Consider the following 144,179-nt stretch of genomic DNA (forward strand, 5'->3'; position numbering starts at 1 on the left):
TAATTTTATAGTCAGTATTTAATAAGGAGATTGGGCGCCAGTTTTCTATAAAAAGGGGGTCTCTATTGGACTTGGGTATTAGAGTTATTAGTCCCTGACATAAAGTAGGAGGGAGCATTAAATTCTCAATACTTTCTAAAAAAAATTGTGTAAAAAAGGAGCCAGTTTTTTTTTTATATAATAATTTATACATTTTTGCAGACAATCAATTCCAAGGGATTTATGACATTTGAGATGTTCAATTGTCTTAGCAATTTCAGTAAGACTAATAGGAGCATCACAAAAAAAAAAAAAACTCTCTCCAGAACTGATTTTATTTATGTTGGATAACGAATCAAAAAAAATGTGTGGCTATTCCCTGACAAAATTTAGAAGAGTATAAATCTTTATAAAATCTGGCACAAAATTCAGCAATTGTTTTGAAGTCTTCAGATATATTCCCATCAATACGTAGTTTTTTAATAGAATATTTAACACGCTGCCTTTCTAGCCTAAAAAAAATAAGCAATGTTCTGCTCACCCTCTTTAGGTCATTTTCGACGAGACCTTATGAAGGCACCTTTAGGTTTTTGTTTATATATAACTTCTGAAAGATGTTTTTGATCTATAAATTCAGATCTCTCTCTGTTGGTAAGATCCTCAATATTTTTATGTGATAATACAGTATTTGCACCAGCTCTGCGATGCATGTCCACATCTTCACACATTGTGTTAAATTAGGCTTTCCAGTCTCTGTGCTCAGTCCATTACTTCCAATATGTCTGTTCAGCTGAGGGAACGGAACCAACCCCGTGACATCAGACACAGCGATATTCCAAAATAGCTGCACCCTAGCTCTAAAAACAACAGTAAAACATGCAATTTTCTTAAAAATGGTTACATTAATCGAGTTCAAATCAAAATCAAATCACTTTTATTGTCACATCATCAGCAGCACGTGTACTCTAACAGTGCAAAATAGAGACAAATACAACGACAGTGCAAAATACAACAGCATACTCCTCAAAAACAAAACAAAAAAACAGGACAATGTAAAATTGACAGCGATATGTACAATGAATAGGTGTCCACAAAGTTGTAGGCAGTATTGTTTCAAGTATGGATTGGTTAAAGTGCCGTGCATGCTACATATTGATGGTGTGCAGTGAGGGGTATGGAAGAGTCTGTGTGGGGTGTGTTAAGTGTTCATCAGACTGATAGTCTAAGGGAAGAAACTTTCCTTCAGTCGGCTAGTGCGTGGCCAGATGCTGCAGAACCGTCTGCTTGAGGGTAGCAGAGAGAAAAGTCTATGGCTTGGGTGGCTGGAGTCGCTGATAATTGTCTTGGCTTTCCTCATGCACCGCCTGGTGTAGATGTCCTGGAGGGAGGGAAGCTTACCTCCTACAACGCGTCCAGCAGTTTGTACAATCCTATGTAGGCCTTTGCAATTGCTGCTGGTGCTATTTCCATACCAGGTGGTGATACAGCCAGACAGGATGCTTTCCACAGTGCAGGTGTAGAACGAGCAGAGGATGTGGGGGCTCATTCCAAACCTCCTGAGACGCCTGAGGAAGAAGAAGCGTTGTTGCGCCTTCCTCAGCACTGCGTCTATGAGAGCAGTCCATGTCAAATCCTCAGCGATGTGGACTCCAAGAAACTTGAAAGTGCTGACTCTCTCCACAGGTGTCCCGTTGATGTTGATGGGGTAGTGTTCTCTCTTCTCTCTCCTGAAATCCACCACCAGCTCCTTGGTTTTGCTGATGTTGAGTGAGAGGGGGTTTTCTCCACACCACTGCGTCAGAGTGTGCACCTCCTCTCTGTAGGCCATCTCATCATTATCGGTGATTAGGCCCACCACCGTTGTGTCATCAGCAAATTTAACAATGACGTTGTTGGGCTGTACAGTCATGTGTGTACAGGGAGGACAGGTGTGGGCTGAGAACACAGCCCCGGGGAGCACCAGTGTGGAGGATCAGTGTGGATGATGAAATGATGTTCATTCAGACCACCTGGTGTCTGCTTGACAGGAAGTCCAGGATCCAGTTGAACAGAGAGCTGTGTAGACCCAGATCCTGAAGCATCACCACCAGCTTGGCAGGCATTATGGTGTTGAATGCTGAGCTGTAGTCAATAAACAGCATTTTCACTTATGTGTTTTTGTTTTCCAGGTGAGACAGAGCTGTTTGCAAGGTGAAAGCAATTGCATCATCAATGAAGCGGTTATTTCTGTATGCAAATTGCAGAGTGAGCGGGTAATACCGACCAGATGTGGTTTTTAAACAGCTTCTCAAAGCACTTGCTGAAGATGGGTGTCAACGCAACTGGACGCCAGTCATTCAAGCATGTGGTTTTAGCTGATTCCGGTATGGGCACAATAGTAGCTGTCTTAAAGCATGTGGGAACCACAGGCCGAGAGAGCGAGACGTTAAAGAAAACCCCCGCTAGCTGGTGTGCGTATGCTTAAAGTACACGTCCAGGGATGCCATCTGTGCCCGTAGCTTTCCGAATGTTTACGCGACGGACAGCTCTCGTTACGTCCGCTACAGAAACAGAGAGTGTGCTGGCGGTTTCAGTTTCGGCCGCGGGGGCACACAGTGTGTGCGAGCTGTCCTGGGCTTCAAAACGGCCGTAGAACGAGTTAAGCTTGTCCGGGAGAGACGCAGCAATGCTTACAGTGGCGGATTTGTTACTTTTAAAGTCTGTGATGTATTTAAGTCCCTGCCACATGCTCTTTGCATTATTGTTGTTAAAATGACCCTCTACTTTGTGGTGTTAGTGGTGTTAGTGAGGCCAGCAAGGGGCGCTCAACCTGTGGTCTGTGTAAGTCCCAATGCCCCAGTAAAAAGTGAAGGGTACACTACACTGTCAGTGGGTGCCGTCTTTCGAATGAGACATTAAACCGAGGTCTTGACTGTCTGTGGTTATTAAACACCCCCTGGCACTTCTCGTGAAAGAGCAGGGGTGTAACCCCGATGTCTTGGCTAAAGTCCCTCTATCGGCCCATACTATCATGGCCTCTCAATCATCCCGTTCCACCGAATTGGCTCTATCACTGTCTCTCCACTCCACCAATAGCTGGTGTGTGGTGAGTCGCCGTTGTCCTGTGTCTGCCGTCACATCATCCAAGTGGATGCTGCACACTGGTGGTGGTGTGGAGAGACCCCCCTCATGATTGTGAAGCACTTTGGGTGTATGGCCATACACAATAAATGCCCTATATAATTACACATTACATTACATTACATCACATTACATTACATTACATTGTCTCTATATTGACGTTTTGATGCTTTGATGGTTTTCCTGAGGTTGTAATTTGCTTGTTTTTGTTCCTCAGCATTTCTGGATTTATAGGTGGAAGCTTGCACTGATAGGGCTGTTTAAACTTTGCCATTGATCCATGTTTTTTGGTTGGGGTAGATCCGGACAGTTTTAGCTGGGACCACGTCTTCTATGCATTTCCTAATGAAGCATGTAACTGTGTCTGAGTACATGTCAATATCGTCGTCACATAAACATATCCCAGTCCACGTGATCAAAACAGTTTTGAAGTATGAAATCCGATTGGTCCGTCCAGCTCTCAAACGTCCTGAGGGTGGGTGGTTCCCGTTTCAATTTCTGCCTGTAAGCAGGCAAGAGCAGAACAGAAGAGTGATTTAATTTGCCAAAGGGTGGGCGGGGGAGGAATTTGTATGCGTCCCGGAAAGGGGAATAGCAATAGTCCCAAATTCGCTCCCTACGTGTGTTTGTGGTGATGTGCTGATAGTATTTTGGAGCGATTTTCCTGAGATTGGCATTGGTAAAGTCCCCAGTAACAATAAAAGCTGCCTCCGGATGTGCGGTTTCCTGCTTGCTTATGCTCCCATACAATTCCCTGAGCGCCTGCTCTGTGTTGGCTTGAGGGTGGATGTAGAAAGCCGTAATGATAACCGATGTGAACTCTCTTGGTAGCCAGTATGGCCGACACCGCAGTATAAGTTTGTAATATATATTTTTATTAAAGTAGAAATCAATTCGCAATATAATGTAAACTTGACTGACTGCTTTATTATCACTTTTCTGCTTTAAAAAACAAGACCCACTTTATATTAAGGCACCTTAACTACAGTACTTAAAGTTAAATTAATAATATGGTACAATGCACTTATTAAGTACTGTATATACATGTTTTTACATTGTACTTTTTTAATCATCGGCATGTAATTACATCTAATATTAATTTCTTTATTTCAAAGGCCACTTGAATTGAGTCCAAAAACAATGTTTGACCTTCATCCATAATTTATGTAACTCATATAATGTTATCTTTTATTTAATGTGTTTTTAATAAACTAATCATTAATTTAAAAAATCTAATAACTATAACCTGAATATAATAATACTATATCGCATATGCAGTACACTCAAAATTATAGTGCATTGTCTGTGTGAATGAGTGGGAAAATATGTGGGGTGCACTAAGGAGGGATGTTCAGACACAGGTTTTGTGTTGTCTTATTTCTATTTGTGCACAGATGTTTGAGAGGTCTACATTATTTGGATTTTGCCCTTATTGATGTAAATGGGCACTCTGAAAGCAGTGAAAAAAAATCCTTTTCATATTAATTGAGACAATTTCTAACTTTATTCATGTTTCCTTTTGTTATTCAGAAATGTTCTGCATATGTTTTGTGAATATGCCTAGATAAGTTAAATATGGCTCTGGGAATATTGTAAATTTACTTTCTTTTCATAACTTTTCAGGTTAACTACTTTTTAATTTACTTTTATAGGGACACCTCCAATGTGAAGCAGTGGACAGCTGAAGATGTTGCTGGCTGTTATTGCTAGACATTATTTAAATTTGATTGTTTACATTAAAATGAATAGTACATTATTAATCATATTATGTGAATGTAATTGTGATATATATTGATTAATAATAGTGATTATTGAAAATGCTATGTATTTTTTTTATCTATGGATAGATAGAACCCCAAAAAGTGCCTCCAGGAACCTTTCATTTTTACAGTGCAGGTGGTCACCGCAGCGCCCTCCCTATCAGGGCTGCAGGCTTTCCCAACATACTGTCGTATTTTAAATTCTTAGATTAAACTAGGTGCATTTTACGATTCCCCAAAAAAATATATCTAAATTTGTAAAACTTCTTAATGAGTGATATAAAGTAAAGGCCAGGGAACACGTTGGAAGACTGCACCTCTGGTGATGCAGGTGCGCTCACGGCTTGTCATAACCTCTCACCAGGGGCAAGGTAGGTTCTATCATTGTGGCGTTTTCCATAGATTTCCCCATAATGGAAATTTCAAATCAAATCATTTTTATAATCACAGCAGCACGTGTGCTTTGATGAGTGAAAAGCTTAGGTGCTGGCTCCAGTGCAAAATGCAGACAGTGCAAAATACAAACAGCAACATACTCCGAAAAAACAAGACAATGTACTATTGGCAATGTTGACAGCAACAGGGTCGTAGTACAAAAAAAATTGGGATTGGGTCTTAGAACTTTGCAATATCAGGACATGCCCATCATCATTGTTCATTCGTTGTTGAATATGTTGTTTATTTTTCGTTATTTGAGCCATCTTTCTTGTACTGACAACACTTCACAATCTATTTAAATTTAAATAATACCAAAGTCCCTTGAAGGTGTATCATATAGTTTTTGATGATGATACATCATTTGCACTCGATACATTGTCAGTTGATGGACTTCATTTCCCATAATTCTACTCGCGCGACTCTTTTCGGTGACTGTCATCACTAAGCGCCGCTCGTGTGACCCCGTGATATAAACATTTCCTATACGCTTTTCCTACTGCAAGTAGCGTTTGTCATTGAACTGCAATGCGTACTACTTTACTTTAGTCTTCAGAACACAAAGTAAAGCTTTAGTTATGTTTGTTTGTGCAGTTACACGGCGTTTACGTCACGATACATGTGCGTCATTATTTCAGAGAGTTTTAAGGCTCTCTCAGGTTTCCCGGAGTTATACTGATGCTCCCGCTACTGTGAAACACTTAGATAAACCTATAAAGCATTGGGAGTTTTTAATTAGTCCTTTCACAAAGGTTAAGTGTCATTTAGGCTGTAATATATCCATAAAATCACTGGACCCACATACTTTTCCAGAAGCTGATAGAGCCTTTATTACTGTGCACGTGACTGATCCCAATCAAACTGTTGATGTGGACAGATTTCAAGTTCATTATGATGACCAAAGCAGTGAACTTGAGATTTTGGCCGACGGAATAGACAGCGATGTCACTGTTGAACTGACAGCACCTATTAAATGTGGTAAGGCTTTAAATTCAGACTTGTAATCTTATTAAATGGTGTATTATTAATATATATATATATATATATATATATATATATATATATATATATATATATATATATATATATATATATATATATATATATATATGTGTGTGTGTGTGCATGCATCCTTTTAGTCCCTCTCCATCCCTTCAGATCTCCAAATCAAGACGAAAGACAAAGGTAATGTGAAGATCCAGAAAATGGAGAGTGACCGCTGCCATGTGCACACAGAGAGAGGAAACTGTGTCCTCAAGTCTGTCAAGGTAATATTTTTTGTTTAACTTTTATATACATAGCTATAGAGGAATTACCAACCTATGTCACACCGGTTCAACCGTGCATACGGGTTGCCAAAAAAAGGCTGGTTGCAATAGATGTTGTGTTGTGCGATAGGAGGCCAAAACTGACAGTCCAAAAAAAGAAAGCTTACCGTACACCTCACTGCTTTCAATGCCAACCGCAGACCTCTTTGGCTAACAGCCATCAGAAGAGCTGAATGGAGTGAGCACCTAATTAAAAATGCTAGACTCTGCAGTTCTCATTTTATACCAGGTAAGTTCACGCTATGCTGAATCATACACATTACTTATTTTTGATTGCAGCAATGATTTCAGCAAAAACAATTAAATATGGTTAATTAAACTGCGGACACTGAATGCTTAGAATGAAATGTTAAAATGTAAGTTCACATACCCTGCCGCACAGATGCAGTTTACTGTCAGAATACAGTTGTTTTGCTTATTGATGATTACCCAGGCCTTGTACAGTTTCATTTTCTTTAGCTAGGCAGAACCTCGTATTTTAAGTTTTAAATCTGGTAATCATGGAACATTATTTCTTGCACATGACCACGCAGTTGACTTGTAGGCCTTTAACTTCTCTCTTGTAAAAACACTTGGAGTTTCAATGAGATAGTTGTATATTTTGGGCTGGATGCTTGGCCATTTCATCTTATCCAATATCCATTGGGAGAGTGTCATTGTAAATGTACCTGTCAGACAAACGCCGCTCACTTTAAGGATTATTTTGCCAAATAACTGTGCTTATCACTGGGTGACGTGCTGTTTTAATAAGCTGAAAGCATTATGTGAATGATATGTATAATTTTTAATCAATATAACTTATCTCTAATGCAACAACAAACTCTGTACCGCATCGAATGTCATTCCCTCGCTGTAAATGCTAGTGCTGCCAGGGTTTTTTTGCAACCTCAATGCGCGCGCATCCTAAATGTTTACAAACTGGTAGTTCCCCTATTAGCTTTTAATATTGACATTGAAAAGTATAGGTTTTGAGATACTAAAATATTATATCAACAGAATTATTAAAGTGATATCTATTTTAATATAGATTTTAACTCTATATATGAATGTGTTAAAATAATTAAACAATTCATTTGAAAATTCTTTAAATAAATCATATATTTATATATATATATATTATATATATAAGTATATTATTCTTAAATAGTCTGTTAAATATAAAAAAATCAAAAAGTATATTATAAAAATCTGTATATTGGATTCATTTTTATGCAAAAAAATGTAATAAAAATAAATATATCTAACAAAGCAGTGTTATTGTAAATTACATTGAAAACAAATTATTTATTTGTTCGAAACAATACAATAACACTAAAACATTATAGAGTGGATGAACTATGACGTCATCTTGTAGGCAAATCAGATGCTAGCATAAAACTGGTTCCCTAAATAAAATCCCTATAGGATTTTCCCCATAGGCTTTTCGAAGATTGCGAATAATAAGCTCTGTGTTCAAACACTGTTCATTACACTTACACATTTTGTCCAGCCGTATAATCCTCACACCAAAATACAACTTTGAGCACTTTTGAGGCACGCCTGTGACGTCAGCCCAGCCCTGCTACAGACAACTCTTCTAGCTTATTTTTAGAAAAATGCTCCATGACAAAGAGTTAATCTCTCTGTTTATTTTATTATAAAACACGCTATATATTATAAACAAATAAATACGCAAAAAAAACACATAGACTTACGTGCTTACGTGCAAAAAACTGTTTTAAAAACCTTGACAACTTGTTGCCTAATATTTCATTCCTTTTTTTTACCATACACCTCTGTGAGCATATGACTTAATAATTCATTTGTTATTTATACAATATTCATAGAATGATTTCTGTTGTAATAAACACTAACTACCTGCAAAGTTTCGGAGAAAGTAAGACTAAAAAAAAATCAATACAAGTTTTTAGCCAATAGCAAAATTAATCAAACCAATGATGAGCAAATTAAAGTGACAGTAAAGAGGGTTTTTTTTATACTTAAATTTTCATCACAGAGTTTTCCTACTAAAACATAAAACATTTTATTTAATATAAAATATAAATCATTATGAATAATTGAGCACCAATAATAAAAATGTATAAATGAGCAGAAATTGGTTTCTGAATCAAAATGATTAAACCTCCCTGATTTAATAAATCATGAAGTACTAAATGTGTTTTATTTTTCATGTTTAATGTTTGTGATTTTATTTTATTTTTTTCAGAGTCATGAAGTTCAAGTTCAGTCCACAGGAGGAAATGTCACTGGACTTCACACCATACATGGGAATGTAGATATCGGCACATCTGCAGATGGTGTAAGTAGTAGATTTACACCAACCAGCCAGACAATTTATTAGGTACATCTTGCTAGTATTGATTTGTAAGTGTACTATCCCTTTAAATAATCTTTCTCCACCATTCATATGTCGGCTAGATGTTCTTTGTGTTGCTGTGATGTGATTGGCTGATTAATTAGATACCTCAATAAGTTTATCTTGACCACATCTAAATAATGCTGCGATGTGATTGGATAATAAGATGCTAAATAGCATTTATATAGCTGCATAAGTTGTGAAATGATCTTAAATCTGTGTTTTTGTTTTCCAGAATGTCGATATTAAGAAAATTCAGGGAACCACAATGAATCTCTGCATGGAACATGGTGATCTGAAAGTGAAGGCCATCTACGCTGAAACCACCTCTGTGACTACTTCCTCTGGGAACATCCAGATCGGTCATGTACATGGTGAGAGAGAGCGAAGAAGACTGTTAAAACTCATGTTAAAGACCTGATGTACACTGCTTTAAAAACAAGAACTGTAACTGTTTTACAGGTCAGGCTCTTGTACAAAGTGAAACCGGAAACATTGTCATTGGTAAGTGCGAAGCAATGTGAAGAAGTGACAATTGATTGTCATTGTTTATTGGAATAAGATAATTTCTTGCATCACAGACAGCTCAAGTGGAGCCCTGAAGGTGTTTACAGTCTCTGGATACATTGACGTTTATGTGGGCCAAGATGGAATTGCGGAACTTCACAGTCAGGAAGGTATTATTATTATTATTATTATTATTATTATTATTGTATGTCAGAAAATAATCCAAAAGATGAACCTGATATGAGCATTGCAAACCTTATTCAATAATGTTACATTATGTGGAAAACTGTTATTACATTAAAAATATATTATGACATTGAGCTCAGGATTTTATTACCTTTTGAGAAAATTATTAGGGTATGAAAATTATGATATAGTGCTTATTACAGTGTTCAGTTTTTACATTTGATTATTATATTATGAGTTGCTACAGTATAACTTCATCCATTCTTTAAAAAAATGCATCTTCTTTAGTTTAGTGTAAAATAAATTATTAGTACTTGCTGTATATATTTCAGCTACATTTACAGGTTGTTTGTGGACCCTTAAATTTCATAGTATAAAAAATACGGCTTTAATTAGTCTTAAAAAGAACTTAAAAATGCAATCGCACTGACCTCATAAAGAAATGAAATGAAATTCAATGAAATACACGCTCGCAGAGATTTTGTTTACAAAATTAACGTTTGCTGGAATTTCACTTACGTAAACAGAGCTAAGAGGGATTTCAGTCTGCAATAGCTTATAACACACATTAACAATTATAAACACATTAGCAAATACCGTGCATTAACAAATTAAGAACTAGAGATGCACCAGTCGACCAGCAAAGGACTGAATTCTGATGATTTTACATATGACCAGCTTGACCAGTGACCCCCACGCAGTGTTGTCATAGAGATGTGCATGGACCCTTACAGCCGCATATAATGTGTCATTGGTGCCATAGTGTGAAAGTGACACTATGTTCTTAATGTGATCAGTTAAACCCCTTAAAATGTCAATTAAGCCATTTTTTTTCTTTCAAGCTATTTCTTAATTGTTTGCTACATTTCATATGACCATAAATCCAAAGGGCTCTACTTTAACAATCTATGTGCATAGTCTGAAGCGCAGTGCGCAATTTAATTCCCCTTAATGCCCGTAATTCCATTAAGGGCGTGTCCGAATTCATTTTTGCTAGTTTAAGGATGGAAAAATCCGCTCTGCACCACAGTGCATGGTCTAACAGGGTTGTGTTTATTTTCTTAATGAGTTATGGGTGGGACTTTTGCATAAATCAATCAGAGTCTCATCTCCCATTCCCTTTAAGAGTCAGTTGCGTCGTGCCATGCCACATTTGCTATTTACTTAGTGGACTTTTTAAGTAGAAGAACTGAACGCTTCACTAGTAATAGAACAGTTAAACAGACCATCTGCAGCACAAGGATAAAGAATGAGCCTCCTCCAATCAGCCTTTACTTTCACTTTTTGTTTCTCTCTTTCATGGATAAGAAAACTGTGTTGTATGCACAGACATCCATTAGTCTACATAATTAATTTTGTTTGTAAAGTGCAAAGATTTGTTTCAAAACTATTTCTAAATTCAGTTCTAATTTACAGCAAACAAATAAACGAACAGTAATAACGAAGTGTGGTCAAAAGTTCTATATATAAGCATACATGCTATGCCCCATATGGTCCAAAAACAGGTGGAAAATTTTAAGCTAGTTTCTAATAAAACAAATATAAATATGCATATAATAAATAATACTAATAATAATGTTATACAAAAGCAAGTTGTCATCAAAAAAAAGCCCCCTGAGATGAAGTAGGTATGAAGGCAGTGGTTTTTATATTTATGTAAAAAAATATTAAGTTTTGTACTGTTTTAATCCTTTAGTTTTTTTTCATTTGTAAAGATATTTTCGTATTGCTGTACATCCTGCGAGTTTTAAGCAATGTTTAAGCGAGGCAACAACTAACACACTTTGTGCTGGACTTTAGACCTGCTTTCAGCGGGTCTATTGCACAGTCTATTTTAGTTCTTCAAAAAAAAACTATGCGCCAACAATGTGCCTTAACACACCTCTTTTTCTAGACCAGAACACCCACAAAGAGTCCACAAAGTGGCGCAGATGGATTTGCTATTTAAACAATGTGGCGGTAAAACAGGAAAATTAAGGTTGCGTTTGACTCAAAATAGCAACACCTGGGTCAAACAACTCTTGCACATTATTGCACTGGGTGTATGAAAAGGCCCAAAGTGTGTGTGGAATAGAGATAGTTACAATAGCATTCTTAATATAATCTTATAAAATGTTGTCCTGTAAGTAGTGAAATTAATTTTCTAACCATATTATAAAATATAAATTAGAAAATAGAATGTATAAAGTATGTGTACACATAAAAGTACATCCCCTTTCAAAACGAATATTTTTATCCATTTCTCAGTGGATATGTATTTTGATTATCTTTAGGAACAAAAAGATAATACATTTCATACATGTCTTTTATGATTTTCTTGATTTTTGTCCTGCTTATTAACATTTTATTTTATATTTTTCCTAAATATTTTATGTATGCACTTTTATCTTAATTTATTTTGTTGAATAGTTTGGTATTGACTAATCTAATATATATTCCCAAATATCTTATTGTATAGCATCCTATAGAAAGTATTAATCTAAAATAGATATTTATATAGAGAGTGCTCTATTATGTTGGCTACTGTATATACAGTTCTAAGCAGAAGTTTACATACACTGTATAAAAAGGCACATAACCATTTTAAAAAAGTCAGATGTTAATGTGACTAAACTTTTTCTCTTTTAGGTAAATTAGGATTATCAAATTTGTTTCTGTTATGCTTAATGGCAGAATAATGAGAGAGAGATTTATAATTTGTTATAACTTTTCTTGAAAGTCAATTTTACATACAATAAGATTATTATGCCTCTGAAAAAGCTCAGATTATGGTGTCAAGGTTTTGGAAGTTTCTGATTGGCTAATTGACAACATAGAAGTTAATTGGAGGCACAACTGTAGAATAGTATTTAAGGAAAACCTCAAACACACTGCTTCTTTTTGTGACAACATGGGAAAACCAACAAGCCAAAGTCAACAAAAAAAGCCAGATTAGAATTTGATAAATTACACTGGTAAAACGACTTTTGGAGACATGTCCTGTGGTTTGATGGAACTAAGATTGAACTGTTTGGCCATAATGACCAGTGTTACATTTTAAGCACAAAGGGGAAAAGCTTACAAGCATAGGAACACCATCCCAATCGTGAAGTATGGGGGTGGCAGGATCATGTTGTGGGGCTGTTTTGTTGCAGGAGGGACTGGTCCACTTCACAGCGTAGATGGCATCATGAAGAAAGAACATTATGTAGAAATACTAAAACAACATCTCAAGACATCAGCCAGGAAATTAAAACTTGGCCACAAGTGGGTCTTCCAAACAAACTATGACCTTAAGCATACCGGCAAATTAGTTAAAATGTGTTTTAAGGACAACAGAGTAAATGTTTTGAAGTGGCCATCACAAAGTCCTGATCTCAATCTCTTATAAACTTTGTGGGCAGAGTTAAAAAAGCTTGTGTGAGCAAGACAGCCAGCAAATCTGACTCAGTTACACCAAATCTGTCTGGAGGTATGGGCCAAAATTCCTTCAAACTATTGTGAGAAGCTTGTGGAAGGATACTCAAAACATTTGACCAAAGTTATACAGTTTAAAAGCAATGCTAAAAAATACCAAGGAAATGTATGTAAACTTTTGACTGTCTAGAAATTAATAAATTCTCAAAAACATTTTTCTCATTATTCTGGCATTAAGCAAATGTAAATCATTTAGGTAATCCTAACGAACCTATAATAGTAAACATTTAGTATGATTTACCATCACACATTAAAAAAAAAGGTTATGTTCCTTTTTTTTTGGAGTATATGTAAACTTCTGGTTTCAGCTATATTAGTAATACAAATATCATCAACAGTTTGTTATATGGTAACAGCCTAAAGTTTATTAATATTTGAAGTTATAATTTATACACTTTACATTAGGATCAAATAAATAAAGCATTCATTCATTCATTTTCTTGTCGGCTTAGTCCCTTCATTAATCTGCATTAAGCGGCCTTCCAGCCGCAACCCATCTCTGGGAAACATCCACAAACACTCATTCTCATACACCACGGACAATTTAGCCTACCCAGTTCACCTGTACCGCATGTCTTTGGACTGTGGGGGAAACCGGAGCACCCGGAGGAAACGCACGTGATTGCACGAAAACGAGGACATGCAAACTCCACACAGAAACACCAACTGAGCCAAGGATCGACCCAGGAACCTACTTGCTGTGAGGCAACAGCACTACTTACTGCGCCACTGCTTCGCCTTTAAAAAATGCATATTAAAGCAAAATAATATAAAATGTGCAGGTGCATATATTGACATGAGGAAAATATTTTTTTTTTAGTTGAATCATTTTCTTTCATTTTTAAATAAATGAAACCAACTTTAACTACACATATTCTATGGGATTCTTTTATCTTATCCAGGTGCAGTAAGTGTACGTGTGCCTACCACTATAAAGACAGCAGTGCAATTGTGTGGAGCGTCAGTTAGCATTAGCTCTGATTTGGCATGTGAAGAGACTGAACGTGTATCAGCTGATGGCAAGACAACAGTCACAGGTGAGTCTTCAGACTCTATTTCATTGAGTTTTGTCTAGATCTTATCCTGAAACCTAAAATTGTGACTGTTTAAACTGCAATGTTCTAATATATTCTGTGTTTAAACCATTCTGTGTGTTCTGTTTAGCTTATTTGAATGCCAGCACATCTGAAGAACGGTGGATAAAAGCCACTGCTGAAAAAGCTGTTGTAAACCTGAAAACCCAGAGCTGGTTTGAAACCCTCAGACTCGGAGCTCAGAGTTAAAACTTGCACAGGAGCTTCCGGTACCAAATACTGACTTTATCCAACAGGACACTTCAAATACAGTATAGCTATGGTGAGATACAGTAGTGTCTTGAAACACGAGTGAGTGAAAATGACAAATTTGACATTGACATAACATGTCTGTATAGAGTATTATGCAAAAACAATATGTATAATACAAAAATACAGGATTTTTTAAGGTCACATCAATTTAATTAGAATAAATATGAATTTTATAATTATATAAAATATTATAAAATATTAAAATAAAAATGTATTTTTGTTGTACAGTTTGTTTGTTTTTTTACTTATTTTAGATATTTTTCCTGTTCTTCAATATCTGTTCAATTCAATATCAACATCAGTTATTTGTTACACCCAATAGAATTTTTATTATTTATGTATAATTCATTGAAATAATTTGATATTTTTGTATTCATAATAAGAAATAAGTAAATAAATATACATTTTATTGTTTGACATGATATGTTTTATGTTAGAATAAAGCAGCCCTACAAAAATGAATTTATTTCTAGAGGCAAATAAAGTTTTTTTAGAACTTATTTGGTAAAAAAAAATAAATGTATTGTTATAAAGAATTATATAGTTAATACACCTCAAAAGGCTGAAATCACATAGCAAAGAATCAAAACTACATAACAAACACCATTCAACCCCTGACCGTATCTCAGGTTTTTTGAGAGTAAATGACATAAATTCAGTGTTGGCCATTGTTTTATCATTCAGGTTGAGCCATGAGACATTTTTAAATTGTCACTCACCTTTATATTGAATGTTATAACAACCTTTTATATATAAGACAGCAACATCTTATTTAACGTTGGTGAAGAAGTAACATATTGTGTTCAAACGGATATGAAATGCCTTCACATTATTTAATATAAAATACTAAATAACAATAATGATAATAATAATTCCTTACATTTCTATAGCGTAAGGCTATAGACACTAACAGCACTTTACACATTGGGGTGAAATCTCATGCACCACCAATGTGTATAGTATCCACCTGGATGACGCCACGGCAGCAATATTGCGCCAGACAGCACACCTCACACCAGCTGATTGGTGAAGAGGAGACAAATTATTATATGGGGATGGTTAGGTGGCCATAATAGACAGGCAAATTTGTTAAATCCCTAATCTTTTTCAAAGGACATCCTGGGATTTTTAATGACCACAATTAACGACTCATCCGAAAGACGGCGCTCACTGAGCAGTATAGAGTCCCATTCACTATACTAGGGCGTTAGGACCCACACAGACCACAGGTTGAGTGTCCCCTGCTAGCCTCGCTAACACCACTTCCGGCAGGAACCTAGCTTTCCCTTGTAGTCTCCCGTCCAGACACTGACCGGATGCAGCCCTGCTTAGCTTCAGTTTAGCTTTCATGTGAGAGTTGCAGAGTCGGCTAATATAGTCCTAAAACTAACCAGAGTCTAGTGTGAGGAGAGAAAAACACCTTTCCTAATCCAGACAACTCAAATTACAGTATAAGGATCATCACTGTCATAATTCAAGAAATTCATGCCATTGCTTTCATTAAGCAGTGTAGTTTTTGGTCAGAATGATGATAGGCTTTTTATAAAATGTTAAATTATGTTTTACGTTGACATGTTATGTTTTTACAAATGCATATGCTTAAGACATCAGCATCTCAGTGCTGGGGGGTTAATGAACATTACATTGAACAACAAAGAATAAATTGCCGTTCAGTTAAAAAAAAAAAAAATAGTGTTTAAACATTTTCGTGCACTGAAAAAAAAATTATTTATTGAGTTTACAATTTTTAAGGTAACTAGTTGCTATCAATTTACATGGGCTGAATTTAAACAAACAAAGGAAATGTACAAATGTTCAACTTAATTTTTTGTTTAAACTCAGCCCATATAAATTGATTGTGACCACTTACTTTAAAAAATATGTAGTAAATACAATGAATAATTTTTGTTCAATATGTAGTTTTTTTTCCCCCTATTTCAGTAGCATATTCGTCATTCTTTTTTTCTGATGAATAGTCGCAAATGTGAGCACATCACACTCATTTTTTACTCTCTTCACTGGCTCCCTGTTAAACTCAGAATTGATTTTAAACTACTGTTGATTACTTTAATGGTCTTGCACTCTTATTTTTGTGGCATGTTAAAGGTTAATAAATATTATCAATAATGTGGCACTGTTTAAAGCTAAATTTAAAACCTAATTATTTAGACTTGCTTTTGACAGAAGTGCAAAATGATGTTTTATTGACACTCTTGTTTAGATTGTGCTCTTACCACCTTATGTGTTTTAATGTGTCATTTTGTTTTAACACTGTAAAGCACTTTGGTCAGCCTTCTGGTTGCAATCAGATGTTATATAAATAAAGTTGATTGATCTTTTGGGGGGGCAGCGCAGTAGGTAGTGCTGTTGCCTCACAGCCAGAAGCTGGCTGGGTCGCTAGTTCGAACTTTGTCTCAGTTGACATTTCTGTGTGGAGTTTGCATGTTCTCCCTGCGCTCTTGTGGGTTTCCTCTGGGTGCTCCGGTTTCCCCCACGGTCCAGACATACTGTGAAGTTGAATTGGGTAGGCTAAATTGTGTGTGTGTGTGTGTGTGTGTGTGTTTATTTTACAGTATTGCACATATTTGAAGCAATGCAATAGCTGTGATGGTCAAATGCCAAAAAATTTGTCACATGTTATGCTCGTATAGAACTATTTAGTCTTGCAGGCTGAGTGTTAAAATTGGTTTCAGATCAACATTGGCCAGAAGTAAAGTTTCCCAGACAGGAAGAGACATCATCATGTGACAGGCAGGTGTGTGTGCAGGTGAAGCCTCGATGAGGATCATCAGATTCAGCACATTAACCTAAAGATAAACAAAAACAAGTTAAGCAAATAAGACAGACAGAGAGACTAAGTAAGGTAAAATTGAGTAGCAGTCTCTGTTGTTTACCATGTTACTTTGAATATCCGATCAGAATTATGCAAGTATGACTTCAAAACAACATTAACACGATCTAATTCACTGTAAACAATGTTGTACTTTGATAGTCATTTAATGCTTATATCATTTCCTTATTTAGAATTTACAAAGAATACTTTTCTGAAATTATATTATTAAGGAGAATGTCTGAATATAAAACCAACTTTACCTCTTTTTTATTGAGAATATCTACACAAAACGCAGAGACACACATTAGTCAAAGAGGCGTGTGTTGCTGTATACTGTATGTTTAGGCAAGAGAGGCGTGGAATCTTACTGCGAAGAGAACATCTTTGGTCAAAGTGGACAAAACCAGGCAGGTTTACACCAACAGTGGCTGTAATCCATTGTTTAATCTCTGAGAAGCGGACGAAGACATCAGGAATATTGGGGTTTTTACATATTTTACAATAGCTGACAAGGCTGAACCCACACTGAATACTGCTTTGCATAACTTATAAAACAACACTATGTGAAAGTAGTGCAGGTTTGTGTGATTTTATGTTACCACATCTCAACCTTAATAAAAAATAAATAGGGCTACACAAATTATGTATGTAAACATGCATTTGTCCAGCAAGTGTGCTTTTTGGGAGGATGGGCATCAACATGTTATGTTTATAGATGTGTACTTTGGCTGACAGAGAAGCATGAGTTCAGAGGGTTGAAGGTGATAAATCCTGGAAGGTTCTGGTTGATGGAGCGCATGATCCAGTTCTGATACTGTGATACGCGTGTGTAAACTCCAGGCTCATAGGGCTGACCACAGTCATGACCTTTACTGATGATTCCAGACTGAACCCACACTGAACACTGCCGACTGACCATCGGACCACCAGAGTCCCCCTAAAGAGAGAGTGAGAGTCACTGTTTTTCTTTTAGTGCAATAATCAACATCAAAACTTTAAATATGAATATATAATGATCTAAAAGGAGGAAGTTAAAGGAAAAAACAAAATAACAATAAGTACAATCAAGTCAAAATTCATGCACATTTTAAATGGATAATTAACCCCCAAAATCAAATTTAATTAGATAAGTAGGCTACAATACAGTACATCTTATTTATGCCACTGTTTACTGATGCTTACAGAAAACATATGCTTATCAAGTTATATAATGTTTGCTTGCCTGAGTACACTGTTAACAGTTTTCTGTAGAATCTACTGTAACTTGCTGGCAATAGTTCACCAGTAACTTACCAGTACTGTAAATCAATTACAGCAAAAATACTATTTTTAAATTTACAGCACCATTTATCTTGCTGTATGTGTATTTACACAGTTGTATGTACACTATCGGTCAAGTTTAAGGTGTGTTCGTTTTTTAATTCTTATTATTTATTAAATGTAATTTACTATTACTATTACCATTAACAATAACAATATTAATAACAATGATAATTAATATTAGAGTGATTTCTGAAAGATCAAATGACTGTAGACTGGGGTAATGAAGCTAAAAATTCATCTTTAAAATCACTGGAATAAATTAATTCATTCATTCTTTTTCTTTTCGAATTAGTCCCTTAAGTAATCCAGGGTCATCACAGTGCAATGAACCGCCAACTTATCCAGCACATATTTTGCATGTTTTCCAGCTGCAAACACACTCATTCACACACATACACTGCGGACAATTTAACCTTCCCAAACTGGAATAAATGATTCAATTAAATGACAAACTACTTTTAAACAGTTATTTTATAGTGTAAAACATTTCACAATTTTACAATTTGTACTGTATTTTTATGAAATAAATGCAGCCTTGGTGAGCAAGAGAAGCTTATTTTAAAACATTTAAAAATCCTACTGACTCCAAAATTTTGACCAGAAGTTTATATCTTGAACAAAATCTAAAATATACTTCACAATGCAACTTTAAAATACACTAACATACTGCATAACTGTCCTACAGTAAAATACAGTTTTAATTACACTCAAATACTGTGTGATTTTCAAAAAAGGTTAAGAGGGGAGGTCTTTGCTTTTACATTGATGATTCCCTGCATGTTTACAGTATTAAATGAATTTTTAAAGTTATTTTAAATATGCCTTTATGATTTTATAAAATTTAAATAATGCATTTACAAAATATTCTTGCAATTAGGTTACAATTTAAGATTTAAAATTACATCCCTGGAGTAACCTTTGAACTAACGCACATTCAGATTGGCAAATTCATTTTTGAGAGGATTAAAAATTAAATGTTGCCATGTGACACAAAGCATTGAATTGCAGTTCACAAATTTTTCTTGTTTTATTGGAATTTGTTATATTGATTTAACGACGCATATTCCTGATGTGCGCACAAGTTGTATCAATCTGATTGACTGTTGTACCTGGCAGGTGTCTTTTCCACCCTGCAATAAACCAGCGCACATCATGTTGTCTGTAATGGTGGCACCAAGCAGATTATTACAATCTGAATTAATTACCACTGGAACCACAGTCTGCTGCAGAGTCCTGGGATGAGACAAATTCACTGGAAACACAAAAATGGCCATCAGTCTGTAGTGAGTGTGTAACAAAATGTCCTCAAACTCTTTTCTGTGTCCTAGGACATTTAATTCATTTGCCTCTAGGTAAATGACTAGGATAAATGGCAATAACTTGTGCTACAAACCAGTGTTTTTATGACAAAACAAAAATCAGTGGAAGTGAATGTAGAGTCTGGAAGTTCTTCTTGACTTACTATAAGGTGGATAGGTCATTTGTTTCTTTCCTGAAAATGATCCTTAAGAGATTTCACTGAAACATTGCTGAATGTAATACATAATGCATTGTGTGCTTTTATCAGTGCTAAAATTTGTGAATTGTGTAGCTTGATTAGTAGGGCATTGTCTAGTGGCAGCACAACAAATATGGGCTCGATCACAGATAAAACAGGCATTACTCATGCTTTAAATGGACTGTGAATTATGTACAAATATGTAAATATGTATTAGTTCTGTGAATCTGTAATAAGAAAAACAGCGAGGAAGGGTCTATATAATCCACACTAATTAAAGTCGAGATAAAATAAAAAAATATATATATCATTATAATTGAACAATATAAATATATATTTATAATAAGTTTAAAGTAAACATTAATTCATATTTTATTTATTTGAATTGCATTAATATTATGCTATTAACATTACATTAGCCTATTAACCTGTGGAAAGGCTGTCATCAAAATCAGGGAACAGCTTTTTTATTGGTTTGGGGCTTGTGACTATCTTTAACATGGACATCAGTGATTTAATGATTTGCCTTAATCTAAATAAGACAATAATATGAGACTGGTGTTTACATGAGTTGCTTTTTGAATGTTACATTCATGATTCCCAGTTACATGTTATAGCACATAGATCAGTAACATCATTGTGTCACCAGCCTAATGTTTCCTCCACAGTTTGTGTCTGTGGTCCTTTAAGATAATCAAAAATCACTGTTTTCGTGGTAGACACTTAATCAGAGTAGTGTCTTCATATTAAAATCAGAGTATTGTGACCATGTAAACATACTCACTGAAAGTGCCAGATAATGTCACAATTTTAAAAAGTCAAAGACAATCCATTCCTCACCTTTAAGTTGATTCCATGAGCCCTCACATTTCATAAGTTTGACGTGTTTCCCCATTACACGCAACTTTTGTAAAGCATCTGCTACATGTTGGTGTGTCAGAATCCTTGCTTGTAAAATATAGCCATAGTTTAGAATGCTCAGTTTAAGCAAATTAGATGAGCGTGTTGATGAAGTGAGTCGCTCACCGCATGCGCCATACTGTGCGTTTTGCCTTCTATAAGCAACAAGAACAAATGTCTGACATTGCTTACATACGTATCCCTCAAAGCTGTTTTAAATTAAATATTTAGAAATGGTGTGACACAACGCGTACTTATGTGTGCCTTTGATGCACCCCTTGATGCTTAGAAGAGTTTGATTCTTAAGGGCGTCACACACCAGACGTGCACATTTGCATATTATTTAAAATGAAACTATTGACTTGGCACTTTGTGGCTCGGCAGAAATATGAACAGTCATGAGTCGTGGCTGGGTGCCGCAGAAAGGCACTGACTGATGAATTCTAAAATGCATGGCGCTGTGCGTCACCGAGCAGTGCTTCTGGTGTGCGACCCGCTTTATGTCCTTGTCGCAGAACCAGTGGCACTGGAATTAGCCAGCGAAATTCATATGCTGATTCGGTCTGGTGCATACCAGTTCCAAAGGTACTGGTGCCACAATGGCATCGGGTCTCGGTACCCAACCTAGTAGTGATTTATATAAATGATGTATCTTCATTATATTGTAAAAAGTAATTTACCCTCATAATCTTAAATCAAATACCATGTAGCTCCCTCCCCTCTCAAAATGACTTTCTTTAGGTTCTGGTCACATGGAATGCTTTTAGGGTGGGGCTATCAGTCGATATGATTCCGTCTGTAAAATGTAGCTCCTTGTTCTCTTCATCATCTCGCATCTGAAATCATTCTGCAACAGAAGTTGCTGACAGTGATTCTGGTGGACAGTAATTCACCAAAGTGCAAACTGGCATTCAATATATGCCTCCATTTAGCTAACAACATCCATCTTACCACAATCCATTCGGTTACCAGAAGATAAAATTATGCATCACCCTAAATTTCTTCCCATTTCAAAAAATCGGGTGTATGACATGATCAGGGGAAAAGTACAATCTTAAAGTCTGCATGAACAAAAAGTCTTTTTTTTTTTTTTTGATACAGTTCCTAAAACATTATTAAAATTAGAAAACAGTGGGCATGGCTTTTTTCTACTGCAAGCTAATATCATGTATAAAGTAGGCATTTCATTCAGAAATATCATGATAATTATTTTGGGAGAGTTAATACTATATATCCCATCATGCCCTGCAGTCACACACCAGTTCCAGGTCACCTCTTGATTACACACAGTCTAAGCTTGTCATGACTGATTACTTGCCCTATAAACACTCCACTGACACACATCCTAGCTGAGTCTTGTTTCCACTGTAATAGGCTTTTCCTTTTTTGTGTTGCCACCTGCCGTGACTTTTCACCTGTTTTCCAATTACTCTTTGGGTATTGACATGCTACCATCTGTTCCTATGTGAACCTGCCTGACTCTTCAAATAAGAAGAGTTAGAATTAGATTACAAGGGCAAGCTTTTTTTATGACATGCACGGAAGAATTGTTCAACACAACTAATGTAAGCTAACAAAATCAATTAGGGCTGCAACAACGAATCAATTAAATAGATAAAAATCGATTACTAAAAGCGTTGGCAACGAATTTCATAATCAATTCGTTGTGTCGCGCGACACGGAGACGTTTGATTAAAAAAAGAACATTTTAGCGGAGCGGAGAGAACACGGCTCCTTTCTGTCTCTCGCACGAGTTCAGCGCTTCAAAGACAGGGATGATGCGGAAGAATCACTACAGAATCCTACTTTTGTTCCATTTTAAAGTGAGAACCGTAAAGTTCTTTGTGTTTGTGTCTGACGCTGAGCCAGAGAAAGACAGCGGGGTTAAGTTGGTTTTGTTTTCGGTATTCCTGACACATTCAGTGATCAACGGCATTAACTCAAAAAAACCTCTAACCCTAAAAAGATCTAAACTGTGTTTCCTACAAAAAGACAAAGCAGGTTATGTTTCACACAGGGCCGGCCCGTGGCATAGGCAGTATAGGTAAATGCTAAGGGCGCTGTACATCCAGGGGGCGCCAGAAATGAGCGGGGTAAGTTGGTTTTGTTTTCAATATTCCTGACACACATTCAGTGATAGATGGCAATAACTCAAAAACCTCTTACCCTAAAAAGATCTAAAGTGTGTTTCCTACAAAAAGACAAAGCTGGTTATGTTTCACAGCTGTCTTTTTCTTTTTTTCACTCGATATTATGAGCACTGTTCCGTTTAAGTAGTTGCAATATGCGCTGAGGCAGAGAGCGCTCGTGCTGAGCACAGCTCTCAGTAAGGGACCGTCGGAAAAGTGCTTCTTTTTTTTGTTTTTTGTTTTCGAAAACAAAACCAACTTAACTCCGCTGAAAGACGTGACATATTATCACAATTATGCAGCGTTTTAACCGCCTAATACTTCATTTATGTTTTAGATATGTAACTACACACAAGTAGTAGTAAAACAATACATTTAGAGTTTGTAAAACACACAAGAAAGTCTTAACATTCAAATATAATTTGCCGGTGTGTTTTATTCATATCAGATACACATTACACATAGTAAAAGTAAATATAAAGTTGAATCTACGCTTCTCTGATTTTACCAGCCATTTACTTGCATGTATTTTGGGAGTAACTTATGAATGTACCTGCTGAATCCTGCGTGTTCTCGCTCTTTATGAATGAGGCAGCAGCGGCAAATAAACATGGAAACATCCATCTCACGTTATAAATGACGATCACTTACACATTTATGTGAACTGGAATATAAGGTAGTTGATGACATGATGAGCAAACGTGAATATGTTGAATTAAAACAGAAAAAATAAAATAAAAGGGATACATCTGTCATACAGCGCTGTTGTGTGCGGTGTGTCACGTGACAAACATGATGCATCGCCACAGAAACATTAAGGTTGAATGTTCTGAAAAAAAACTGACTCCTGGGGCCAGATAGAATCTTTTAAACTCGGCAGTGAAAAGGTTAATAACAGCAGTAAAGCATCGGTGGTAGAGTTACTCTAAAGAGACTAAAGACACATTTTTATTCACTCGCCTTTTTTGGATCCTTAATTTTTCATCTGTTGTCATGTATAGCTGCACTGCAGAAAACGTTTCTTGCTTAGTTATTTTGTCTCGTTTCCAGTTCAAATATCTAAAAAAATCTTACATCAAGACCAGACAAAAAAAATGGCATGAGAAAATGAAGTGATGCTGAAACTTCTGTTTGAAATTGTATCTTATTAAGATTTTTTACCCCATTGGCAAATAATTTAGCTTGTTTTAAGCAAACAATCACTTAATTTTGAGATTAAGAGATTTCTTATGCTATTTCATGTGTCTAGTATGTATCTTTATTTAAAAACATTTAGATATTTGGATTAAAAAACAGGACAAAACTAGTTAGTTTTTTATATTATTATTATTATTATTATAACAGTTCAGAGATGAGCTTTTTTGAATAAAGGGTTGGAAACTAATGCTTTTCTTGTTTTGCTTTTTTATCCAAATAATTGATTAATCGAAAAAATAACCGCCAGATTAATCGATTATTTAAATAATCGTTTGTTGCAGCCCTAAAATCCATATGGTTAGTTTCAATTTCAAGTGTACTTTAACTTCCATTTCATGTTGACTTTAAATGGACAGTACCTGCATTTTGAATGCTTATGCTGATTATACATATCTGTCATTATTTTTACATCTACTAGAGGGCGCTTTATCTTAAAATGTAACTAGGTTATTTGGTGTGATACTCTACCTCCAGCTGCTGTTTGTCCCCAGCCTGTGATCCAGCTGCTGGTGCCTGAAGGAAAGCTGCTGTTTTCTGCTGCTAAACACACAGGTCTAATATATTTGTTAAAGCTGACTGAAGCGGACAGATGCAGGAGAGCAATATCATTGTTGTAGTAATCGCTGCTGTAGGAAGGGTGAATGAAGAGCTCACTTATTGTTCTGTTGACTTCATGGTCATGAACTCCCTGTTGTGTCCTTCTTCCCAAGTACACAAGCACACTCGACGTGATGACACTGAATACGGACCATGAAGAACACAATGAATTACAAGTGGCTAATGTTTAGTGAGGAATGTGTGTTTATGCAGTTCTGACCTGGAGAAACAGTGAGCAGCCGAAAGCACCCATTCACTGCTGATCAGGGAACCGCCGCAAAAATGACCATTATATCTGGGGCTGTGAAGACTAACTGTCCATGGCCACGCCTCCTTAGGTGCATCCTCCCCGCCCACAATACGAGCGTTTAAATGCCGACGTCCACAAACTGAAAGAGAGACATTTATGTTTTCAATTGGTGTTTTAAATTATAATTTTCTCAGCTTTCGACTACTTAAATGATTTCTTTGAGACTCTGTATGTACAGTACTGGCTTCTTCTTTTTCATCAAACTATCAATTGCAAAATAAGCTCATCCAAATTACATGGGAAAGTACACTAGGGAAAACAATAGGAAGAGCAGGAGCTTTTGCTTCTTTAAAACTACGCACAATGCAATGGGTTTGTGTTTGAATTAGGACATTGTTCTTATCTTTTTTTTTACAACCTTCAAATCAAATTTATAATGGATTCAAACAAACGCTACGGTTACTAAAGTAACCCTCGTTCCCCGAGGGGGGGGAACGGAAATGCTATGTGGAACCTTCCACAATATGGGGTTTCGTCAGAAACCAATCATCTGAAAGAGTATAAAATCAGGCCAATGAAATGCCAAATGAATTGGCAGCGTCAGCATGCACAGCTGGCGTCAATGACAATCAGTCAAGTATATAAGACGCGACTAGTGCAATGCTCGACATCCTTTTGAGCTGAGGAGACTTTCACGCTCAACAGCTAAGGGACAATCGTTGTGGCGAAGGTACATAGCCTTTCCATTCCCCCCCTCAGGCAACGAGGGTTACTTTAATACCCGTAGCATTCCCCTTCGGATGGGGAACTCCTATGCTATGTGGAACCTTCCACAATATGGGGAAATCTATGGAAAATGCCACAACGAAAGCACCTTACCGCGTCCCTGGCAAAGGGTGCGCCATGCAGTAGAGCGAGCACACCTACAACGCTGCGAGATGCAGTTTTCCAACGTGTCCCCTGGCCCTTACTCACCTTACTTACCTGTTCAGGTTTAGCTATATTTTTCGGAGAGTCGAAAGTAACCCAGTAAAGGGTTTTAATATGACAGTACATTGGGAAAGCGTTTAGTCCCGATAGGGAGGACGCTGCGGAGTTCACCTGCTACCCAAGGAGGGGAGACCTGGTAACAGCCTGAGGCCCAACCACGGAAATGGGGGAGGGGTACATAAGAGGATGGTTAGCGCCCTAACACAAGGGGGGACTAAACCGTGGTTGAGTGAGCTTATGGGATCGCCCGCAGGGGATCACGCATAGCAGGCACCTATACCCAGAACAATGGGTATTTGCCAACAACGCAAGCATGCCAACAACGTAACGAGCCAACCTCTGACTCCTCCGCTGAGTCAGATGCTGGGGGCCTCGGAGGAACTTTGTAGGGTTCACCGAACGGGGGAACTGAACTAACAAAGCTGAAAAAGTGCACGTACCTCCGTGTTAGGGAGAACACTTCAACCGATTTGTTTCCTCAATTACCAAGGGTTACCTAATACCCTTGAGGAAACCGGCTCCATTCGCAGATTTTAAAACCTAGCAAATGTATTAGGTGTTGCCCAGCCGCAGCTCTGCAATGTCTGTCAGAGAGGCGCCGCATGCTATCGCCCAAGAGGATGCGATTTTCCGTGTTGAGTGTGCTCTCACCCCTGTGGGACACGGCTCACCCTGGCTCAGAAGAGCGAGGGAGATGGCATCCCCTCTCCAGTGGGCCAACCTCCATTTAGATACGGCACTTCCCTTCTGCTGACCACCGTAACAGACAAAGAGCTGGTCAGAGGATCTAAGCACTGTAATGAAAGGGCTGAGTCTGCCTCCTCCGCAGGCAGCGCTTGCAGGCTCACTACCTGATCCTTGAACGGCGTGGTAGGAACCTTGGGCACATAGCCCGAATTCTAGGCACGAGTCACTGACCAAAATTGCCTCCAGGTCCCCGACCCTCTTAACCAATGCCAATGCGACCAGCAAAGCTGTCTTCAAGGACAGAAAACTCAAGGATACTGAATTGAGTGGCTCAAAGGGCTCCTCACGTAGGCTCGTAGCACTACCGCGAGGTCCCAAGAGGGCATGAGAGGGGGGCGGGGTGGAACCATATGCCTCGCACCTCTGAGGAACCGGATAATGAGGTTATGCCTCCCCACGGTGCCGCCATCTACGCGTCATGATGAGCGGAAATAGCAGCCACATAGACCTTCAGTGTGGAGGGCGACAGGCTTTGCTCTAGCCTGTCCTGAAGGAAAGAAAGCACAACATTGATCTGGCAAGATCGGGGGTCTTCTCGGCGAGAAGTGCACCACTCAGTGTATAGACTCCACTTCAGGGCATAGGAATGCCTCGTAGAGGGTGCTCTAGCCTGAGTGACAGTATTAACCACCGCCATCGGTAGGTTACCTAAGTCTTCCTCGCGTCTATGGACAACACGTGGAGGTTCCACAGATCTGGGCGAGGGTGTCTGATGGTGCCCTGTCCCTGATAAAGTAGGTGCTCTCTCAAAGGGACCCTCCAGGGGGGGGGCGTTGCGAGGAGGGAGAGTTCAAAAGTCCGGTTGGGCCAGAGAGGCGCAACTAACAAGACCTGCTCCTCGTCCTCCCTGGGTTTGCACAGTAACTGCGCGAGCAGGCTCACTGGGGAAAACGCAAGTTTGCGCGTGCCCCGAGGCCAGCTGTGTGGCAGTGCCCATGACAGCTGAACAGACTCGGGGTGGAGTCGGCATTCTCCTGGGGCAAGGAGCTGCCATGAGAGCCAGTTGGCTGCACGGTTGGGCTCGCCCGGCATTTGAACAGCACGCATCGACTTCGGCCACGTGTGACTCCGGAGGAGCAGACGGCGAGCGAGCTGAGACATGCACCGGGAGCGCACATCCCCCATACGGTTGATATACCCTCCCGCCACCGTGCTGTCCGTCCTGACCAGCACGTGTTGCCCCCTCAGCGCCGGTAAAAAGCGGTCCAGAGTGAAAAACACTGTCAACAGCTCTAGGCAGCTGATATGCCAATGCAGCTGGGTTCCCTTCCGCAGGTCCGCAGCAGCATGCCCGCAACACACGGCCCTCCAACCCGTACTGGAAGCATCTGTCAAAACGACAACATGCCTGGATGCCTAGCCCAGGGGCACTCTGGCCCGTAGGAAAGAGGGGTCTCTCCAGTGGGTGAGGGCGAGGCGACACAGCAGAGTGGAGTCACTCGGTATGTGCCCACCGGCCATGCGCGTCTAGGGACCCGATCGTGAAGCCAATGCCATGGTGGTCTTATATGGAGCAATCCGAGCGGGGAGGTCGCGGCCACGGATGCCATATGCCCCAGGAGCCTCTGAAAAGATTTCAGGGGGACCACATTTTTCTGTCAAACTTTCTCAGATAGTCCAGCACTGGCTCGGTGCGCTCTCGTGAGAGGCATGCCTTCGAGACCAGCTCCAACCCGAGAAAGGAGGGGCTCTGCACGGGGGCGGGCCAGCTCTTTTCTTGGTTGATCTGAAACCCCAACAGGTGGAGGTGCCGGAGGACCTTGTCTCTGTGCATAGTCAATTGTCCCCGAGAGTGGGCTAAAATCAGCCAAATGTCGAGAGAACTGAGCATGCAGACGCCCGCGAGGAAGTATGGAGAAATGCATATACGTGTCCATCAAGACAGGGGTGGACGCAGGACTGAGCTTGGTGAAATACATGCCCGTGAACTTGGAAAGCTGTTTCACGAACTGTATCGCATAGCCGAGTCTGATTGTACGGATGAGCCATTGCGACGGGCTAGCCCGCGCCAACCAGGCAGGCAGAGCCCTGCAAGTGAACCCGCCTGCACGATCGCTGACATGCCAGCAGTGAGGCAGCATGGAGTAGGTGGGCTCGCCCGGGGAGCGATGGGTTCCCACGGGAGAGCGAGAGGCGAGAGACGCGCTCTGGTCTCGCACCCAAACTCTGGAGGAGGGGCTGCGAGAGGAAGAGAAAGGAGACTGTTCTCTCGCACTCTGTGAGCCGTTGTTGAAATGCACTGATCCTGCGAGCTGGAAAGCATAGCGTCCCAAACTGGCAGTGTTCAGTCACATCCGAGGAAAAAGAAAAAAAATGATAGCGTTTTTTTTTTTTTCAGGGATGCTTCACAATCCGTTTACCGGACTTAGCAGCACCCTGGGGCGGGGGGCGCTGATTGCCTGCGAGATGCTCGGCACAGCTGCTTGGACAGAGACACAGGCGGGGCGGCGGAGCAAAAAGCTACAGACGAGCGCCCTCTGCGAAAAGCAGTGGATGTGGATGGCTCGGTGGAAGGGAGCGGTCTTATGATCCCGCCGATAGATTATAACACATCGCCTCCGACTGCTTCATCACCGGCGTGAACGCCTGGGGGAGTTCACTGACAGTGTCGCCGAATAGGCCAGCCTGGGATATGGGTGAGTTAAGAAAGCGAACTTTGTCAACATCACACACATCACCAGATTTAGCCTGAGGGGGCATTCCTGGCCACTAAAGTGGTCATCGTCCTTCCCAGGGTGCGGAGCTCATGCCCAGTTCTGGGTCGGAACCATCCTTGCCGCAGCTGGGCCAGCACCTGCGCTTGGTAGTGCTGGTAGGTGGCCAGAGCATGCAAGGTGAGGGTGGAGGTGCACGCAGCACACTGCGTAAGCCTACTGTGTGAATCCATGAAGAAAGGTCTTTACACCCCTCTAGTCGGCAGAAGCAGCCTGGGAAAGCACGGCCACAAAGTCTGCTTCTAGATTCTACATCGCGCTCATCAACCCGGAGGGAGGAGCGGGTTGTAATCCTCATCAGACATTGACAGCCCACCCTCCAAGGATGGTGAGGATGGAAGCGCACGCAGATCGGGCAGAAAAAAGTGCCCTCAAAACTGCGTGAGCTTTCTGTGCACGTCTGGGAAGAAGGGGACGGTAGGCTTTGAATCCTCCACATCACACCCATCTAGTCGGTCCGGTCGCGAGGCTGGGGGATAAACCATCACCAGGCCCACGGCCGAAGCAACCCGGGAAAGCACGGCCATCATGCCTGCTTTTAAGATGCCAACGCCGTGCTCTCCACCACAGAGGGAGGGAGTGAGCGGGTTCGCATCCTCATCAGACAATGACAGCCCATCCTCCGATGCAGCGATGGACATCTGATCCTCAGTGTCAAGTGAGAGAGCGACCATCCGAAGAGGGAGCGCTATTCTCACCTGAAGCTTGAATGGAGCGCTTGGAACAGCGAGAGGTCTGCAGCCCGAAGGCGGCGGATTTACTCCCACTGAATCCTTATATCTGCCCGAGTGCAGGGGACAACTGGGGTGGGTCGCGATCTTAACTGCGCAGCAGACATGACATCAAAGAGATGGCATGCACTGCCCGCAAGCACAGAATTAACATGCTGGAGACATGAAACGTAGTGCTCATGCCCATCATCCGGGGATAGAAAACCACCGCATCCAGAAACGCACGGTCGGAGCGACGTCTTGAAAAAGATGCGCTGCAAAACCGTGTTGCTCTTTTAGGAAAACATTTTCCCTATATACAAACCGCTCTTGGAGGACCGGACCCAAAGAATGCCAGGCAAGGGAGAAAAACCCAGCTCAACCATCTGCCACTGCATATACGCACTCTGGACCGGGAGAAGCTGCTTCTCGATCTCTCTCTGTAGACACAGGTTGGAGAACCCTCAAAGACTCTCTCAGAAGCTAGTGAAAGGCTCTGAAAGCGAAAAGGATGTCGAGCATTGCACTAGCCGCGTCTTATATACTTAACTAATTGTCATTGATGCCAGCTATGCATGCTGACGCTGCCAATTCATTTGGCATTTCATTGGCCCGATTTTATACTCTTTCAGATGATTGGTTTCTGACGAAAACCCCATATTGTGGAAGGTTCCACATAGCATTGGAGTTCCCCATCCGAAGGCGAATGATTGTTTCTGTAGTTCAAACTACTAGTTTAAAATGAGCTGAAACAATACAGTTATTGTATTTATTAGACAATTTAATTATTTGATGTTCAATCCACTTTCATTTGATAAAAAATAAGTTAACTGAGTAGTTTTATGTTAAGACAACATAAATGAATTGTGCTGACGCAGCTACCAGGTTAGTGGAGTAGTAGTTCCCATCATGCTTTGCGGTGGACTGCATTATGAGGTGGAGATATTGACAATAAAATTAATCTTGGAAGTTTTGAGTTAGGAAATGAACTTGTAAGAGTTTATTAAACCCAGGCTCATTCTGAATACGTACCCCTATATACATTTCTGAAAAAAGCAAAAGCTATGTTTTTTTTTTTGCAGTTTTTGTTTTTGTGAATCAGCCAGAAGCCGCTGTGTACACTTTTTGAGATCTCAAACTTCTTTCGTGAGTGCCATTCACGCCTGCTGTTCTCATGTAAATCCACCAGATGCCAATGTTGACTAACTCACTGACTGACTGACCAACCGACCAATCCCCCCATCCTTCTCCTTCCCTAAACCCAACCAATAGTATTTTGGAAAAACACCTATTGACATCCCCTCTCCCCCCTTCTCTAAACCCAACCACAGTGTTTTGAAAAGCAATCCAGAAAAAGAAAAGCCTTCTAATTTTCTCATGTTGCCAGATTTTACCACTTTCTCACCCTGTTATTACTTGTTTAATTAGTTTTTTTAACTTTTGTTTTTGTTTTACCTGCTTCCAGGAGCTGCTCTTTACTGGACTTGAACCCTATTGTTGTGGTCAACTCTGCTCTGCATCTCAATGTCGCCGACGTACGTTTCGAGCAAACGGACAAACTGGTAACAATGGGAAAGCCATCCACATGTAGGTAAGTGTTCAGTAGGTTAGCGAGAAAAGGATCTGCATCATACTGCCCCTTAGCATTCGTTTGAAAGATGAAATGCAGACATACATACTGTACTTCTTGCTACATAATTTACAATCTCCAGAAACGTATATGGGGCTACGTTTTCAGAATGAGTCTATGTTGTGTTTATTTCTTATGCTTTCCTTTATTCGCTCATGCTTTAGGTGTTTGCAGCTTCATAAACAATGTTTGCTTCATCACTTAGTGTGCTAATGCCAGTTCTGAGATCATTCTCTGTCATTAAGCTATTGAGTTTAAAAATTTGTTCTAGGAAAGTTAAATTGATGATTAAAGGTGATTTAAATGAAAACGATTTAACATTTCTAATTGCCTTAAATTAGTTTAACAAAAATTTTAGAAACATTTTAATAAGTTAACATGGTTCAAATAGGCTGAAATAACTTGATTCAAATTGGTTGAAGTATCACAATTACATTTTAAGATAAAGTATTCCTTCATTTAAGTTCATTCAACAACTGTTTTTTGAGTGTGTTATATGGGAAAGATTAAATAGTGTGCTATAGTGTGCTTCATTAACACACCCTGTAACATTTAACAATGAAACCAAGTTGTTGGTCTTTGTGGCTGTTTAAATGCTTTTGCCAACAAGAGAATCATTCCACTCTGACTGTGAAAAAACACTGGACAGACTAAGTAGAACAGTTACAATAATTAAGCGGTGCCTGTACAGAATGCACATATTATTCTGTTGATGAATTACACATAACTGGCACTATGAACATCATCGTTTATACATAAACAGTGCAATAAACCTGACAAAATCAGATGTTTTGTCTAGATAGCACATGAAACACAGACTGTAAAGGCTCCACCCTCTTTTGGAAAAGGGCTGGACACTTCAAATGTGTGCTACGATAAATATTATCCTTTAATTATTCTTAGGGAAAGGTGCTCTTACCATTCAACTGAGGGAGAGAATCTGCAATAAAAACAGGGTGATAGATTAACAAACATCTTTATTAGTTAACAATCATATAATGTCAAACTAATAAACTAAGATAAAGTTAAGGTGTGTGACTTTAAAGAGAAAATCTATAGTGACCAGAAAAAAAGTCTGTCTAAATTTTTTGGTAACACTTAACAATGACAGTCGGTGAAGAATGATGTGCTAATATGTAAATATGAAGAGTTCAGATGCAAAAACACTCTTTACCATAAATGTGATATTACTGAACTTACACACAGGATCCTGATAAAAATGCTCATTTTAGAGGAAATGTTCAGATGGCATTTAGAAGTTTTTGCATCTGAACTCTTCATATGTAAATTAATGTTCATCTACTGTTACATTGAAATACAATAGAAAAGTCTTCTGTCTACATCACAATGAACAGTTTAATCAAAGGACTTCATGAGTAGTTAAAAATGAGGTAATGATACCCTTTAAGTGATGACATAAATCTACATGAACAGGTCAAGAGTTCATTTTGGTTACATTTAGCTTAAACTAAAGTGTTAATTAACAAATTAATTAACAAACATGCGCTAACAAGTAATAAAGGAAGCCATTATTCTCACATGAATAATGTTTCTACATGTTGTAGTTAAGGTTGGTTCATGCTTAGTGCATGTCTTAACTTATCATTAGTTCTTTATTACTATTTATAATAGTTATCATTAGTTCATAAATGTTTAGTTAAAATATTCATGTCATCATTTATGTATTAAAAAATATATATATAGAACTTTAATTGCCTGTTTCTTTCTATAGTAGAATTATCTGACTACAACAAACAACAACCATTCACTAGACCTTTCTTTTTTTTAACCAACATCAATATGTATGAATGCACAGTATGTCTTTTAATATTCTATAAGCATACTTTTATGTTTCCTCATTATTGCTTTTTGAAATCTTTAAAATGCATCTTTAATATAGGTTCACTTTTCAGTGACCTTATAAAAACGTTGAACCAGTACTGCACACATTTAGGTTCTTAGTAACAAATGTTTGTACAAATGTACTGTATGTATATTATCAAATACATTAGTAATAATACTTATTCAATAGTTTAACTGTTTAGTTTTTATTTTTGTCTGTGTAATTTAGATGTTGTAACTTTAATTATTTAGTACTTTGCACTCACAATAGATAACAAAGCAACAAGCACAGCTGTACAAAATGATAAAATAACATCCTACCTTTGAAGCATGCGAGTAACGTCACAGATATAAACACCCACATGTTTCTCATTGCTAAGATGCAGGACTGTGCTTGTTTTGTCCTTCAGAATATCATTTGCAGATTCATCCTTCATTTCTTATTATCATATTTTATTCCTTGCTCTCTTTCTATAATGTTAGACCAGGTTCAACAGTTATATTAAAGCATAAGTGACAGGGATGGAAAAGACAGTTTGTTATAGTGCCTACCTTTTATTTGCATGTCCTGCTATGCAAATACACTTTACTGAGGTGGAAATCGTGTGGTTACAGCATGTCTAGTTGTTATTAAAAGAATAGCTCATCCGATCATGAACATTTTTGTTTATGCTGTTGAACACTAAAGTAGATTTTTTGAAGAAGACTGAAAACCTGTAACCATTGCCTTTCACAGAATAACAAACAAATATGTTGATGGTTTTTAGTGTTCTTCATAATACTTTAATGTTTAATTAATTATTAATTATTTAGTGTTTTATGTATTTTACCTTATTTAGTGTTACACAGTTTACACACAAATAGCAGCACAGCAAGTTCTTTTGCAAAAGGAAAAAACATTTTTAAAAATCACAATTTTGACACTATGGAAAACAAGATTCATGCGATACGAATGTATGGTTCATGATTCATTGACACAACACAATGCTGTTCTCAGACTTTTTATATTCATTTGTCTTATAAAGTCTAACTTTTAATTTTTTTTGTTCAGAGATGTTGTTAAAGTATATGAATACATTGACCAAACCCAGTTTTATTTGTTGTTCTCTTTGCCTTGTTTCTCTAACAACCTTTAATTCATCATCTGTCTAAGATGCTCTAAATCCCTGATGGTTCGGAAAAGGCACATGATAATGAATATTTATTTTCTATTCATAAAGTGCATGGTTTGGTTCTTGTACATTATATCTTTGACCAACTTACCAATATCCCTCATGAAAACATACTGAAAAAACCTCTAATATGAACTTTTTGAGAGAGAGAGAGAGCTCACAGTGCCACAAAAAGTATATCAACATCGAGACCATTTCTAATAAATCCAAGCTAGGCTTATTGGAGTTACTAGGCCCGTTTTCTTATATGTGTCATTTCTCATAAAAAAAAAAAATCTCATAATTTTTTTTTATCCAAAAATGAATAATTAAATACCCCTGTGTGTATATTTGAAGTAATAATTCATACACTCAACATTCAGATTAAATAAACAACACATATTAAAGTAAACGACGATGATATGCATTGTACATGTGCATATTTTGACATGAGGAAAATATTGTTTTATAGTCAATAGTTTTTACATTACACTTTTAGTATAATTTTCTTTTGTTCTTTTTTTAATCTGTCTTTCTTGATCCAGACACAATGTGTACGCGTTCAGTTGTGTGAAGCATAAGTTAGCGTTAGCTCTGATGTAGCATGTGAAGATACTGAGCTTGTATCAGCTGAAGGCAAGACAACAGTCATTTGAGTTCCCAGGCTCTTTTTCCGTTGTTTTATTTCTAAATCTTTTTTCGAAACACAAACCAGAAATTATGACTGTTTAAACTGCGTTGTTTAAATATATTTTGTGTACAAACTATTCTGTGTATTCTGTTTGGCTCATTTGAATGCCAGCACATTTGAAGAGCGGTGGATAAAAGCCACAGCTGAAAAAAGCTGCTGTAAACCTGAAACCCTCAGACTCGAGTCTCGGAGTTAATACCTGGACAGGAACTTGCGGGACCAAATATTGACTCTGTCCAACAAGAAATTTAAAAAACCTATGGTGAAATATAGTATAGTGTCTTGAAATACCAGTGAATGAAAATGACACATATGACAATAAACTGAAACATAATAAACTAAACCAAATAAAAAAACAAGCAATGATAACACATCTGCATGTTATGCAAAAAACATATGATCATGTTTATTTAATTCGATTAAATGTATTCTGAAATATTACAATTCGAAATTGATTTTTGAATTCCAATTTTTTTTTTTTTTACATTAAATGATTTTTACCCAAATTACGCTAAAGATTTTTCACGTTCTTCAATCTCTTTATTTGTTAAACCCACTGGCATTTGTATTGTTTTATTTGATGTATGAATGTTATTTTCAGAAATTTATTTATGTATTTATGTCCAATAATTTGATATTCATGTATTGATAATAAGAAATAAATTATTAAATATACATTTTATAATTTGACATCACATGACATGTTTCATGTTAGAAGAAAACAGCCCTAAAAAGTAGTTTCTCTGGACATTAATTTCTAGAGAAAAATAAAGTTGGGCTAGAACTCAGAAAACAATTTTAAATGTATTGTTATAAAGAATTGTATATTTAATATCCCTCAAAAGCCTGAAATCACAGACCACCTTTCTAATGAATTGCTACCTAAAAAACTACCTTTTTAAAAGCCAGCAATATTGTATATTTATTGTTGGTGAAGAAGTAACAATGTGCTCAAACGGATATGAAATGGTTTCACTTTATAGGATTTAATATAAAATACTATATAATTTAGTTAAAAACTAAACAGAATGTAACGCGAGGATTCTGTTCTAATGTTTGAACGACACCTTTCAGACCAAAATGTCACAAAACTGAGAAAAACGCAGATTTGTCTTAGAGATTTAAGAACGAGAATGATCCAGACAACTCAAACTATAAGCTCACGCCTGTCGTAATTGAAGAAACATCATGACATTGCTTTCCTTGAGGAGTTTAGTTTAAAAAATTATGTTTTGCTTTGACATGTTATGTTTTTACACAAATCAATATGCTATAGACATCAGCCTCTCTGGGAAAGTGCTGGGGAATTAGAAGGAATTAACATTGAAATTTGAATATTCATTTCAGTAATTGAACATTAAATTAATTAACAGATAATAAATTGTCATGTAGTTAAAAAATTGTGTTTTAAATATTTGGTGCACTGAAAAAATGATTAATTGGATTTACTATGTTTTTTTAAAGGGCACATAGTTTACACCTTTTTTATGATTTAATATTAATATTATGGTTCTTCTGAGTGTGCCAGTTTAGGTTCAGTTTTAAACAGTTCAGATTATTTTATTATAATGTGTTAATGTGTGTCATGTTGGGGGCCTGTACACAGCTCGCTGTTTTAGGGGCGTGTTGCTTTACATGAAAATTAGTTTCGGCTTCCCGCCCAATGTAACAAGGAGCGGAGCCAAGAGCTCACCCGCTCTGTGTTTGCAATAGACAGGCAGACTGAGAGAAGGAGCAGGAGTGAGAGGATCATCATTCAGCCGTACATGTACGACTCGGACACAGACCAAGCAGAGAGTACAAAATCATTTGTGTCTTTGTATAGTTTTACAGCCAACTGTGTGCTAGTTTTAAGTGCCAAGCTTGTACACCGAGACTAATAACCAGGTACACCGAATTAACTTTGACTGAGGCACCGGATGCACCAGCTCAAAGTCATGACTCCTGCGTCAAGCCGCACTCCTACGTCAAGTTGCGGTCGCTCTGAAAACCACTCCAATTAGGCCACCGTTTTTATGTTGTTAAATTGAAAAAAAAAAAAAAAAAAGAGGACTGTGTCTGTTTATATCACCCCAATAGAACGGTCCATACACTATACTTACACACGTCTGTCCATACAGCTTGAAAAGTAGATTTTTCACCATAGGTACCTTTTAAAAATATTTAGTACATCTAATGATTTTTTTTTTCAATAAGTTGGTTTATTTTGTCTCTATTTCAGTAGCATATTGTTAATTCTTTTTTCTCTGCCTATTCATTTGGATGATGATAACATTCACAAGCAAAAAAATACAGTAGGGGACACAAGCGTGCAGTTCTAAACTACTTTAATAAATCCACAAAGACTTTTGCACATGCTGTGCACACAATGAAGTGCTCTTTCTATCATGATTCAATCACCATGGTATTATGTCATTTACAATATGAGAAACTATTATACATATTGGAAGCAATGCATTTTAAATATCTGCAGTGGTGGTGGAATGCCAGAAGACTTGTCACATCAGGTTCAATATTAGCACTTGTGAAGAAATGTAAGAAAGAGTCTTGCAGTACTAACACTGAGGAGTTTCCAGATCAACATTGGCCAGAAGTAGAGCCTCAAAGACAGCAGTCAAGAAGAGACTTCATCATGTGATAGGCAGGTGTGAAGGTATAATCTTGAAAACAAAAACAAACAAGTGCAGCAATTGAGGAAGGAAAGTTACATTTGAGGGTGTGTGTGTGTGTGTGTGTGTGTGTGTGTGTGTATACTTGTTTTTACTTGCTTTAAACCTGAATGCACACAGAGTCATGGGGACTTATGTGAGGTCCTCATGAGCAAGCATGCTAATAAATTATACAGAATGTAGTATGAAACTGTAAAAATGCAGATAGTTACCTGTGAGGGTTGGGTTTAGGGGTAGGGGAATGGAAAATAAAGTTTGTACTTAAGCAGAAACATGTCTATGAGAGTCTCCACCGAGATATAAGAACAGTGTGTGTGTGTATGGACTCACCAGAGCATCATATACATATTCACTGCAGCAGTTTTTTTTATCCAAAGCAGCAGAAGACTCTATTAAGAACTTCTACACAAAATAAATAGACACACATTAGTCAAAGAAGCGTGTGTTGCTGTATACTGTGTGTGTGGGCATGAAAGGAGTGGAATCTTACTGTGAAGAGAACATCTTGGGTCAAAGAGGACAAATCCAGGCAGGTTTCCACCGACATTGCCTGTAATCCATTGCTTATACTCTGAGACACGAATGAACACCTCAGGAAGATTGGGCTGTGCGCATCCATAACCATGACTGAGAACACCAGCCTGAACCCACACTGAACACTTAGTCATCAGTGGACCACCAGAGTCCCCCTATACAGAGAAAGATTAGGTTATTCAGTTACTGTTTTGGTGTATTGTGTTTGTCTCATCAAATAGAGACAACATACAGTCAGTCTGGTTGGACATTCAAGTTTGCAGTGTGTTTAGGTGTGTGCATATGGAGTATCTTGACAAGAACAATCTCATTGATCATCATACAGAAAAGGTTGCTTTGCCTCCACGACGTGTACCAGCACAAATCATGTTGGGGGTGATCCGTCCATGACAAATATTATTGCAGTCTGCATTACTGTACACTTTAAGCTCAGCCTCTTGCAGAATGCCAGGATGAGGTAAAGGCACAGACACTGTGGTTCTGCCTCTTATACCACCTGTGCCCAAAACTCCAATATCCCCCCAGCCTGCGACCCAGCTGTTGGTGCCACGAGGGAAGTTGCTGTTTTCATCTGCTAGACATATGGGTTTAATGTAGTCAGTATATTGGACTGTAGATGTCAGCTGCAGCAGAGCGATGTCATTATCTTTAGTTATGTTACTGTAGGAGGGATGGGGAATGATGTGTCTGATAGTTCTGGAGATTGAATTGACATCAGCTACATAACTTCTCCACTTTCCTAAGTACACAATTATGCTGGATGGGGTTTCACTGTGTACAAGAAAGAAAAAAACAAGAGTAACAAAAATGGTACTTAAAGAACATTTCCACCAACCAAATAAGGCCATTGATGATAGTTGAGGTGTCTTACTCAACAATGCAGTGAGCTGCTGTCAGCACCCATTGATTGTTGATGAGGGAGCCGCCACAAAAATGGCCATATCTGCCCTGCAGACTGACCATCCACGGCCACGCGCCATGAGTTGCATTCACACCACCCACAATGCGAGGATTTAATGTGGGGTTTGGACGTCCACATACTGAGAGAGAGATTATCACACTGACACAAACAGTGCAGAGCATCCAAACAATTTCTAACAAAACAATTTGATAGTTATGATTCAATGTCAAGAGAGAGAAGAACACTTACCTTGCAAATTAGAAAGTGAATCTGCAGTAAAAGAGAAAGTGTGGAACAGATTATGAAGGAAAGCATCAACATTTAGGAGTTTCATTCAGTAGAAATTGGAAAAAAGTCAATTATGAAACTGACTATGCAACAGTTGATATTGACAGCTTGATTTTTAATGTTAATGTAAGATAATTCATTCAATTTTAAAACAGTCACAGGTGGAACTTAAATCATAAGACTGTAATTCTTACCTCTGACATACATCAACAGGAGTAAAGTCACACAGGTTTTCCACCACATCTTTACTCGGACTCTTCACTGGCTGGGTTTCTGGATGTCTGTGATAGTTTAGTCTTCTGTGCGTCTTGCAGTCTCCTTTTATAATGTTTCACCTCTCCTTTATCTTTTTATATTTCTCATCTGATCAGTCCTTTGTCACACCCCTCGTTCATTTGCCAATCATGTCTTATTCAACTCTTAGTACAATTTGTTGCAGTGCCTTATAAGAAGATATATGGAGTTATAAGGTAAATACTTGTTGTTTATTCTAGAAATGTCCTGTGTTTTGGGTCTCGTCAGTTTTAACTGGCAAGTCACTACTGCTGAATTTTTTTGAAAGTCAGAAATTAATATATTATCATGGTTTCAGATGGAAGCTAGTAATTATGGTCCAGGATTTACGTTAAAATTAAATTGGGACAGATGAGGACAGAATTATGACGAGAACAGAATTATATCTTTTCTTCTTATAAAGGTAATTGTAGTGTAATAATTCATTCATTAATTTTTTTTTTCTGCTTATTCCCTTTACTAATCAGGGGTCGCCACAGCCCTTTTAGCTGCAACCCAGTACTGGGAAACACCCATTCACACACATACACTATAGACAATTTAGCTTACCCAATTCACATATAGCGCATGTCTTTGGACTATGGGGGAAACCCATGTGAACACAAGAAGAACATGCAAATTCCAAAGAAATGCCAATTGACCCAGTCGAACCAACAACCTTCTTGCTGTGAGGCGACAGTGATACCAACTGTGCAACCGGGCCACCTAGTGCAATAATTGCTATTTGATATGTATTATACACTATTTTATTCATACATCATCCCCTTATATCAGAAATAGATCACGATTCATATTAAATCAAGTTTTAAAACCATTCTAATTCATCCAGGGCTTTACATTAACACCCGCCAACCCGCAAAATGCGGGTAGATTTCAGCTTTGGCAGGTTAAACAGACACCTCCACTAGCCACTTTGGCTAGTTGAAAAAAAATTTTAAATTGTGTTTTTCTTAAAAGCAGTGTTCGACTATAAGAACGACCCAATATGCGTGCAAAGGTGATCTTAGAATGGAGAAACAGCATGACTAACAAAAAAAATTGCATTCGTGCGAGCAGAAGAAAGCAGATGAATACTGAATGAGACGATGATCACTCGCGCTAACAGCTGATGTAATACGCGCTCCTGTTTCCTTCCTTGAAGCACGCGTGCCTGGAACTCAACTGTGAACGGATCTCTTTCAAATAGTCAGGCAAAAAAGTAATGCTAATGCATCCACAGACACAGTCTTGATGCATTCAAGAGCTCCAAATATGTCTTTTTGTAAGCAGCACCAGTTGCTTTCGATTTGAACAGATAATTAATTGGCCTTAACCGTGTAATCATCCCTCCATTTTCACACTATGTTTTTCACCCGGTTTCTTTTGCTTACGGTTATTTTTGTTTTCATGGCTTAATTATCATTTTTTTACAACAACATTTGCTTTAATGTAAAATTAACTCTTTATTTATGTGTAGTTAACTGATCTGAGAGACATTTAGCAAGGACATATTACTGTGCATATTTTTGATACATGACAATAATTATTTTTAAAAGTCAATTGTTTTTCTTTGTTTTTTTTTTAAGAAATGTTTTGTTAAATAAAATGTATACAGCTATATTTATATTGTGTTGACACTTTTAAAATTTGTGGCTAAGAAATAATTTTTGTTTGGTGTGGTCAGAGATAAATTAGGTAAATCCTTAATTTTGAGTTCTGAAAAGTCACGTGAAATAAAAACTAATTGCACTATAACACTATGAAACCATGACCCATTTGCTCATACACGACACACAAAATATGAAATGAATGAGGAGGCATCTGGACATAACACAAAATCTAAATCAAGTAATTTTAGCATGTAAAAGTCATATTTATGCATATAAAAAAATTTTCCTAACAACAAAATTGTGGCTAGTGAAAATGCAGAGTGGCTAGTAACGTTGGAAATCTACTAGCCACTGAAGCTGGTGATCAAAAAAGTTAATGTAAAGCACTGAATTCATCTATCCAAATTATTTACAGTACATTTTTATATTCTTCTAAAGTAAAAGAAGGATTTAAACCTCTTTTAATAAATAAAAAAGCTACATTTAGATAACACTTGAATTCTAATGAAATGCGTGTAAATATCTTTTTAGAGTATTGTGCAAAATACATGTTGGTTAGTTTTACTGACTGCAGAAATTATTTGGTATTTGCTATAAAATACATTTCAAGAGTTCACACTTAGATAATGCTTGACTATTTAAGCAAGTTTGGCATGCTGTCCTGGGAGAGAACCCTGAGCTCGGTGATAGATGAGCCCAAGGCTCCTGCCAGGTCAATAAGCATTAGAAGGGATATGAGATCAGGTAGTTCTCGATAGCTTCCCAAAATAGACTGCTAGCTGCGCTGGTTTGTAGTAAGTGCTTGTGACTTTAACTTTTGTTGCATGGTTTTTGAGTGTGGGAGGAAACCGGGGTAAATGGGGAAGCCCCACGCGGACACGGGGAGAACATGCCAACTGCGCACAGAGAATATCGGTTGGCTCAGCTAGTGTTGAACCAACAACCTCCTTGCTTTGGGGCAACAGTGCTAGCCACCGAGCCAACGTGTCGCCCGTAATGAGGAGGAGGGAGAAGGGATGGATGGGGGGGTTTCCAAAACAAAGATGAGGAATGAAGTTTAGGCTTGATATTTATATTGAATTTAGAGTGATCCGATTGGCTAGTTAGTTATTAGTGATAGGGATCAGCTGTAGTCAATCCTATCATGTGCTCCTCTCAAAATTAGTTTAAGAAACTTCACTTCAAGAGTTCACACTTAGATAATGCTTGACTATTTAAGCAAGTTTGGCATGCTGTCCCGGGACAGAACTCTGAGCTCGGTGATAGATGAGCCCAAGGCTCCCGCCTGGTCAATAAGCATTAGGAGGGAAATGAGATCAGGTAGTTCTCGATAGCTTGATGTCCGTGTGCATGGGTGCAAGCAGGCATATAAACATATTATTCATATAGGCATATATCCATGTACATATACACACGTGCCGTGCGTTTTATATATATATATATATATATATATATATATATATATATATATATATATATATATATATATATATATATATATACACATATATATGTGCATATGAATAGGGAAAGCAAAACAAAAAACAAATGAAGAAATAGGGCTGGAAAGGGTGGGGGGGGGGGGGGTGACGTGACTCGTGCTCGTAGTCACAGCTCAGGAAGATGAGCTATCAAAGACTGGTTCTAGCAGGAGTCGAGAAAAGGGGAATTGGGCAATGAAGACTCCTATTAGAAGGAAAAGGGGTTTAAGCTCTGGGACCGCCCCTGTGGTGGCCAAAGCTTTGGGGTGACAGTACTATGTAAAATGGGCATATGATTATATTATATTATATATATATATATATATATATATATATATATATATATATATATATATATATATATATATATATATATATATAAATAAATAAATATATATATATATATATATATATATATATATATATATATATATATATATATATATATATATATATATATATATATATATATATATATATATTCCAATAAAGAAAACATTGATTTCCATGTTGGATTCTAAGTGGACTGCAAAAAAATGCCAAAATACTGGAATTGCAGATATGGAAAATGAAAAATTGTAATAATAAACTATAGAATACAAACTGTTGCACTCTTTGTAAAGTTTTATTGCTGTGAGTTTAGAACATTAGTTATAGAGTAGAAACAATTTTGCTTAATCCTCCTTTACATTCATCCAGTTGCTAAGACTAGGAGTATCCCGCAAGTGCACAGAGACTCCCAAATGCCCGCAAATAATTGATAATTTCTCGCAAACCGGTCGTTAAATACATTGCACACCCCTCTCCCCCGCATCCCTCCTGGCTCTTCAGGTAGCCTATGTCGCGCGCAACTCACCCCGCACTGTCTTTCAGGTATGTCTCGGGCGCACACGCCCCTACTCAGATACGTCGCTCACTCCACACCTGACACCCCTCAACGGGCCTGACACAGACACACACACAACGCGCTGCAGACGTTTTGGCCCCAACGGCCTTCCATACTGGAGCGAATTCCCTCAGATTCAACATGCATGATTACGTTCATCAAATTTGCTTAAACTAAGCGTTCCAAAGTATTACTGAGGGTTTCCCGGTAGTGAATGTACGCTAGGAGTGTTTGGAATGGGAGTGTAGAGGAGAGGATGTCGAATATGTAAATGGGGTGTCCTTTGCGGGATTAATCTGTCTTGCTTTGCTTGATGAGGAAGGATATTGTTTCCCCGTCAACCAAAGTTAGATCTGATATGGTGGGTTGGATTCTGAGCACAAATTATGAAGTTATGGAAATTTCGGAACATCTTAAGAATCAGAAAAAGGAAAGTATGAACATAGCATCCAGGGTATGATCTGTGTGTGTGTGGATACGTAGCCTTTACGGAGGGTGGAGATACATTTGGACAGTATATGGTGTGTGATGGGCAGCCTAGAGTCTGGGAGGGAGGGGTGGGTTTTTTGGACGCCTTTAATAAGAAGGCTGGTTTGCTAGTTTGCTATGGCATCTGATGTAGACCCATGAATTAACTTGTGAAAGAATTGGATGCTGCTTAAATAGCTTCTGATGGAGCTGTCTTGTATGTTTTTGTATGAATGGAAATATGTGATGAATGAAGTGATTGTGAGCAAGGAAAAATCTGGAAATGATGTGTTGTACAGGAAATGGAAATGTTTTAATGCATTCCATGCAGTAAGATATGTTTGTGAAGTTCTGGGAGCAACGGCATTTAAAATAAGGGGGATGAACGTCTGATGCAGGTGATGCATGGGGTGGTTTATAGGAATATCATCTCTGAATAAGGAGGCACTGGATGCGGATGTTGATCTGCTTCTGGTGCGAGCATTCGAAATCTCGGAAACAGAAAACGAGAGAGAGAGTTAGCAATTTGGTTATGAAAACCTGGTACATGTTTAGCTGTTATGATAAATTGTTTTTTGGCGGAGGTGGACATTGTCGCAATGGACTAGAATGCTGAAGGCGGACCATTCATCTCCCCACAATAGGGAAGCGGCTGCTAGAGGGTATAATTCGAATAATGCTGATGATTGATGGTGAGGGGGAATTTGGAGCATTTGGTGAGGCCAGTAAGATGCGAACCAGTGGCCCTGGTAATAGCCACCAAACCCTATTGAGGAGGCGGCGTCTGTGTATAGGTGAATATCGATTGAAGATTCTATCAGATCGCTATAGAAAAAGGAACAGCCATTCCAGCACTTTAGGAGGGAAATCCAGAGGCTGAGTTCGTGACGGCATAGGTTGGATAGAGACAGTGTATCATCTAATCCGGGGACCGATGCTGCTAGTTGGAGAAGGTAATTTACGAAGGGACGTCCTTGTGGAATGATGCGCATGGCGAAATTTAGATGTCCTAAAATGGATAGTAATTTGCGCTTTGAACAAGTTTGATTTTCCAAAAATATGGAGGATAGTGCGATGATGCGGTCGATTTTTTCTTTTGGTAAGGAAGCTTGGAATTTGTTTGAATTCAAGTTGATGTTTAGAAATTCTTGTGACGTACCAGGTCCTGAAGTTTTCTCCTCTGCGAGCGGAATACCAAGATTGTCGAAAACTTTTTTAGTCATTGCTAGGTGTTTTGTTGCAGGGTTGCTCTGGGGAGAGTTAATGAGGAAATCATCGAGGAGATGTAGTATATGCGGAACGCCGTAGTTATTTGACAGGATCCAGCATATAGCTTCCGAAAGCATGTCAATATTTTTGGACTACTTCTGCATCCGAAGGTAAGGCGTATGGCGAAGAAGAATTTAAATCTCCAATTAATGCCAAAAAGATGCCAGTAATAGGGATGTAACGACATGACTTTGAATGCAGTGGAGATATCCACTTTAGCAAGCCAAACGTATAGCTTGGTCTATATCATGGTAGTTTAGCGTGTATTCTTCTGGAGGAATGATGCTATTAATGCTAGAGAAGTAAGAATTATGAGGGGATGAAAGGTCAATTAGACGTTTTTTGCCAGAAAATTTGCTGGTAGCTATGCAGTTAGGACTAATTCGGTAGACACTCAAGGGGGGAGCGAGAAAGGGACGATCATAAAATTATTATCGATCTCTTTCTTGATCAATTGATCTACGGCTTCTGGTTCTGCGGTGGCGGACATTAAATTAGGGCAGGCCATGTTGTAGGACGGAAGAGTAGAGATGCCGGGGTGAAATCCGTTCGATAAACCTGTAATGAGAAAATCAGAGAAGTTAGAATCAGGGTGCAACCTTAATTCATAAGCAAGTTGAGAAATATTAATAGGAGTCGACAGATACTGCTTGGATTTTTTATTAGCTTTTTGAACTTGGCAGATGACGCGCACGTGCTCGCCGCCACAGTAATTACAAATGTGGAGAAATTTGCATGGGTCTCGATAGCATCTTTCGGCATTAACGTTGAAGCAGGGATTAGGAGGAGACTGATTTTGGGAAGAAGACTGAGAAGGAAGAAGAGCGGGGATAGCGGATGTAGATGCACAAGGAACATAGCTGTTTTGGATCTTGGATTGGGTGGGATTGTATCGGAGGGAGGGATGACAAAGGGACAGGAGGTAGTGGAGTAGAGACTGGAACAGCAGACTGCGCAGGATAGACTACGGCAACCGAGAAAACCTTTGTTATGTAGATCAAAGTCGATAGCCCCTCAATATTGATTTTGATTCCATTGTGTGACGCGAATTGCACATTTAGCCGAGAAAAACTTAAGTGTAAAAATGTGTTCCCCCATTGGAGAGCACGAGCTCCGAAATGATGGCCATGTAATCGTTCAGCACCTCCTTTGGGGAAAAACCGAACAAATTACCTCTGTGTATCTGGAAAAAGCTACGTGAAATTCTGCCAATGAAAGAGTGCGGGTTTGAGAACTGGTGGATGGTTTTAGGATAAATGAAAATTTGCCGTAATCTATTTGGCGCACCGCAATGGGAGCTGCAATGGGTGAAAGAAGTGTAGAGAGGTCTATGTCGGCACCTGAGATGATGAGATTCCTGATTGTATTGGAGACGGGTGGAGGTTCCAGGACTGGAGCATTCTGAGGGATGGGAAGAGGTACGGCAGTTGCTAGGGTGAAGGGGGGATGAGTGGAAGAAATATTAGTAGGGAGAGGAGGATGCTGAGGAGGGTTAGTATTGGACGTGAGTGCTTTGTGGAGGGATAAAGAGGGCATGAAGGAAGGAATATTGGATAGAGGAAAGGAAGAAGGGAGAGGAACATTAGGACTGATATTTATATGCTGGTGGGAGTGAATAAGGTTGGTCGTTGTACATGGAAGGTGGGAGGGAAGGGAAAACTGTATAGGATTGGTAGCAGGAGGATGAGGGCTAGATGTTGCGCTAGATTGGGGCGATTGTGGCCAGAAAAAGGTGGTATTGTTTTGCAGGGTAGCATTAATGTCTGGGTTAATGTCCTTGGTTTGTGTAGATGTGGTTTCTGTAATGCTCCTATTGTCTTGGTGGTGTTGGGATTGTGGTTTTTTGGTGTTATTAGTTTTTCCAGTTGCCTTTCTTGGTCCGGGTTGGTTAGAGGCTGGCGGAGAAGAGTTGTGCAGGGGTTATGGGGCGTGGCGGGAACGGGTGTTTCTGGAGTTCTTGGTGGGCGGAGTCAATGAGGTAATGGACAGCGGTTAAAAATGCGCAGATCTAGGATTGTCCGTAACCCACCTATCTTTTTGGGCACGATGAAGTACGGGCTGTAAAACCCACTCCATCTCAGCTGGAGGGACCGGCTCGATTGCATCCTTCGCCAGGAGGACAGCAATCTCCTCTTGCAAGACAGTGGCTGACCCTGGTGTAATACACACCCATGAACTTGGGGGGCAATTTTGCGGATTGAATTGCGTAGCTGAGTCTGATTGTGCGTATGAGCCACTATGAAGGGCTGGCCCACGCTAACCAGGCAGGCAGAGCTCTCGCTAATGAACTCATCGCTACAATCGCTGAAGTACCAGCAGTGTTGCAGCGCAGAGTGGGTGTGGGTGTGCTGATCCGGGAAGCGCAAGGGTCCCGTGGAAGAGCTGGAGGCAAGAGATTCACTTTCACCTAACACCCAAGCTCCGGAGGGGGGACTCGAAGGGTGGGAGAAAGGAGACCGTCCTCCCAGCGCTTGTGAGCCACTGGCGAAATGCACAGAACCTGCGAGCTAGTAAGTATAGCGTCCCAGACTGGCAGATTTCGGGCTGTCACATCCGGGGAAGATGGAAAGTGCTCTTTCATTGATGTTTGCATGGCAGTGAAAATCGCCGTTGGAAATGGGGCTCGCCCCTCCAGCGGGAAAAGAGCAAAATCCCTCTTCTCCGGACGACCTGTCTCAGGTACGCTTTGCGGTCCATTACCGGACTTAACGGCACACTGGGCAAGGGGGGCTGCCTGCTTTCGAGGTGCTCGACACACCCGCTTCGCCAGAGGCACGTGCGGGGCAGCTCTCGTAGTCAGGCGCCTTCGGCGAGGAGCAGCAGATATGGATGGCTCGGCAGGCAGAGCGGGCTTACAGTCCCGCCGATAGATGATATTACCCATTGCATCAGACTGCTCTCTCACTGCCTTGAATTCCTGGGTGAATTCACCGACCGCGTCGTCGAACAGGCCAGCCTGGGATATGGGGGAGTCAGGAAAGTAGACTTTGTCGAGTAAAGGCTGTAGAAGTCTCTGAAGCGAAAAGGTTAGTGTTGTCTTGCTTTCCCTGTGCTTATATGCTGAATTGATTGCAACAAGCATCAGGTGCGCAAGCTGACGCTGCCAATTCATTTGGCATTTCATTCGCCCGTTTATATACTCTTTCAGATGATTGGCTTTCTGAACGAAATCCCCATACATGGATTAAATCCACTTATAGCATTGAAGTTCCCCATCCGAAGGGGAACTAAATTAATTTGTTTACAAATGAAGTTGTGCATAATAAAATTAAATGAAGCAGGGAAAATCTATTGAACACATGAAGAAAGGGAGGTGTAAAAAGGCAGTGAAAGCTCAGACAGCAGCTAAAATCTCTTAATAGTTTTTAAGCAACCCTCTGCCCTTCCTTATTGTAAATTAATATTCGCTGCTTCAGTCTAACATCTACATTAGCAGGATGATGAAGATGAAACCAGGGTGGACATTTCAAGATAACAATGATCCAAAACTGCCAAGGAAACTCTTAAATGGTTTCAAAGAAAGAAAATCAAGCTGTAGAATGGTTTAGTTACAGTTTACAGAATATTCATACAAATGAAATCCTTTTGGGGCTTGTGACTACTTTTACATGGACATCAGTAATCTAATGATTTGTCTTAATCTGAATAAGACAATAATATGATTCAGGTGTTTACATGAGTTGCTTTTTGAATGTTACATTCATGATTCCCAGCTACATGTTATAACACATAGATCAGTAACATCATTGTGTCACCAGCCTATAAATGTTTTCTCCGCAGTTTGTGTCTGTGGTCCTTTAAGATGTTAAAAATTCATTGTTTACGCGGCAGACTCTTGATCAGAGTAGTGTCTTAATCATATTAAAATCAGAGTATTGGTGTCCATGTAAACGTACCCAGATAATGTGTCAAATGATGTCACAAGCTGTCAGAGATGGTCCATTCCTCACCTTTAAGGTGATTCCATGAGCCCTCAAATTTTATAAGTTTGACGTGTTGCTCTCTTACATGCAACTTTTGTAAAACATCTGCTGGATGTTGGTGTGTCAGAATCCTTGCTTGTAAAATATAGCCATACTATAGAATGCTTAGTTTAAGCAAATTAGATGAACGCAATCATGCATGTTGATGAAGTGAGTCGCTCGCCGCATATGCTGTTCTGCACGCTTTGCCTGACATCGCTGACATCCGTATCCCTCAAAGCTGTTTAGAATTAAACATTTAGAGAAAGTGTGACAACTCACGTGTGTCTTTAATGCACCCCTTTATGCTTCTTAAGCACGTCACACAGCGGATGCACCGATCAGAGCCGCAGCACGGAGCGCACATGACAGGAGATAGTATCACACACCAGACGTGCATATTCGCATGTAATTTAAAATGAAAATATTCAGATGTCGCACTGTGGCATGGCAAAAATATGAACAGTCATGAGTTGTGGCTGGCCGCTGGACGCCGCGGACAGCCGCTGACTTGCGAATTCTAAATGCATGGCACTGCGCATCCCAGAGCGGCGCTTCCGGTGCGCAACTTGCTTTACGTTTTTGTTGCAGCACCGAAATTAGGCACCGAAATCCATATGCTGATTTGATCCGGTGCGAGTTTCGGTACCCAACCCTACAATTGATAAGAATTGACTGAAAGTATATAAAATCATATTGCCAAAAGAAAGTACCCATGTCAAATATACAAATGCACAAAACCACACTGTAGAGATACAAGCAAAACAAAGATTTATTTCTAAAACTGCAGAGGTGGACCGTTTTTATCTGTGTGACATGCGGGCAATTTTAAAAAGAGCTTTTTTTTAGTGCCCACTTTTCATTCAGATCTGCACACTGTGCAAACTGAGAAACTGATAGTAATAGTGGTGCATGGACAAGCACATATTCATGATTGTGTGATCTCGATTCAAATATTAAATAGGCTTGGGCTATACTGTATAAGGCTATAAAGGCTTCAACATTTATTTGCAATTTAATTTTAGGATTAGGAGAGTAAATCCAATGCCAGATGATGTATATCTAGACCATTTATACTTGTTAATGAACAAATAAAACATCATGTATCTGAAATGTCATCTTGTGTCTCTGAAAAACTACATTAAAACTTATTTCCAATAAAAATCATTTTAATAGCACTTTCAAATCATAAAAAGAACATTAGGCTGTTTCTAACCTGTCACTCACTAAACTCTAAATCTAAACTCACAGCATTTGAGAAGCTATTTCTTACTTGTTAAGATCTTCAAAGTCTTCAAACGACCCGCAAATCCTATTTAAACTCTGTCAAGTCTATCGGTCAGTCCAGTTTTAGTTGTCCAATGAGGGTGAGTTACTGCAAATTACCTTATTTATTAATAATATTTATTATTAGTTTATTTTACAGCATCTGAAAGAGCAGAAAGAGCTAAACACACTGCAACAAAAAACACCAGCAAATTAAGAAAAGATCTTCATCTGTTTAACAGCGTTTGCAAATTCTCACAATCCAAACAAATAAAGAAAACACACTGCATTTTGTCAAGGAACACAACAGAAATGTTTTTGGGTCCCCTTGAAACATCTTTGTTTGAGTTGTGAGGATTTGCAACACGTATGCTGGCAACCCAATGAAGATCTTTTCTTTGCGAGTTAAGCTCCTGTGGCCACCGTACACCCCAACAAAAAAATCCTTGAGCTGCTACTGTGTGGAAAAAAATACAAAACTACATAGCCTTGTGTGCAAAAGCATTTGCCCCTAAACCTAATAACTGGTTAGGCAAGTAAGACTTGCAGTTCTTTGGATTTTCTTCTGGGGTCTTTTTGAACCTCTTACTGTAGATGAGACACTTTTTCACACAGGGCTATGCAGTTTTGCGATTTTGTTTTCCCTTAATAAAAAAAAGAAACCAGTAGGAGGGCAAACATTTTTGCACACCACTGTACATACATACTTATCCACCTCCCAACAAACACACATATATAAGTTAGCCCTCCTGAATAGTTTTAATAACTAATTTCTCAAAACATTTGCCATGATGACAGTACATAACATTTTACTAAATATGTTTCAAGATACTAGCATTCAGCCTAATGCAATTTAAAGACTTGATTAGGTTAACTACACAAGTTAGTGTAAATGTCATTGTATATAATGATGGTTTGTTCTAATATTGCTTAAGGAGGCTAATATTGACCTTAATATGGTTTTAAAAAAAATATAAAACTGCTTTTATTCTAGTCGAAACAAAACAAATGACAAACAAACCTTTCTGCAGAAGAAAAAGTATTATTGGAAATACTGTGAAAAATGCTTTGCTTTGTTAAACATAATTTGGGAAATATTTGAAAACAAATTATAAAAAATTCAAAGGGAAGCCAATAATTTTACATCAGCTTCGTTTGTATATATACATTTTGAATAGGTCAAAATGAAGCCTTGCAAAAGAACGTAGTCCACGCCGAACATGCAGATACACAAAACCACAATGTAGAGATATGAGCAAAGCAAAGATACATTAGTAAAACTGCAGAGATGCACCGTTATGATCATGAAGCTGTGAGATATGCAGGCAAAAATGAAACAGAGGGCACCTTCTTTTCATTCAGATCTGCATGCTGTGCAAACACACTTTACTGGGATGGAAATTATGTTAACGGAAAATAGTTTAGCATTGTCCAGCGCAAAGCATTCATGGTTTTCTGAAGTTTATTTCTTTTCTTTCTTTCTTTTTCTTCATTTCTTCAGTCACCTTGGTATGAACTTGATGTAATTAAAATATTAAATTGACTGTGGGCTTACTTCATTAAGCTGTATAGACACAATGTAATCTTATAGACCTTTTTCACAGCGGAATTGAACACTGGAAGCGCCCTTCGAAGCAATGTATAGCTACATCCGGTTTCGCTAGGAGTCGCAGAAACATGACAGCCGCAGGACAGCGGATGACTTTCTCACTGTCAACTTTGCCATAATTTGGACGGGAAGATGTTGTTCGGTGAATGTGTAAAACTGACACAGTCTTAATAAAACAGCATTTAAAAGATGATACCGATTTGTAGAGTTTGTGCAGAAAACGTGTCTTAAAGCGTTTGCAACGTCAGGTTAATGTAAGGTGCACAGTTAACAGCATAAGATCTGCTCATTTAAGCCATTCTTAAGCAAGATTAACTAAGCTATTTAACGTCCAGCAGGATTAGTTTTATGTCAGTAGTCCCGTCTGTAAACTGTGCTAACCCCCTCCTTCCTTTTTATTCAGAGTCAGATATAGTGAATGGCGAGGTAGTTTTATAGGCGAGTTGCTATCGGTCAATGCGGGAGCATTACAGGTTGTTCAATGCTCGTAAGGTTTTCTCAAGTCTGTAAAAACGTTAGCTCCTACTCGTGGAAAAAATAAATTTTTATTATTTATTTGAAGAACAGCAAATAACATTTTACAATACAAAAATATACATACCAGGGGGTTATTCTAAATAAAATACAAATATACAAAATGTAATAAATGTAATAATTAAATACATTGTAGAGTTCAAACATTTTTAAAGTGGTCGGGCTTTCTTTTTTAGAGAGCTGATACTGGTTTTATACAAGCATATTTCAGTCATCAATACCTTACGATTTGGTTTCTTATTAGTAAATTTACATTTATAAATGTGCAATTTTGTTTACAACATAAGCAAATTAAATAAATAAAACAATTTTCCTCTAGATAGGGATAATCAAGTAAAGCCCAAATGTGCATTTTTCTATAATGATGAAACTGTTTTGAACACAAAACAGTTGTTATTAATAAATTTTTGCACCTCACCCCATAAGCTGCTGTGACAGTCTATTTAGTAAATCTACTTCAAGAAGCCCTCATTAGTAATGTGTATTGACTTTAATGATTTATGTATCTGTGCTTTTTTGTGCACAATTAATCGGTTTGAGTGTGAAGCCTCTTTCCCATTGGTGGATTTTGTCATCATCTTTCATTTCTTGCAGGAGCTAAGAGCCCACGAGTGAAGGAAACTTTTGGTGGTGATGCTGCTGCTGCTGTGCCAGTGTGTGCTGTGGGACACTTTTGATGCATTGAGTGTGCTGTGGTGTTAAAGTGTATGGTGGATAACTTTCACGGGTGATCACTTCTGTGGGTAACCCCAGTCCTTTGAGTTAATGCCACGATTTGTGATAACATTTTCTTTTTGTTTTGACTGATTTGAGAGTATGACAGTAAATAGTTCATGTATGTGTGGATTGAATATTAACCACTTTCAGTTCCTTTCGTGAGTGACCCCTCTAGAGTTGACTGGACATCAGGGCCTATTTAGTGTTTTTAAAGAATTATTGTGAATAAACTTTTGTATTTTTTAGGGATGGTCAAAATAATCGATTAACCGTTAACCGAAAGGGTGCGTTTTTAACCGATTAATGGTATCAGTCAAATTATTAAAAATATTATATAATTTTGTTTGGCTGCATAAGGGGCAGATCGAATGCACTTTTTTTTGTTAAAAGGGGCATCTTTTGAATGGTTTACTAACGGTCCCAAGTGTTTTGCATGCGGCTCTCCCCAGAGCAGTAGTTTGTGTTGTCAAGACAACTACAGAGAACTTTTAAAAAGCATGGTTTCTGCTACATTCATTCTTCCATGGCAGGGCGTCACACCAAAATGCATCCCGCCACAGCTACATTACAGATTTTCATTCAAAACATTCAGTCATTGTTGTTGTTGTTGTTTTTAATAGCAGATTATAATTGCATCAAAACATATTAAAAGGTAAAGGAATTATAAGAGCACAAACTTTTCTGCAACTCTTTGAGGTTACGTGCTGACTGACTGACTGACTGACTGACTGACTGACTGACTGACTGACTGACAGGTGTGTGATGCGTGAGGCCAGCAAACATGACATGGCTTTCAGTTATGATGAACACAGATTGCATAATTATAATTTATTTATAGAGAAAGGTCTGTGGTTCTGCATATAAGGACTTTATCTTGCTAAAGTTTATAGCCGTTTCACTTTACTTCAGGACGCATTAATACCGCACTGTAGGTCTAATGGAGACATTCATAAATATTCCTAGAAAATCGAATAAATGTTGGAGACATACTACATAAACCGCAAAATCGCACTTCAGCAGCGTTTATTTGAGAGCACACAAGAAGATCTGCGCTTGAGCAGCGTATATTTAATGGGGCATGTTTTGTGCACAAGCAGAAGAAATCAGCACGCAAGCACACTTATATTGCACGTAAATGCCATCTCGACTTGTAATACTATCCTCACGACATTTCTCCATTTGTCATTGAAATAACACCATAGGTAGTTAGTAGATTTTTGTAAAAGACCTGCCGCCACAGCTGAAAAAAATCCTAGAGGAAATACTGAAGATGAAGGGGAGACTAGTGCTCGCTGTTTTAAGTTATCCAAAGCTGTAAGACTTTACAAATCTTGAATATCACAATATTATTAAGTATTACAATTGTAACAACATAGACAGCAACACTCTTGCACAATCAATACCCAGCTGATTTAGTCGTTTCATAGTGACATAAAAAAGAGAACCGTTTGGTTTTTTCCTTGTCAACATAAAAGACAGTGTGGTGCACCAAGCATGTATGCAAATTAATGTAATATCATATTTTTGACAATATAATATGATATAATAATAATATAATATCAAAAAACAAAACTGTTAACAAAAAGTCAACATTTATGCACGTTGCCAGTTTCACCACGCAGCACTCGCACTTGAACCACGAGTGAGAGAGGAAACCATATATCAACACATAATCTTTTTTAAAAAAAATTCTTTTAAAAATGTAAAAAGGTTTTGTAATATAATAATAACAGCGGGGCATTCAATAACTGCATATTTTCCGTGGAGCGAGCGATTTGAGGAAGTCTGCTATTTTTATTTGACGGAAGACAAAAACATGATTGGAAAAAAACAGTTATGCCGGTTCTTATAAAGGATTCAGTCAATTTTTTAATTTTGTAATCTAAATTAATCATTTAATTGAAAAATTATTTAGGGCAGGCCTATTTATTTTAGTAATTTTATTTAGTTTATTCTGTTTTTCTATGCCATTGGAAACACTGCAGGTGCTTGAAGATGCTCTGTTTTTATGTTCTGTTATTAATATGCTAGCATGTTGAAATAAATCAGTATTTTAAAATGCAATATTTAATGTGTCAGACACAAAATAGACACGTCAGTTTTTTTTTTATTTAATAATAATTTAATATTAATCTGACTAGTTAACCTTTAATATCCGATTAACGAGAGGCGGTTGTCGATTAGCAAAATTAACCGAAATGAGCATCCTTTGTATTTTTGTACATTCTCGTGTCTCCTGTCTGCTCCTTAATGATTAAAAGATAAAAATCTGTGTGACCTTTTTATATTTTAATTCCTGGGTTTAAATCCCAGGTGGCGTAGTTGGTTTCATCAAAATAAATTGAGTTTAGATTGGGTTGTGGTCCAAAGAGAGCTAACCAACCTAGCTTCTCCCTCCCCGCTCCACCACATTCTGGCGTAGTTGGCAGGGTTGGTGGGTTGTTTAAAGGGAGTTACAATAACCACTTCTTCCCCTGCTGCCCTCCTGAGTTCGCCCCTCTCCGCCACATTTTGGTGTAGACGACAGGACTGATGGTTGTTTAAAGGGAGTTACCTGTAGATTAACTGCCCTGCTCCACCACATTCGGAAGACAAAACTAATGTTAGCCAATCTCCACATTGATCTCCTGTAACGTTATTTGAACTTGAGTTACAGGACGTCTCTGCATTTTAAGTTTTGGCATGTAATCGAGTTAATCTACTGAATTTGCAGTTATAAAATATGAATGTTCTAGAAATCGAATCTTAAATAACAAATAGAACTGTAAATGTTAATTATTATTTATATACATCATTTACTGTTGGCTTTTTTATTTGAAAACTCTTAAAAAACATTAAATTGAAGGTAAATTACTCTTTGCCAGATATAATGAGGTCATCGATTAAACCAAATAAAAACGAAGGCAAAAAATGATAAACAATATTTAAGCGATGTTGCAGCAGCTGATAGACATCTGTTAATGTAATAATACTGCTAATTAAGTTTATTGTACAAACGGACAAGGATTATTTTAGGTGCAGGGATGGGATGTGTAAATATCCTGTTGGCATTTAGAAATCTTGCTGTATTTATCTTTTAAATGCACAATTTTTTTACACATGGTAATTAATTACCTATGGTGTGTTTATTTTGGGCCCTGTTGATTGCTAATTTAAAATAAAAACTTTTCTAAAATGACAGTTGAAGTCAGAATTATTAGCTCCCTATTGATTTTTTTTTTTCTTTTTTAAATATTTCTCAAATTATGTTTAAGAGAGCAGGACAATTTTCACAGTATGTCTGAAAATATTTTTTTCTTCTGGAGAAAGACTTTTTTTTTATTTGTTTTTATTTGTTTTATTTCGGCTAGAATAAAAGTGGTTTTAAATTTAGTAAAATTCATTTTAGGGACAAATTATTAGCCTCTTTAAACTATACATTTTCCGATAGTCTACAGAACAAACCATCGCTACACAATAACTCGTCTAATTACCCTAACCTGCCTACTTAACCTAATTAACCTAGTTAAGCCTTTAAATGTCACTTTAAGCTGTATAGAAGTGTCTTGAAAAATATCTAGTCAAATATTATTCATTGTCATCATGGCAAAGACAAAATAAATCAGTTATTAGAATTAAGTTATTAAAACTATTATGTTAGGAAATGTGTTGAAAAAATCTTCTCTCCATTAAACAGAAATTGTTAAAAAAATAAACAGGGGGCTAATAGTTCAGGAGAGCTAATAATTCTGACTTCAACTGTATGTGTTGTTCATATGTTATTGTTCATTTTTTATTTTATGAGTGTTATTTCTACCCCTATGAAGAGAACAAATACCAACAACCCGTTTCATACAACCAACAACTTATACACAACTCAGGCTAGAGTGTATGAAAGATTGTTTTTTTCTCCAGTCCAACATAAATAGTTTTTATTAAATTATAACAGCTTACATCACACAGTTTGAAATCATATATAATTAAATGTTTTTAAATGTAAGTGCTTATATTTATATTAGCGGTAAAAAGCAGCAGTCTTTTGCGACAGTTTGTGCCCAAAACAAGGAGTTTTTCTTTTTCCCTTAAAATCGTTCAATGGGAAAAGGTGCTGTCCTGTCGTTTATATTTTTTACAGTCATCGATTAGTAAATCCAAGTAAAATCCAAGTCTATGGCGATGACACAGGGGTTGCTAGACAAGTTAAACATGTACAGTAAAATTCATTCATTCATTTTTTTTTTCAGCCTAGTCCCTTTATTAATCTGGGGTCGCCACAGTGAAATAAACCACCAACTTATCCAGCATATGTTTTACGCAGCGGATGCCCTTCCAGCCGCAACCCATCACTGAGAAACATCCATACACACTCATTCACACACACACACACACACACACTACAGACAACTTAGCTTACCCAGTTCACCTATACCACATGTTTTTGGACCCGGAGGAGTAAAGTAAAATGCAGAAATAGAACACCATCTGTCTCTGTAAAAATGCAGTGATTATTATTTCCAAAAATCATATCAGTAGCACTACAAACTCTCAGCTAATTCAGATTGGAGAAAGATGATGCTATGCTAAAAAATGCTGGGTTCCACATCATTTCTTCAAGTTGTACATACAAATCGATTAAGTTAACTTAATCGTTACAAATGTAAGTGGATTGAACATAAAACAATAATACTTTAAAATAATAGTCCATTAGTTAATGCTAGTTAATGTATATTTACTAACATGAACAAACAATTTGTAATACAGTACATTTATTATATGTATTTGTTAACTTTAGTTAAGATTAAGTTACGTAAATAATAGGGATGTAACGGTATCAGAATTTCACGGTACGGTAATACCTCGGTATGAATGTCACGGTACGGTATTTATTGAATCATTTACAGGAAAAACAAAACTTTTGAAAATACTCCCAAAAAGTGCCAAAAGTGTCAATGACATACAAATTAGTCATCTATCTGTAAGCTTTGAAACAGGAACTTCAATTTTAATAACAAAAAAATATTAAACCATGTAAAAAAATAAAGTTTCAATTTAGTATTGTTAAAAACTCATCACATTCAACATTTAATCACTCACTCACTTACTTAGATAGAGATGGGTTTAAAGGAAAATTATCATATAACTATAATCTGGTAAAAGCTGGTATCTCTGGGTATTTACAATGTCCCCTGCAACAGAAAAAACCCTCTCATTTGGGACTGAGGTTTCTGGGACAAGAGAGATATGACTTGGCCCATGTTGACAGCAGTGGGTAACGTTGTGCATTGTCTTTCCCCCACTTGAGAAGACAAACCATGAGTGAGATAGAGGTTTCTTTGCGGTACAAGTCAATGTCTGCATCAATCTGAACAGTGTGCTGTGTTTCTGCAGTCCCCATGACTGCTATTAGTCGTATTCCCCAACTTGCAGGCACGTGCACACATAGGGCTCAACCTGTGCAGTGCACATGCCCTTTTTAGTCTTGGATAGAAAATGCCCTTCCAAATCGATCAAAAGTGCCCCCGCGACGCGACACAACCTCCGTCCAGCCCTTCAGTATAGACAACAACGCTCTTGAGTATGCGCGCTCAACCCCCCCTCGGCGCTTTACAATACGCGCGAGACAACACAGCTGATCAGAACGCGCGCGACAACACTGCTATTCAGTACGCGCGCGGCGACAACACCCGCTTTAGGTTCGATCATTTCCATCTTTTTTTCATCTCCGCTACTAGCAGCACACTCCATTTCCGCATTACTGGATCTGTAGCGACAACAGACCGCAAAGGATTATGGCCACGCCTGGGCTTATGGGAAATGTAGTTTAAGCTACCTCCCGTTCGCTTCATTCGCCTGAGCAAATTTTCTCAGAAGACCTATAGTTTTACAGAGTCATGCGACTTCGGTAATATCGAAAAAAATTAATATTGCGGTATGACGGTATTTACAATACCGTTACATCCCTAGTAAATAACACTAGTTCTTTGTCCTTCGTCAACTCATAGTGGATTATCTAATGTGAAAACGAACGAATTTGGATGTTATTAATGCATTAGTAAATGTTGAACGAATGTTGTATTAATAAAAGCTTTCCGAGATTATTCATAATGTTAGTAAATACCCTAACACTAACTAATAGACCATTATTCAGAAATAGTACCCATAAAACAATTACGTTGTCCCCCAAAAAACTTAAGAATTGTGTTTTCAACTCATTTAATAAGTAGTTTAAAAAGCAGTAAAAGTAATTTTTTGAGTGTGCATCAGAGTTTATTTGACTTTTATTAATCACATTAACCATTTTCAACAAGTCCAAAACCACCTCAAGCAAGTGTAAAAACTTTCATGCAAATTAAGAGATTTTTAAAAATATAGATATTTGGCATTTCTATCAATCGTTTCCAAGTGATACTTCAAAATGTGAATCAACACAGGGTGAAGGAAACTCAGCTTGTGTTTCTCCAGTCTAGCTGTCATTAATCCAGAATGTAGGCCCGTCATCATTACTGTGTTTCCAGTGTTGGACACGGTGCTGGAGCTTCAGAGCAGCCTGTCTGAGGATACAAATCAACATTGTAAACAGTTATGCAGTGTTGTGTTGATGTATTTGTGTTGGCACTAATCAGCTCTCATCAGGGGCGGACTGGGACAAAAAATCAGCCTTGGAACTGTAGCCACACCAGCCCACATAGCCACATAAGCACACCGACACAGCCCCACCCACGAATATATTGGTGTACAGATGGTGAAATAATAGAAGCAATACCATATGTAATAGATATTTAAACATTTAATGTATGTGACTGAAACAAAAACAACCCATTTATAACTATCTATATATTCATTCATTCAATTTCATTTCGGCTAAGTCCCTTTATTAATCTGGGGTCGCCACAGTGAAATGAACCACCAACTTATCCAGCGTATGTTTTAAGAAACACACACATACACTATGGCCAATTTCATTAATCAATTCCACTTTAGTGCATGTCTTTGGACTTGTGGGGGAACCGGAGTACCCGGAGGAAACCCACGCTAACATGGGGAAAACATGCAAACTCCACACAGAAATGCCAACTGAACCAGCCGAGGCTTAAACCTGCAACCTTCTTGCTGTGAGGTGACAGCACTACCCACTGCGCCATCGCATTGCCCACTTTCGAGAATATTTCATTTAATTTTATGCATTTGGCAACGTCTGATTTTAGAGCCTTTTTTTGCTTTCTCTGAGCTTTTCGGCACCTCCTTTCCTTTTTTACGGTCTATTTCTGACAATTAGCTTGTGTTGCACTTATTGTTTGTTTGACATTCTTGCCACATTTTGATTACGTCCACGTAACCTCTAAATAGGTCAGATTGGGTCGGTTCATCTCAAAACCAGCTGACCATTGCTGATTGGGTCAAATGCTTAACATTTATTATTATTAATACTATTATCATCATCATCATCATATACACATCTTGCAAGAGATAAAAGCTGCCTGCATGTAAAAACAGTACATACCAGAAAAAAAACTTTTTAAAAGAAACTGACCGGCCCACATTTAAAAAATTATCCGGTCCTTCTGGCGTTTGCCAGAATTGCCAAATGGCCAGTCGGCCCCATCATTACCTAGTGTGATGGAATCCCACCTGGAGATGTTCCTGCAGTAAAGCATGTTGATTGAGCGCAGATGCAAACAGCTGCACTGAAGAAAGCAGACTGTGTGGTCAGTCAAGAGAGAACAACCACTCACATCCAGTTCCCTCAGGAAATGACCGGCTCTGGTTAGATACTTCACTGCTGCATCTGTCATCTGGCAGAGGAAAACATAGCCTCAGATAATATACTGTACAGGTCCAAATATCTAAGGAACATGATCTGTTTGGTAATTAAATTATTTTATTATATAAATATATACTATATATACTGTTAAGCGTAAAATGATTAGCCCCCCTGTTAAATGTTTCAAATATTTTCACACTATTTCATATTTTTTCTAATTATTTTGGCTATTTTTTTTTTTTGCTGGAATAAAAGCTACAATTTTAGTATCAGTTGTAGGGGCTGGTATGAAGATGGTTGCGTGTTGGTTTCGCCCATGGGGACTAAACCGAAAAGCTAGCCGGACTGTACCAATAAGCGAAGAAGGGGGGTGTTTGTGGTTGGGTGGGGGGTGGGGGGGATTCCGGGAGTTTTCCGGGAGACAGAACAATACAGGAAAAGGGCGGGAGATTGGTCTGCGGAAATATGGGAGACTCCTGGGGAAAATGGGTATGTTGGCAGGTATGAATTAACTTAACTCTCCTAGTTAACCTATTAACCTAAATTTAAGCTTTTAAATTGCACTTTAAGCTAAGTACTATCTTGTAAAATAACCAGTAAATATTACTTACCATTCTCAAGGCAAAGACAATTTTTTTTTTTTTTTATAAATTAGTTATTATAGCTGTTATGTTTAAAAATGTGCTGAAAACAATCTCCTTTAAATGACACTTGGGAAATATTTTTAAAAGAATTCAAGTTTCACAGACTGATAATTTGGACTTTAACTGTACTGTCAGATTAATTAATTTTCATAAAATGTATTGTCTGGTAATAAAAAGATATATAAAATGTCTGCTAGTGTGAAGGGGGGACAACCTGTCAAAAAAATGAAGCCCTATATACATTTCTGGAGATCGTGAATTACGTAGTGTGGAAATATATATTTTTTTCCAAAATAATGCAAAGTGTCAGTTTCACAGCATGGCTGTGTAACTTGTTTTCTCTTTTTGGTCAACTGGTCAGGAGGTTTCTGTCTCCAGAACATGATGAGATCAGGCCTGAAAAGGCAGTTTACCCTGCCGACAACACTTCATTTGCATGCTTTGTTTAGACATCTCCCCTCCTCCTAAGAACACAATATAGACATGACATCTTTGTCTTAATTCAGAATTGTGATAGAACTTGCAGACTGCGAACCTCTAGTAGGCTCTTGCAGACACATGGTCTACTTGAAGACGCTGTATGATTGCTGATTACGCAACACGTCTCAATGAAGGAATTCTGCTTGCTTCGAGTCTCCTGGACTCCTTTTTTTTTTTCAAGAGTAGATACATTTTTGGGCAGTCTTTGTTTTCACGAATCCACCAGTGGTCGCTCTGTATGCTTTTTGAAATCTCAGATTTCTCTCGCGAGTGGCATTCGCGCCTGCTGTTCTTAAGTAAACCAACCAGAGGCCACTATTGACTGACTGTTTGACTGTCTGATCAACTGACCCACCCTCTTCCTTCCCTAAACCCAACCAATAGTGTTTTCAAAAGCACCGATTGACCCGCCCACCCCACTTCCCTAAACTCAACCGACAGTTTTAAAAAGCAATGCAGAAAAAGAAAAACCCTGCCTGATTTTTGACACATTTTATATATATAAAAAAAAACTGTTATTTAATTGTTTATTTTAGTTTTTGGCTTCTGTTTTATTCTTCACTGGACTCGAATCCCATCAGCGTGGTCAACCCCTTGCTGTATCCCAAGTTCACCGACATACGTGACAAGCCACTGGACAAACTGGTAACATTGAAGTGGTCCATATAGAGATAAGTGGTTAGCTGGTAAACGCAAAAAGGACCACCGTTATACTGCCCCGTAGCGTTTGTTTTAATGATGAAATACATGTAGGTCAGAGTTTTTAAAATGACAATGGTCATTCTTTGCTTTTGAAAACACTATTGGTTGGGTTTAGGGGAGGAGGAGGGTGGGTAAGTCGATCACTCAGTCAGTCAGTCAGTCAGTCAACAGAGGTGGATTTATGCGAGAACAGTAGGCGCAAATGGCACTCACAAGAGAAATTTGAGATTTCAAAAAGCTTACACAGCGACCTCTGGTAGATTCGCAAAAACAAAAAGAGACCTCCTGAGAAGTATTTTGTGCTCTCCAGAATTGTATATAGAGGTAAGTTTTCAGAATGAGCCTGGGTTGAATAATCCAATTAATTTCAGAGGGACTTAATTAAGAGGATTCTACATCGGAAGAGGTTATGATCATTTCTTTTTTAAGCTGACTTTAACAATTAATTTCTAACAAAGCTATTTTGTGCACATTTTTTTTAGTTGCAGAAATAAAGTTATAAGAACTGTCATTATGGTGGTATTTTTACAAAAGTTACACATTTACAAAGGGTCCATATTAGTACCTCAAATAAACATCAGAACCTAAAAAATACAAAAGATTACTTCTTGAAATTTAGTGACAGCTCTCATACCTTTATTTCAGACATAGTTTAAAAATGGCTGAATAAAAGAAGTACTTTGGGGCATCCAGCTATTCTGACAGTGGCAATGGTCCTGCAGAAGAAGGAAAGGGCTTTAATCGCTCGGTCAGACAGTCGCACACACTGACACACATCCAAAAGCTCCAGACGCTGACATAGCCGGCAAAACATCTGCACAAACACCAGAGTACATCACAAAGAATATTTCGAAATTTTAATGCAAGGCTTATCAAACAATATTGCGCTGAAGTGATCAAATATAAGACAAACCTTTATTCCAATATCTGTAATAAAAACACACTCGGCTGCGCTCAGTTTTCTCAGACTGGGGTTTGCTCCCAGAGCTGATAGTCCCTGTGAAAAAAAAAAAATCATTTTTTAATTAAATACAATACAATGCAATTCAATGTAAATTAATGTAATGTAATGCAATAACTAGCTATAAAGGTATTATAAGAGTAAAGAGGTTAAATGTACCTTGTCATGTATTTTGCAGCCGGAGATGTCCAGAGAGATGAGAGAAGAACATTTGTCCAGACACTCGAACCCATTGTCTGTCAGGTTTTCGCAGAAACACAAGGCCAGGTTGGTCAGACTGATGCATCTGGAAATGAATATTTTGTTTAGGCATTCTCTGTATGTAAAGGATTTGGTAACAACTTAGTTTTGGTCACAGTTCATGCAATTAACTGGCTTATTACCTGCTTTTATTAAGATATTAACTGTTCATTAGTTATAAAGTGAGCTTATTCTGCATTATGCAAACCTTAACCCAACTTCTCCATTACTAACTATTCATAAGCAGCCAATTAGTAGCTTAGTAAAGTAGAAGTTGGGTTAAGGTTTCAATTAATGGTTAGTTTGGTTAAGGTTCAATGAATGGTTTATTAATACCGTGAATTGTGACCTAAACTAAAGTGTTAACAAGGAATTTGGTGTAAAAGTGTATAACTATTAAATGTTTTCACTTCTGACTTATCCTCCTCAGGGACAGGTCAGTAATCTTTAGGCAGTAGGAAAGATCAAGCTCTCGCAGTTGACCAGCAGACGGCCCTTCAGTGATGTAATGGAGTCCCATATCAGTCACCCTGGATCAGTTACAAAATTGGATCCCACTTTATATACGGTGGCCTTTACTAATATGTACTTTCACTGAAATTAATCATTTATTTCAATGCACTTATTGTGTATGGTTTACATTGTACTTATGACTAATTAAATACCTGTATGCAATTACGTCTGTAATTAATTTCTGTAATTACATTTGAAATGACACTATTGGCTATCCTTTACACCCACCATTAAACCCCTACAAAACCCAAATCCCATCTCAAGAGCACCATAAGTGTTGTGCAATACATTGTAAACACAGTAAGTATTGTATTTATTTTTTGATGCAAGTACATATAATAGTTAAAGCCACCTATTATAAAGTGGGACCCAAAGTTCTGTTAGATTCAAAATTTCATAGAATCCGAAATGCCAAAAGTGGCGTTATTCATGCACTGTATTATTCATACAAAATTTAAAAGCTGTGCGGACATTGCAATTTAAATGTGATCTTATTTATTTCCATTGCTTTTGAGCTGTATACAGCTCAGCTTATGCTGCTTGATGTTGGAAACAGTTATTTTCCTATGATATTTATTTAAAAATGTATGTATTGCCATAAACATCCTGGTTTGTAATGCAACCCGCTTGATTGTTTGCTGCAATTTGTTATTTCTAGTCATTTACCCATATTGGCCAATGAATCAGAAGTCTTACACATTTGCAGAAATGACTGTGGCTTACTGTACTTCTGCACTGCAAAATAAGTAGTTTATAAGTAAGAAAGGCTTACTGTTATTCAATTAATTATGCTTAATAATTATAATTAATATTTTTTCCAAACATATGAAAGAGCATTTCTGTAGTTATTGCCATGCTAAATGTTTCTATTTTTGTTATAATAATTTGTTTAAATTATATATACTCAAATCAATGGTAAAGTCTTAGTTTATCTATAGATTTGGGGTTGGCATTTATGTGTTTGAGCAAAACCTAAATTAACTATATTAAATTAATAAAATTACTAATGATATCTCTTAAACTTATACTTGTTTTGTCAAAAGAATTAAGTAATCAGCATTTGGTGGAATAGCCCTGACAATCACAACAAATTACATAATAAAATAATGAATTAAATAAGTGTACTTTAATAATAATTATAATAGATAGATTGATAGATAATAAATGTAAAATGTTCTAAATTACAATATTTTTATAATACATTTGGAAGAAACAAAATATATAACTAGATAATTGTACATAATAGATACATAGAAAAAAGCATTAGCATTTGTTCTAGCCTGTGTTCTCTTACTTAAAACAGCCTGAGATATTTAAGTTACAGAGTTTTGTCAGATTTCCTAAAGTCTTGAAGCAGGCATCAGTCACTCGAGGACAGCATGACAGATGGAGCTCAGAGAGTTTCAGACAGCTCCGACACAGAGCCTTCACACTGCTGTCTGTGATTACATCATTACCTGAAATACAGAACACACTATTAACATCCTCTGTGATTTTGTCTTTCTGCCTGTGCCACATTATTAGAGCAAACAAATGCAAACCTTCTATTAGAATCTTAGTGAGGTCGATCACTTCAGCCACTGCTTTGAATGCCACATCAGACAAATTCAGTGACTCCAGTAAAGAAATCACAGTCAGCATACGACATCTAGACACTAAGACCTGTACCAAAGAAACATCTTTCATAAATCAATTGATAATTAATATTCAGTTCAAATTCATTTTCTAGATTTTCATATCAATCATTTACTACATATTATGGTTTGCACTTCCAGTTTGGAAAAATGTCAATTTAAAAGAACTGAAAACCAACACATCAAATAATATGGTTGTGTTACAAGAACTCCATATACATATACATTACATACACATATAAAATAGTGTTACTTTAGGTATTTTAAAGTGAAATTAATAGTACCGCTAGAATATTTGTGGCAAAAGCTTATTTAAGATCACTGAGTTGAATATTTTTATATAATTTTGTCTGACACTACAAAACAAATATCTGTTATTTATCTGGTGTCCGAATTTTGTAATTCACAGGTGTTTTACAAATGTTGTAATGTTTATGAATTTTATTATGGACCTTGATCTTTGTTCTGTCAATTTACAGCGTGTTTATCTATTTGTGTTTGCATTGTGAGGATTTGCAGTACAATATTAATTTATGTTTCTGTAGTGAGGCTTTGCAATGTGTGTCAAACCGACTAAGATGTTTTCCTAATTTGCCGGTATTTATTTATTTATTTTTTTCTATTCGCATGTGTCTTCTTAGGTTGCAGCACGTTAAGCTCTCTCGGGCCACAATAAATAACACTTACCTGCACACAGATGTCAGTTAAGGTGGGAAGATCATTCAACACAATCTGTTGAAGTGAATTGCAAGTCTCTGCAACACATGTAAATCCATCCACAGTTATCTAAAAGTACAAAATGAAAACTGTATTTGATCACTCTGGGATAAAGTCAAGAGTAGTTAAATGTGTAATAAAAATAGGATTGACTAACTAAGTATTTCTTAGAGGACATGACATAACTTTGAAAAACTAACTTTTGGGTACCTTTATTTATAATCATGTAGTAGTAAATTAAATATATTGTATATTTGCATCATATAACCAATAACACCAACTAATAGAAAGCCTAAGATACTTTTTTTAAATGATACAGTAGAATAGTTTGCAAGTCAAAACTAACCTGGGAGCAACCGGAGAGGTTAAGATGGCGGAGTCTGCGACAACCCGTCCCTGTGGTCAGATACTGCAGGTCTTTATCAGAGAAATGAATGCAATATGCCAGATTCAGAGACCGCAGCATCACACAGCATCTACTAAAAACATTCAGTACAGAAAAAAACTTCAGTCATTGTTGAGTACAGTCTGAAGATCTGAGAAACATAAGACTTTTGTACCTTGCCAGGACTTTTATTGTGGCGTTGGCAATGTGAGTGCAGGCCAGATTAAGACTGAGGAGAGACTGACATCCCTCTAAAATCATCTTCATATTTTCATCCTGTCAGTGTGTTTTCAAACAAAACACACGCCAGTTTTGAAGAGCCGAAAATTAAATAAGCAGAAAACTCCTAAGACTATGAACTGTATACTTGCATTAACAGTTGGACATTCACTGAGATCCAGTTCTTGAAGATTCCTGCATTGACCTTTAAAAACAAAAGTATTCTGTATCTTTATGAGGTTAACAAAGCAGAAAATAAATGCAGTTGTTTGGTAAATGAAGGTAAATGTACTGATGCGTCTGAAACTTAGTCTTTGCACCATGTTGCAACCACACAGGTTTACAGAGATCACATAAACACGGTGAAGCCGCAGGATTCTCTCCACCATCTGATCTGTGATCCAGCTGCTCTCTGGAGAGAAATCAATCTGTGGAAATACATCTCACAGGTTACACTGTATATGAAGCCTTTAGCACACTTAGCAAACGACACTATGTCAAAACGACATAAACAACATTTTAAAAAACTCAGCAACAATGCTAATGCGTCCATTTGACATCTACACACTGATGATTACACTGGATTATATTGTAGATTGTAGATTGTATCCTTACAATGCATGTACAGTAAAGTACCTTATTGTCAAAACAACATCAAATTGACATCTTACATTTGCATAAAAACACGTCAAAAAATCGATTACAGGATAGTTTTTGATTCGTCTTCTTCTGAGTTAACATTTATAAAAGTCTGGTCTTAAAGTATTCCTAAAACTTGAAGCTTAAACTACCAAACTCACATTAGACAGTCATTCTGATCAACATGTTTATGCAATATAACTTCTAAATGATCCTCAAAATAAAGAAATCCCAAAGACTTTCATTGCCAGGCTTTAACTTTCAGATCTTAAGCTACTTGCAAACTAGAAAAGCCTATCAACTAGCATACAACGTGCTAACCATGCAAGAAACATGCTTGCTGGATAACACTGTAATTTATGCTGGAGACATGTTATTTGCTATCAACTTTATGCTTGAAATTAATTTGTGCTAACAGTATAGTGGAATTTACATTAGCAGCTAGCTTATTGTTAGAAGCATAAATGCAAATTCACTAATAAAGCATAGTTAACATACTAATACTTTTTATTCATATTAGAAAGATGGTATTTTAAATTATAAACATGGTAACAGCATGCTAATTGCTAACAACAAGATATGCCAGTTCATGTTAGATACATATATTTAAGTTTGAAACATGTAGATTGTTGTTTGAAATATGCGAGCAACATGCTAATTCATGTGAGAGGCACACAAACAAAAGTCTAGCTAGCAACATACAGTAATAGTGCTTGTTATAAAATAAACAACATGCTAAATCATGTTACAAACATACTAATTCATGTTAATAATTTCTCTAACATCTAACAACATAAAAATTTAGAAATCTTTGTCAAGACAACATTAAGTTTTACCATAAAAATTTCCTCATTTTGATTTCCAATTGATATAATATTTTTTGTCTGTGAGTTCAATGGGAAATAAATCTTGTTAGCTTTTACCTTAATTCCACATAAGAAGGTAATTTAAATTTGGAACATGAGGGTTCAATGAGGGTGATGTTAAAGCATTACTAACTGACATTTCATTGAATCTGCCTTGTATTTAATGAGCATCTTATATTTTCATGCATTGTCACAAATGAAACAACACTTTCAAGTGCAAGTACACAATATGCTTTAATATAATTATTAATATAACATCATTGTGTTTAAAAAAGGGCAAATCTGTTGATTTTCTTATATACTTTTACTATATTCTTAAAGATTTTATGTATACAAATATTAAACATGCACTTCTAAATTCTAAAGGGAAAATTTGACAGTTTTTAGGTCAGCTGCACTAACCTCAGTCCACAGTGAGCTGATTTGAGTGATTGCTTTCCATGATTGACAAACCTGAGCACATTTCAGCAGGTCTCGCACACCTAGACTTTGGAAGATCTGCACCAAACGGTTCATTTCAATCACAGCTGATTGTACGTTTTTGCCAGTTATTTAACAGTTAGTGGTAGTCAAATGATACCTTGAGAAACAGCCTGTTGGGCAGCAGTGACAGATTGTCCTGTCCATCACCCTGTGGTATGCCTGAGTTCTGGCTTTCCTTCATATCTCTTTCTAGTTTCTGAACAGACATGTATAATAGCTGAATATCTCATGAATTCAATGCATTTGGGTTTAGCTGATTGTTTTAATAATTATACCTTAAAGTATTCCTTTGTTCTTTTAGCGTCCTGCACAACATGACGCCAAGCCGTGATGATTTTTCTGCAGTGTACAGACTCTTGAACCTTCTGTAGTTTCCTCTCTGCATCTAGATAAATTAAAGAATGCCTTGTTTCATGATATATAGAGAGAACAGAAATAATAACACACTAAATTTATATGGTAACATGCAAACTAGTAAAAAAAAAGCATATGGGCAGAATTTAAACAAACAAATTACATTTAGTAATGTTCAACTTAATTTGTTTGCTTAAAATGAGCCCATATAAATTGTTTAAACCAGTTACCTTAAAACAATTCAGTAAATCCAATGATTAAATTTTTTTTTCAGTGTAGTTACTAACTTTATTGTAACATATATTACAAATAACTCCACTTATACAATGGTTACTAAAGACATTGTGCTGATTTTATTTCAAGATATGTGTCCGTCTTTTGACACTAGATTTTGCATTTCATCCCAAGTCTCTGTTGCTACTTTATTTGCAAAATGTTATTTTAGAGCTTATGAAGTGAAGTACTGTGAGATTTAAATGTATTTAAATGTACCAAAAAGAAAACAAAATTCTGCCATTATTGCCATTATTTATTCATCCTCTACAAAGGAAGATAAGCTGAAAGAGCTGTCCTTGACTTCCGGAATATTTTAGTTTGCTAATTTTACCTTTTGTTGAATCCATTTATTCATATAAATTCAGCATTTTTATTTATTTATTTTATTTTTTAATCAGAAAATCAATCAGAGAGTTGCATTGAGAAACCCATGACAAAAAAAATTGAAAAATGCTATAATTCTTTAACTTATTAAAGTTGTTAAGAACACAGTGTTGTACCTTGAGGCCTTTTTATGGATGTATGCTTTCTGAGTCTGAGTGAAATCAAAATTTACAATGTTTGTTTTGCATATCGCACATTGTAATTCTTTGGGTAAACAATTAATCCACTGAAAAAAAAGTTTGTTTGAGTAATCTTGTTGAGCTTTGAGTGCGTAGATTAATCATTAGACAGAATGAATCGTTTTTAGCAGTGCCTTTTTATTTCTGACCTTCACGTGCTCTCTCTGTACAGTATGAACATGAGATGGTAAAACTTCCTTATAAAAAAAACAACAACAGTATAACATGGAAACGTAAAGCATGTAAAAAAAAAACATGACGTCATCATTAAAGTACAGTAATACACTGAATCAAAATGTCAAACCCTTCAGTGATTATATCATTACAACAAGTAGAGTGCTAGTACTTTAACAAATCTTCAGTCCAAATCTGACCATTTGCATTGATTTTTGGAGGGGGGGGTCTTTCTCTGTTGATGTCAGAATGATGGCTTCAGCCACAACATTCTTAACCATGCCCCTCTACCATTAGTTTGCTATGAGGGAATAAAAAGCACTGCCCTCTACTCAGTACCTGCTTTTAGATTAAATTGGAAGTACTGTACATCAACACACTGAAAAAAAAGTCTAAGAAACCTCCAGTTTATTCTGATCTTTTAGGTTTATAAAGACTTTTTTGAAACTTACCTCAACATCTCAGTCTCACTGATTCACAATTTATAGCCAATTATGATCAAGCATTCAAAGGCACATTAAGTAATTTTCTCCGCTCTAGAGGGCGTCCATTCACAACAAACAAAGGCTTAGTTTGCGGATGTCGTGATCGTGTGTGTAATCATCAAGTTTTCAAAAATGAAGGGTTTATGATGTCAAATATTATTATTATTATTATTTGAACATTAAACAAAACTTTTGGCATAATGTAAGTACATAAGTACAAAATATATAATAGTGTTCTGACAATCCAACATGTGCTTTTAGCGGGCCTGTAATAAACAGTACCTGCTGACAGTAATGGGTTACATTTTATCTGGATTACTTAATCTTTCTCCAAAAATGACTTGCAATTATTATTATTTATTATAATTTAAAATGTTCATAACCGGAATTATTATTTTTTTTACAGATTACATAATTATTGTACAATTTCATAGGTGAGTTTTCCCGTTTTCAATTCACAATATTCAAGGAATCAGAATCAAGCATCCAGGGGCACATGTATAACTAAATTTGACTGGGATTTCTGAAATATTTAAAGTATCTCCAATATCATCTGTTTGTATTATAGACCATGAAAGCTAAATACCTTTCCATCGCTGTTTCTGAAACTGAACCCATGCTGTCCACTTTATGAAAGCCAGTTTTATCCTTCTCTGTGTGTGATACATCTCAGCCTCCTCCATTCTTTCAAGGAGCCGGGCAGCCTTCATCTTTTTCTGCCAGATGTAACTCTTCCAACCCCTTTAATATGAAAAGACAAGATATTAAAAGAGCTGACTTTTAAATAATTTATTCTGTACTTTAAAGACTTACGTGAAACACATTTTGGTCAGATTGGTGTGGTAACAAGTGTAAGCTTTCTCCAGCAAATGTGACAGATTCTATGAGGGAGGAAAATGAAATGAGTTTATGCTTATAAACATTCACTCTGAATAAAAACATACAAAGAGAGTTTTACCAGGCTGTCTTCTGGATATCCAAAAATATAATTCACAATGCCTCCTGCCAATGAGGAGATTTGTTTGTCTTTGTCAATAAATGTGTGCCTGAAATATATAAAAAAAAACATGTTTAGGAATATTAACCTGAACTTGATTTTGCAATAAAAAGGCACAATTTATTTATAGTTTAATGAAACAAATATATAAAGAAGCCAACATACCAGACAATCTCAAAATCTTGATCCTGTAGGATTGATAGTATTTTTTCCTCCATAAAGTGTAAAGGATCTTCAGGACATGAGACACATAAGCCAGAAAGTAAAGCCTAGATAAAATGGAATAATATATATACAACAATAACTACAACAACAAGAACCACTTCAAATCAAAATACAGTTAAATTTTTAAAATATTTTTTAAATACATTGAAATATGAAATAAAATATTTTTTCAAATGTAAAATCAATAAAGTTACAACTTAAAATAAACTAAAATTATTTTAAAAACAAACCTAAATCACCTTGTAAATCTGAGGTAGTGAATGTTTAATAATGTAGTCTCTAAAAATCGCATCTGAATCTTGCAAAAATGCCATTATAAAAGCGGTGAGAGAGTCACTGTGAATGGTAGATGATTTCCTGCTGTCAGTGTAACAATAACCTGAGACACTTTTGTCAACATTTACCTTTCATGTTACTTGGTTACCTGAACAATTGGTTGGTCACATGAAATAACCCCAAAAGTAAACTACAATAAACACAGAACAATAAATGTATATACTTTTATTAAAGAAAGTTTTCTTAAGCAATTGTATAACACACTTTTATAATATTTTTTTTATAACAGTTTATAGATAAATAGATAGACAGACAGACAGACAGACAGATAGACAGATAGATAGATAGATAGATAGATAGATAGATAGATAGATAGATAGATAGATAGATAGATAGATAGATAGATAGATAGATAGATAGATAGATAGATAGATAGATAGATAGATAGATAGATAGATAGATAGATAGACAGACAGATAGGATGATTATAGTATAATTTTACCTTAAAATGGCTTTTAAAAAAATTCTAAGCTGATATTATTCTTGCCAACATAAAACAAAGACTTCCTCTAGAAGAAAAAAATATTATCAGACATACTGTGAAAATTTCCTTGCTCTGTTCAACATCATTTGAGAAATATTTAAAAAAGAAAAATTTAGCTAATTGCTAATTCAACTAACATAAACTAAAATAAAGACAAGCTATATAGGCATAAAAAACAGATAAATAAAAAATGTACAAATTAAAATTATTAATACTTCAACTACAACTTAAAAGTAAAAATGGAAAATATAAAATTAAAAGTACAATAGGATAACAATGACAAAAATAAAGCTAGTGCTTAAAAGGTCCGTGTAGGTCCGTGTACGTTTTGTTCATTTGTTTTTCATTTTCAAACGGAATAAAGGAAATGGAGAAAACGGACGTTTTTCCGTTTTTCTTTTGCTCACGAGAAAACGAAAAAACGAGATTTTGGCTGGGTTTTTCGTTTTTTTGGTTTAGGGTAGGAAAACGGATAAACGACTTTAAAATTCTTTTTACACATGTAGGCGGTGCTGAAACGCCCACTTTCCTCTAATTGGTTAACCAAATCTGCGCTCGTGACGTCACTCTCAAAATAAAAGCCTTACACGCAGGCTTTTAATTATTATTATTTAATTATATATATAAACAAAGTTTACATATTCTATCATTTGAACCACACACAGTTAGCAGGCTTACATTCATTGCGTATGTATAAATTAAATAAAAACGTAAATCAGCAGTATTCTTAGACATTTGTCATTAAAATAAGGTCATAGTTCACTGCCAAGCTTCTTGCTGCTGTGCACCTGATGCTGAGCAAAGATAGCCATTTCCGAGCAGCACCTAGTTTACATGATTGTTTCAGAGCTATTGTAGGCCTAAATAATAGCCTACTCTGTATAAAATAATAATTTATTATTATTATTATTATTATTATTATTATTATTATTAGGCCTATTATTATTAGTATTGTTATTATTATTATTTACTTAGTTATTCAATGGTTGTAAGAACACATTGGACCCTGCATGGGGCTATAATAAATGGTACCATTTGTTTCTATTGGATTTTCTCCTATTTTAATTTAATATATGCCTTTAGCCTATTGTAAATATTTATTTGATAATTAATACTTTTTTATTGCAACGTCAAAGTAGGCCTGTCTTATTATTATTATTTTTTATTATTATTTTGTCGTTATTGTTGTTATTATTATTGTAGCAGAGACATAGCCACAGGTGTGGCAGAGTGTGCTGGTGCCACCCAAAGTGGCATCTTGCACCTGAAAATAGATGCCTTTGCGCTCAAGCGCGTGCAAAAAACTTGCACAGGCAAAAGTAATGATGAATGTGTTGAAGGAAAAAAAAAAACATTCTAATTATTTGTTAATAAAATAGTGCAACATTATTCTCAGTCAGTGTAGGCTGAAAAAATTAAGATCGCCAGCATTTCAAGGGTGGTTTTATTTTTAGTTCATTGCTGTGACGCACTATATTTCACTAAGGCAGCATGAGACTGCGCATCTTGCTTATTTTCTCTATTTTACATACAGAACATATCATACAGTCCAGGTTCTACCGTTCTAGTGAGTGTGGGGCATTGCTTTACAGTGGTAAAGTGGATTATTTCTTGGCAAATTCATAATGATTCACTTTGTTTAGTAATAAATTTCATAGTTATAAAATAACTACATTTCAAGAATATGTTAACACTTTCAACTATTTAGGATTATTTATTCCATCAAAAGTAATTTCAAAGTAACATTAAATGTACGTATAAACTGCTTAATTGTGTGTGTAAACACCTAAGATGCAAAAAGCTTATTTAGACCAGAATAGGCCTACTAAATGCAACGGTCAATGTATGTAAACTTATGACCTAAAATGTCTTAAATGACTAAATTTAAGTCTTTTTAAGTTTTTAAATAATTTAAGTTTAACATAAATGATTTAAACTTTAAACTTCAAATTAACAGAGTATGGCAAATAAATTGTTTATTAAATGGAGGTCAGGTGTCTATCTTAATTATAATTATTAAATATTATGACACTATAATTCAGTGGTGTATTGGAGAGTACGCACCTTTTAATTAATTAATTTTAAATAAGTGGTTTATCCTAAATAAAATGCAATGGGATCGGTGTGCAATGAATAGTTTGAAAACCCCTGGTTCAGACTAGACGAGCTAGCTGTCTGTGCGCTGCGCTAATAACTTGACATTTGCTCTTTTCGGTGCTGCCAGATGCATTTATAGTGCAAAAAAATAAAAAAGGTAATTCGGCAGAAATAAGCGCACTATATGAATATGTCGAATTAAGTTCTCTTTTTCTTTAATCAAGACTTTTTCCATTCGAGGAATTACAGTTATTAATAGCTTAGTCCTTATAAACGATCAGTTTATAAAATACACAATTTACGGATCAAGCCTAATGAAGAATAAGAAGAATATGTGACATGTTAAATATATAGTATAATTTGCTGGTTTTAAACATACAGAATAATAATAAATATAGTTATGAAACAACCATAACACCAAATGTTGACTAATGAAAGTACATTTATAACAACTATTTATTTGTTAGACTTCTGTATTGTCAAACCATGTTGCATACAAATGCATTCAACAGACTTATATGACAGTGCATTGCTGTAGAGGACAAATAAAACACGAGACAGGTGTTTAGAAAGAGTATAGTTTATTTAGTTTGACATGCAAACTTATCTAAACAAGACACACTTTCAGAAAACAGCCCGGAAACATTATAATGCGCGCGCTCGTGAATATAACCCGCGGTTGTCTTCAACTGTTGTCTTCAATAGTCCTTCTTTGCTCAACAACTGAGCTGAAAAACAAAGCAAAACATTACAACAGTCAGACATGGAGCAAAGAGCATAGAATTACCAAGAGGCGACACTCTACAATTTGGGAAACAATAACGCGCTTTTTGAATAATATAAATAAATAAAAAGCAGCTGATTTCCATCCATCGCGACAGCAATGACGAGCGATCGCTATCACTTGAAACTGGCGGAATCCGGGTCTGTTGCTCTTGGTCATTCTAAGCTCTTTGCTAAAGGTTTAATCATAACAGTTACCGTGGTTTCTATTTCAAACTATAGTAAACTAAAGTTTGAAACTATAGTTTAAAATAGAAGATGAGTGGGCCTCGCTACTCCCACCCACCATAACCCTCGCAGCGAGGTCCCACTACCGGCCGCCCGTGTTTCCCCGAGGGTCCTCGGGGGTTATGTTCTCCCTGCCTAGGGCTCAAAGGCCGCCTCGCTGACAGAGCACACGAGCTTTATAGGAATGCATATGCAAATTTTTACAAGGCACGTCACTGTTGTCTCGCTGTCATGGCGAGCGCTGAGGAGGGCTCACCTGATTGGACCACAGAGACTCAGGAATCTGCGTCAGGGCGAGTTGCCGTCTGCTGTGGACAAAAATATATTAAATATATTTAATATATATATTTTTACGTTTTTGGTGCTGTGTAATATTCTGAGATACTTTATACGGTTCCTTTTACAGCATCCATGGTGTAAATTAAGCGTTTCCGGCGAATTGAATGCCAATGCAAAATCCGGTGCGTTTAAGGTCTGTTTTCTTTCAAAATCAGCGATCTCCACAAGCTGAGTGATATCCGATTTAAAGTGGGTCTCAGATTGTAAAAGAAGCACTGCATTAAATTACATTTCCCCCGCCATATCCTTATAATATGAGCAATATATTTTACCCCAGTATATTCAATGGAGCTTCTGCGTTAGCCTGCCGATTCTGACGGGCGCGTGCGAGTAAACAGCTTTTTGTCTCGTTTTACGCTTGAGCAACTAAATAAATGCAAAAGTTTAGTTAACTGAAGGTATGTTAATGACATTACAACATCGATGCAGTATAAGGAACCGTATAAAATGGGAAAAAAAAAGTTCACAATAACAGGTCACCGGAAGTGTATCAGCATGGAAACAGCACTAGCTCGGCATATACCCTATTTAAATAGGAACTTATATACATCTAATATATCTAGAAAACTACAGGAGTATTACATACTAAGCAACAGAATCCTGTGGTGCCACAGAAATGTTTAAGTGATACCACACACTACCACAAGAATACCGCAGGAGTATTACATACTGTACAACACAGAATCCTGTGGTAAAACATCCCAAAAAAAACAACAAAGTACTACACAATCATCACATGGTTTTTGTTTTGTACATTTGATGGTTTACCACATGAAATACCACATGCTACCACAAAAATATTACAGGAATATAACAGTAATACCACACGCTCTACCACAAGAATATCCCAGGAATATTACATATTGTATAACAGAATCCTGTGGTATACTACCACAATATGAAAGTGATACACTACCACAAGAATACTACAGGAGTATCACATACTGTACAGCACAGAATCATGTGGTAAAACGTCCCAAAAAACAACAAAGTACTACACAGTTACCACATAACATTTGATGGTTTACCACATAGAATACCGCAGGTAATGTTTGTAATGGAGGGTGTCGGTCATCTTGTTGTTTCAATTGCAAATTTATTCCAGTACACAAACATTTGCACACTGAAAAGTTTTTACAATAAATATGAATACATGTGATGTTACTTTGTAAGAATAGGTATTTCTTAATTAAACGACTTAAATGCAGAACATACTGATTTTACCTTGCACTGAGAAAAAAAAAATGTTTTAGAAAAAAACAGAACAAAAAAGCTAATTCTTGTGATATTGTACTGCAGAAATTGCTGTAGCAATCCTGTGATATTTAGCTGTGTTGGTATTACCACACAAAAACAACAGAGAAACCACATACTTCATCCAATGGTAAATTCCTGTGAAATTTCACTGCAGAAAGTGCTGTAGTAATCCTGTCATATTTAGCTTTGCTCATTTTTTTGTGTGGTAAAGTTATGTTGTACTGCTGAAATACCACAGGATTACCACAGGACATTTTTGTAAATCCGGTCGCACACCAGAAGCGAACTTAAGTCCAACTTTTGTGCTACAGAAAAGCCCAACAGTTTGTAACGACATAAGGGCATGTGCTAGCTAGACAATATTTTAAATGTCATCCTCTAGTATTAATTATCATAAAAATTCACATTTTCAAAAGAACTCCTCGTATTATAGTAAAACAGATAGTGAAGGGTTAACTAGTGAGTCTTTTCGTCATTTTATTTGATTTCTTTTTTATTACTACAGGTTTGGAACAACATGAGGATCAGATTATTTATTATTATTATTATTATTAATTTATTTTTTTTGCTTTGGATGAAGTTTTTATATTTTTATTGTTTTTATTCAATGATATGTGCATGATTGTGATAAATGTAGGCAGTTCCTTTGAAAATATGCTATGTACCAGGGATGTCAAACTCCTGGAGGGCCGCAGCCCAGCAGAATTTAGTTCCAGCCCTGCTTTAACACACTACCTTTAGATTTAGTTTGATCAGGTGTGTTTAATTAGTATAACTGCAGTGTTACCCTGTAGATTGTGCAGTAAATAACTGTAAAATAGCCAGTGTTTTGCTGTAATAAAAGGAAACAGTATTTTACTGTAAAAGGAGTAGACTTTGTATGAAATTGTGTAGTGCAAAGAATAAATTACAGTAATTTATTTTATGTACTCATTACAACTTTGACAATAAATAGCAAATTACTGTTCAACCATTACCGTCCCATCCACTCTGATGCTTTATGTTGCTAATTATAGAGACGTGCATTTTGAAGGCTGAAAACAATGATTTGGGCATCACCACACACTCCCACAGGCTGTCTGTCTTAAAAAGTTTTCAGAAAATGCTGGCCCTTTAAGGGAGTCAGGTGTTTGATTTGTTTACTGCTGAGTGTGCTTCATTCTCTGTCCATCAATTCAGATGTAGAGTCTGATATGTTTTAGGCTTTAAATAAGAATCTACAATGAGTAAGTAAAATGTGTTCAAATGTTTTTGAGGGTTTCTAAAATAAGGCTGTGTTTTAAGTTATATTGTTGTTATCTTGAACTGTGTACTTGAAAGCTACATTGTTAGCTAGTTAGCCCCTCCTCGTATAACTTCTTACATTTATTGTATATTGCATACTGCCATAATGTACAGATGTTAACAGTTTTATGTATCTTTCTGGCAACTAAGCCAAAATTAAATTCCATCGCCTCAGTAAGGTAACATGTGCACAGAAATCATCACAGGGAATCACAAAAACATATGATACACTTAACCATCCACACACAAAAGCTCCACTGTCAGCTCCCAGGTTGTGAGTTTGTTGCTAAGTATTTTTCAGAGCTGTGTTTCCACCTATGAATTTATATTAGAAACAATAGAAAAGTTTGTTGTCATGAGATTTTTTAAGTAAATAATAATTATAACAATAAAATATTGGATTCTTTGGTTTTTCGGTGTTGCCGACTTTATTTTTGTTTAAATAATTATTTGTAACTTTTTATTGAGAATTGAGTTTTTAATTATTTTAAACTTTAACATTTAAAATAATTAGTTTTTTTTTTTTTTTTGCATGGTCAGCATTGAGGAGAGAGTAACACATTTCACCGCAGCACTTTGTGTGTGTGTGTGTGCATGTGTGTATAATACCTATACCTGCTGCAGTCAACCTTAAACCTACAGTAGGTTGACATAAAACCAAAACAACACCCATTCTTGTCTTAGGACATTTTATTTGGCAAATTTAAAAATAACAGTAAGTATATGTGACATGTTAAATATATAGTATAATTTGCTGGTTTTAAACATACAGAATAATAATAAATATAGTTATGAAACAACCATAACACCAAATGTTGACTAATGAAAGTACATTTATAACAACTATTTATTTGTTAGACTTCTGTATTGTCAAACCATGTTGCATACAAATGCATTCAACAGACTTATATGACAGTGCATTGCTGTAGAGGACAAATAAAACACGAGACAGGTGTTTAGAAAGAGTATAGTTTATTTAGTTTGACATGCAAACTTATCTAAACAAGACACACTTTCAGAAAACAGCCCGGAAACATTATAATGCGCGCGCTCGTGAATATAACCCGCGGTTGTCTTCAATAGTCCTTCTTTGCTCAACAACTGAGCTGAAAAACAAAGCAAAACATTACAACAGTCAGACATGGAGCAAAGAGCATAGAATTACCAAGAGGCGACACTCTACAATTTGGGAAACAATAACGCGCTTTTTGAATAATATAAATAAATAAAAAGCAGCTGCTTTCCATCGCGACAGCAATGACGAGCGATCGCTATCACTTGAAACTGGCGGAATCCGGGTCTGTTGCTCTTGGTCATTCTAAGCTCTTTGCTAAAGGTTTAATCATAACAGTTACCGTGGTTTCAAACTATAGTAAACTAAAGTTTGAAACTATAGTTTAAAATAGAAGATGAGTGGGCCTCGCTACTCCCACCCACCATAACCCTCGCAGCGAGGTCCCACTACCGGCCGCCCGTGTTTCCCCGAGGGTCCTCGGGGGTTATGTTCTCCCTGCCTAGGGCTCAAAGGCCGCCTCGCTGACAGAGCACACGAGCTTTATAGGAATGCATATGCAAATTTTTACAAGGCACGTCACTGTTGTCTCGCTGTCATGGCGAGCGCTGAGGAGGGCTCACCTGATTGGACCACAGAGACTCAGGAATCTGCGTCAGGGCGAGTTGCCGTCTGCTGTGGACAAAAATATATTAAATATATTTAATATATATATTTTTACGTTTTTGGTGCTGTGTAATATTCTGAGATACTTTATACGGTTCCTTTTACAGCATCCATGGTGTAAATTAAGCGTTTCCGGCGAATTGAATGCCAATGCAAAATCCGGTGCGTTTAAGGTCTGTTTTCTTTCAAAATCAGCGATCTCCACAAGCTGAGTGATATCCGATTTAAAGTGGGTCTCAGATTGTACAAGAAGCACTGCATTAAATTACATTTCCCCCGCCATATCCTTATAATATGAGCAATATATTTTACCCCAGTATATTCAATGGAGCTTCTGCGTTAGCCTGCCGATTCTGACGGGCGCGTGCGAGTAAACAGCTTTTTGTCTCGTTTTACGCTTGAGCAACTAAATAAATGCAAACGTTTATTTAACTGAATGTATGTTAATGACATTACAACATCGATGCTGTATAAGGAACCGTATAAAATGGGAAAAAAAAAGTTCACAATAACAGGTCACCGGAAGTGTATCAGCATGGAAACAGCACTAGCTCGGCATATACCCTATTTAAATAGGAACTTATATACATCTAATATATCTAGAAAACTACAGGAGTATTACATACTAAGCAACAGAATCCTGTGGTGCCACAGAAATGTTTAAGTGATACCACACACTACCACAAGAATACCGCAGGAGTATTACATACTGTACAACACAGAATCCTGTGGTAAAACATCCCAAAAAAAAAACAACAAAGTACTACACAATCATCACATGGTTTTTGTTTTGTACATTTGATGGTTTACCACATGAAATACCACATGCTACCACAAAAATATTACAGGAATATAACAGTAATACCACACGCTCTACCACAAGAATATCCCAGGAATATTACATATTGTATAACAGAATCCTGTGGTAAATACTACCACAATATGAAAGTGATACACTACCACAAGAATACTACAGGAGTATCACATACTGTACAGCACAGAATCATGTGGTAAAACGTCCCAAAAAACAACAAAGTACTACACAGTTACCACATAACATTTGATGGTTTACCACATAGAATACCGCAGGTAATGTTTGTAATGGAGGGTGTCGGTCATCTTGTTGTTTCAATTGCAAATTTATTCCAGTACACAAACATTTGCACACTGAAAAGTTTTTACAATAAATATGAATACATGTGATGTTACTTTGTAAGAATAGGTATTTCTTAATTAAACGACTTAAATGCAGAACATACTGATTTTACCTTGCACTGAGAAAAAAAAAATGTTTTAGAAAAAAACAGAACAAAAAAGCTAATTCTTGTGATATTGTACTGCAGAAATTGCTGTAGCAATCCTGTGATATTTAGCTGTGTTGGTATTACCACACAAAAACAACAGAGAAACCACATACTTCATCCAATGGTAAATTCCTGTGAAATTTCACTGCAGAAAGTGCTGTAGTAATCCTGTCATATTTAGCTTTGCTCATTTTTTTGTGTGGTAAATTTATGTTGTACTGCTGAAATACCACAGGATTACCACAGGACATTTTTGTAAATCCGGTCGCACACCAGAAGCGAACTTAAGTCCAACTTTTGTGCTACAGAAAAGCCCAACAGTTTGTAACGACATAAGGGCATGTGCTAGCTAGACAATATTTTAAATGTCATCCTCTAGTATTAATTATCATAAAAATTCACATTTTCAAAAGAACTCCTCGTATTATAGTAAAACAGATAGTGAAGGGTTAACTAGTGAGTCTTTTCGTCATTTTATTTGATTTCTTTTTTATTACTACAGGTTTGGAACAACATGAGGATCAGATTATTTATTATTATTATTATTATTAATTTATTTTTTTTGCTTTGGATGAAGTTTTTATATTTTTATTGTTTTTATTCAATGATATGTGCATGATTGTGATAAATGTAGGCAGTTCCTTTGAAAATATGCTATATGTACCAGGGATGTCAAACTCCTGGAGGGCCGCAGCCCAGCAGAATTTAGTTCCAGCCCTGCTTCAACACACTACCTTTAGATTTAGTTTGATCAGGTGTGTTTAATTAGTATAACTGCAGTGTTACCCTGTAGATTGTGCAGTAAATAACTGTAAAATAGCCAGTGTTTTGCTGTAATAAAAGGAAACAGTATTTTACTGTAAAAGGAGTAGACTTTGTATGAAATTGTGTAGTGCAAAGAATAAATTACAGTAATTTATTTTATGTACTCATTACAACTTTGACAATAAATAGCAAATTACTGTTCAACCATTACCGTCCCATCCACTCTGATGCTTTATGTTGCTAATTATAGAGACGTGCATTTTGAGGGCTGAAAACAATGATTTGGGCATCACCACACACTCCCACAGGCTGTCTGTCTTAAAAAGTTTTCAGAAAATGCTGGCCCTTTAAGGGAGTCAGGTGTTTGATTTGTTTACTGCTGAGTGTGCTTCATTCTCTGTCCATCAATTCAGATGTAGAGTCTGATATGTTTTAGGCTTTAAATAAGAATCTACAATGAGTAAGTAAAATGTGTTCAAATGTTTTTGAGGGTTTCTAAAATAAGGCTGTGTTTTAAGTTATATTGTTGTTATCTTGAACTGTGTACTTGAAAGCTACATTGTTAGCTAGTTAGCCCCTCCTCGTATAACTTCTTACATTTATTGTATATTGCATACTGCCATAATGTACAGATGTTAACAGTTTTATGTATCTTTCTGGCAACTAAGCCAAAATTAAATTCCATCGCCTCAGTAAGGTAACATGTGCACAGAAATCATCACAGGGAATCACAAAAACATATGATACACTTAACCATCCACACACAAAAGCTCCACTGTCAGCTCCCAGGTTGTGAGTTTGTTGCTAAGTATTTTTCAGAGCTGTGTTTCCACCTATGAATTTATATTAGAAACAATAGAAAAGTTTGTTGTCATGAGATTTTTTAAGTAAATAATAATTATAACAATAAAATATTGGATTCTTTGGTTTTTCGGTGTTGCCGACTTTATTTTTTGTTTATATAATTATTTGTAACTTTTTATTGAGAATTGAGTTTTTAATTATTTTAAACTTTAACATTTAAAATAATTAGTTTTTTTTTTTTTTTTGCATGGTCAGCATTGAGGAGAGAGTAACACATTTCACCGCAGCACTTTGTGTGTGTGTGTGTGTGTGTGCATGTGTGTATAATACCTATACCTGCTGCAGTCAACCTAAAACCTACAGTAGGTTGACATAAAACCAAAACAACACCCATTCTTGTCTTAGGACATTTTATTTGGCAAATTTTAAAATAACAGTAAGTATATGTGACATGTTAAATATATAGTATAATTTGCTGGTTTTAAACATACAGAATAATAATAAATATAGTTATGAAACAACCATAACACCAAATGTTGACTAATGAAAGTACATTTATAACAACTATTTATTTGTTAGACTTCTGTATTGTCAAACCATGTTGCATACAAATGCATTCAACAGACTTATATGACAGTGCATTGCTGTAGAGGACAAATAAAACACGAGACAGGTGTTTAGAAAGAGTATAGTTTATTTAGTTTGACATGCAAACTTATCTAAACAAGACACACTTTCAGAAAACAGCCCGGAAACATTATAATGCGCGCGCTCGTGAATATAACCCGCGGTTGTCTTCAACTGTTGTCTTCAATAGTCCTTCTTTGCTCAACAACTGAGCTGAAAAACAAAGCAAAACATTACAACAGTCAGACATGGAGCAAAGAGCATAGAATTACCAAGAGGCGACACTCTACAATTTGGGAAACAATAACGCGCTTTTTGAATAATATAAATAAATAAAAAGCAGCTGCTTTCCATCCATCGCGACAGCAATGACGAGCGATCGCTATCACTTGAAACTGGCGGAATCCGGGTCTGTTGCTCTTGGTCATTCTAAGCTCTTTGCTAAAGGTTTAATCATAACAGTTACCGTGGTTTCTATTTCAAACTATAGTAAACTAAAGTTTGAAACTATAGTTTAAAATAGAAGATGAGTGGGCCTCGCTACTCCCACCCACCATAACCCTCGCAGCGAGGTCCCACTACCGGCCGCCCGTGTTTCCCCGAGGGTCCTCGGGGGTTATGTTCTCCCTGCCTAGGGCTCAAAGGCCGCCTCGCTGACAGAGCACACGAGCTTTATAGGAATGCATATGCAAATTTTTACAAGGCACGTCACTGTTGTCTCGCTGTCATGGCGAGCGCTGAGGAGGGCTCACCTGATTGGACCACAGAGACTCAGGAATCTGCGTCAGGGCGGGTTGCCGTCTGCTGTGGACAAAAATATATTAAATATATTTAATATATATATTTTTACGTTTTTGGTGCTGTGTAATATTCTGAGATACTTTATACGGTTCCTTTTACAGCATCCATGGTGTAAATTAAGCGTTTCCGGCGAATTGAATGCCAATGCAAAATCCGGTGCGTTTAAGGTCTGTTTTCTTTCAAAATCAGCGATCTCCACAAGCTGAGTGATATCCGATTTAAAGTGGGTCTCAGATTGTACAAGAAGCACTGCATTAAATTACATTTCCCCCGCCATATCCTTATAATATGAGCAATATATTTTACCCCAGTATATTCAATGGAGCTTCTGCGTTAGCCTGCCGATTCTGACGGGCGCGTGCGAGTAAACAGCTTTTTGTCTCGTTTTACGCTTGAGCAACTAAATAAATGCAAAAGTTTAGTTAACTGAAGGTATGTTAATGACATTACAACATCGATGCTGTATAAGGAACCGTATAAAATGGGAAAAAAAAAGTTCACAATAACAGGTCACCGGAAGTGTATCAGCATGGAAACAGCACTAGCTCGGCATATACCCTATTTAAATAGGAACTTATATACATCTAATATATCTAGAAAACTACAGGAGTATTACATACTAAGCAACAGAATCCTGTGGTGCCACAGAAATGTTTAAGTGATACCACACACTACCACAAGAATACCGCAGGAGTATTACATGCTGTACAACACAGAATCCTGTGGTAAAACATCCCCAAAAAAACAACAAAGTACTACACAATCATCACATGGTTTTTGTTTTGTACATTTGATGGTTTACCACATGAAATACCACATGCTACCACAAAAATATTACAGGAATATAACAGTAATACCACACGCTCTACCACAAGAATATCCCAGGAATATTACATATTGTATAACAGAATCCTGTGGTAAATACTACCACAATATGAAAGTGATACACTACCACAAGAATACTACAGGAGTATCACATACTGTACAGCACAGAATCATGTGGTAAAACGTCCCAAAAAACAACAAAGTACTACACAGTTACCACATAACATTTGATGGTTTACCACATAGAATACCGCAGGTAATGTTTGTAATGGAGGGTGTCGGTCATCTTGTTGTTTCAATTGCAAATTTATTCCAGTACACAAACATTTGCACACTGAAAAGTTTTTACAATAAATATGAATACATGTGATGTTACTTTGTAAGAATAGGTATTTCTTAATTAAACGACTTAAATGCAGAACATACTGATTTTACCTTGCACTGAGAAAAAAAAAATGTTTTAGAAAAAAACAGAACAAAAAAGCTAATTCTTGTGATATTGTACTGCAGAAATTGCTGTAGCAATCCTGTGATATTTAGCTGTGTTGGTATTACCACACAAAAACAACAGAGAAACCACATACTTCATCCAATGGTAAATTCCTGTGAAATTTCACTGCAGAAAGTGCTGTAGTAATCCTGTCATATTTAGCTTTGCTCATTTTTTTGTGTGGTAAAGTTATGTTGTACTGCTGAAATACCACAGGATTACCACAGGACATTTTTGTAAATCCGGTCGCACACCAGAAGCGAACTTAAGTCCAACTTTTGTGCTACAGAAAAGCCCAACAGTTTGTAACGACATAAGGGCATGTGCTAGCTAGACAATATTTTAAATGTCATCCTCTAGTATTAATTATCATAAAAATTCACATTTTCAAAAGAACTCCTCGTATTATAGTAAAACAGATAGTGAAGGGTTAACTAGTGAGTCTTTTCGTCATTTTATTTGATTTCTTTTTTATTACTACAGGTTTGGAACAACATGAGGATCAGATTATTTATTATTATTATTATTATTATTATTAATTTATTTTTTTTGCTTTGGATGAAGTTTTTATATTTTTATTGTTTTTATTCAATGATATGTGCATGATTGTGATAAATGTAGGCAGTTCCTTTGAAAATATGCTATATGTACCAGGGATGTCAAACTCCTGGAGGGCCGCAGCCCAGCAGAATTTAGTTCCAGCCCTGCTTCAACACACTACCTTTAGATTTAGTTTGATCAGGTGTGTTTAATTAGTATAACTGCAGTGTTACCCTGTAGATTGTGCAGTAAATAACTGTAAAATAGCCAGTGTTTTGCTGTAATAAAAGGAAACAGTATTTTACTGTAAAAGGAGTAGACTTTGTATGAAATTGTGTAGTGCAAAGAATAAATTACAGTAATTTATTTTATGTACTCATTACAACTTTGACAATAAATAGCAAATTACTGTTCAACCATTACCGTCCCATCCACTCTGATGCTTTATGTTGCTAATTATAGAGACGTGCATTTTGAAGGCTGAAAACAATGATTTCGGCATCACCACACACTCCCACAGGCTGTCTGTCTTAAAAAGTTTTCAGAAAATGCTGGCCCTTTAAGGGAGTCAGGTGTTTGATTTGTTTACTGCTGAGTGTGCTTCATTCTCTGTCCATCAATTCAGATGTAGAGTCTGATATGTTTTAGGCTTTAAATAAGAATCTACAATGAGTAAGTAAAATGTGTTCAAATGTTTTTGAGGGTTTCTAAAATAAGGCTGTGTTTTAAGTTATATTGTTGTTATCTTGAACTGTGTACTTGAAAGCTACATTGTTAGCTAGTTAGCCCCTCCTCGTATAACTTCTTACATTTATTGTATATTGCATACTGCCATAATGTACAGATGTTAACAGTTTTATGTATCTTTCTGGCAACTAAGCCAAAATTAAATTCCATCGCCTCAGTAAGGTAACATGTGCACAGAAATCATCACAGGGAATCACAAAAACATATGATACACTTAACCATCCACACACAAAAGCTCCACTGTCAGCTCCCAGGTTGTGAGTTTGTTGCTAAGTATTTTTCAGAGCTGTGTTTCCACCTATGAATTTATATTAGAAACAATAGAAAAGTTTGTTGTCATGAGATTTTTTAAGTAAATAATAATTATAACAATAAAATATTGGATTCTTTGGTTTTTCGGTGTTGCCGACTTTATTTTTGTTTATATAATTATTTGTAACTTTTTATTGAGAATTGAGTTTTTAATTATTTTAAACTTTAACATTTAAAATAATTAGTTTTTTTTTTTTTTTTTGCATGGTCAGCATTGAGGAGAGAGTAACACATTTCACCGCAGCACTTTGTGTGTGTGTGTGTGCATGTGTGTATAATACCTATACCTGCTGCAGTCAACCTTAAACCTACAGTAGGTTGACATAAAACCAAAACAACACCCATTCTTGTCTTAGGACATTTTATTTGGCAAATTTTAAAATAACAGTAAGTATATGTGACATGTTAAATATATAGTATAATTTGCTGGTTTTAAACATACAGAATAATAATAAATATAGTTATGAAACAACCATAACACCAAATGTTGACTAATGAAAGTACATTTATAACAACTATTTATTTGTTAGACTTCTGTATTGTCAAACCATGTTGCATACAAATGCATTCAACAGACTTATATGACAGTGCATTGCTGTAGAGGACAAATAAAACACGAGACAGGTGTTTAGAAAGAGTATAGTTTATTTAGTTTGACATGCAAACTTATCTAAACAAGACACACTTTCAGAAAACAGCCCGGAAACATTATAATGCGCGCGCTCGTGAATATAACCCGCGGTTGTCTTCAACTGTTGTCTTCAATAGTCCTTCTTTGCTCAACAACTGAGCTGAAAAACAAAGCAAAACATTACAACAGTCAGACATGGAGCAAAGAGCATAGAATTACCAAGAGGCGACACTCTACAATTTGGGAAACAATAACGCGCTTTTTGAATAATATAAATAAATAAAAAGCAGCTGCTTTCCATCCATCGCGACAGCAATGACGAGCGATCGCTATCACTTGAAACTGGCGGAATCCGGGTCTGTTGCTCTTGGTCATTCTAAGCTCTTTGCTAAAGGTTTAATCATAACAGTTACCGTGGTTTCTATTTCAAACTATAGTAAACTAAAGTTTGAAACTATAGTTTAAAATAGAAGAGAGTGGGCCTCGCTACTCCCACCCACCATAACCCTCGCAGCGAGGTCCCACTACCGGCCGCCCGTGTTTCCCCGAGGGTCCTCGGGGGTTATGTTCTCCCTGCCTAGGGCTCAAAGGCCGCCTCGCTGACAGAGCACACGAGCTTTATAGGAATGCATATGCAAATTTTTACAAGGCACGTCACTGTTGTCTCGCTGTCATGGCGAGCGCTGAGGAGGGCTCACCTGATTGGACCACAGAGACTCAGGAATCTGCGTCAGGGCGGGTTGCCGTCTGCTGTGGACAAAAATATATTAAATATATTTAATATATATATTTTTACGTTTTTGGTGCTGTGTAATATTCTGAGATACTTTATACGGTTCCTTTTACAGCATCCATGGTGTAAATTAAGCGTTTCCGGCGAATTGAATGCCAATGCAAAATCCGGTGCGTTTAAGGTCTGTTTTCTTTCAAAATCAGCGATCTCCACAAGCTGAGTGATATCCGATTTAAAGTGGGTCTCAGATTGTACAAGAAGCACTGCATTAAATTACATTTCCCCCGCCATATCCTTATAATATGAGCAATATATTTTACCCCAGTATATTCAATGGAGCTTCTGCGTTAGCCTGCCGATTCTGACGGGCGCGTGCGAGTAAACAGCTTTTTGTCTCGTTTTACGCTTGAGCAACTAAATAAATGCAAAAGTTTAGTTAACTGAAGGTATGTTAATGACATTACAACATCGATGCTGTATAAGGAACCGTATAAAATGGGAAAAAAAAAGTTCACAATAACAGGTCACCGGAAGTGTATCAGCATGGAAACAGCACTAGCTCGGCATATACCCTATTTAAATAGGAACTTATATACATCTAATATATCTAGAAAACTACAGGAGTATTACATACTAAGCAACAGAATCCTGTGGTGCCACAGAAATGTTTAAGTGATACCACACACTACCACAAGAATACCGCAGGAGTATTACATGCTGTACAACACAGAATCCTGTGGTAAAACATCCCCAAAAAAACAACAAAGTACTACACAATCATCACATGGTTTTTGTTTTGTACATTTGATGGTTTACCACATGAAATACCACATGCTACCACAAAAATATTACAGGAATATAACAGTAATACCACACGCTCTACCACAAGAATATCCCAGGAATATTACATATTGTATAACAGAATCCTGTGGTAAATACTACCACAATATGAAAGTGATACACTACCACAAGAATACTACAGGAGTATCACATACTGTACAGCACAGAATCATGTGGTAAAACGTCCCAAAAAACAACAAAGTACTACACAGTTACCACATAACATTTGATGGTTTACCACATAGAATACCGCAGGTAATGTTTGTAATGGAGGGTGTCGGTCATCTTGTTGTTTCAATTGCAAATTTATTCCAGTACACAAACATTTGCACACTGAAAAGTTTTTACAATAAATATGAATACATGTGATGTTACTTTGTAAGAATAGGTATTTCTTAATTAAACGACTTAAATGCAGAACATACTGATTTTACCTTGCACTGAGAAAAAAAAAATGTTTTAGAAAAAAACAGAACAAAAAAGCTAATTCTTGTGATATTGTACTGCAGAAATTGCTGTAGCAATCCTGTGATATTTAGCTGTGTTGGTATTACCACACAAAAACAACAGAGAAACCACATACTTCATCCAATGGTAAATTCCTGTGAAATTTCACTGCAGAAAGTGCTGTAGTAATCCTGTCATATTTAGCTTTGCTCATTTTTTTGTGTGGTAAAGTTATGTTGTACTGCTGAAATACCACAGGATTACCACAGGACATTTTTGTAAATCCGGTCGCACACCAGAAGCGAACTTAAGTCCAACTTTTGTGCTACAGAAAAGCCCAACAGTTTGTAACGACATAAGGGCATGTGCTAGCTAGACAATATTTTAAATGTCATCCTCTAGTATTAATTATCATAAAAATTCACATTTTCAAAAGAACTCCTCGTATTATAGTAAAACAGATAGTGAAGGGTTAACTAGTGAGTCTTTTCGTCATTTTATTTGATTTCTTTTTTATTACTACAGGTTTGGAACAACATGAGGATCAGATTATTTATTATTATTATTATTATTATTATTAATTTATTTTTTTTGCTTTGGATGAAGTTTTTATATTTTTATTGTTTTTATTCAATGATATGTGCATGATTGTGATAAATGTAGGCAGTTCCTTTGAAAATATGCTATATGTACCAGGGATGTCAAACTCCTGGAGGGCCGCAGCCCAGCAGAATTTAGTTCCAGCCCTGCTTCAACACACTACCTTTAGATTTAGTTTGATCAGGTGTGTTTAATTAGTATAACTGCAGTGTTACCCTGTAGATTGTGCAGTAAATAACTGTAAAATAGCCAGTGTTTTGCTGTAATAAAAGGAAACAGTATTTTACTGTAAAAGGAGTAGACTTTGTATGAAATTGTGTAGTGCAAAGAATAAATTACAGTAATTTATTTTATGTACTCATTACAACTTTGACAATAAATAGCAAATTACTGTTCAACCATTACCGTCCCATCCACTCTGATGCTTTATGTTGCTAATTATAGAGACGTGCATTTTGAAGGCTGAAAACAATGATTTCGGCATCACCACACACTCCCACAGGCTGTCTGTCTTAAAAAGTTTTCAGAAAATGCTGGCCCTTTAAGGGAGTCAGGTGTTTGATTTGTTTACTGCTGAGTGTGCTTCATTCTCTGTCCATCAATTCAGATGTAGAGTCTGATATGTTTTAGGCTTTAAATAAGAATCTACAATGAGTAAGTAAAATGTGTTCAAATGTTTTTGAGGGTTTCTAAAATAAGGCTGTGTTTTAAGTTATATTGTTGTTATCTTGAACTGTGTACTTGAAAGCTACATTGTTAGCTAGTTAGCCCCTCCTCGTATAACTTCTTACATTTATTGTATATTGCATACTGCCATAATGTACAGATGTTAACAGTTTTATGTATCTTTCTGGCAACTAAGCCAAAATTAAATTCCATCGCCTCAGTAAGGTAACATGTGCACAGAAATCATCACAGGGAATCACAAAAACATATGATACACTTAACCATCCACACACAAAAGCTCCACTGTCAGCTCCCAGGTTGTGAGTTTGTTGCTAAGTATTTTTCAGAGCTGTGTTTCCACCTATGAATTTATATTAGAAACAATAGAAAAGTTTGTTGTCATGAGATTTTTTAAGTAAATAATAATTATAACAATAAAATATTGGATTCTTTGGTTTTTCGGTGTTGCCGACTTTATTTTTGTTTATATAATTATTTGTAACTTTTTATTGAGAATTGAGTTTTTAATTATTTTAAACTTTAACATTTAAAATAATTAGTTTTTTTTTTTTTTTTTTGCATGGTCAGCATTGAGGAGAGAGTAACACATTTCACCGCAGCACTTTGTGTGTGTGTGTGTGCATGTGTGTATAATACCTATACCTGCTGCAGTCAACCTTAAACCTACAGTAGGTTGACATAAAACCAAAACAACACCCATTCTTGTCTTAGGACATTTTATTTGGCAAATTTTAAAATAACAGTAAGTATATGTGACATGTTAAATATATAGTATAATTTGCTGGTTTTAAACATACAGAATAATAATAAATATAGTTATGAAACAACCATAACACCAAATGTTGACTAATGAAAGTACATTTATAACAACTATTTATTTGTTAGACTTCTGTATTGTCAAACCATGTTGCATACAAATGCATTCAACAGACTTATATGACAGTGCATTGCTGTAGAGGACAAATAAAACACGAGACAGGTGTTTAGAAAGAGTATAGTTTATTTAGTTTGACATGCAAACTTATCTAAACAAGACACACTTTCAGAAAACAGCCCGGAAACATTATAATGCGCGCGCTCGTGAATATAACCCGCGGTTGTCTTCAACTGTTGTCTTCAATAGTCCTTCTTTGCTCAACAACTGAGCTGAAAAACAAAGCAAAACATTACAACAGTCAGACATGGAGCAAAGAGCATAGAATTACCAAGAGGCGACACTCTACAATTTGGGAAACAATAACGCGCTTTTTGAATAATATAAATAAATAAAAAGCAGCTGCTTTCCATCCATCGCGACAGCAATGACGAGCGATCGCTATCACTTGAAACTGGCGGAATCCGGGTCTGTTGCTCTTGGTCATTCTAAGCTCTTTGCTAAAGGTTTAATCATAACAGTTACCGTGGTTTCTATTTCAAACTATAGTAAACTAAAGTTTGAAACTATAGTTTAAAATAGAAGATGAGTGGGCCTCGCTACTCCCACCCACCATAACCCTCGCAGCGAGGTCCCACTACCGGCCGCCCGTGTTTCCCCGAGGGTCCTCGGGGGTTATGTTCTCCCTGCCTAGGGCTCAAAGGCCGCCTCGCTGACAGAGCATACGAGCTTTATAGGAATGCATATGCAAATTTTTACAAGGCACGTCACTGTTGTCTCGCTGTCATGGCGAGCGCTGAGGAGGGCTCACCTGATTGGACCACAGAGACTCAGGAATCTGCGTCAGGGCGGGTTGCCGTCTGCTGTGGACAAAAATATATTAAATATATTTAATATATATATTTTTACGTTTTTGGTGCTGTGTAATATTCTGAGATACTTTATACGGTTCCTTTTACAGCATCCATGGTGTAAATTAAGCGTTTCCGGCGAATTGAATGCCAATGCAAAATCCGGTGCGTTTAAGGTCTGTTTTCTTTCAAAATCAGCGATCTCCACAAGCTGAGTGATATCCGATTTAAAGTGGGTCTCAGATTGTACAAGAAGCACTGCATTAAATTACATTTCCCCCGCCATATCCTTATAATATGAGCAATATATTTTACCCCAGTATATTCAATGGAGCTTCTGCGTTAGCCTGCCGATTCTGACGGGCGCGTGCGAGTAAACAGCTTTTTGTCTCGTTTTACGCTTGAGCAACTAAATAAATGCAAAAGTTTAGTTAACTGAAGGTATGTTAATGACATTACAACATCGATGCTGTATAAGGAACCGTATAAAATGGGGAAAAAAAAAGTTCACAATAACAGGTCACCGGAAGTGTATCAGCATGGAAACAGCACTAGCTCGGCATATACCCTATTTAAATAGGAACTTATATACATCTAATATATCTAGAAAACTACAGGAGTATTACATACTAAGCAACAGAATCCTGTGGTGCCACAGAAATGTTTAAGTGATACCACACACTACCACAAGAATACCGCAGGAGTATTACATACTGTACAACACAGAATCCTGTGGTAAAACATCCCAAAAAAAACAACAAAGTACTACACAATCATCACATGGTTTTTGTTTTGTACATTTGATGGTTTACCACATGAAATACCACATGCTACCACAAAAATATTACAGGAATATAACAGTAATACCACACGCTCTACCACAAGAATATCCCAGGAATATTACATATTGTATAACAGAATCCTGTGGTAAATACTACCACAATATGAAAGTGATACACTACCACAAGAATACTACAGGAGTATCACATACTGTACAGCACAGAATCATGTGGTAAAACGTCCCAAAAAACAACAAAGTACTACACAGTTACCACATAACATTTGATGGTTTACCACATAGAATACCGCAGGTAATGTTTGTAATGGAGGGTGTCGGTCATCTTGTTGTTTCAATTGCAAATTTATTCCAGTACACAAACATTTGCACACTGAAAAGTTTTTACAATAAATATGAATACATGTGATGTTACTTTGTAAGAATAGGTATTTCTTAATTAAACGACTTAAATGCAGAACATACTGATTTTACCTTGCATTGAGAAAAAAAAAATGTTTTAGAAAAAAACAGAACAAAAAAGCTAATTCTTGTGATATTGTACTGCAGAAATTGCTGTAGCAATCCTGTGATATTTAGCTGTGTTGGTATTACCACACAAAAACAACAGAGAAACCACATACTTCATCCAATGGTAAATTCCTGTGAAATTTCACTGCAGAAAGTGCTGTAGTAATCCTGTCATATTTAGCTTTGCTCATTTTTTTGTGTGGTAAAGTTATGTTGTACTGCTGAAATACCACAGGATTACCACAGGACATTTTTGTAAATCCGGTCGCACACCAGAAGCGAACTTAAGTCCAACTTTTGTGCTACAGAAAAGCCCAACAGTTTGTAACGACATAAGGGCATGTGCTAGCTAGACAATATTTTAAATGTCATCCTCTAGTATTAATTATCATAAAAATTCACATTTTCAAAAGAACTCCTCGTATTATAGTAAAACAGATAGTGAAGGGTTAACTAGTGAGTCTTTTTGTCATTTTATTTGATTTCTTTTTTATTACTACAGGTTTGGAACAACATGAGGATAAGATTATTTATTATTATTATTATTATTAATTTATTTTTTTTGCTTTGGATGAAGTTTTTATATTTTTATTGTTTTTATTCAATGATATGTGCATGATTGTGATAAATGTAGGCAGTTCCTTTGAAAATATGCTATGTACCAGGGATGTCAAACTCCTGGAGGGCCGCAGCCCAGCAGAATTTAGTTCCAGCCCTGCTTCAACACACTACCTTTAGATTTAGTTTGATCAGGTGTGTTTAATTAGTATAACTGCAGTGTTACCCTGTAGATTGTGCAGTAAATAACTGTAAAATAGCCAGTGTTTTGCTGTAATAAAAGGAAACAGTATTTTACTGTAAAAGGAGTAGACTTTGTATGAAATTGTGTAGTGCAAAGAATAAATTACAGTAATTTATTTTATGTACTCATTACAACTTTGACAATAAATAGCAAATTACTGTTCAACCATTACCGTCCCATCCACTCTGATGCTTTATGTTGCTAATTATAGAGACGTGCATTTTGAAGGCTGAAAACAATGATTTGGGCATCACCACACACTCCCACAGGCTGTCTGTCTTAAAAAGTTTTCAGAAAATGCTGGCCCTTTAAGGGAGTCAGGTGTTTGATTTGTTTACTGCTGAGTGTGCTTCATTCTCTGTCCATCAATTCAGATGTAGAGTCTGATATGTTTTAGGCTTTAAATAAGAATCTACAATGAGTAAGTAAAATGTGTTCAAATGTTTTTGAGGGTTTCTAAAATAAGGCTGTGTTTTAAGTTATATTGTTGTTATCTTGAACTGTGTACTTGAAAGCTACATTGTTAGCTAGTTAGCCCCTCCTCGTATAACTTCTTACATTTATTGTATATTGCATACTGCCATAATGTACAGATGTTAACAGTTTTATGTATCTTTCTGGCAACTAAGCCAAAATTAAATCCATCGCCTCAGTAAGGTAACATGTGCACAGAAATCATCACAGGGAATCACAAAAACATATGATACACTTAACCATCCACACACAAAAGCTCCACTGTCAGCTCCCAGGTTGTGAGTTTGTTGCTAAGTATTTTTCAGAGCTGTGTTTCCACCTATGAATTTATATTAGAAACAATAGAAAAGTTTGTTGTCATGAGATTTTTTAAGTAAATAATAATTATAACAATAAAATATTGGATTCTTTGGTTTTTCGGTGTTGCCGACTTTATTTTTGTTTAAATAATTATTTGTAACTTTTTATTGAGAATTGAGTTTTTAATTATTTTAAACTTTAACATTTAAAATAATTAGTTTTTTTTTTTTTTTGCATGGTCAGCATTGAGGAGAGAGTAACACATTTCACCGCAGCACTTTGTGTGTGTGTGTGTGCATGTGTGTATAATACCTATACCTGCTGCAGTCAACCTTAAACCTACAGTAGGTTGACATAAAACCAAAACAACACCCATTCTTGTCTTAGGACATTTTATTTGGCAAATTTAAAAATAACAGTAAGTATATGTGACATGTTAAATATATAGTATAATTTGCTGGTTTTAAACATACAGAATAATAATAAATATAGTTATGAAACAACCATAACACCAAATGTTGACTAATGAAAGTACATTTATAACAACTATTTATTTGTTAGACTTCTGTATTGTCAAACCATGTTGCATACAAATGCATTCAACAGACTTATATGACAGTGCATTGCTGTAGAGGACAAATAAAACACGAGACAGGTGTTTAGAAAGAGTATAGTTTATTTAGTTTGACATGCAAACTTATCTAAACAAGACACACTTTCAGAAAACAGCCCGGAAACATTATAATGCGCGCGCTCGTGAATATAACCCGCGGTTGTCTTCAATAGTCCTTCTTTGCTCAACAACTGAGCTGAAAAACAAAGCAAAACATTACAACAGTCAGACATGGAGCAAAGAGCATAGAATTACCAAGAGGCGACACTCTACAATTTGGGAAACAATAACGCGCTTTTTGAATAATATAAATAAATAAAAAGCAGCTGCTTTCCATCGCGACAGCAATGACGAGCGATCGCTATCACTTGAAACTGGCGGAATCCGGGTCTGTTGCTCTTGGTCATTCTAAGCTCTTTGCTAAAGGTTTAATCATAACAGTTACCGTGGTTTCTATTTCAAACTATAGTAAACTAAAGTTTGAAACTATAGTTTAAAATAGAAGATGAGTGGGCCTCGCTACTCCCACCCACCATAACCCTCGCAGCGAGGTCCCACTACCGGCCGCCCGTGTTTCCCCGAGGGTCCTCGGGGGTTATGTTCTCCCTGCCTAGGGCTCAAAGGCCGCCTCGCTGACAGAGCACACGAGCTTTATAGGAATGCATATGCAAATTTTTACAAGGCACGTCACTGTTGTCTCGCTGTCATGGCGAGCGCTGAGGAGGGCTCACCTGATTGGACCACAGAGACTCAGGAATCTGCGTCAGGGCGAGTTGCCGTCTGCTGTGGACAAAAATATATTAAATATATTTAATATATATATTTTTACGTTTTTGGTGCTGTGTAATATTCTGAGATACTTTATACGGTTCCTTTTACAGCATCCATGGTGTAAATTAAGCGTTTCCGGCGAATTGAATGCCAATGCAAAATCCGGTGCGTTTAAGGTCTGTTTTCTTTCAAAATCAGCGATCTCCACAAGCTGAGTGATATCCGATTTAAAGTGGGTCTCAGATTGTACAAGAAGCACTGCATTAAATTACATTTCCCCCGCCATATCCTTATAATATGAGCAATATATTTTACCCCAGTATATTCAATGGAGCTTCTGCGTTAGCCTGCCGATTCTGACGGGCGCGTGCGAGTAAACAGCTTTTTGTCTCGTTTTACGCTTGAGCAACTAAATAAATGCAAACGTTTATTTAACTGAATGTATGTTAATGACATTACAACATCGATGCTGTATAAGGAACCGTATAAAATGGGAAAAAAAAAGTTCACAATAACAGGTCACCGGAAGTGTATCAGCATGGAAACAGCACTAGCTCGGCATATACCCTATTTAAATAGGAACTTATATACATCTAATATATCTAGAAAACTACAGGAGTATTACATACTAAGCAACAGAATCCTGTGGTGCCACAGAAATGTTTAAGTGATACCACACACTACCACAAGAATACCGCAGGAGTATTACATACTGTACAACACAGAATCCTGTGGTAAAACATCCCAAAAAAAAAACAACAAAGTACTACACAATCATCACATGGTTTTTGTTTTGTACATTTGATGGTTTACCACATGAAATACCACATGCTACCACAAAAATATTACAGGATTAACAGTAATACCACACGCTCTACCACAAGAATATCCCAGGAATATTACATATTGTATAACAGAATCCTGTGGTAAATACTACCACAATATGAAAGTGATACACTACCACAAGAATACTACAGGAGTATCACATACTGTACAGCACAGAATCATGTGGTAAAACGTCCCAAAAAACAACAAAGTACTACACAGTTACCACATAACATTTGATGGTTTACCACATAGAATACCGCAGGTAATGTTTGTAATGGAGGGTGTCGGTCATCTTGTTGTTTCAATTGCAAATTTATTCCAGTACACAAACATTTGCACACTGAAAAGTTTTTACAATAAATATGAATACATGTGATGTTACTTTGTAAGAATAGGTATTTCTTAATTAAACGACTTAAATGCAGAACATACTGATTTTACCTTGCACTGAGAAAAAAAAAAATGTTTTAGAAAAAAACAGAACAAAAAAGCTAATTCTTGTGATATTGTACTGCAGAAATTGCTGTAGCAATCCTGTGATATTTAGCTGTGTTGGTATTACCACACAAAAACAACAGAGAAACCACATACTTCATCCAATGGTAAATTCCTGTGAAATTTCACTGCAGAAAGTGCTGTAGTAATCCTGTCATATTTAGCTTTGCTCATTTTTTTGTGTGGTAAATTTATGTTGTACTGCTGAAATACCACAGGATTACCACAGGACATTTTTGTAAATCCGGTCGCACACCAGAAGCGAACTTAAGTCCAACTTTTGTGCTACAGAAAAGCCCAACAGTTTGTAACGACATAAGGGCATGTGCTAGCTAGACAATATTTTAAATGTCATCCTCTAGTATTAATTATCATAAAAATTCACATTTTCAAAAGAACTCCTCGTATTATAGTAAAACAGATAGTGAAGGGTTAACTAGTGAGTCTTTTCGTCATTTTATTTGATTTCTTTTTTATTACTACAGGTTTGGAACAACATGAGGATCAGATTATTTATTATTATTATTATTATTAATTTATTTTTTTTGCTTTGGATGAAGTTTTTATATTTTTATTGTTTTTATTCAATGATATGTGCATGATTGTGATAAATGTAGGCAGTTCCTTTGAAAATATGCTATATGTACCAGGGATGTCAAACTCCTGGAGGGCCGCAGCCCAGCAGAATTTAGTTCCAGCCCTGCTTCAACACACTACCTTTAGATTTAGTTTGATCAGGTGTGTTTAATTAGTATAACTGCAGTGTTACCCTGTAGATTGTGCAGTAAATAACTGTAAAATAGCCAGTGTTTTGCTGTAATAAAAGGAAACAGTATTTTACTGTAAAAGGAGTAGACTTTGTATGAAATTGTGTAGTGCAAAGAATAAATTACAGTAATTTATTTTATGTACTCATTACAACTTTGACAATAAATAGCAAATTACTGTTCAACCATTACCGTCCCATCCACTCTGATGCTTTATGTTGCTAATTATAGAGACGTGCATTTTGAGGGCTGAAAACAATGATTTGGGCATCACCACACACTCCCACAGGCTGTCTGTCTTAAAAAGTTTTCAGAAAATGCTGGCCCTTTAAGGGAGTCAGGTGTTTGATTTGTTTACTGCTGAGTGTGCTTCATTCTCTGTCCATCAATTCAGATGTAGAGTCTGATATGTTTTAGGCTTTAAATAAGAATCTACAATGAGTAAGTAAAATGTGTTCAAATGTTTTTGAGGGTTTCTAAAATAAGGCTGTGTTTTAAGTTATATTGTTGTTATCTTGAACTGTGTACTTGAAAGCTACATTGTTAGCTAGTTAGCCCCTCCTCGTATAACTTCTTACATTTATTGTATATTGCATACTGCCATAATGTACAGATGTTAACAGTTTTATGTATCTTTCTGGCAACTAAGCCAAAATTAAATTCCATCGCCTCAGTAAGGTAACATGTGCACAGAAATCATCACAGGGAATCACAAAAACATATGATACACTTAACCATCCACACACAAAAGCTCCACTGTCAGCTCCCAGGTTGTGAGTTTGTTGCTAAGTATTTTTCAGAGCTGTGTTTCCACCTATGAATTTATATTAGAAACAATAGAAAAGTTTGTTGTCATGAGATTTTTTAAGTAAATAATAATTATAACAATAAAATATTGGATTCTTTGGTTTTTCGGTGTTGCCGACTTTATTTTTGTTTATATAATTATTTGTAACTTTTTATTGAGAATTGAGTTTTTAATTATTTTAAACTTTAACATTTAAAATAATTAGTTTTTTTTTTTTTTTTTTTTGCATGGTCAGCATTGAGGAGAGAGTAACACATTTCACCGCAGCACTTTGTGTGTGTGTGTGTGTGTGTGTGCATGTGTGTATAATACCTATACCTGCTGCAGTCAACCTAAAACCTACAGTAGGTTGACATAAAACCAAAACAACACCCATTCTTGTCTTAGGACATTTTATTTGGCAAATTTTAAAATAACAGTAAGTATATGTGACATGTTAAATATATAGTATAATTTGCTGGTTTTAAACATACAGAATAATAATAAATATAGTTATGAAACAACCATAACACCAAATGTTGACTAATGAAAGTACATTTATAACAACTATATATTTGTTAGACTTCTGTATTGTCAAACCATGTTGCATACAAATGCATTCAACAGACTTATATGACAGTGCATTGCTGTAGAGGACAAATAAAACACGAGACAGGTGTTTAGAAAGAGTATAGTTTATTTAGTTTGACATGCAAACTTATCTAAACAAGACACACTTTCAGAAAACAGCCCGGAAACATTATAATGCGCGCGCTCGTGAATATAACCCGCGGTTGTCTTCAACTGTTGTCTTCAATAGTCCTTCTTTGCTCAACAACTGAGCTGAAAAACAAAGCAAAACATTACAACAGTCAGACATGGAGCAAAGAGCATAGAATTACCAAGAGGCGACACTCTACAATTTGGGAAACAATAACGCGCTTTTTGAATAATATAAATAAATAAAAAGCAGCTGATTTCCATCCATCGCGACAGCAATGACGAGCGATCGCTATCACTTGAAACTGGCGGAATCCGGGTCTGTTGCTCTTGGTCATTCTAAGCTCTTTGCTAAAGGTTTAATCATAACAGTTACCGTGGTTTCTATTTCAAACTATAGTAAACTAAAGTTTGAAACTATAGTTTAAAATAGAAGATGAGTGGGCCTCGCTACTCCCACCCACCATAACCCTCGCAGCGAGGTCCCACTACCGGCCGCCCGTGTTTCCCCGAGGGTCCTCGGGGGTTATGTTCTCCCTGCCTAGGGCTCAAAGGCCGCCTCGCTGACAGAGCACACGAGCTTTATAGGAATGCATATGCAAATTTTTACAAGGCACGTCACTGTTGTCTCGCTGTCATGGCGAGCGCTGAGGAGGGCTCACCTGATTGGACCACAGAGACTCAGGAATCTGCGTCAGGGCGAGTTGCCGTCTGCTGTGGACAAAAATATATTAAATATATTTAATATATATATTTTTACGTTTTTGGTGCTGTGTAATATTCTGAGATACTTTATACGGTTCCTTTTACAGCATCCATGGTGTAAATTAAGCGTTTCCGGCGAATTGAATGCCAATGCAAAATCCGGTGCGTTTAAGGTCTGTTTTCTTTCAAAATCAGCGATCTCCACAAGCTGAGTGATATCCGATTTAAAGTGGGTCTCAGATTGTACAAGAAGCACTGCATTAAATTACATTTCCCCCGCCATATCCTTATAATATGAGCAATATATTTTACCCCAGTATATTCAATGGAGCTTCTGCGTTAGCCTGCCGATTCTGACGGGCGCGTGCGAGTAAACAGCTTTTTGTCTCGTTTTACGCTTGAGCAACTAAATAAATGCAAAAGTTTAGTTAACTGAAGGTATGTTAATGACATTACAACATCGATGCAGTATAAGGAACCGTATAAAATGGGAAAAAAAAAGTTCACAATAACAGGTCACCGGAAGTGTATCAGCATGGAAACAGCACTAGCTCGGCATATACCCTATTTAAATAGGAACTTATATACATCTAATATATCTAGAAAACTACAGGAGTATTACATACTAAGCAACAGAATCCTGTGGTGCCACAGAAATGTTTAAGTGATACCACACACTACCACAAGAATACCGCAGGAGTATTACATACTGTACAACACAGAATCCTGTGGTAAAACATCCCAAAAAAAACAACAAAGTACTACACAATCATCACATGGTTTTTGTTTTGTACATTTGATGGTTTACCACATGAAATACCACATGCTACCACAAAAATATTACAGGAATATAACAGTAATACCACACGCTCTACCACAAGAATATCCCAGGAATATTACATATTGTATAACAGAATCCTGTGGTAAATACTACCACAATATGAAAGTGATACACTACCACAAGAATACTACAGGAGTATCACATACTGTACAGCACAGAATCATGTGGTAAAACGTCCCAAAAAACAACAAAGTACTACACAGTTACCACATAACATTTGATGGTTTACCACATAGAATACCGCAGGTAATGTTTGTAATGGAGGGTGTCGGTCATCTTGTTGTTTCAATTGCAAATTTATTCCAGTACACAAACATTTGCACACTGAAAAGTTTTTACAATAAATATGAATACATGTGATGTTACTTTGTAAGAATAGGTATTTCTTAATTAAACGACTTAAATGCAGAACATACTGATTTTACCTTGCACTGAGAAAAAAAAAATGTTTTAGAAAAAAACAGAACAAAAAAGCTAATTCTTGTGATATTGTACTGCAGAAATTGCTGTAGCAATCCTGTGATATTTAGCTGTGTTGGTATTACCACACAAAAACAACAGAGAAACCACATACTTCATCCAATGGTAAATTCCTGTGAAATTTCACTGCAGAAAGTGCTGTAGTAATCCTGTCATATTTAGCTTTGCTCATTTTTTTGTGTGGTAAAGTTATGTTGTACTGCTGAAATACCACAGGATTACCACAGGACATTTTTGTAAATCCGGTCGCACACCAGAAGCGAACTTAAGTCCAACTTTTGTGCTACAGAAAAGCCCAACAGTTTGTAACGACATAAGGGCATGTGCTAGCTAGACAATATTTTAAATGTCATCCTCTAGTATTAATTATCATAAAAATTCACATTTTCAAAAGAACTCCTCGTATTATAGTAAAACAGATAGTGAAGGGTTAACTAGTGAGTCTTTTCGTCATTTTATTTGATTTCTTTTTTATTACTACAGGTTTGGAACAACATGAGGATCAGATTATTTATTATTATTATTATTATTATTAATTTATTTTTTTTGCTTTGGATGAAGTTTTTATATTTTTATTGTTTTTATTCAATGATATGTGCATGATTGTGATAAATGTAGGCAGTTCCTTTGAAAATATGCTATATGTACCAGGGATGTCAAACTCCTGGAGGGCCGCAGCCCAGCAGAATTTAGTTCCAGCCCTGCTTCAACACACTACCTTTAGATTTAGTTTGATCAGGTGTGTTTAATTAGTATAACTGCAGTGTTACCCTGTAGATTGTGCAGTAAATAACTGTAAAATAGCCAGTGTTTTGCTGTAATAAAAGGAAACAGTATTTTACTGTAAAAGGAGTAGACTTTGTATGAAATTGTGTAGTGCAAAGAATAAATTACAGTAATTTATTTTATGTACTCATTACAACTTTGACAATAAATAGCAAATTACTGTTCAACCATTACCGTCCCATCCACTCTGATGCTTTATGTTGCTAATTATAGAGACGTGCATTTTGAAGGCTGAAAACAATGATTTGGGCATCACCACACACTCCCACAGGCTGTCTGTCTTAAAAAGTTTTCAGAAAATGCTGGCCCTTTAAGGGAGTCAGGTGTTTGATTTGTTTACTGCTGAGTGTGCTTCATTCTCTGTCCATCAATTCAGATGTAGAGTCTGATATGTTTTAGGCTTTAAATAAGAATCTACAATGAGTAAGTAAAATGTGTTCAAATGTTTTTGAGGGTTTCTAAAATAAGGCTGTGTTTTAAGTTATATTGTTGTTATCTTGAACTGTGTACTTGAAAGCTACATTGTTAGCTAGTTAGCCCCTCCTCGTATAACTTCTTACATTTATTGTATATTGCATACTGCCATAATGTACAGATGTTAACAGTTTTATGTATCTTTCTGGCAACTAAGCCAAAATTAAATTCCATCGCCTCAGTAAGGTAACATGTGCACAGAAATCATCACAGGGAATCACAAAAACATATGATACACTTAACCATCCACACACAAAAGCTCCACTGTCAGCTCCCAGGTTGTGAGTTTGTTGCTAAGTATTTTTCAGAGCTGTGTTTCCACCTATGAATTTATATTAGAAACAATAGAAAAGTTTGTTGTCATGAGATTTTTTAAGTAAATAATAATTATAACAATAAAATATTGGATTCTTTGGTTTTTCGGTGTTGCCGACTTTATTTTTGTTTATATAATTATTTGTAACTTTTTATTGAGAATTGAGTTTTTAATTATTTTAAACTTTAACATTTTAAATAATTAGTTTTTTTTTTTTTTTTTTTTGCATGGTCAGCATTGAGGAGAGAGTAACACATTTCACCGCAGCACTTTGTGTGTGTGTGTGTGCATGTGTGTATAATACCTATACCTGCTGCAGTCAACCTTAAACCTACAGTAGGTTGACATAAAACCAAAACAACACCCATTCTTGTCTTAGGACATTTTATTTGGCAAATTTTAAAATAACAGTAAGTATATGTGACATGTTAAATATATAGTATAATTTGCTGGTTTTAAACATACAGAATAATAATAAATATAGTTATGAAACAACCATAACACCAAATGTTGACTAATGAAAGTACATTTATAACAACTATTTATTTGTTAGACTTCTGTATTGTCAAACCATGTTGCATACAAATGCATTCAACAGACTTATATGACAGTGCATTGCTGTAGAGGACAAATAAAACACGAGACAGGTGTTTAGAAAGAGTATAGTTTATTTAGTTTGACATGCAAACTTATCTAAACAAGACACACTTTCAGAAAACAGCCCGGAAACATTATAATGCGCGCGCTCGTGAATATAACCCGCGGTTGTCTTCAACTGTTGTCTTCAATAGTCCTTCTTTGCTCAACAACTGAGCTGAAAAACAAAGCAAAACATTACAACAGTCAGACATGGAGCAAAGAGCATAGAATTACCAAGAGGCGACACTCTACAATTTGGGAAACAATAACGCGCTTTTTGAATAATATAAATAAATAAAAAGCAGCTGCTTTCCATCGCGACAGCAATGACGAGCGATCGCTATCACTTGAAACTGGCGGAATCCGGGTCTGTTGCTCTTGGTCATTCTAAGCTCTTTGCTAAAGGTTTAATCATAACAGTTACCGTGGTTTCTATTTCAAACTATAGTAAACTAAAGTTTGAAACTATAGTTTAAAATAGAAGATGAGTGGGCCTCGCTACTCCCACCCACCATAACCCTCGCAGCGAGGTCCCACTACCGGCCGCCCGTGTTTCCCCGAGGGTCCTCGGGGGTTATGTTCTCCCTGCCTAGGGCTCAAAGGCCGCCTCGCTGACAGAGCACACGAGCTTTATAGGAATGCATATGCAAATTTTTACAAGGCACGTCACTGTTGTCTCGCTGTCATGGCGAGCGCTGAGGAGGGCTCACCTGATTGGACCACAGAGACTCAGGAATCTGCGTCAGGGCGAGTTGCCGTCTGCTGTGGACAAAAATATATTAAATATATTTAATATATATATTTTTACGTTTTTGGTGCTGTGTAATATTCTGAGATACTTTATACGGTTCCTTTTACAGCATCCATGGTGTAAATTAAGCGTTTCCGGCGAATTGAATGCCAATGCAAAATCCGGTGCGTTTAAGGTCTGTTTTCTTTCAAAATCAGCGATCTCCACAAGCTGAGTGATATCCGATTTAAAGTGGGTCTCAGATTGTACAAGAAGCACTGCATTAAATTACATTTCCCCCGCCATATCCTTATAATATGAGCAATATATTTTACCCCAGTATATTCAATGGAGCTTCTGCGTTAGCCTGCCGATTCTGACGGGCGCGTGCGATTAAACAGCTTTTTGTCTCGTTTTACGCTTGAGCAACTAAATAAATGCAAAAGTTTAGTTAACTGAAGGTATGTTAATGACATTACAACATCGATGCTGTATAAGGAACCGTATAAAATGGGAAAAAAAAAGTTCACAATAACAGGTCACCGGAAGTGTATCAGCATGGAAACAGCACTAGCTCGGCATATACCTTATTTAAATAGGAACTTATATACATCTAATATATCTAGAAAACTACAGGAGTATTACATACTAAGCAACAGAATCCTGTGGTGCCACAGAAATGTTTAAGTGATACCACACACTACCACAAGAATACCGCAGGAGTATTACATACTGTACAACACAGAATCCTGTGGTAAAACATCCCAAAAAAAACAACAAAGTACTACACAATCATCACATGGTTTTTGTTTTGTACATTTGATGGTTTACCACATGAAATACCACATGCTACCACAAAAATATTACAGGAATATAACAGTAATACCACACGCTCTACCACAAGAATATCCCAGGAATATTACATATTGTATAACAGAATCCTGTGGTAAATACTACCACAATATGAAAGTGATACACTACCACAAGAATACTACAGGAGTATCACATACTGTACAGCACAGAATCATGTGGTAAAACGTCCCAAAAAACAACAAAGTACTACACAGTTACCACATAACATTTGATGGTTTACCACATAGAATACCGCAGGTAATGTTTGTAATGGAGGGTGTCGGTCATCTTGTTGTTTCAATTGCAAATTTATTCCAGTACACAAACATTTGCACACTGAAAAGTTTTTACAATAAATATGAATACATGTGATGTTACTTTGTAAGAATAGGTATTTCTTAATTAAACGACTTGAATGCAGAACATACTGATTTTACCTTGCACTGAGAAAAAAAAATGTATTAGAAAAAAACAGAACAAAAAAGCTAATTCTTGTGCATGTACTGCAGAAATTGCTGTAGCAATCCTGTGATATTTAGCTGTGTTGGTATTACCACACAAAAACAACAGAGAAACCACATACTTCATCCAATGGTAAATTCCTGTGAAATTTCACTGCAGAAAGTGCTGTAGTAATCCTGTCATATTTAGCTTTGCTCATTTTTTTGTGTGGTAAATTTATGTTGTACTGCTGAAAAATAACAGGATTACCACAGGACATTTTTGTAAATCCGGTCGCACACCAGAAGCAAACTTAAGTCCAACTTTTGTGCTACAGAAAAGCCCAACAGTTTGTAACGACATAAGGGCATGTGCTAGCTAGACAATATTTTAAATGTCATCCTCTAGTATTAATTATCATAAAAATTCACATTTTCAAAAGAACTCCTCGTATTATAGTAAAACAGATAGTGAAGGGTTAACTAGTGAGTCTTTTCGTCATTTTATTTGATTTCTTTTTTATTACTACAGGTTTGGAACAACATGAGGATCAGATTATTTATTATTATTATTATTATTAATTTATTTTTTTTGCTTTGGATGAAGTTTTTATATTTTTATTGTTTTTATTCAATGATATGTGCATGATTGTGATAAATGTAGGCAGTTCCTTTGAAAATATGCTATGTACCAGGGATGTCAAACTCCTGGAGGGCCGCAGCCCAGCAGAATTTAGTTCCAGCCCTGCTTCAACACACTACCTTTAGATTTAGTTTGATCAGGTGTGTTTAATTAGTATAACTGCAGTGTTACCCTGTAGATTGTGCAGTAAATAACTGTAAAATAGCCAGTGTTTTGCTGTAATAAAAGGAAACAGTATTTTACTGTAAAAGGAGTAGACTTTGTATGAAATTGTGTAGTGCAAAGAATAAATTACAGTAATTTATTTTATGTACTCATTACAACTTTGACAATAAATAGCAAATTACTGTTCAACCATTACCGTCCCATCCACTCTGATGCTTTATGTTGCTAATTATAGAGACGTGCATTTTGAAGGCTGAAAACAATGATTTGGGCATCACCACACACTCCCACAGGCTGTCTGTCTTAAAAAGTTTTCAGAAAATGCTGGCCCTTTAAGGGAGTCAGGTGTTTGATTTGTTTACTGCTGAGTGTGCTTCATTCTCTGTCCATCAATTCAGATGTAGAGTCTGATATGTTTTAGGCTTTAAATAAGAATCTACAATGAGTAAGTAAAATGTGTTCAAATGTTTTTGAGGGTTTCTAAAATAAGGCTGTGTTTTAAGTTATATTGTTGTTATCTTGAACTGTGTACTTGAAAGCTACATTGTTAGCTAGTTAGCCCCTCCTCGTATAACTTCTTACATTTATTGTATATTGCATACTGCCATAATGTACAGATGTTAACAGTTTTATGTATCTTTCTGGCAACTAAGCCAAAATTAAATTCCATCGCCTCAGTAAGGTAACATGTGCACAGAAATCATCACAGGGAATCACAAAAACATATGATACACTTAACCATCCACACACAAAAGCTCCACTGTCAGCTCCCAGGTTGTGAGTTTGTTGCTAAGTATTTTTCAGAGCTGTGTTTCCACCTATGAATTTATATTAGAAACAATAGAAAAGTTTGTTGTCATGAGATTTTTTAAGTAAATAATAATTATAACAATAAAATATTGGATTCTTTGGTTTTTCGGTGTTGCCGACTTTATTTTTGTTTATATAATTATTTGTAACTTTTTATTGAGAATTGAGTTTTTAATTATTTTAAACTTTAACATTTAAAATAATTAGTTTTTTTTTTTTTTTTTGCATGGTCAGCATTGAGGAGAGAGTAACACATTTCACCGCAGCACTTTGTGTGTGTGTGTGTGTGTGTGTGTGTGTGTGCGCATGTGTGTATAATACCTATACCTGCTGCAGTCAACCTAAAACCTACAGTAGGTTGACATAAAACCAAAACAACACCCATTCTTGTCTTAGGACATTTTATTTGGCAAATTTTAAAATAACAGTAAGTATATGTGACATGTTAAATATATAGTATAATTTGCTGGTTTTAAACATACAGAATAATAATAAATATAGTTATGAAACAACCATAACACCAAATGTTGACTAATGAAAGTACATTTATAACAACTATTTATTTGTTAGACTTCTGTATTGTCAAACCATGTTGCATACAAATGCATTCAACAGACTTATATGACAGTGCATTGCTGTAGAGGACAAATAAAACACGAGACAGGTGTTTAGAAAGAGTATAGTTTATTTAGTTTGACATGCAAACTTATCTAAACAAGACACACTTTCAGAAAACAGCCCGGAAACATTATAATGCGCGCGCTCGTGAATATAACCCGCGGTTGTCTTCAACTGTTGTCTTCAATAGTCCTTCTTTGCTCAACAACTGAGCTGAAAAACAAAGCAAAACATTACAACAGTCAGACATGGAGCAAAGAGCATAGAATTACCAAGAGGCGACACTCTACAATTTGGGAAACAATAACGCGCTTTTTGAATAATATAAATAAATAAAAAGCAGCTGCTTTCCATCGCGACAGCAATGACGAGCGATCGCTATCACTTGAAACTGGCGGAATCCGGGTCTGTTGCTCTTGGTCATTCTAAGCTCTTTGCTAAAGGTTTAATCATAACAGTTACCGTGGTTTCTATTTCAAACTATAGTAAACTAAAGTTTGAAACTATAGTTTAAAATAGAAGATGAGTGGGCCTCGCTACTCCCACCCACCATAACCCTCGCAGCGAGGTCCCACTACCGGCCGCCCGTGTTTCCCCGAGGTTCCTCGGGGGTTATGTTCTCCCTGCCTAGGGCTCAAAGGCCGCCTCGCTGACAGAGCACACGAGCTTTATAGGAATGCATATGCAAATTTTTACAAGGCACGTCACTGTTGTCTCGCTGTCATGGCGAGCGCTGAGGAGGGCTCACCTGATTGGACCACAGAGACTCAGGAATCTGCGTCAGGGCGGGTTGCCGTCTGCTGTGGACAAAAATATATTAAATATATTTAATATATATATTTTTACGTTTTTGGTGCTGTGTAATATTCTGAGATACTTTATACGGTTCCTTTTACAGCATCCATGGTGTAAATTAAGCGTTTCCGGCGAATTGAATGCCAATGCAAAATCCGGTGCGTTTAAGGTCTGTTTTCTTTCAAAATCAGCGATCTCCACAAGCTGAGTGATATCCGATTTAAAGTGGGTCTCAGATTGTACAAGAAGCACTGCATTAAATTACATTTCCCCCGCCATATCCTTATAATATGAGCAATATATTTTACCCCAGTATATTCAATGGAGCTTCTGCGTTAGCCTGCCGATTCTGACGGGCGCGTGCGAGTAAACAGCTTTTTGTCTCGTTTTACGCTTGAGCAACTAAATAAATGCAAAAGTTTAGTTAACTGAAGGTATGTTAATGACATTACAACATCGATGCTGTATAAGGAACCGTATAAAATGGGGAAAAAAAAGTTCACAATAACAGGTCACCGGAAGTGTATCAGCATGGAAACAGCACTAGCTCGGCATATACCCTATTTAAATAGGAACTTATATACATCTAATATATCTAGAAAACTACAGGAGTATTACATACTAAGCAACAGAATCCTGTGGTGCCACAGAAATGTTTAAGTGATACCACACACTACCACAAGAATACCGCAGGAGTATTACATACTGTACAACACAGAATCCTGTGGTAAAACATCCCAAAAAAAACAACAAAGTACTACACAATCATCACATGGTTTTTGTTTTGTACATTTGATGGTTTACCACATGAAATACCACATGCTACCACAAAAATATTACAGGAATATAACAGTAATACCACACGCTCTACCACAAGAATATCCCAGGAATATTACATATTGTATAACAGAATCCTGTGGTAAATACTACCACAATATGAAAGTGATACACTACCACAAGAATACTACAGGAGTATCACATACTGTACAGCACAGAATCATGTGGTAAAACGTCCCAAAAAACAACAAAGTACTACACAGTTACCACATAACATTTGATGGTTTACCACATAGAATACCGCAGGTAATGTTTGTAATGGAGGGTGTCGGTCATCTTGTTGTTTCAATTGCAAATTTATTCCAGTACACAAACATTTGCACACTGAAAAGTTTTTACAATAAATATGAATACATGTGATGTTACTTTGTAAGAATAGGTATTTCTTAATTAAACGACTTGAATGCAGAACATACTGATTTTACCTTGCATTGAGAAAAAAAAAATGTTTTAGAAAAAAACAGAACAAAAAAGCTAATTCTTGTGATATTGTACTGCAGAAATTGCTGTAGCAATCCTGTGATATTTAGCTGTGTTGGTATTACCACACAAAAACAACAGAGAAACCACATACTTCATCCAATGGTAAATTCCTGTGAAATTTCACTGCAGAAAGTGCTGTAGTAATCCTGTCATATTTAGCTTTGCTCATTTTTTTGTGTGGTAAATTTATGTTGTACTGCTGAAATACCACAGGATTACCACAGGACATTTTTGTAAATCCGGTCGCACACCAGAAGCGAACTTAAGTCCAACTTTTGTGCTACAGAAAAGCCCAACAGTTTGTAACGACATAAGGGCATGTGCTAGCTAGACAATATTTTAAATGTCATCCTCTAGTATTAATTATCATAAAAATTCACATTTTCAAAAGAACTCCTCGTATTATAGTAAAACAGATAGTGAAGGGTTAACTAGTGAGTCTTTTCGTCATTTTATTTGATTTCTTTTTTATTACTACAGGTTTGGAACAACATGAGGATCAGATTATTTATTATTATTATTATTATTAATTTATTTTTTTTGCTTTGGATGAAGTTTTTATATTTTTATTGTTTTTATTCAATGATATGTGCATGATTGTGATAAATGTAGGCAGTTCCTTTGAAAATATGCTATATGTACCAGGGATGTCAAACTCCTGGAGGGCCGCAGCCCAGCAGAATTTAGTTCCAGCCCTGCTTCAACACACTACCTTTAGATTTAGTTTGATCAGGTGTGTTTAATTAGTATAACTGCAGTGTTACCCTGTAGATTGTGCAGTAAATAACTGTAAAATAGCCAGTGTTTTGCTGTAATAAAAGGAAACAGTATTTTACTGTAAAAGGAGTAGACTTTGTATGAAATTGTGTAGTGCAAAGAATAAATTACAGTAATTTATTTTATGTACTCATTACAACTTTGACAATAAATAGCAAATTACTGTTCAACCATTACCGTCCCATCCACTCTGATGCTTTATGTTGCTAATTATAGAGACGTGCATTTTGAGGGCTGAAAACAATGATTTGGGCATCACCACACACTCCCACAGGCTGTCTGTCTTAAAAAGTTTTCAGAAAATGCTGGCCCTTTAAGGGAGTCAGGTGTTTGATTTGTTTACTGCTGAGTGTGCTTCATTCTCTGTCCATCAATTCAGATGTAGAGTCTGATATGTTTTAGGCTTTAAATAAGAATCTACAATGAGTAAGTAAAATGTGTTCAAATGTTTTTGAGGGTTTCTAAAATAAGGCTGTGTTTTAAGTTATATTGTTGTTATCTTGAACTGTGTACTTGAAAGCTACATTGTTAGCTAGTTAGCCCCTCCTCGTATAACTTCTTACATTTATTGTATATTGCATACTGCCATAATGTACAGATGTTAACAGTTTTATGTATCTTTCTGGCAACTAAGCCAAAATTAAATTCCATCGCCTCAGTAAGGTAACATGTGCACAGAAATCATCACAGGGAATCACAAAAACATATGATACACTTAACCATCCACACACAAAAGCTCCACTGTCAGCTCCCAGGTTGTGAGTTTGTTGCTAAGTATTTTTCAGAGCTGTGTTTCCACCTATGAATTTATATTAGAAACAATAGAAAAGTTTGTTGTCATGAGATTTTTTAAGTAAATAATAATTATAACAATAAAATATTGGATTCTTTGGTTTTTCGGTGTTGCCGACTTTATTTTTTGTTTATATAATTATTTGTAACTTTTTATTGAGAATTGAGTTTTTAATTATTTTAAACTTTAACATTTAAAATAATTAGTTTTTTTTTTTTTTTTTGCATGGTCAGCATTGAGGAGAGAGTAACACATTTCACCGCAGCACTTTGTGTGTGTGTGTGTGTGTGTGTGCATGTGTGTATAATACCTATACCTGCTGCAGTCAACCTAAAACCTACAGTAGGTTGACATAAAACCAAAACAACACCCATTCTTGTCTTAGGACATTTTATTTGGCAAATTTTAAAATAACAGTAAGTATATGTGACATGTTAAATATATAGTATAATTTGCTGGTTTTAAACATACAGAATAATAATAAATATAGTTATGAAACAACCATAACACCAAATGTTGACTAATGAAAGTACATTTATAACAACTATTTATTTGTTAGACTTCTGTATTGTCAAACCATGTTGCATACAAATGCATTCAACAGACTTATATGACAGTGCATTGCTGTAGAGGACAAATAAAACACGAGACAGGTGTTTAGAAAGAGTATAGTTTATTTAGTTTGACATGCAAACTTATCTAAACAAGACACACTTTCAGAAAACAGCCCGGAAACATTATAATGCGCGCGCTCGTGAATATAACCCGCGGTTGTCTTCAACTGTTGTCTTCAATAGTCCTTCTTTGCTCAACAACTGAGCTGAAAAACAAAGCAAAACATTACAACAGTCAGACATGGAGCAAAGAGCATAGAATTACCAAGAGGCGACACTCTACAATTTGGGAAACAATAACGCGCTTTTTGAATAATATAAATAAATAAAAAGCAGCTGATTTCCATCGCGACAGCAATGACGAGCGATCGCTATCACTTGAAACTGGCGGAATCCGGGTCTGTTGCTCTTGGTCATTCTAAGCTCTTTGCTAAAGGTTTAATCATAACAGTTACCGTGGTTTCTATTTCAAACTATAGTAAACTAAAGTTTGAAACTATAGTTTAAAATAGAAGATGAGTGGGCCTCGCTACTCCCACCCACCATAACCCTCGCAGCGAGGTCCCACTACCGGCCGCCCGTGTTTCCCCGAGGGTCCTCGGGGGTTATGTTCTCCCTGCCTAGGGCTCAAAGGCCGCCTCGCTGACAGAGCACACGAGCTTTATAGGAATGCATATGCAAATTTTTACAAGGCACGTCACTGTTGTCTCGCTGTCATGGCGAGCGCTGAGGAGGGCTCACCTGATTGGACCACAGAGACTCAGGAATCTGCGTCAGGGCGAGTTGCCGTCTGCTGTGGACAAAAATATATTAAATATATTTAATATATATATTTTTACGTTTTTGGTGCTGTGTAATATTCTGAGATACTTTATACGGTTCCTTTTACAGCATCCATGGTGTAAATTAAGCGTTTCCGGCGAATTGAATGCCAATGCAAAATCCGGTGCGTTTAAGGTCTGTTTTCTTTCAAAATCAGCGATCTCCACAAGCTGAGTGATATCCGATTTAAAGTGGGTCTCAGATTGTACAAGAAGCACTGCATTAAATTACATTTCCCCCGCCATATCCTTATAATATGAGCAATATATTTTACCCCAGTATATTCAATGGAGCTTCTGCGTTAGCCTGCCGATTCTGACGGGCGCGTGCGAGTAAACAGCTTTTTGTCTCGTTTTACGCTTGAGCAACTAAATAAATGCAAAAGTTTAGTTAACTGAAGGTATGTTAATGACATTACAACATCGATGCTGTATAAGGAACCGTATAAAATGGGGAAAAAAAAGTTCACAATAACAGGTCACCGGAAGTGTATCAGCATGGAAACAGCACTAGCTCGGCATATACCCTATTTAAATAGGAACTTATATACATCTAATATATCTAGAAAACTACAGGAGTATTACATACTAAGCAACAGAATCCTGTGGTGCCACAGAAATGTTTAAGTGATACCACACACTACCACAAGAATACCGCAGGAGTATTACATACTGTACAACACAGAATCCTGTGGTAAAACATCCCAAAAAAAAAACAACAAAGTACTACACAATCATCACATGGTTTTTGTTTTGTACATTTGATGGTTTACCACATGAAATACCACATGCTACCACAAAAATATTACAGGAATATAACAGTAATACCACACGCTCTACCACAAGAATATCCCAGGAATATTACATATTGTATAACAGAATCCTGTGGTAAATACTACCACAATATGAAAGTGATACACTACCACAAGAATACTACAGGAGTATCACATACTGTACAGCACAGAATCATGTGGTAAAACGTCCCAAAAAACAACAAAGTACTACACAGTTACCACATAACATTTGATGGTTTACCACATAGAATACCGCAGGTAATGTTTGTAATGGAGGGTGTCGGTCATCTTGTTGTTTCAATTGCAAATTTATTCCAGTACACAAACATTTGCACACTGAAAAGTTTTTACAATAAATATGAATACATGTGATGTTACTTTGTAAGAATAGGTATTTCTTAATTAAACGACTTGAATGCAGAACATACTGATTTTACCTTGCACTGAGAAAAAAAAAATGTTTTAGAAAAAAACAGAACAAAAAAGCTAATTCTTGTGATATTGTACTGCAGAAATTGCTGTAGCAATCCTGTGATATTTAGCTGTGTTGGTATTACCACACAAAAACAAGAGAGAAACCACATACTTCATCCAATGGTAAATTCCTGTGAAATTTCACTGCAGAAAGTGCTGTAGTAATCCTGTCATATTTAGCTTTGCTCATTTTTTTGTGTGGTAAATTTATGTTGTACTGCTGAAATACCACAGGATTACCACAGGACATTTTTGTAAATCCGGTCGCACACCAGAAGCGAACTTAAGTCCAACTTTTGTGCTACAGAAAAGCCCAACAGTTTGTAACGACATAAGGGCATGTGCTAGCTAGACAATATTTTAAATGTCATCCTCTAGTATTAATTATCATAAAAATTCACATTTTCAAAAGAACTCCTCGTATTATAGTAAAACAGATAGTGAAGGGTTAACTAGTGAGTCTTTTCGTCATTTTATTTGATTTCTTTTTTATTACTACAGGTTTGGAACAACATGAGGATCAGATTATTTATTATTATTATTATTATTAATTTATTTTTTTTGCTTTGGATGAAGTTTTTATATTTTTATTGTTTTTATTCAATGATATGTGCATGATTGTGATAAATGTAGGCAGTTCCTTTGAAAATATGCTATATGTACCAGGGATGTCAAACTCCTGGAGGGCCGCAGCCCAGCAGAATTTAGTTCCAGCCCTGCTTCAACACACTACCTTTAGATTTAGTTTGATCAGGTGTGTTTAATTAGTATAACTGCAGTGTTACCCTGTAGATTGTGCAGTAAATAACTGTAAAATAGCCAGTGTTTTGCTGTAATAAAAGGAAACAGTATTTTACTGTAAAAGGAGTAGACTTTGTATGAAATTGTGTAGTGCAAAGAATAAATTACAGTAATTTATTTTATGTACTCATTACAACTTTGACAATAAATAGCAAATTACTGTTCAACCATTACCGTCCCATCCACTCTGATGCTTTATGTTGCTAATTATAGAGACGTGCATTTTGAAGGCTGAAAACAATGATTTGGGCATCACCACACACTCCCACAGGCTGTCTGTCTTAAAAAGTTTTCAGAAAATGCTGGCCCTTTAAGGGAGTCAGGTGTTTGATTTGTTTACTGCTGAGTGTGCTTCATTCTCTGTCCATCAATTCAGATGTAGAGTCTGATATGTTTTAGGCTTTAAATAAGAATCTACAATGAGTAAGTAAAATGTGTTCAAATGTTTTTGAGGGTTTCTAAAATAAGGCTGTGTTTTAAGTTATATTGTTGTTATCTTGAACTGTGTACTTGAAAGCTACATTGTTAGCTAGTTAGCCCCTCCTCGTATAACTTCTTACATTTATTGTATATTGCATACTGCCATAATGTACAGATGTTAACAGTTTTATGTATCTTTCTGGCAACTAAGCCAAAATTAAATTCCATCGCCTCAGTAAGGTAACATGTGCACAGAAATCATCACAGGGAATCACAAAAACATATGATACACTTAACCATCCACACACAAAAGCTCCACTGTCAGCTCCCAGGTTGTGAGTTTGTTGCTAAGTATTTTTCAGAGCTGTGTTTCCACCTATGAATTTATATTAGAAACAATAGAAAAGTTTGTTGTCATGAGATTTTTTAAGTAAATAATAATTATAACAATAAAATATTGGATTCTTTGGTTTTTCGGTGTTGCCGACTTTATTTTTGTTTATATAATTATTTGTAACTTTTTATTGAGAATTGAGTTTTTAATTATTTTAAACTTTAACATTTAAAATAATTAGTTTTTTTTTTTTTTTTTTTGCATGGTCAGCATTGAGGAGAGAGTAACACATTTCACCGCAGCACTTTGTGTGTGTGTGTGTGTGCATGTGTGTATAATACCTATACCTGCTGCAGTCAACCTTAAACCTACAGTAGGTTGACATAAAACCAAAACAACACCCATTCTTGTCTTAGGACATTTTATTTGGCAAATTTTAAAATAACAGTAAGTATATGTGACATGTTAAATATATAGTATAATTTGCTGGTTTTAAACATACAGAATAATAATAAATATAGTTATGAAACAACCATAACACCAAATGTTGACTAATGAAAGTACATTTATAACAACTATTTATTTGTTAGACTTCTGTATTGTCAAACCATGTTGCATACAAATGCATTCAACAGACTTATATGACAGTGCATTGCTGTAGAGGACAAATAAAACACGAGACAGGTGTTTAGAAAGAGTATAGTTTATTTAGTTTGACATGCAAACTTATCTAAACAAGACACACTTTCAGAAAACAGCCCGGAAACATTATAATGCGCGCGCTCGTGAATATAACCCGCGGTTGTCTTCAACTGTTGTCTTCAATAGTCCTTCTTTGCTCAACAACTGAGCTGAAAAACAAAGCAAAACATTACAACAGTCAGACATGGAGCAAAGAGCATAGAATTACCAAGAGGCGACACTCTACAATTTGGGAAACAATAACGCGCTTTTTGAATAATATAAATAAATAAAAAGCAGCTGCTTTCCATCGCGACAGCAATGACGAGCGATCGCTATCACTTGAAACTGGCGGAATCCGGGTCTGTTGCTCTTGGTCATTCTAAGCTCTTTGCTAAAGGTTTAATCATAACAGTTACCGTGGTTTCTATTTCAAACTACAGTAAACTAAAGTTTGAAACTATAGTTTAAAATAGAAGATGAGTGGGCCTCGCTACTCCCACCCACCATAACCCTCGCAGCGAGGTCCCACTACCGGCCGCCCGTGTTTCCCCGAGGGTCCTCGGGGGTTATGTTCTCCCTGCCTAGGGCTCAAAGGCCGCCTCGCTGACAGAGCACACGAGCTTTATAGGAATGCATATGCAAATTTTTACAAGGCACGTCACTGTTGTCTCGCTGTCATGGCGAGCGCTGAGGAGGGCTCACCTGATTGGACCACAGAGACTCAGGAATCTGCGTCAGGGCGAGTTGCCGTCTGCTGTGGACAAAAATATATTAAATATATTTAATATATATATTTTTACGTTTTTGGTGCTGTGTAATATTCTGAGATACTTTATACGGTTCCTTTTACAGCATCCATGGTGTAAATTAAGCGTTTCCGGCGAATTGAATGCCAATGCAAAATCCGGTGCGTTTAAGGTCTGTTTTCTTTCAAAATCAGCGATCTCCACAAGCTGAGTGATATCCGATTTAAAGTGGGTCTCAGATTGTACAAGAAGCACTGCATTAAATTACATTTCCCCCGCCATATCCTTATAATATGAGCAATATATTTTACCCCAGTATATTCAATGGAGCTTCTGCGTTAGCCTGCCGATTCTGACGGGCGCGTGCGAGTAAACAGCTTTTTGTCTCGTTTTACGCTTGAGCAACTAAATAAATGCAAAAGTTTATTTAACTGAATGTATGTTAATGACATTACAACATCGATGCTGTATAAGGAACCGTATAAAATGGGAAAAAAAAGTTCACAATAACAGGTCACCGGAAGTGTATCAGCATGGAAACAGCACTAGCTCGGCATATACCCTATTTAAATAGGAACTTATATACATCTAATATATCTAGAAAACTACAGGAGTATTACATACTAAGCAACAGAATCCTGTGGTGCCACAGAAATGTTTAAGTGATACCACACACTACCACAAGAATACCGCAGGAGTATTACATACTGTACAACACAGAATCCTGTGGTAAAACATCCCAAAAAAAAAACAACAAAGTACTACACAATCATCACATGGTTTTTGTTTTGTACATTTGATGGTTTACCACATGAAATACCACATGCTACCACAAAAATATTACAGGAATATAACAGTAATACCACACGCTCTACCACAAGAATATCCCAGGAATATTACATATTGTATAACAGAATCCTGTGGTAAATACTACCACAATATGAAAGTGATACACTACCACAAGAATACTACAGGAGTATCACATACTGTACAGCACAGAATCATGTGGTAAAACGTCCCAAAAAACAACAAAGTACTACACAGTTACCACATAACATTTGATGGTTTACCACATAGAATACCGCAGGTAATGTTTGTAATGGAGGGTGTCGGTCATCTTGTTGTTTCAATTGCAAATTTATTCCAGTACACAAACATTTGCACACTGAAAAGTTTTTACAATAAATATGAATACATGTGATGTTACTTTGTAAGAATAGGTATTTCTTAATTAAACGACTTGAATGCAGAACATACTGATTTTACCTTGCACTGAGAAAAAAAAAATGTTTTAGAAAAAAACAGAACAAAAAAGCTAATTCTTGTGATATTGTACTGCAGAAATTGCTGTAGCAATCCTGTGATATTTAGCTGTGTTGGTATTACCACACAAAAACAACAGAGAAACCACATACTTCATCCAATGGTAAATTCCTGTGAAATTTCACTGCAGAAAGTGCTGTAGTAATCCTGTCATATTTAGCTTTGCTCATTTTTTTGTGTGGTAAAGTTATGTTGTACTGCTGAAATACCACAGGATTACCACAGGACATTTTTGTAAATCCGGTCGCACACCAGAAGCGAACTTAAGTCCAACTTTTGTGCTACAGAAAAGCCCAACAGTTTGTAACGACATAAGGGCATGTGCTAGCTAGACAATATTTTAAATGTCATCCTCTAGTATTAATTATCATAAAAATTCACATTTTCAAAAGAACTCCTCGTATTATAGTAAAACAGATAGTGAAGGGTTAACTAGTGAGTCTTTTCGTCATTTTATTTGATTTCTTTTTTATTACTACAGGTTTGGAACAACATGAGGATCAGATTATTTATTATTATTATTATTATTAATTTATTTTTTTTGCTTTGGATGAAGTTTTTATATTTTTATTGTTTTTATTCAATGATATGTGCATGATTGTGATAAATGTAGGCAGTTCCTTTGAAAATATGCTATATGTACCAGGGATGTCAAACTCCTGGAGGGCCGCAGCCCAGCAGAATTTAGTTCCAGCCCTGCTTCAACACACTACCTTTAGATTTAGTTTGATCAGGTGTGTTTAATTAGTATAACTGCAGTGTTACCCTGTAGATTGTGCAGTAAATAACTGTAAAATAGCCAGTGTTTTGCTGTAATAAAAGGAAACAGTATTTTACTGTAAAAGGAGTAGACTTTGTATGAAATTGTGTAGTGCAAAGAATAAATTACAGTAATTTATTTTATGTACTCATTACAACTTTGACAATAAATAGCAAATTACTGTTCAACCATTACCGTCCCATCCACTCTGATGCTTTATGTTGCTAATTATAGAGACGTGCATTTTGAAGGCTGAAAACAATGATTTGGGCATCACCACACACTCCCACAGGCTGTCTGTCTTAAAAAGTTTTCAGAAAATGCTGGCCCTTTAAGGGAGTCAGGTGTTTGATTTGTTTACTGCTGAGTGTGCTTCATTCTCTGTCCATCAATTCAGATGTAGAGTCTGATATGTTTTAGGCTTTAAATAAGAATCTACAATGAGTAAGTAAAATGTGTTCAAATGTTTTTGAGGGTTTCTAAAATAAGGCTGTGTTTTAAGTTATATTGTTGTTATCTTGAACTGTGTACTTGAAAGCTACATTGTTAGCTAGTTAGCCCCTCCTCGTATAACTTCTTACATTTATTGTATATTGCATACTGCCATAATGTACAGATGTTAACAGTTTTATGTATCTTTCTGGCAACTAAGCCAAAATTAAATTCCATCGCCTCAGTAAGGTAACATGTGCACAGAAATCATCACAGGGAATCACAAAAACATATGATACACTTAACCATCCACACACAAAAGCTCCACTGTCAGCTCCCAGGTTGTGAGTTTGTTGCTAAGTATTTTTCAGAGCTGTGTTTCCACCTATGAATTTATATTAGAAACAATAGAAAAGTTTGTTGTCATGAGATTTTTTAAGTAAATAATAATTATAACAATAAAATATTGGATTCTTTGGTTTTTCGGTGTTGCCGACTTTATTTTTGTTTATATAATTATTTGTAACTTTTTATTGAGAATTGAGTTTTTAATTATTTTAAACTTTAACATTTAAAATAATTAGTTTTTTTTTTTTTTTTTGCATGGTCAGCATTGAGGAGAGAGTAACACATTTCACCGCAGCACTTTGTGTGTGTGTGTGTGTGCATGTGTGTATAATACCTATACCTGCTGCAGTCAACCTTAAACCTACAGTAGGTTGACATAAAACCAAAACAACACCCATTCTTGTCTTAGGACATTTTATTTGGCAAATTTTAAAATAACAGTAAGTATATGTGACATGTTAAATATATAGTATAATTTGCTGGTTTTAAACATACAGAATAATAATAAATATAGTTATGAAACAACCATAACACCAAATGTTGACTAATGAAAGTACATTTATAACAACTATTTATTTGTTAGACTTCTGTATTGTCAAACCATGTTGCATACAAATGCATTCAACAGACTTATATGACAGTGCATTGCTGTAGAGGACAAATAAAACACGAGACAGGTGTTTAGAAAGAGTATAGTTTATTTAGTTTGACATGCAAACTTATCTAAACAAGACACACTTTCAGAAAACAGCCCGGAAACATTATAATGCGCGCGCTCGTGAATATAACCCGCGGTTGTCTTCAACTGTTGTCTTCAATAGTCCTTCTTTGCTCAACAACTGAGCTGAAAAACAAAGCAAAACATTACAACAGTCAGACATGGAGCAAAGAGCATAGAATTACCAAGAGGCGACACTCTACAATTTGGGAAACAATATCGCGCTTTTTGAATAATATAAATAAATAAAAAGCAGCTGCTTTCCATCGCGACAGCAATGACGAGCGATCGCTATCACTTGAAACTGGCGGAATCCGGGTCTGTTGCTCTTGGTCATTCTAAGCTCTTTGCTAAAGGTTTAATCATAACAGTTACCGTGGTTTCTATTTCAAACTATAGTAAACTAAAGTTTGAAACTATAGTTTAAAATAGAAGATGAGTGGGCCTCGCTACTCCCACCCACCATAACCCTCGCAGCGAGGTCCCACTACCGGCCGCCCGTGTTTCCCCGAGGGTCCTCGGGGGTTATGTTCTCCCTGCCTAGGGCTCAAAGGCCGCCTCGCTGACAGAGCACACGAGCTTTATAGGAATGCATATGCAAATTTTTACAAGGCACGTCACTGTTGTCTCGCTGTCATGGCGAGCGCTGAGGAGGGCTCACCTGATTGGACCACAGAGACTCAGGAATCTGCGTCAGGGCGAGTTGCCGTCTGCTGTGGACAAAAATATATTAAATATATTTAATATATATATTTTTACGTTTTTGGTGCTGTGTAATATTCTGAGATACTTTATACGGTTCCTTTTACAGCATCCATGGTGTAAATTAAGCGTTTCCGGCGAATTGAATGCCAATGCAAAATCCGGTGCGTTTAAGGTCTGTTTTCTTTCAAAATCAGCGATCTCCACAAGCTGAGTGATATCCGATTTAAAGTGGGTCTCAGATTGTACAAGAAGCACTGCATTAAATTACATTTCCCCCGCCATATCCTTATAATATGAGCAATATATTTTACCCCAGTATATTCAATGGAGCTTCTGCGTTAGCCTGCCGATTCTGACGGGCGCGTGCGAGTAAACAGCTTTTTGTCTCGTTTTACGCTTGAGCAACTAAATAAATGCAAAAGTTTATTTAACTGAAGGTATGTTAATGACATTACAACATCGATGCTGTATAAGGAACCGTATAAAATGGGGAAAAAAAGTTCACAATAACAGGTCACCGGAAGTGTATCAGCATGGAAACAGCACTAGCTCGGCATATACCCTATTTAAATAGGAACTTATATACATCTAATATATCTAGAAAACTACAGGAGTATTACATACTAAGCAACAGAATCCTGTGGTGCCACAGAAATGTTTAAGTGATACCACACACTACCACAAGAATACCGCAGGAGTATTACATACTGTACAACACAGAATCCTGTGGTAAAACATCCCAAAAAAAACAACAAAGTACTACACAATCATCACATGGTTTTTGTTTTGTACATTTGATGGTTTACCACATGAAATACCACATGCTACCACAAAAATATTACAGGAATATAACAGTAATACCACACGCTCTACCACAAGAATATCCCAGGAATATTACATATTGTATAACAGAATCCTGTGGTAAATACTACCACAATATGAAAGTGATACACTACCACAAGAATACTACAGGAGTATCACATACTGTACAGCACAGAATCATGTGGTAAAACGTCCCAAAAAACAACAAAGTACTACACAGTTACCACATAACATTTGATGGTTTACCACATAGAATACCGCAGGTAATGTTTGTAATGGAGGGTGTCGGTCATCTTGTTGTTTCAATTGCAAATTTATTCCAGTACACAAACATTTGCACACTGAAAAGTTTTTACAATAAATATGAATACATGTGATGTTACTTTGTAAGAATAGGTATTTCTTAATTAAACGACTTAAATGCAGAACATACTGATTTTACCTTGCACTGAGAAAAAAAAAATGTTTTAGAAAAAAACAGAACAAAAAAGCTAATTCTTGTGATATTGTACTGCAGAAATTGCTGTAGCAATCCTGTGATATTTAGCTGTGTTGGTATTACCACACAAAAACAACAGAGAAACCACATACTTCATCCAATGGTAAATTCCTGTGAAATTTCACTGCAGAAAGTGCTGTAGTAATCCTGTCATATTTAGCTTTGCTCATTTTTTTGTGTGGTAAAGTTATGTTGTACTGCTGAAATACCACAGGATTACCACAGGACATTTTTGTAAATCCGGTCGCACACCAGAAGCGAACTTAAGTCCAACTTTTGTGCTACAGAAAAGCCCAACAGTTTGTAACGACATAAGGGCATGTGCTAGCTAGACAATATTTTAAATGTCATCCTCTAGTATTAATTATCATAAAAATTCACATTTTCAAAAGAACTCCTCGTATTATAGTAAAACAGATAGTGAAGGGTTAACTAGTGAGTCTTTTCGTCATTTTATTTGATTTCTTTTTTATTACTACAGGTTTGGAACAACATGAGGATCAGATTATTTATTATTATTATTATTATTAATTTATTTTTTTTGCTTTGGATGAAGTTTTTATATTTTTATTGTTTTTATTCAATGATATGTGCATGATTGTGATAAATGTAGGCAGTTCCTTTGAAAATATGCTATATGTACCAGGGATGTCAAACTCCTGGAGGGCCGCAGCCCAGCAGAATTTAGTTCCAGCCCTGCTTCAACACACTACCTTTAGATTTAGTTTGATCAGGTGTGTTTAATTAGTATAACTGCAGTGTTACCCTGTAGATTGTGCAGTAAATAACTGTAAAATAGCCAGTGTTTTGCTGTAATAAAAGGAAACAGTATTTTACTGTAAAAGGAGTAGACTTTGTATGAAATTGTGTAGTGCAAAGAATAAATTACAGTAATTTATTTTATGTACTCATTACAACTTTGACAATAAATAGCAAATTACTGTTCAACCATTACCGTCCCATCCACTCTGATGCTTTATGTTGCTAATTATAGAGACGTGCATTTTGAAGGCTGAAAACAATGATTTGGGCATCACCACACACTCCCACAGGCTGTCTGTCTTAAAAAGTTTTCAGAAAATGCTGGCCCTTTAAGGGAGTCAGGTGTTTGATTTGTTTACTGCTGAGTGTGCTTCATTCTCTGTCCATCAATTCAGATGTAGAGTCTGATATGTTTTAGGCTTTAAATAAGAATCTACAATGAGTAAGTAAAATGTGTTCAAATGTTTTTGAGGGTTTCTAAAATAAGGCTGTGTTTTAAGTTATATTGTTGTTATCTTGAACTGTGTACTTGAAAGCTACATTGTTAGCTAGTTAGCCCCTCCTCGTATAACTTCTTACATTTATTGTATATTGCATACTGCCATAATGTACAGATGTTAACAGTTTTATGTATCTTTCTGGCAACTAAGCCAAAATTAAATTCCATCGCCTCAGTAAGGTAACATGTGCACAGAAATCATCACAGGGAATCACAAAAACATATGATACACTTAACCATCCACACACAAAAGCTCCACTGTCAGCTCCCAGGTTGTGAGTTTGTTGCTAAGTATTTTTCAGAGCTGTGTTTCCACCTATGAATTTATATTAGAAACAATAGAAAAGTTTGTTGTCATGAGATTTTTTAAGTAAATAATAATTATAACAATAAAATATTGGATTCTTTGGTTTTTCGGTGTTGCCGACTTTATTTTTGTTTATATAATTATTTGTAACTTTTTATTGAGAATTGAGTTTTTAATTATTTTAAACTTTAACATTTAAAATAATTAGTTTTTTTTTTTTTTTTGCATGGTCAGCATTGAGGAGAGAGTAACACATTTCACCGCAGCACTTTGTGTGTGTGTGTGTGTGCATGTGTGTATAATACCTATACCTGCTGCAGTCAACCTTAAACCTACAGTAGGTTGACATAAAACCAAAACAACACCCATTCTTGTCTTAGGACATTTTATTTGGCAAATTTTAAAATAACAGTAAGTATATGTGACATGTTAAATATATAGTATAATTTGCTGGTTTTAAACATACAGAATAATAATAAATATAGTTATGAAACAACCATAACACCAAATGTTGACTAATGAAAGTACATTTATAACAACTATTTATTTGTTAGACTTCTGTATTGTCAAACCATGTTGCATACAAATGCATTCAACAGACTTATATGACAGTGCATTGCTGTAGAGGACAAATAAAACACGAGACAGGTGTTTAGAAAGAGTATAGTTTATTTAGTTTGACATGCAAACTTATCTAAACAAGACACACTTTCAGAAAACAGCCCGGAAACATTATAATGCGCGCGCTCGTGAATATAACCCGCGGTTGTCTTCAACTGTTGTCTTCAATAGTCCTTCTTTGCTCAACAACTGAGCTGAAAAACAAAGCAAAACATTACAACAGTCAGACATGGAGCAAAGAGCATAGAATTACCAAGAGGCGACACTCTACAATTTGGGAAACAATAACGCGCTTTTTGAATAATATAAATAAATAAAAAGCAGCTGCTTTCCATCGCGACAGCAATGACGAGCGATCGCTATCACTTGAAACTGGCGGAATCCGGGTCTGTTGCTCTTGGTCATTCTAAGCTCTTTGCTAAAGGTTTAATCATAACAGTTACCGTGGTTTCTATTTCAAACTATAGTAAACTAAAGTTTGAAACTATAGTTTAAAATAGAAGATGAGTGGGCCTCGCTACTCCCACCCACCATAACCCTCGCAGCGAGGTCCCACTACCGGCCGCCCGTGTTTCCCCGAGGGTCCTCGGGGGTTATGTTCTCCCTGCCTAGGGCTCAAAGGCCGCCTCGCTGACAGAGCACACGAGCTTTATAGGAATGCATATGCAAATTTTTACAAGGCACGTCACTGTTGTCTCGCTGTCATGGCGAGCGCTGAGGAGGGCTCACCTGATTGGACCACAGAGACTCAGGAATCTGCGTCAGGGCGAGTTGCCGTCTGCTGTGGACAAAAATATATTAAATATATTTAATATATATATTTTTACGTTTTTGGTGCTGTGTAATATTCTGAGATACTTTATACGGTTCCTTTTACAGCATCCATGGTGTAAATTAAGCGTTTCCGGCGAATTGAATGCCAATGCAAAATCCGGTGCGTTTAAGGTCTGTTTTCTTTCAAAATCAGCGATCTCCACAAGCTGAGTGATATCCGATTTAAAGTGGGTCTCAGATTGTACAAGAAGCACTGCATTAAATTACATTTCCCCCGCCATATCCTTATAATATGAGCAATATATTTTACCCCAGTATATTCAATGGAGCTTCTGCGTTAGCCTGCCGATTCTGACGGGCGCGTGCGAGTAAACAGCTTTTTGTCTCGTTTTACGCTTGAGCAACTAAATAAATGCAAAAGTTTATTTAACTGAAGGTATGTTAATGACATTACAACATCGATGCTGTATAAGGAACCGTATAAAATGGGGAAAAAAAGTTCACAATAACAGGTCACCGGAAGTGTATCAGCATGGAAACAGCACTAGCTCGGCATATACCCTATTTAAATAGGAACTTATATACATCTAATATATCTAGAAAACTACAGGAGTATTACATACTAAGCAACAGAATCCTGTGGTGCCACAGAAATGTTTAAGTGATACCACACACTACCACAAGAATACCGCAGGAGTATTACATACTGTACAACACAGAATCCTGTGGTAAAACATCCCAAAAAAAACAACAAAGTACTACACAATCATCACATGGTTTTTGTTTTGTACATTTGATGGTTTACCACATGAAATACCACATGCTACCACAAAAATATTACAGGAATATAACAGTAATACCACACGCTCTACCACAAGAATATCCCAGGAATATTACATATTGTATAACAGAATCCTGTGGTAAATACTACCACAATATGAAAGTGATACACTACCACAAGAATACTACAGGAGTATCACATACTGTACAGCACAGAATCATGTGGTAAAACGTCCCAAAAAACAACAAAGTACTACACAGTTACCACATAACATTTGATGGTTTACCACATAGAATACCGCAGGTAATGTTTGTAATGGAGGGTGTCGGTCATCTTGTTGTTTCAATTGCAAATTTTTTCCAGTACACAAACATTTGCACACTGAAAAGTTTTTACAATAAATATGAATACATGTGATGTTACTTTGTAAGAATAGGTATTTCTTAATTAAACGACTTAAATGCAGAACATACTGATTTTACCTTGCACTGAGAAAAAAAAAATGTTTTAGAAAAAAACAGAACAAAAAAGCTAATTCTTGTGATATTGTACAGCAGAAATTGCTGTAGCAATCCTGTGATATTTAGCTGTGTTGGTATTACCACACAAAAACAACAGAGAAACCACATACTTCATCCAATGGTAAATTCCTGTGAAATTTCACTGCAGAAAGTGCTGTAGTAATCCTGTCATATTTAGCTTTGCTCATTTTTTTGTGTGGTAAAGTTATGTTGTACTGCTGAAATACCACAGGATTACCACAGGACATTTTTGTAAATCCGGTCGCACACCAGAAGCGAACTTAAGTCCAACTTTTGTGCTACAGAAAAGCCCAACAGTTTGTAACGACATAAGGGCATGTGCTAGCTAGACAATATTTTAAATGTCATCCTCTAGTATTAATTATCATAAAAATTCACATTTTCAAAAGAACTCCTCGTATTATAGTAAAACAGATAGTGAAGGGTTAACTAGTGAGTCTTTTCGTCATTTTATTTGATTTCTTTTTTATTACTACAGGTTTGGAACAACATGAGGATCAGATTATTTATTATTATTATTATTATTAATTTATTTTTTTTGCTTTGGATGAAGTTTTTATATTTTTATTGTTTTTATTCAATGATATGTGCATGATTGTGATAAATGTAGGCAGTTCCTTTGAAAATATGCTATGTACCAGGGATGTCAAACTCCTGGAGGGCCGCAGCCCAGCAGAATTTAGTTCCAGCCCTGCTTCAACACACTACCTTTAGATTTAGTTTGATCAGGTGTGTTTAATTAGTATAACTGCAGTGTTACCCTGTAGATTGTGCAGTAAATAACTGTAAAATAGCCAGTGTTTTGCTGTAATAAAAGGAAACAGTATTTTACTGTAAAAGGAGTAGACTTTGTATGAAATTGTGTAGTGCAAAGAATAAATTACAGTAATTTATTTTATGTACTCATTACAACTTTGACAATAAATAGCAAATTACTGTTCAACCATTACCGTCCCATCCACTCTGATGCTTTATGTTGCTAATTATAGAGACGTGCATTTTGAAGGCTGAAAACAATGATTTGGGCATCACCACACACTCCCACAGGCTGTCTGTCTTAAAAAGTTTTCAGAAAATGCTGGCCCTTTAAGGGAGTCAGGTGTTTGATTTGTTTACTGCTGAGTGTGCTTCATTCTCTGTCCATCAATTCAGATGTAGAGTCTGATATGTTTTAGGCTTTAAATAAGAATCTACAATGAGTAAGTAAAATGTGTTCAAATGTTTTTGAGGGTTTCTAAAATAAGGCTGTGTTTTAAGTTATATTGTTGTTATCTTGAACTGTGTACTTGAAAGCTACATTGTTAGCTAGTTAGCCCCTCCTCGTATAACTTCTTACATTTATTGTATATTGCATACTGCCATAATGTACAGATGTTAACAGTTTTATGTATCTTTCTGGCAACTAAGCCAAAATTAAATTCCATCGCCTCAGTAAGGTAACATGTGCACAGAAATCATCACAGGGAATCACAAAAACATATGATACACTTAACCATCCACACACAAAAGCTCCACTGTCAGCTCCCAGGTTGTGAGTTTGTTGCTAAGTATTTTTCAGAGCTGTGTTTCCACCTATGAATTTATATTAGAAACAATAGAAAAGTTTGTTGTCATGAGATTTTTTAAGTAAATAATAATTATAACAATAAAATATTGGATTCTTTGGTTTTTCGGTGTTGCCGACTTTATTTTTGTTTATATAATTATTTGTAACTTTTTATTGAGAATTGAGTTTTTAATTATTTTAAACTTTAACATTTAAAATAATTAGTTTTTTTTTTTTTTTTGCATGGTCAGCATTGAGGAGAGAGTAACACATTTCACCGCAGCACTTTGTGTGTGTGTGTGTGCATGTGTGTATAATACCTATACCTGCTGCAGTCAACCTTAAACCTACAGTAGGTTGACATAAAACCAAAACAACACCCATTCTTGTCTTAGGACATTTTATTTGGCAAATTTTAAAATAACAGTAAGTATATGTGACATGTTAAATATATAGTATAATTTGCTGGTTTTAAACATACAGAATAATAATAAATATAGTTATGAAACAACCATAACACCAAATGTTGACTAATGAAAGTACATTTATAACAACTATTTATTTGTTAGACTTCTGTATTGTCAAACCATGTTGCATACAAATGCATTCAACAGACTTATATGACAGTGCATTGCTGTAGAGGACAAATAAAACACGAGACAGGTGTTTAGAAAGAGTATAGTTTATTTAGTTTGACATGCAAACTTATCTAAACAAGACACACTTTCAGAAAACAGCCCGGAAACATTATAATGCGCGCGCTCGTGAATATAACCCGCGGTTGTCTTCAACTGTTGTCTTCAATAGTCCTTCTTTGCTCAACAACTGAGCTGAAAAACAAAGCAAAACATTACAACAGTCAGACATGGAGCAAAGAGCATAGAATTACCAAGAGGCGACACTCTACAATTTGGGAAACAATAACGCGCTTTTTGAATAATATAAATAAATAAAAAGCAGCTGCTTTCCATCGCGACAGCAATGACGAGCGATCGCTATCACTTGAAACTGGCGGAATCCGGGTCTGTTGCTCTTGGTCATTCTAAGCTCTTTGCTAAAGGTTTAATCATAACAGTTACCGTGGTTTCTATTTCAAACTATAGTAAACTAAAGTTTGAAACTATAGTTTAAAATAGAAGATGAGTGGGCCTCGCTACTCCCACCCACCATAACCCTCGCAGCGAGGTCCCACTACCGGCCGCCCGTGTTTCCCCGAGGGTCCTCGGGGGTTATGTTCTCCCTGCCTAGGGCTCAAAGGCCGCCTCGCTGACAGAGCACACGAGCTTTATAGGAATGCATATGCAAATTTTTACAAGGCACGTCACTGTTGTCTCGCTGTCATGGCGAGCGCTGAGGAGGGCTCACCTGATTGGACCACAGAGACTCAGGAATCTGCGTCAGGGCGGGTTGCCGTCTGCTGTGGACAAAAATATATTAAATATATTTAATATATATATTTTTACGTTTTTGGTGCTGTGTAATATTCTGAGATACTTTATACGGTTCCTTTTACAGCATCCATGGTGTAAATTAAGCGTTTCCGGCGAATTGAATGCCAATGCAAAATCCGGTGCGTTTAAGGTCTGTTTTCTTTCAAAATCAGCGATCTCCACAAGCTGAGTGATATCCGATTTAAAGTGGGTCTCAGATTGTACAAGAAGCACTGCATTAAATTACATTTCCCCCGCCATATCCTTATAATATGAGCAATATATTTTACCCCAGTATATTCAATGGAGCTTCTGCGTTAGCCTGCCGATTCTGACGGGCGCGTGCGAGTAAACAGCTTTTTGTCTCGTTTTACGCTTGAGCAACTAAATAAATGCAAAAGTTTAGTTAACTGAAGGTATGTTAATGACATTACAACATCGATGCTGTATAAGGAACCGTATAAAATGGGGAAAAAAAAGTTCACAATAACAGGTCACCGGAAGTGTATCAGCATGGAAACAGCACTAGCTCGGCATATACCCTATTTAAATAGGAACTTATATACATCTAATATATCTAGAAAACTACAGGAGTATTACATACTAAGCAACAGAATCCTGTGGTGCCACAGAAATGTTTAAGTGATACCACACACTACCACAAGAATACCGCAGGAGTATTACATACTGTACAACACAGAATCCTGTGGTAAAACATCCCAAAAAAAACAACAAAGTACTACACAATCATCACATGGTTTTTGTTTTGTACATTTGATGGTTTACCACATGAAATACCACATGCTACCACAAAAATATTACAGGAATATAACAGTAATACCACACGCTCTACCACAAGAATATCCCAGGAATATTACATATTGTATAACAGAATCCTGTGGTAAATACTACCACAATATGAAAGTGATACACTACCACAAGAATACTACAGGAGTATCACATACTGTACAGCACAGAATCATGTGGTAAAACGTCCCAAAAAACAACAAAGTACTACACAGTTACCACATAACATTTGATGGTTTACCACATAGAATACCGCAGGTAATGTTTGTAATGGAGGGTGTCGGTCATCTTGTTGTTTCAATTGCAAATTTATTCCAGTACACAAACATTTGCACACTGAAAAGTTTTTACAATAAATATGAATACATGTGATGTTACTTTGTAAGAATAGGTATTTCTTAATGAAACGACTTAAATGCAGAACATACTGATTTTACCTTGCACTGAGAAAAAAAAAATGTTTTAGAAAAAAACAGAACAAAAAAGCTAATTCTTGTGATATTGTACTGCAGAAATTGCTGTAGCAATCCTGTGATATTTAGCTGTGTTGGTATTACCACACAAAAACAACAGAGAAACCACATACTTCATCCAATGGTAAATTCCTGTGAAATTTCACTGCAGAAAGTGCTGTAGTAATCCTGTCATATTTAGCTTTGCTCATTTTTTTGTGTGGTAAAGTTATGTTGTACTGCTGAAATACCACAGGATTACCACAGGACATTTTTGTAAATCCGGTCGCACACCAGAAGCGAACTTAAGTCCAACTTTTGTGCTACAGAAAAGCCCAACAGTTTGTAACGACATAAGGGCATGTGCTAGCTAGACAATATTTTAAATGTCATCCTCTAGTATTAATTATCATAAAAATTCACATTTTCAAAAGAACTCCTCGTATTATAGTAAAACAGATAGTGAAGGGTTAACTAGTGAGTCTTTTCGTCATTTTATTTGATTTCTTTTTTATTACTACAGGTTTGGAACAACATGAGGATCAGATTATTTATTATTATTATTATTATTAATTTATTTTTTTTGCTTTGGATGAAGTTTTTATATTTTTATTGTTTTTATTCAATGATATGTGCATGATTGTGATAAATGTAGGCAGTTCCTTTGAAAATATGCTATATGTACCAGGGATGTCAAACTCCTGGAGGGCCGCAGCCCAGCAGAATTTAGTTCCAGCCCTGCTTCAACACACTATACTTTAGATTTAGTTTGATCAGGTGTGTTTAATTAGTATAACTGCAGTGTTACCCTGTAGATTGTGCAGTAAATAACTGTAAAATAGCCAGTGTTTTGCTGTAATAAAAGGAAACAGTATTTTACTGTAAAAGGAGTAGACTTTGTATGAAATTGTTTCAAGAGTTCACACTTAGCTGATGATTTACAAAGCTTATTTGGCATGCTGTCCCGGGAGAGAGCCCCGAGCTCAAGGGCTCCTCGAGCCCGGGGCTTCCTCCCGTTGGCAGAGCAAGAAGGGAGCCTGAGCTCGGTGGATCTCAGAACTCCCCTGCCGCTGTAGCTAAGGGAACGTAAGGAATTAGACCAGCTTGATTGTTAAGTATGTTGAATGTCTTTGGATGGTGGGAGGAAACCGGAGAGCCCGGGGAAAACCCACGCGGACACGGGAAGGACATACAAACTCCCCACAGAAACACTCACCGGTCCTAACGAACTAGGACCGGCAGTATTCTTGCTGTGTGGTTCACAGTGCTAACCACTGGACCGCCGTGCCGCCCAATTACAGGTAAAGGAGGAGAATAGGGGAGGAGGGGGGTTTCTTCCAAACGAAGATAAAGTGAACTGGAAACTTAGACTATTTATGGTGCCTTAGGGCTCATATGATTGGAAGATTAGTGATTAGCAAATGCGAGACTGGACGTGATAAATCATAAGCACGTGATCCTCTCGAAATTAGTTTATGAATAAACTTCACTTCAAGAGTTCACACTTAGCTGATGATTTACAAAGCTTATTTGGCATGCTGTCCCGGGAGAGAGCCCCGAGCTCAAGGGCTCCTCGAGCCCGGGGCTTCCTCCCGTTGGCAGAGCAAGAAGGGAGCCTGAGCTCGGTGGATCTCAGAACTCCCCAAAATGCAGAATTAATCGCTCGGGACAGCAGCCGCGTATTCGAAGAAAAAACCCCCCAAAAGGCAGGAAATTTAGAGCTATATCCGGCTGCTGGATATAATAGAAGAAAAGAGGTTAAATGCATGGGCATTAATTAGATAGGATTAATAAGGGTGAAAAGAGGATTCTAATAACTCTTGCTGGAGTTAGAGTTTGAAGGAACCCCTGCGGGGGTCATGGTTTTCGGGGTTAAGAAGAAGGGGAGAATAGGTGGTTTGAAGCAGTGAAAGAGAACTTTGAGTGAATCTTGTGGGAGTTGGAGCTCTAAGTGACCCCTGCGGGGGCCAGAGTAGAGTGAAGGTATGGAGCAGAGAGTGGAGGAGAGTAGCTCTTACGAAAGATGGAGCTTTGTGAGAGTTTGAGTTTAGAGCAGCCTCTGCGGAGGTTAGAGCTTGAGGGTAGGGTGTAGATAGGAGTGACCTCTGCGGAGGTTAGAGCTTGAGGGTAGGGAGTAGATAGGAGCGACCTCTGCGGAGGTTTTGAGCTTGAAGGTAGGGTGTAGATAGGAGCGACCTCTGCGGAGGTTTGAGCTTGAAGGTAGGGTGTAGATAGGAGCGACCTCTGCGGAGGTTTGAGCTTGAGGATAGGGTGTAGATAGGAGTGACCTCTGCGGAGGTTAGAGCTTGAGGGTAGGGAGTAGATAGGAGCGACCTCTGCGGAGGTTTGAGCTTGAAAGTAGGGTGTAGATAGGAGTGACCTCTGCGGAGGTTTGAGCTTGAGGATAGGGTGTAGATAGGAGTGACCTCTGCGGAGGTTAGAGCTTGAGGGTAGAGAGTAGATAGGAGCGACCTCTGCGGAGGTTTGAGCTTGAAGGTAGGGTGTAGATAGGAGTGACCTCTGCGGAGGTTTGAGCTTGAGGGTAGGGTGTAGATAGGAGCGACCTCTGCGGAGGATTGAGCTTGAAGGTAGGGTGTAGATAGGAGTGACCTCTGCGGAGGTTTGAGCTTGAGGGTAGGGTGTAGATAGGAGTGACCTCTGCGGAGGTTTGAGCTTGAGGGTAGAGTGTAGATAGGAGTGACCTCTGCGGAGGTTTGAGCTTGAGGGTAGAGTGTAGCTAGGAGCGACCTCTGCGGAGGTTTGAGCTTGAAGGTAGGGTGTAGATAGGAGTGACCTCTGCGGAGGTTTGAGCTTGAGGGTAGGGTGTAGATAGGAGTGACCTCTGCGGAGGTTTGAGCTTGAGGGTAGAGTGTAGCTGGGAGGAGCAATGAGTGGAAGAGAGTAACTCTTGTGAGAGTTGGAGCTTGAAGCGACCTCTGTGGAGGTCAGAGCTTGGGGGTAGAGTGTAGATAGGGGGAGATAGGTAGCAGTGAGTGGAAGAGAGTAACTCTTGTGAGAGTTGGAGCTCTGAGCGACCTTTGTGGAGGTCAGAGCTTGAGGGTAGATTGCGGATAGGAGGAGATAGATATCAGTGAGTGGGAAAGAGGATTTGGATAACTCTTGCGAGAGATTGGGGCTCGGAGCGACCCCTGTGGGGGTCAGAGCTAGAGGGTGAGTCATAAGGAGAAGAGAGGTAGTTGAAGTAGAGTGAAGAAGTTTTAGCTTGAGCGGACCCCTGCGGGGTTTGGAGCTTGGAGAAAGAGTCTAGGCGGAAAAAGAATAGGTAACATCGTGAAGAAGAAAGGACTGTGGCCGCTATGGCCGAATCCTGCGAGAGTTGGAGCTCAAGGGGGCCCCTTCGGGTGTCTGAAGAGTCTAGACATTAGAAACAAGATCATTAGAGGTAGAGTGTAAAATAGATTAGTTGGGAGTGGAGTGTAGAGAAGAAAGGAACGAGAGGCTGAAAAGTAGGGTTATAAGGATAAAAGATTTGGAAAAGTTGGAAGAAGGGAACAAGCACAAATATAATACATATGTACAAACGCAGTAAATGCGCAAAGAACATGTGGATACAAACGTCTGCATCTGTAAATAGCTATTGGTGATTGCAGAAGATGCTAACTGCAATGGCCCTTGAGGGAGTCCTTGGCAAACATGTAAGGGTGCCATGGGTGGACAATTGGGCTTCTGCGGGGTTTGGTTTGGATGACTCTTGCGAGAGTCAAGGCTCTGTTAGACACCTTTTTGAGTTGGAGCCGTGTGAGGAGGTGCTTGGGGGTTGGTTAAAGCCTGTTGGGCTTTCTTGAGGTGGTATTTACTGAGACGTATATAAGATTTGAAAACTTCAGAAGACCAGCGACCAAGGGTCTGGATCTGATGGTGTGAGAGCCCGTTGTAGTGGCTGCGCCAATCCTGAATGAGTGGCTGGAAAAGGGCTCTGGGAAAAACCTGATAGGCGAAAGATTTCTTTAAGGTGTTTTTGAAACCAGAATCGAGATACTGGACGGTTAGCGTCATCAGTAAAAAGCGGGGCCAGTGGGTTAGCCTCTTGAGATTTTCTAGGCTAAGAGGGTTTGGAATGGGCGTGTAGGTGAAGGAATATTGAAAATGAGGATAGAGTGTCCTCTCTGGAATTAATCTGTTTTGCTTTGTTTGATAAGGAAAGAGATAGTTTCCCTGTCTTGCAAAGCTAGATCTGAGATGGTGGGGTGGAGTAGAGGGTTAAATTTGGATGTAACTGTTAATTCAGAACATTTAAGAAACCCCCCAAAAAATGCTAGATTGAACATAGCATCTAAGGTGCGGGCTGTATGGGAGGAAATGTAACCTTTACAGAGGGTGTAGATGCATGAGGTAAGGATTTTGAGTGTAATGGGTTGTCTAGCATGGTATGGAATTGTTTGAACGAATTCCATGCTGTGAGGTAGGCATTGAGGGTTCTGGGAGCTATTGCTTGTAGGATAAGAGATAGAGAAGTTTGATGAAGATTATGAAGTGGGTGGTTTATGGAAATATCGTTACTGAATAAGGAGGGACCGGCGTTGGGTGAGGGTCTGCTTCCGGGGCTAGTTGCCAGAATATCTGCAAAGAGAAATGAGAGAGAGAGAGTCAGCGATTTGGTTTTTGCAACCAGGTACATGTTCAGCAATCATGATAAATTGTTTTTTAGCAGATATCCAGATAAGGTGTCTTAAAAATGGCATAAGCGATTGGGAGTGGGAGCGTCCTTTGTTAATGCAATGCACTGTAGCTTCGTTATCGCAGTGAAAGAGAATGCTAGATGTAGACCATTCGTCCCCCCACAGGATGGCTGCTGCGATGATAGGGTAGAATTTGAAGAGGGCTGAAAAACATTGGTCTTTGGAATGGAATTACAATTGGGTTGGCCATGTTGAGACAAACCAGTGTCCTTTATATTAGCCACTGTAACCTATTGGAGGGGCAGCGTCTGTGTATGTGTTGATGTCAATAGGGGATGCAATCAAGTCGCTGTAGAAAAAGGAACAGCCGTTCCATTGCTTAAGGAAAGAGATCCATAAGCAAAGTTCATCGCGACTGGGTTTGGAGAGAAAAATTGTTTCTTCTAAACCATGAACTGTGGTGGATAATTGATGGAGGTGGGAAATGAAAGGAATAATGCGCATAGCGAAATTTAGATGGCCGAGAATTGGTAGGAGTTCTCGTTGTGTGCACATCTGTTTTTCAAGGAAAATTTGGGATAGAGAAATTATTCGATTGATTTTCTCTTTAGGAAGGGATGCTTGGAATTTATGCGAGTCTAGATTAATACCCAGAAATTCGATTGAAGTACTGGGTCCTTCCGAGATCAGCGAAAACCTGCTGGGTGATCGCTAGGTGTTTGGCTGGAGGAGATGACGGGGGGGAAATAAGAAAATCGTCTAGAAGGTGAATGAGGTATGGTATTTCGTAAGTATTAGACAGAATCCAGCATAAAGCTTCTGACATTATGTCAAATATTTTTTTTTGGGCTGCTTTTGCATCCGAAAAATAGAATTGATTTCGCCAATAAATGCCAAAAGGTGCCAGAAGTCTGGGTGGATTGGCATGATTTTAAAGGTAGGGGAAATGTCTTCTTTGGCTAGCCAGGTGTTACGACTGGCTATCTTTATGAGAGAGATCTCTTGATCAATGTCGTAGTAGTTAAGTAAATATTCGTCCAATGGAATAGTGCTGTTAATGCTAGGAAAGGAGCAATTGTGTTGGGACGAAAGGTCGACTACAAGGCGTTTTTGCCAGAACATTTTTGAGTAGCGACACCAATGGGGCTAATGCGCGAGATATTAAAAGGAGGAGCCTTGGAGTTCCAATCATGAAGTTGTTGTCGATTTCTTTTTAATAAGATAATCGACGGTTTCAGGTTCGGAGGTTGCAGACTGCAGGTTAGGACAGATTGGATAAAGTGAAAAATGGAATGTATCCTTTGTGAAGAGGATGTGGAGTGTAATAGGTTGGATGAGGGTCAGCTTCTGGAGCCAGCAGTCATGATCTCTAAAATAGAAAAAACAAAGAGAATCAGAAATTAAATCTTTGCAAAATAATACAAGTATGGCAGACATGAAAATTGTTTTAGTTTATATCCATGCGAGGCATCTTAATAAGGGCATGGGCGGCTGTAAATGGAAGCGCTTTTGATAATGCATGGTCCGATGACTTCATTGATACGATGTGCAAGGATGGTAGGGGTGGGTGTTCGTCTCCTAACGGGATGACAGATGAATGGAGAGCTGAGGACATGGGATATGGCTAGTCTGGTGGTCCTGGAAAACTGGTACCCCTTGAAGACTGAGCATGTGAAGTGATAGTGAAGTTTAAATTTGTATTTATAACAGTCAAGTGGGAAGTTTGTTTCTTTGCCGTTTTCACATCCGACTGACTTGCTATATAATCTTATATGACGCTTGTAAATCAACACATGAGTCGCTGGCGTATTACAATTGGACTTCTGTGCTTGATGGCATAATGTTTTTCAATAGCTTGTTAATATTTACTGGTTGGGTAATAATTTTTTCAGAAGTTAAATGTCAAATGGAATTGTTTTTTTTTTTTTTTTTTTTTTTTTAACTAAATTTACAAGCGTGTCTGGCCTATTCATTCATAAGGTCTTTGCAACAGAGTCAAGAGAGAGGGCGGGACCATCTCCAGTCTTTTAGCTCATTGGATGGAGACGCTTATCTTTACAGCTATTGGCTTAAGGAGTTTCAGTCAGGCCATGCAAAAGGTGCAAAAAGCCTGGCGGCCATTTTGTTGATCAAATTCAACATTGTTTGTGGCTGGAGCTGCTGCTCTGCTGAACACATTCCAGCAAACAATCTGTTAAACGATGGATAGCATGTGTACTGCTAGGAGAAGGTGAGGGTTCCGTTTTATTGCAATAGCTTTGGAGTTTGGCTTATATCTTGCTGGGAAATAAGGTTGAAGACACAGCAGATGCGTTGTGGAGGCTCTTTGAAGTGGAAGGTTTTGGTGTTGTTGTTTAAGCTGTTGATGAAATTGTTGGAGTTGTAGTTGTTTGAAATGGTAGCAATAGTAGTTGTTGTTGTTGTTGCTGTAGCTTGTATATTGTAGCTTGTAGATTGAAGCTTTTAGATTGTATATTGTAGATTGTAGCTTGAAGCTTTTGTAGCTTGTAGCACTTGTAGCTTTTGTAGTTGATGAGCAGAGCAGAGCGTTCTTCCAAATGAAGATCCTGAAGATTGTAGCTTGTTGCTGCTTTAGTTGTCCATGCTGGTTTAGAGTTGGTTCTTCAACGGAGCTAGCTACGGTGAAGCTGCTTCTTCCAAACGAAGATAAAGTGAACTGGAAACTTAGACTATTTATGGTGCCTTAGGGCTCATATGATTGGAAGATTAGTGATTAGCAAATGCGAGACTGGACGTGATAAATCATAAGCACGTGATCCTCTCGAAATTAGTTTATGAATAAACTTCACGTAGTGCAAAGAATAAATTACAGTAATTTATTTTATGTACTCATTACAACTTTGACAATAAATAGCAAATTACTGTTCAACCATTACCGTCCCATCCACTCTGATGCTTTATGTTGCTAATTATAGAGACGTGCATTTTGAAGGCTGAAAACAATGATTTGGGCATCACCACACACTCCCACAGGCTGTCTGTCTTAAAAAGTTTTCAGAAAATGCTGGCCCTTTAAGGGAGTCAGGTGTTTGATTTGTTTACTGCTGAGTGTGCTTCATTCTCTGTCCATCAATTCAGATGTAGAGTCTGATATGTTTTAGGCTTTAAATAAGAATCTACAATGAGTAAGTAAAATGTGTTCAAATGTTTTTGAGGGTTTCTAAAATAAGGCTGTGTTTTAAGTTATATTGTTGTTATCTTGAACTGTGTACTTGAAAGCTACATTGTTAGCTAGTTAGCCCCTCCTCGTATAACTTCTTACATTTATTGTATATTGCATACTGCCATAATGTACAGATGTTAACAGTTTTATGTATCTTTCTGGCAACTAAGCCAAAATTAAATTCCATTGCCTCAGTAAGGTAACATGTGCACAGAAATCATCACAGGGAATCACAAAAACATATGATACACTTAACCATCCACACACAAAAGCTCCACTGTCAGCTCCCAGGTTGTGAGTTTGTTGCTAAGTATTTTTCAGAGCTGTGTTTCCACCTATGAATTTATATTAGAAACAATAGAAAAGTTTGTTGTCATGAGATTTTTTAAGTAAATAATAATTATAACAATAAAATATTGGATTCTTTGGTTTTTCGGTGTTGCCGACTTTATTTTTGTTTATATAATTATTTGTAACTTTTTATTGAGAATTGAGTTTTTAATTATTTTAAACTTTAACATTTAAAATAATTAGTTTTTTTTTTTTTTTTTTTGCATGGTCAGCATTGAGGAGAGAGTAACACATTTCACCGCAGCACTTTGTGTGTGTGTGTGTGCATGTGTGTATAATACCTATACCTGCTGCAGTCAACCTTAAACCTACAGTAGGTTGACATAAAACCAAAACAACACCCATTCTTGTCTTAGGACATTTTATTTGGCAAATTTTAAAATAACAGTAAGTATATGTGACATGTTAAATATATAGTATAATTTGCTGGTTTTAAACATACAGAATAATAATAAATATAGTTATGAAACAACCATAACACCAAATGTTGACTAATTTAAGTACATTTATAACAACTATTTATTTGTTAGACTTCTGTATTGTCAAACCATGTTGCATACAAATGCATTCAACAGACTTATATGACAGTGCATTGCTGTAGAGGACAAATAAAACACGAGACAGGTGTTTAGAAAGAGTATAGTTTATTTAGTTTGACATGCAAACTTATCTAAACAAGACACACTTTCAGAAAACAGCCCGGAAACATTATAATGCGCGCGCTCGTGAATATAACCCGCGGTTGTCTTCAACTGTTGTCTTCAATAGTCCTTCTTTGCTCAACAACTGAGCTGAAAAACAAAGCAAAACATTACAACAGTCAGACATGGAGCAAAGAGCATAGAATTACCAAGAGGCGACACTCTACAATTTGGGAAACAATAACGCGCTTTTTGAATAATATAAATAAATAAAAAGCAGCTGCTTTCCATCGCGACAGCAATGACGAGCGATCGCTATCACTTGAAACTGGCGGAATCCGGGTCTGTTGCTCTTGGTCATTCTAAGCTCTTTGCTAAAGGTTTAATCATAACAGTTACCGTGGTTTCTATTTCAAACTATAGTAAACTAAAGTTTGAAACTATAGTTTAAAATAGAAGATGAGTGGGCCTCGCTACTCCCACCCACCATAACCCTCGCAGCGAGGTCCCACTACCGGCCGCCCGTGTTTCCCCGAGGGTCCTCGGGGGTTATGTTCTCCCTGCCTAGGGCTCAAAGGCCGCCTCGCTGACAGAGCACACGAGCTTTATAGGAATGCATATGCAAATTTTTACAAGGCACGTCACTGTTGTCTCGCTGTCATGGCGAGCGCTTAGGAGGGCTCACCTGATTGGACC

At 36.9% G+C, this 144,179-nt stretch overlaps 4 protein-coding genes across 19 annotated transcripts; 1 reads left to right on the top strand and 3 right to left on the bottom strand.

The window, feature by feature from the left end:
• The first annotated feature begins 5,761 nt into the window (after nucleotides 1–5,761).
• fam185a (family with sequence similarity 185 member A) lies at nucleotides 5,762–66,045 on the top strand. 7 transcript variants are annotated; one of them, XR_012400362.1, is made up of 12 exons: nucleotides 5,762–6,272; nucleotides 6,453–6,562; nucleotides 8,829–8,921; nucleotides 9,214–9,352; nucleotides 9,441–9,482; nucleotides 9,560–9,655; nucleotides 14,030–14,164; nucleotides 14,292–14,483; nucleotides 31,827–31,952; nucleotides 54,020–54,164; nucleotides 64,849–64,937; nucleotides 65,341–66,045. XR_012400362.1 is itself a non-coding variant. In XM_021470670.3 (8 exons), the coding sequence occupies exons 2-8, from the start codon at nucleotides 6,500–6,502 to the stop codon at nucleotides 14,408–14,410; spliced, it is 687 nt and encodes a 228-aa protein (XP_021326345.2). In that variant the 5' UTR covers nucleotides 5,762–6,272; nucleotides 6,434–6,499; the 3' UTR covers nucleotides 14,411–14,696. The 7 variants fall into 7 exon arrangements, 2 of the variants coding, with proteins under 2 accessions (XP_021326345.2, XP_002666883.2); XR_012400361.1 differs by lacking the exon at nucleotides 54,020–54,164; XR_012400364.1 differs by lacking the exon at nucleotides 54,020–54,164 and having other exon boundaries at nucleotides 6,434–6,562; nucleotides 64,849–66,045.
• On the bottom strand, nucleotides 17,553–35,262 carry LOC141380946 (prostasin-like). 2 transcript variants are annotated; one of them, XM_073943015.1, is made up of 7 exons: nucleotides 34,155–34,344; nucleotides 32,911–32,931; nucleotides 25,171–25,339; nucleotides 25,008–25,090; nucleotides 24,822–24,893; nucleotides 19,739–19,881; nucleotides 17,731–18,243 (listed from the first exon to the last, which is right to left on the bottom strand). In XM_073943015.1, the coding sequence occupies exons 1-7, from the start codon at nucleotides 34,204–34,206 to the stop codon at nucleotides 18,016–18,018; spliced, it is 768 nt and encodes a 255-aa protein (XP_073799116.1). In that variant the 5' UTR covers nucleotides 34,207–34,344; the 3' UTR covers nucleotides 17,731–18,015. The 2 variants fall into 2 exon arrangements, with proteins under 2 accessions (XP_073799115.1, XP_073799116.1); XM_073943014.1 differs by having other exon boundaries at nucleotides 17,553–18,243; nucleotides 24,822–25,090; nucleotides 34,155–35,262.
• si:dkeyp-93a5.3 lies at nucleotides 37,987–40,494 on the bottom strand. The gene is made up of 7 exons (XM_068217606.2): nucleotides 40,262–40,494; nucleotides 40,029–40,049; nucleotides 39,750–39,918; nucleotides 39,202–39,649; nucleotides 38,835–39,033; nucleotides 38,675–38,746; nucleotides 37,987–38,335 (listed from the first exon to the last, which is right to left on the bottom strand). Exons 1-6 carry the CDS (start codon nucleotides 40,308–40,310, stop codon nucleotides 38,712–38,714), a joined length of 921 nt encoding a protein of 306 aa, XP_068073707.2. The 5' UTR covers nucleotides 40,311–40,494; the 3' UTR covers nucleotides 37,987–38,335; nucleotides 38,675–38,711.
• fbxl13 (F-box and leucine-rich repeat protein 13) lies at nucleotides 59,846–74,779 on the bottom strand. Of its 9 annotated transcripts, XM_073943002.1 has the most exons (23): nucleotides 74,219–74,779; nucleotides 73,865–73,906; nucleotides 73,680–73,776; nucleotides 73,381–73,484; nucleotides 73,177–73,264; nucleotides 73,032–73,099; nucleotides 72,805–72,959; nucleotides 70,642–70,751; nucleotides 70,464–70,562; nucleotides 70,286–70,381; nucleotides 68,671–68,806; nucleotides 68,531–68,583; nucleotides 68,335–68,435; nucleotides 68,121–68,250; nucleotides 67,745–67,843; nucleotides 66,965–67,085; nucleotides 66,718–66,880; nucleotides 65,321–65,440; nucleotides 64,830–64,956; nucleotides 64,623–64,706; nucleotides 64,389–64,523; nucleotides 61,751–61,914; nucleotides 59,846–60,672 (listed from the first exon to the last, which is right to left on the bottom strand). In XM_073943002.1, the coding sequence occupies exons 3-23, from the start codon at nucleotides 73,752–73,754 to the stop codon at nucleotides 60,585–60,587; spliced, it is 2,316 nt and encodes a 771-aa protein (XP_073799103.1). In that variant the 5' UTR covers nucleotides 73,755–73,776; nucleotides 73,865–73,906; nucleotides 74,219–74,779; the 3' UTR covers nucleotides 59,846–60,584. The 9 variants fall into 9 exon arrangements, 7 of the variants coding, with proteins under 7 accessions (XP_073799103.1, XP_073799105.1, XP_073799106.1 ...); XM_073943004.1 differs by lacking the exons at nucleotides 73,680–73,776; nucleotides 73,865–73,906 and having other exon boundaries at nucleotides 68,121–68,253; nucleotides 74,219–74,768; XM_073943005.1 differs by lacking the exons at nucleotides 73,680–73,776; nucleotides 73,865–73,906 and having other exon boundaries at nucleotides 74,219–74,762.
• Between the last annotated feature and the right edge of the window lie 69,400 nt (nucleotides 74,780–144,179).

This window comes from Danio rerio, chromosome 25 (assembly GCF_049306965.1).
Source record: "Danio rerio strain Tuebingen ecotype United States chromosome 25, GRCz12tu, whole genome shotgun sequence".
Classification (NCBI taxonomy): domain Eukaryota; kingdom Metazoa; phylum Chordata; class Actinopteri; order Cypriniformes; family Danionidae; genus Danio; species Danio rerio.

Coding starts and splice junctions, on each gene's coding strand:
- fam185a (XM_002666837.7), top strand. CDS start 5,873: ATGTTTGTTTGTGCAGTTACACGGCGTTTACGTCACGATACATGTGCG. Junction 8,922..9,213: donor TCGGCACATCTGCAGATGGT/GTAAGTAGTAGA, acceptor TTTGTTTTCCAG/AATGTCGATATTAAGAAAAT. Junction 9,656..14,029: donor GGAACTTCACAGTCAGGAAG/GTATTATTATTA, acceptor TATCTTATCCAG/GTGCAGTAAGTGTACGTGTG.
- LOC141380946 (XM_073943014.1), bottom strand. CDS start 34,206: ATGAGAAACATGTGGGTGTTTATATCTGTGACGTTACTCGCATGCTTC. Junction 25,091..25,170: donor GCTGCTCACTGTTTCTCCAG/GTCAGAACTGCA, acceptor GTCCGTATTCAG/TGTCATCACGTCGAGTGTGC. Junction 19,882..24,821: donor GGGACAAACAGCAGCTGGAG/GTAGAGTATCAC, acceptor TTGTGTTTCCAG/TGAATTTGTCTCATCCCAGG.
- si:dkeyp-93a5.3 (XM_068217606.2), bottom strand. CDS start 40,310: ATGTGGTGGAAAACCTGTGTGACTTTACTCCTGTTGATGTATGTCAGA. Junction 39,650..39,749: donor GCAGCTCACTGCATTGTTGA/GTAAGACACCTC, acceptor TCTTGTACACAG/TGAAACCCCATCCAGCATAA. Junction 38,747..38,834: donor CCCAAGATGTTCTCTTCACA/GTAAGATTCCAC, acceptor TATTTTGTGTAG/AAGTTCTTAATAGAGTCTTC.
- fbxl13 (XM_073942999.1), bottom strand. CDS start 73,754: ATGGCATTTTTGCAAGATTCAGATGCGATTTTTAGAGACTACATTATT. Junction 73,100..73,176: donor GATATCCAGAAGACAGCCTG/GTAAAACTCTCT, acceptor CCTCCCTCATAG/AATCTGTCACATTTGCTGGA. Junction 67,086..67,744: donor TAACTGACATCTGTGTGCAG/GTAAGTGTTATT, acceptor TCTTTGGTACAG/GTCTTAGTGTCTAGATGTCG.